Genomic DNA, 144,179 nt, shown 5'->3' on the forward strand with positions numbered 1-144,179 from the left:
CTTGACATGATGGATGTCTCACTTCCATGGCAAAACTATAATGAGCAGAAAAAACAAAAAACGCAAGAGCATAAATCACTCCAAGTTGGTGGCCGCCAGAATTGCTGTAATACATGTATCTGCTGAAAAAATAGTAACAACGGGAATCCGATAGCAAATATTTTATTAAAATACAACAGGACCAGTCTGAAATAACTGGCCAGTATTTAAGTATTAAGGGGCTATTTGGAAATAGTCACAGAATTGTAAAGTTAGAAGGAACTAGAGGGTCACCTAGTTCATAATTTGCTGAGATCTTGTTGTGCTTGCCTGTCTTCTTCCTCTGTGTATGGGTTGGCCAAGGTAGGGCCAAAAAAGTTAGTCACCCCCCCCCCAATGTAAACGCTTAATATGATAAAAGCGTGTAGAGATGTCACCATGGGTTTGCCACACAGTATTTTTCCCCTTATTACATTCCAGTGTATGTGCTTGCTTGCTTGATATTATTTATATGCCACTTTTCAGGAGTGAGTGGTGCCCAAAGCAGCCTACGGAAAACATTCCGTTATTATCAAAATAGAAAGCATTGGGTTTCACACCCTACGCACTTCTCCCTGAAATGACCCATCTAGTCTCCACTCCAGTTAAAATGAAACTAAATACTAAACACCTCTTGCATCAACCCCTTGGTTCCATTTCTATAACTTATGTCATTGTACTGAAATAAGCAAAGATCACCAGTGTTGAAGCAATGATTCTTCAACATCAACTTCGTTGGACTGGCCATGTTGTACGGATGCCTAATGATCGTCTTCCAAAACAACTACTCTATTCTGAACTTAAAAATGGAAAGCGTAATGTTGGTGGTCAACAAAAGAGGTTTAAAGACTGTCCCAAGGCAAATCTTTAAAAATGTAGTATAAACACTGACAACTGGGAAGCACTGGCCTGCGAGTGCTCCAGTTGGAGAACAGCCTTTACCAAAGGTGTCATGGGTTTTGAAGACAGTCGAACTCAGGACGCAAGGGAGAAACGTGCTAAGAGGAAGGCACACTTGGCAAACCCACACCATGATCAGCTCCCGCACGGAAACCAATGTCTCCAATGTAGAAGGAAGTGTGGATCCAGAATTGGCCTCCACAGTCACTTACGGACTTATTGTTAAAACCGTGGTTATGGAAGACAATCTTACTCGGCTGCGAGGGATCGCCGAAGATGAAGACAACAACGACCAGGGGGCTACCCTTCACTCTCCTTGGACCCTGGAATCAATGCTTGCCTTCCATTGCCTGGAATCCAATGCTTGCCTGGCCATCCTTTCCCAGATGCTGTTTCACTGTGGCAAATTTTGGATGCATGATCTGTTCTTCCCAACCCCAGATGCATTGTCAACCAGAGCCTGAGTCTGTGTGAGCCTAACAAATATTCATATTTTGACTGGCTTCTAACAGTGGAGGTTGTCTTATCACATCAGAAAAGTGGAAATAGCCCAAGGGCTATATGCTTCCATAATGATGGCTGCCATTCCAAAGCCACATTCTATAATTAATAATAATATTTAATTAAAATTGTATACTGCACTATACCCGCAGGTCTCAATGTTTTATCACCTTAATCGAAGGTACTATATAAACAACTTCTGCTAAATAAGGAGAATCTATGCTTTTGTGTAAGGGACGCGGGTGGCACTGCGGTCTAAAACACTGAGCCTAGGGCTTGCCGATCAGAAGGTTGGCAGTTCGAATCCCTGCAACGGGGTGAGCTCCCATTGCTCGGTCCCTGCTCCTGCCAACCTAGCAGTTCAAAAGCACGTCAAAGTGCAAGTAGATAAATAGGTACCGCTCCAGCGGGAAGGTAAACGGCGTTTCCGTGTGCTGCTCTGGTTTGCCAGAAATCGGCTTAGTCATGCTGGCCACATGACCTGGAAAAACTGTCTGCGGATAAACACCGACTCCCTTGGCCAGTAAAGTGAGATGAGCGCCGCAACCCCAGAGTCATCCGTGACTGGACTTAACAGTCAGGCATCCCTTTACCTTTATGTTTTTGTGTATGCTGACATAAGTGATCATGTCAGAAGCAGGTTTGTGGTTTCCACAATACAGATCAGGATAATTCTTATATTTGGTTTAATTACACACAATGCTTTCCATTCAAAAGCGAAGAAAACTCTGTAAACAGTGTCATTCGGGACTCAATCATTATTGTTAACCCAGGAAATATTGCTATTTGCAAAAGCAGCATTCAGATACTGCCTTTTTGTCTGTGGACTCAATAACAGTCTCAAATCCACTGCCTTTGGGGCAAATATGGAGGTTTTGCATTCAGAGCAGAAAATTACGCATATTCACAACATCCCTATTATCAGAAGCCAACTCTCCCATGAAATCGCTGCCAACACCTCAAACTATAATAAAGCTTAAGTATGTTTTACTGCATTTGCTGATACTCAGTTTCTGCAATCTTTGCCATCCACTCCTTCCCTTTTATTATTATTTTTTGTAGTGTTGGAAGGGATTCCAAGGGTCATCTAGTCCAACCCTCTGCAATGCAGGAATCTCAGCTAAAGCATCACTAACAGATGGCCATCCAACCTCTACATGAAAACTTCCAAGGAAGGAGAGCCCATCGCTTCCTGAGGAAGCCCATTCCACTGTCAAACAGAACTTACCATCAGAAAACTCTTCCCGATGGTTTAGTTGGAATCTCCTTTCTTGTAACTTGAAGCCACTGGTTCCGGCCCTACAATCTGGAGCAGGAAGAAACAAGTGTCCTGGTTTCAGATGGAAATTGTGGGTGAATGTCCATCTGAAGTGGCCAGAGAGGGAGTCTGGCCATTTTCTAATTGCTAGTGAAACTGGCCATGGAACAACCTCTCCTGTTTTATGCCTTCCCCAATTGTTCTGGGATGTTCAGTAGCACAAGAATCAGCTCTAAGTGGTTAGGACTTGTTAAAGGTAAAGGTAAAGGTACCCCTGCCCGTACGGGCCAGTCTTGACAGACTCTGGGGTTGTGCGCCCATCTCACTCAAGAGGCCGGGAGCCAGCGCTGTCCGCAGACACTTCCGGGTCACGTGGCCAGCGTGACAAAGCTGCATCTGGCGAGCCAGCGCAGCACGCTGTGTGCTGCGCTGGCTCGCCAGATGCAGCTTGTCACGCTGGCCACGTGACCCGGAAGTGTCTGCGGACAGCGCTGGCTCCCGGCCTATAGAGTGAGATGAGCGCACAACCCTAGAGTCTGGCAAGACTGGCCTGTACGGGCAGGGGTACCTTTACCTTTACCTTTACCTTTTAATCATTACATCAGTTAAACTTGATTTGGTTTCTTGATTTTAGTAGAGCTAAAACAGATTTGCTCCTACATATTATCTCAAAAAAATTGCCTCTGCAACTGCTCTAGATAGGTCTCAAATACTCCGTTAAACATTTGACACTTGTGGATTACAAATGTTTCATATATGCACTTTAAATCCTCTGTTTGATTTCATAATTTGATAGTGTTTGATGGCAGACATGAAATTGTACCTTTTATTTGATAGATGACATGCAATAGTATTAAGCATCTGCCTGCTAATAACTTTTTGTATTTACATTTTACATAGTTGCCAACACAACTGAGAGAAAGTCAAGACTTGAATTTTGCACACACTTACTCATCCAAAATGCAAAAAAATATATACACCCAGCTTCTATAAAGATTATAGGTACCCTTTAAACTCAAAGCCTTCATTTCACAAGCTGTTTCTATAGAATGAAAATAAACTACAGCATGTGGGAAGAAAACTGAAGATACAGAAATTCTGCAATTGCAATATAACCTAAGAGTCGCAGGATTTTTTCATAGGAAGACTTTAAGACAAGGTGCTGAAATTGTGGCCACCTAGTGGTTAATTTGGTGGTATTAGTTTTCTCTTTTGCTTTGGTTTTTTAAGGAAAAAACTTTGGAGTACGATGAAAATGAGGGGGGGGGGATGGATAGTCAGAAATATTGAATTATTAAAACAAATGGATAGAGAGGCTGATGACAACATTTGGCTTGTATACTGAAGGTTAACTACCATGACCAAAAGAGGATACAGTTATCTCTGATATGCAGAGAAAATAAAATATTTCCTAAAGATGTAAACAACAACGGAAACTCTGCCGACAGGAAACTTACTAGAAGAGTCCAGTTGACTTTTTGGACAGTTTAAGAAAGAAAGGAACAGAAGGCAAAGTCTGTTAGGGTGCAGTCTCAAAAAATTATGCACTTATTTGAAAGTAATTCCCATTAAACTTAAGATGACTGACTTCTGTGTAAACTTGTCAGGGATTCTGCTATATAATTGTGGCAAACCTACTGCCCTTTACCTGGGAACAAGCACCATTGAACTCAGGGAAGCTTTCTCTTAGATTTGATGCACAAGATTGCACTGTGAATTAACCAATTTAATTTCTGCCGCAAGAAGCACATCTGCTTTGTCCTAGCATAAATCCAAGAGAAAAGAGAATGCAACTTTTAAGACGGTGCTTGACATCTACAATAATTGGGGGCACTTTTGTAGTTGAATTTCAAAATTGGTTAATCTGTTTAATTAACTAACTTTGTGCTGTATATTGATTAGGGCCGCAGTTTGAGTGGTGTGAGTTGAAGAGGAAAGATTACATTCCAGTGATATGTCTTCGGGTTGTGTTACAAACGAAAAGAATTATCATAGCTGAAAATTGCTCTATTGAAATAAGTGCTTCGGTCTAACTGATTAGTATGTTTCATGTCGGGTCAGGTATATCGTTTGATTTTCTTTTCCCCACCTTCCTCCGTAGATATTCAGATGTGCTTACTGAGCAGATTTCTTATTCTGCACCTATGGCTCAGTTTCTGCTTGTTGTGGAGTAAGACTGGCACACAGTGGCCGAAAATCCCACGCCTGCCCTTTTCCAACAAAAATGCATTCACACAGGAAAATTGTGTGTGTGTGATTGACGTTTATAAGTCATTTTGTACAAAGGAATAAAGGTAAAGGGACCCCTGACCATTAGGTCCAGTCGTGGCCGACTCTGGGGTTGGCATCTCGCTTTCTTGGCTGAGGGAGCAGGCGTACAGCTTCCGGGTCATGACTCTGGCGCTCATCTCGCTTTCTTGGCTGAGGGAGCAGGCGTACAGCTTCCGGGTCATGACTCTGGCGCTCATCTCGCTTTCTTGGCTGAGGGAGCAGGCGTACAGCCATGTGGCCAGCATGACTAAGCCGCTTCTGGCGAACCAGAGCAGCGCACGGAAACGCCATTTACCTTCCCGCCGGAGCGGTACCTATTTATCTACTTGCACTTTGACGTGCTTTCGAACTGCTAGGCTGGTAGCAGCAGGGACCGAGAAACGGGAGCTCACCCCGTCGCGGGGATTCGATCTGCCGACCTTCTGATCGGCAAGTCCCAGGCTCTGTGGTTTAACCCACAGCACCACCCGCGTCCCTGTACAAAGGAATATAAGGCAGGAATTAGGCCAACCTCTCAGATCTTGTGCTCTCCAGGTATTTTGGACCACAGCATAGATGGGGAAGGGTGGGCTACGTGCTATGGCTAACCAGTGGCTGCAAACCAGAGCTGCACATCTCTGCCTTCTCCCATTTCCCCCATACTGTTTAGTAAGGAAAACATACCAGCTGCTGTGTTGCAAGTTTCCCCACCCCTTTCTGCATTGGTTGCCCCCACTGAGGACAGGGAACACAGAGCATCATGGGAGTATGCAAAGATGGGTATCTGTGGTGTGCAGTGCCGGATTTACGTATAAGCTAAACAAGCTATAGCTTAGGGCCCCACTCTCTTGGGGGCCCCCAAAAAAATTGAAAGGAAAAAGACCTGGATGTACATTTCCAAAATATAAGATAAAAAATAAAATAAAACCTACATACAGCAACAGTGTTTTGTGTTGTGTAGGCTCCTATGATGTAAGTAATGGGCCCCACCTGCTAGCCTGCTCCCTAAAATATCACAGGTTTGCTCATTTCTATATATACAGTTGTATTTCACTATTAATGTACTACTTCTTAATTGTATTTCAGTTCAACAATTACTTTGATAAATACATAGAGTGGTACCTCAGGTTACATACACTTCAGGTTACAGACTCTGCTAACCCAGAAATAGTACCTCGGGTTAAGAACTTTGCTTCAGGATGAGAACAGAAATCGCACGGTGGCTGCGTAGCGGAGGCGGGAGGTCATATTAGCTAAAGTGGTACCTCAGGTTAAGAACAGTTTCAGGTTAAGAATGGACCTCCAGAACGAATTAAGTTCTTAATCCGAGGTACCGCTGTATTTTGTTATGTGCAAATGGCTTTAGATACCTATTAGGTCCATAAATTACCATATAGCATATATTCAACACAAAAAGCAGTGACAATTTGTTGTTGACAAAGAACAGCTGGACATATAAAGGGCCCCATTATCTTCAGGAGCTTAGAGCCTCATCAAACCTAATCTGGCCCTGGTGGTGTGGCTGGAATACTTGCGCCAGGGCCCATGGTGGCAGGGAGCGTCGGTTGTGACCCTAGAAGGGCTTTTGAACACAGGCAGAAGGACAAAATGACAGCAAAGGTGAAAGCAAGGACATGCAGTAAGGAAGGGTAGGGGTGGTGGCAGCAAGGGAGTGAGGGGGCAGGGGGCTGGTGGGGGTAAGCTCCCAATTTGCCCTCCCAAAATGTTGGGGGGTACGCAGTAACACAGTGTGGAGTGGGATGGAAATGTTCATTTGGATGTGTATCTGAATGTACATGCCACTGGAAGTGTTGAAATGAAGATGGACCATTGCTACAGATTTATTTTTTTTGTCTGATTATGTATACTGATAAAAAAAAAGTCATTCTGACATTTCACTCTCCATATTTGTGCTGCGAACAGAATGCAAAGCATGCTGGTCAGCTGTGAAAAGCACATTGCTGAGTTCTCCAATTTCTTTTTAAAAATGCATTTTATGCTCAATTTACATTTTCATTATCGATAGTCTTTTTCGGTAATCCCTCCCGCTAGGAAGAAGATGGCCAGTGTTCTGTAGTTGCTTTACCTGTGCTTCTGGCTCAGAAAACCAAAAAGATGGATTTATTCTGCTCCAGTGAGAACATGATTTTCTAAAATAGCAGCACAATACTCTGGCAACGTGACTCTGTCCTATCCCATGGAAAGTGTGATTTCTTTTCTCTTTCTACTTTAATTTTGACTTCAGCTTATTTTACACAATTAGACAAGGTATGTGCAAATAGGACTAGCAAATTTTGAGTTCATGGGAGGTTGCTGGGCTTAAGGAGTGGAGGAAGGATAGGCTGGAGAAGATCCTGGCAAAGTCTTTCTCCAGATGGCTTTTCAGCTCTGAGGTTACCCGCCAGAATGTGGTTTTACTGGTCAGAGCAATAAAATTATGACCATCTGTTGACTGAAACTCAGATAAAAGTAAGACTTTCGGCTCTTACTCCTCATGTGTAAATGAGAGGGCAACTGTTCGAGAAAGAGCTTTGGGAGAGAGCTTTCCTACTCTCTTGTATCATAGTTAGCACAATGGTGACTGTTCACATTGAAACTTGGTTAAATTTACATCCGCCTTTAAACAAAGGTTCCCCATGAAAATACAGTGGTACCTTGGTTCCTGAATGGCTTTGTTGTCGAACAAATCGGCTTCCAAATGCCACAAACCCAGAAGTAAGTGTTCCAGTTTGTGAACGTTTTTTGGAAGCCGTGGCTTCCACTTGAGTGAAGGAAGCTCCTGCAGCCAATCAGAAGCTGTGCCTTGGTTTTCAAGCAGTTTCAGGAGTAAAACAGACTCCCGGAACAGATTAAGTTCGAGAACCAAGGTACCACTGTACATTGGCTAGAATAAATCACATACACTTCAGCTGTCCAAATAAATGAAGCTTTTTATGCACAGAGTTTTCAGAAATCACAGCAAACAAGTCTCCCTCTGCTGGCAGTAAAACAAAGATGAAAGAAGTTTCCAGATGTCTTTTTTTTAAAAAAGAACTCGGGTTCCTTACAAAAAAGATCGTGCAATCTTTGAGTTAGCAAAGATGCAGGATATAAAATCTCATTTTAGAGAGATTCAGTTCACTTGTAGGAAACCATGGTCGCATGGAAGTGGCTTAAGTTTGCTGGTGGTGTACGGGTCAAAGGGCCTTGGTTTTCATCTGTGTTCTAAGGAACTTTGTGGTTCCTTGAAATCTTGGGAGGGTTTTTCTCTGTGAGAACTTTCAGAGCAGGAGCCATGTTAGCCTTCAAGGTGCCACAAGACCTAGTTGTGTTTTACTGCAACAGACTAACCAATTTATGATGACATAGGTTTCTAGGTCTAGCAGTCTGCTAAAGCTTTTTTGATCTTTAAGGTTCCTCAGTGAGTTCAGAAACTGTGTACAATCTTGAAGGACAGATCTTTCTTTGTCATGTGCAGTCTCTGAGTGTACATTGTGTATGGCTTCAATGTATGACCAAAGGCCTTTGGGACCTCTCACTGCATATGTTTTACATACATAAACTTTTAAATACGTTCTACTCATGTAAAAACACCAGGCAGGCCCCCAAAATAACCCAGAGATTCGTTTTAAATAAAAGCACACATTCTACTCATGTAAAAACACGCTGATTCCCGGACCATCCGCGGTCCGGATTGAGAAGGCGATTGGGCCCACGGGCCTTAGGTTGCCTACCCCTGGGTTACAGCATGGGATTACTAAGTGGGGATGGGTGTTAATGTCATGCAACTCCTGTACTCGAAGCTCCTAGCCTCTCTATGAGCCCAGTCCAAACCACCAAATTTAAAGCGCTTCACAGGACCATGGTCTTTGAGAGGCAGCAGCTGTAGTTAAACTGGAAATGCTAAATAATAGCCCCACTTATCAAACACTGAAGGATCTGGTTTCAGACCCTCTTAAGTGTCCCTGTTTTCCAGGGACAGTCCTGGATTTACAGAAGCCATCCCGGTTTCTGATTTGATCCCGTGGCATCCTGCTTTTCCTTAGGTAGAGGGACCCCTGACCATTAGGTCCAGTCGTGACCGACTCTGGGGTTGCGGTGCTCATCTCGCTTTACTGGCCGAGGGAGCCGGTGTATATCTTCTGGGTCATGTGGCCAGCATGACTAAGCTGCTTCTGGTGAACCAGAGCAGCTCATGGAAACGCTGTTTACCTTCCCGCCGGAGCGGTACCTATTTATCTACTTGCACTTTGACGTGCTTTTGAACTGCTAGGTTGGCAGGACATCCTTTTCCTTAGGACATCCCTATTTTCATCAGAGCAACATTGGAGGGTTTGCTGTTTTGCAAGGAAACAATAGGAGCCAACTCCTAGGGGCCGAGGTCTCTTCACAAACACCCCAATAAAATATTTGAGGGTGACAGCCTCCCCCCCCCCCCAGTTGATGGGGGTTGCCATTCCAATGGTGTGCATGCACTGCATCTTGTGTTCCATTATGTGGGGCAGGGCTTACCCCTTATTTTATTCAAGTTGGCACCCCTGCAAGAAAGCATCCTTTACGACTGTGGCTCCTCAGCCAAAACTGCAATGCCTGACTCCCAGTCATGTCTGTGATGATGATCACATAATAATTGGTGGTTTAAAAAAAACAAGGAAATGGAAGTTAAACAGATTTAAAGCCAAAGCTGCATGGAATAGCAATTACTAACTCTTGAAAAGACTTTTTGCCAATTAATTGCAATCTTTACTGAAACCACTAGATGGTAGTCAAGTATAGTGGCTAAAAAACAAAACAGCAAATGGTTGTTGGAGGGAGAAAAAATGATGTGATACATACTTTTTTTGTTCCATCCTACCAACTCAAATCTACCTTCTGAGACACTAGAGGATGCAGTTAAAGTGTAGTATCATTTCACTGTTACAACAATAATTAAATACTGTACTTATATTCTCTTTCCAGGGATCAAAGTTCTACATTAGGGCTTAAGAAGTGGTGCTTGGGCTCTGCGTTTTAAACAGGGGAGTTTGGAATCAGTATTTGGGGAAATTGTATGGATGGCTTTGGTATATTTGAACTTGTAAATGTAGCTGGTTTGCTAAGTGTTGAGATTGTGTGTGCATATGCACTTAAGCCTCTACTTGCACATTTTGGTAAAAGGTTTTCTAGCCTTCAGCACTGACCTTGCTAAGAGCAGCAAACACAGCAACAGAATTTCCTCTACCGTTCCCTAGCTGCCGCTTCACAGATCCCAGAATTAACTTACATGACATACAGGTTGTGGTGATTGCTACTGATTTACACATCCTTATGAGTTTGGCCAATATATGTAGGACATAGGATGATCTATCAGCTGCTGAGAAGGGACGCAGGTGGCGCTGTGGGTTAAACCACAGAGCCTAGGACTTGTCAATCAGAAGGTCGTCGGTTCGAATCCCCACGACGGGGTGAGCTCCTATTGCTCGGTCCCTGCTCCTGCCCACCTAGCAGTTCGAAAGCACGTCAAAGTGCAAGTAGATAAATAGGTACCGCTCCGGCGGGAAGGTAAACAGCGTTTCCGTGCGCTGCTCTGGTTCGCCAGAAGCGGCTTAGTCATGCTGGCCACATGACCTGGAAGCTGTCTGCGGACAAACGCCGGCTCCCTCGGCCTATAGAGTGAGATGAGCGCGCAACCCCAGAGTCGGTCATGAATGGACCTAATGGTCAGGGGTCCCTTTACCTTTTTTTATCAGCTGCTACAGGCCATAGCACCTCAATGGAGCCTTCAAGTTCAGGGACAGTGTACCTCTAAATATCAGCTGCTTTAGGAAACAGATGGGGAGGGCTGTTCATGCCCTCTTTCTGGACTTGTCAGAAGTATCTAGCTGACCACTGGTGGGAAAAGGATGCTGGCTTCTGATTGTCTCTTGGCCTGGACTCCTTTTTGTGATCTTAGATATGAAGAATCTCTCTCTCTCTCTCTCTCTCTCTCTCTCTCACACACACACACACACACACACTGGACTGAGAGCATGCAGCCCTGGTTAGACATTCTGGACAGTGCGAATGAGCAGCATGGAGACTGGAGAGTTGGAGTTAGTTCCCCTGGTTCTTTCATCTGGAAACAGGTATTTGGTGCTACTCAGAATATCTAAATCTGTGGTGAGAACCGGGTCTGCCCCACCTCTTGCAGAGCAAGTTTGACAGGTTGGCAGAGCCGGCCACCTGTCAGTTGCTTGGCAGAACATTCACCTAGTTTTGCAGGAGCTTTGCAAGATAAGACTTTGCAAAGGGCTCTGCGAATGTCTTGCTTACAAAGCCCCTTTCAAAGTACTGTGCAAGATGGTGCTTTGAGAGGGGTTTTTGAAGATTCATCCATCAGCTGTTGCTATGTAGAAATGCAATCTAAACTTGTATGCATGTTGGCTTGATTAGGCCATCTATGCCCCCCCCCCCCATTTTATTACAGTGGGACCTCGGGTTAAGTACTTAATTCATTCCGGAGGTCCGTTCTTAACCTGAAACTGTTCTTAACCTGAAGCACCACTTTAGCTAATGGGGCCTCCTGCAGCCACCGCGCCGCAATTTCTGTTCTCATCCTGAAGCAAAGTTCTTAACCCGAGATACTATTTCTGGGTTAGCGGAGTCTGTAACCGAAGTGTATGTAACCCAAGGTACCACTGTGTTCAAAATAAAAATGTAAACACAGAGAAAATATTTTATTAGGTTAGGTAGGTTGTATTTCCAGCTGGGATATACTAGCCAGAGAACTGAGAGGAACTATTACTTTATTTGGTTACTCTGATTAAAACTTAGAGTACAGTTAAAACCCAGCATATGCAACTTCCCTGCGTGACTGAAAATCATCAGAATGTTTAAAGCATGTATTAGCAAGCTGACCCTTCCCAAAAAACAGCATTTCTTTTTGTAATTAAATGGAAAGCATGAGGTCTTTTCATTTTAACCAAAGGCACACAAATTCAGGCAGATAAATATGACTTAAGTTGGTTGGTTATCCACAAAGGACCAAATCGGGATGCCTTTCAAATTGAGGTGCGCGTTGATTAGCATAAATACGGTAACAAACATTACACAAAGTGAGACCTTGCTATCTCCACTTGAAATTCAAGGGGAACATGTAAGGATTTTCTAACAAAGCAGCAGTTCCTTATCAGGAACTCAGGCCCCAGACCAGGCTAGGTCTGGGCATCAGCTGGCCAAGCAACCATCATATCTGAATATCTACAAAGGAAGGTGGTGGTGGGGAATAAAACAACATACCTGGTGGGAAGATCCTGCCCCAACATGAAGCATACTAATGAGTTTGACCAAAGCACTTATTTCAGTAGAACCATTTTGAGCTATGATAATTCTTTTTGTTTGTCAAAACCCACGCCCACCCGGAAGGAAGGGGGCACAAATGAGAGTTGTAAACCAACTTGCACAATCAGAAGTCCATCTTAGGAAGAATAACTCAAAAGGCATGTTGCTTGCTCAGGACAATGCAAAGGTGGCCATGCCACCTACAAAGTGAAGATGTTAAACTTTTCAGGGCTGGAGCTGTGCTTCTGTTTTGCTTTGATGAATAGAGGTAATAAAAGCCACTGTTTCCACTATATCCTCGTAAAGGAGGTTCATGTTACCCATAATTATTTTTTTTAAAAAAACTATAAGCTGCTTAATCCAAGAAACCTCTAAGCAGTTGAATTGTAGAGCTGGAAAGGACTCAATGACAAACTGGAACGTGTCCAGAGGAGGGCACCCAAAATGGTCAAAGGCCTGGAAACGATGCCTTATGAGGAACGGCTAAGGGAGCTGGGCATGTTTAGCCTGGAGAAGAGGAGGTTAAGGGGTGATATGATAGCCATGTTCAAATATATAAAAGGATGTCACATAGAGGAGGGAGAAAGGCTGTTTTCTGCTGCTCCAGAGAAGCGGACACGGAGCAATGGATCCAAACTACAAGAAAGAAGATTCCACCTAAACATGAGGAAGAACTTCCTGACAGTAAGAGCTGTTCGACAGTGGAATTTGCTGCCAAGGAGTGTGGTGGAGTCTCCTTCTTTGGAGGTCTTTAAGCAGAGGCTTGACAACCATATGTCAGGAGTGCTCTGATGGTGTTTCCTGCTTGGCAGGGGGTTGGACTCGATGGCCCTTGTGGTCTCTTCCAACTCTATGATTCTATGATTCTATGATTCATAGGATCATCTAGTTCAACCCCCTGAAATGCAAAAATCTCAGCTAGATCATACATGACAGACGGCCACCCAATCTCTGCTTAAAAACCTCCAAGGAAGAGTCCACAACCTCCCTGAGTGTCAGGAGTGCGTGCAGGAGCCAGGCCCTGTGACAAGTAGGACTTCATAGGACTGGGGCCTCCCTAAGTTTGTTCTGGAGAGGCAAGGTGCGGCCGCACAGGTGAGGCCGCTTGGTAACTCACTGCACCTGGTGGCAAGAGCCGGGAAGGGATATAAGGTCAGCATTTCCCGTCGGCTCTTTGCCACAGCAACTCGTTTCCTGCCTTGCTGCGTTTGGCTTCTTGCTTCCTGATCCTTGGTCCTCGGCTTCTTGACTCCTTGCTTCTCGACCCTCAGATCCTTGACTTCGTGACTCCCTGCTTCCTGGCTTCTGGACTCTCGTTCCTGCTCCCATCCCGCCATCTTGCCCCCGGTCCCAACGTCCTCAGCCGGGACTTTGATCGCCCATGACACAGAGGGAGTCCGTTCCACTGCCAAACAGCTCTTACTGGCAGAAAGTTCTTCCTGGTGTTTAGTTGGAATCTCCTTTCTTGTCACTTGAATCCGTTGGTTCAGGTCCTAGCCTCCAGAACAGGAGAAAACATCTTCCACCCTTAAGAGATTTGAAGGTGGGCTATTGTATGGCCTCAGTGTGTCGTTTCCAGGCCAAACATACCCAACAGCCTGACCCCTTTCTCATCAGGTTTCAAGACCCTTGATCATCTTGGTTTCCCTGGACTTGGATAGCCTGGTGTCAGTTGTAATAAGATGGTGATGATGATAATAATAATAATTTATTACTTATACCTTGCCCATCTGGCGAAGCCTCCCCAGCCACTCTGGGCAGCTTCCAACAGGATATTAAGAACACAATAAAAGATCAAACATTAAAAAGTTCCCTAAACAGGGCTGCTTTCAGGTGTCTTCTAAAAGTCAGATAGTTATTTCCTTGACATCTGATGGGAGAGCATTCCACAGGGCGGGCACCACTGCCGAGAAGGCCCTGTGCCTGGTTCCCTGTAACTTTGCTCCTCACAGCGAGGGAACTACTAGAAGGCCTTTGGCGCTGACCTCAGTGTCTGGGCTGAACAATGGGGGTGGAGACGCTCCTTCAGGTATACTGGGCTGAGGCTGTTAGGGCTTTAGAGGTAAGCACCAACATGGGGGGGGGGGGTCCTTGAAGATAACCCAGAGGCTCCAGCCAGTGTAGATTGTAGCTGTTCGGCTGGTACGTTGAGAAGCCTGATGGGACCAGGGTGCCCACTGGCTGTGAATGTGCTGCACTGGCTACCAGTGAGCTACCAATTCATCGTGTTGGTGCAAGCATAAAGGTAAAGGTACCCCTGCCCGTACGGGCCAGTCTTGACAGACTCTAGGGTTGTGTGCCCATCTCACTCAAGAGGCCGAGGGCCAGCGCTGTCCGGAGACACTTCCGGGTCACGTGGCCAGCGTGACAAAGCTGCATCTGGCGAGCCAGCGCAGCACACGGAAACGCCGTTTACCTTCCCGCCAGTAAGCGGTCCCTATTTATCTACTTGCACCCGGGAGTGCTTTCGAACTGCTAGGTTGGCAGGCGCTGGGACTGAACAACGGGAGCGCACCCCGCCGTGGGGATTCGAACCGCCGACCTTCCGATCGGCAAGCCCTAGGCGCTGAGGCTTTTACCCACAGCGCCACCCGCGTCCCTCCTGGTGCAAGCATACAAAGTACTAAAACGGCTTGTGCGACCCAGTACTTAAATGTACTAGCAGTTTTATTCCTGCACCTTGAGGATTAGCAATTTTTCTAAATTACAAAATGCCACTTGAGAAGGAAGCTATTTGGTTAAATATTGGGCTGGCAGAAGCATCCAAGGTTGTCAGGAGATAATGCTGATGTTTTCCGCAGTATTTGTCTACCTGAAAAGAAAGTTCAAGCTGCCTGCTACGTGCAGTTGAATGGGTAAATGACTGTGCATTGTGCCCTGGATGGAAAACAGGACACAGGTAAATAAAGAAACCAGAGAGGAGCAAACCTGATGCACAGGGAACGGTGTTGTTCTACTGTTGAATTGGGTTTATTCAGTGCCTGCAGCGGACAGGAAAACACTGGCTGACAACTCAGGTTTGTCTACTTTTAACGCTGCTCTATTCTGCTTTAAGTAGCCAGCTTCATTTCAATATATCCTGACGTGTTGTCATAAAAGTAGACAAATCCAGCCTTCAGAAGACAGGGGGCTTAACAGTGTAACTTTATTATGAGGTGTCTCAATTTATAGAAAGTGTTGGTACAGCTATCGGCTCCCCACTTGCCCCCTCACCCCAGTGGACTGATCTCTCTTAGAGCTTTGGGATGGGCTCTACCTCAGCGATGGCAGCCCAAACAAAGGAGACCACCTTCAGTTGAGGAAAGAGATGAGAAAATAAGTTAACTGTGTCATTCAAATAGTAATAATATAATAATTTATTATTTATTATTTATACCCCACCCGTCTGGCTGGGCTTCCCCAGCCACTCTGGGTGGCTTCCAACAGAACACTAAAATACAATAACCTATTAAACATTAAAAGCTTCCCTAAACAGGGCTGCCTTCAGATGTCTTCTAAAAGTTTGGTAGTTATTTTTCTCTTTGACATCTGGTGGGAGGGTGTTCCACAGGGCGGGTGCCACTACCGAGAAGGCCCTCTGCCTGGTTCCCTGTAACTTGGCTTCTCACAGCGAGGGAACCGCCAGAAGGCCCTCGGCGCTGGACCTCGGTGTCCGGGCAGAACGATGGAGGTGGACACGCTCCTTCAGGTATACTGGACCGAGGCAGTTTAGGGCTTTAGTGGGCTGAAAGCGAGGTAGTTTTCTCAGCCAGATTTTAAAAAAATTATTGTTGCCAACGAGCATATAGAAAAGGAATTGATTGCTCTTGCCTCATTATTTTATCATATTCATGGTATGTGTACAAGTGACTTACATTAGTGGAAATTGGGGATTCTTTCTCACACTCAGACCAGGAACTAAACCTGAACCTTATATGGTACTCTAAAGCTGGGGTACAAAATTGTATAGACCAGCTATTAAGAGTCATAAATCAGTATATTCTCTAAAAGGTAGAACATTTCTAATAGACAATATTGAAAACTGTGACCTAATTTCAAGCTGTTTCAGTCTGAATGTTAATGTATCATTAGCTGCTGCAAAAATAGATTTAGTTCACATATCTAGGTAGGAAAAAGTAAGGCCTGAAGGGGGAAAAGGTTTGTGGGTGAGACAGAAGCTTCAAATCCCTCTTTTCTTGGATGGGCAAGAGTGTATGAACAGGCCTGTTGTCTCTGGCAGGTGTCTTCATGGCCAGGCGAAGCTCTTCTGCCTGCCTTGAAAGGTGCTATGAGAGGTCTCAACTCCTATTTTTTGAGGGTGGGTAGCAGCTGAAGCTCAAATAAACCAGGAGGTTTAACTCCTTTTCTGAGTCCTGCAAAAAAGCCATTTTTAAATTGTGCTTCTTTCTGTTCTTCAGGGTTTCAGGGAAAGCAAAGAACTGATAGTTTTAAATGCACTTTAATTAAATGGATCTTGTCCTCAATGACGAGACCAAGAGGAAGAGAAGTATTTCAAGATAACATTGCAACCTTTCGAGTTCTCAGACTTTGGGACATTTGAAGTGGCAGCTATGAGATACACTTTAATAAGTGGCAGGGCCCTGGTGAACAGTTAACTTCTGCTAGCCTAGAGCAGTGTTTCCCAACCGGTGTTCCGCGGCACACGAGTGTGCCGTCAGACGTTGCCTCGTGTGCCGCGAGATGCCTGGAGGGAGGCGGGCGAGTCGGGCGGCGAGAGGCGGGGCGGCGGCGGCGAGGAGAGGCCGCGCCTCCTGCTGCTGCCTGGCGCTCCTCCTCGCAGCCGGCAGCGCTGCCTGGGCGCCTCCGCGCGACTCTGCCTCGCTGGGTTTGGTCTCCCAGCAGAGACGGGTCACACGCGCCCCTCCCTCCCTCCCTCAGCCTGCGCGGAGGGAGAGCCAGAGAGAGGCATCGCTCCTGCGCGGCGGGAGAAAACTTTCACTTTTGTGCGTCCCTCCCGGCGTGACGCTGCGCGCTGACGTCACGGGGCGGGGCTTTAATGGTGGTGTGCCGCGAGTTTTTTTTTCAGTAAACAGGTGTGCCGTTGCCCAAAAACGTTTGGGAAACACTGGCCTAGAGGGTAGATGTTGAACTGAGTCCTCTGGCAAAGCCCCTCAAAATAAAGGTACCAAGGAAGATCAAAGTGGCATACGTTCCTTAAAATGGACACTTTCTGTGACTATTTTGGCTTGTGTGCAGAAAGCTGTCACTTCATTAGCAGTGAACTAGTTTATAGACATTTTGGCTTTAAAATCTATTTAATGTAATTAAAACCTCCAATCACACAGCCGTGGTATTTTGATATTTTACAGCTCAGAGCCAAGTGCAATAGCAATGAAATGGAGTCTGCAGCAACCACCAAAATAGTACCGAGTACTCATTTAGAGAGAAGAGAATGAACTTTTAACCAACGGTATGATGTTGGAGGTTGCTCCAAGAGCTCGTTGAGAAACCAATAAAAAATAGCTTAAACCATCTGCATTAATTAGGGGGGAAACCAAACAGCTGATCAAACACCACCAGTTTCACAGGATGGCAGTATAAACAGCTTGCTGTGGCTGGTGTTTGTAGCCAGTATTAACTCCAGCACAAGCCATCCCTGTACTCAGTTCATAATGATGTAATGTACTTACTACTTTGTAAGTCGCCTTCCCTTTGTGCCAAATTCAATTGGGATTTTTTAGTTTAGTAGGAGGCAGACAATTCCAGAACTCCAGTTTTTGTTATATAATTCACCTTCGTTATATCAAAATCTATTCGTTTTCAGTCTTGCTAAGGGACAGAGCTTATGCAGATTGATGGCTGCTGAAAACCAAGCTATCCCCTTTCATCCTATAGGTTAAGCAGTTCCAGCTCAATAAAACAAAACGCTAAAACCTGTTCCCTCTCTTAAGAAGTTAGGACCCTAATGACTTACAAAAATTGTATAATTGTATGTTCATTGATAATCAAAGCAGTAATAACATTAGAATTTAAAATCGGTCATCAGGCTGCGTTAGCTGGAACTGATCCCACAACACTGGATCAGTTGCATTGGACAACTCATCTGGTGCTGCCGTGGCGGCAGCATCTCAATCACTGCAGATGTTGAGAGAATGTGTTATCTACCGTCCGTTGTGGAAGCGAATGGGTAACACTAGTGAGAAAAGCAAAATGCATTTGGGGCCATGTGTGCCGGGTCACTTATCCTTTACGGAGGAGTTGCAGCATGTGCCCTTAATGGGTGAATCCATCAAACACCAAATGATTAATTGGCAAAGAGGTCTTTCATCAAATAAATGCCCTACTTCTGCACAAAACATAATAAGCACTGACTTCCTACTGCTTAATTGAAGGCCTTGCTATCAACTGCTTTCTGGCTTGTGTTACTTGGATCACATTCTTCTCAAGGCAGCTACTCTTCTTACAGGTTCAGCCAAATCCATAACCTCCAGCCATACCTAAACCTGAAGAATAGGTTCACACTTTATGGAGTACATGCAACGTCACAGTATTGACAGAATGGCTTACAGTAAACACATACATGTGCCTATTGGCTGTTTGCAGGTGTGGATTTCCCTTTCATACATGAATGGTGCTTAGTATGTTATTGTGAGATCTTTGTTTCTCACCCCCCCCCCCTTCCCTCGGGGTATGGGCTCTAAGTCTTTATCTGCCTCATCTCTTGGGCACCCTTTCTCTTTTAAATGACTCCTTCTCCACCTCCTATTACTTGCAGCCATGCAGCTACAGACCAGTGTTGCTGAATTGGGGCAGTTAAAGCAGGGATTATGCAGACAGGCCAGTTATTTCTGAAACATGCATCATAGAATGAAGTGAAACTTTCCATTCTTTGTAATGGCAAGTGCTCTCTTGCCTTAATTATAGAGCATGGTAGATGCCACCCATAACAAAGGGTCATAGAAACAAAACCAAAAAATGACAGGCATTTATTCCCTGTGCATTCTGCCCTGCCCTGAAGCAACTGAGTGCAGTTTTAACCTCACAAGAACACAACAAAGTAGGTTAGGCTCATGTGGCCCAAGGCCACCCACAGTGAACTTTGCAACTTGGTGGCCCTTTGAACCTGGGGTTTTCCCAAGGAAACATCAACTCATACTGTATACACCATCTAAAGGGACGCGGGCGGCGCTGTGGGTTAAACCACAGAGCCTAGGACTTGCCGATCGGAAGGTCGGCGGTTCGAATCCCCACAAAGGGGTGAGCTCCCGTTGCTCAGTCCCAGTTCCTGCCAACCTAGCAGTTTGAAAGCACGTCAAAGTGCAAGTAGATAAATAGGTACCGCTCTGGCGGGAAGGTAAATGGTGTTTCCATGCGCTGCTCTGGTTCGCCAGAAGCGGCTTAGTCATGCTGGCCACATGACCCGGAAGCTGTACGCCGGCTCCCTCGGCCAATAAAGCGAGATGAGCACCACAACCCCAGAGTCGGTCACGACTGGACCTAATGGTTAGGGGTCCCTTGACCTTTAGCTTTATACACCATCTACCATGGAGGAAATGCCTTGCCCATTAGCCCATCCAATCTTAGGTCAGTCTGAGGAAACGTGACCTTTTAAAAATAGTAGTAGTTCTACTAATAAAGAATGGTTAATAATAAATTAACTGCCCCTTTGATTCTGCCACTTTTCATGGGTACCTGCCCATATAATCTGAGATGGGACCACTGGTCCAATTCAGTGAGCTGGTTTTTACAGTGGAGGAAAACTGCTTATTGCTCTCCTGCTTATCCTGATCCTTGGCAGCATGTTTTCAGCCGGCTTGGATAAAATATTTGACTGTGAAGTTGCAGTGTTAGGGGTTTTCCACGGTTTACCCAGTAGCATAGCTAGGGGAGGCGGGGAGACTGGGCACCCCCCAGCAGCACTTACCTTTGCAGGCGCACGAGCCTTGGCACACCAGAGCCCAGTGCACCACTCCCCAAAGCAGCATGGGCTGGGCTCATAGTGTGCCAATCTACAGCGTCCGTCGTCCCCCTCCCCCGCTACCAGAGGACGGCCAACATGGACACAACCAGCATGTGCTGGCCTCCAGGTGGATGCAGTGGGTGAACGCCTGTCGCCTCCGCCTCAGCCACCCTCCACCTGGAGGGCACCTGAGACATGCTGCTGCTTGGGTGCTGGCCCTGTGCTGCTTTTGCAGGGAATGCAGGGCCAGCGCACCCATGCCCCGCTCCCCTCAAGGTGGAGGGACACTGCTCCAACAGCGCAGCGCGCCCCAGCATGCCCCGCTCCCATGGTGCAGCAGATAACACCGGGGCTCCCTACACCACTGGGTTTCCCTTATCCCTATGAGGTATGAATCTGCCAGAGCAATACCCACAGAGCATATTGCTAGCGTTGAATGCCAATAGGCTATAGGCTTAACCTCAAATAGCATGCTAACTAACTTCAGTCCTATAAACCAGGGAACTACCTTTATGTGTTCTCTGCTAAAAAAACATTGCTAAGCCTTTACATTTGATGTTCTTCCATCAGCAGTTCTGCAGGGGAGGCTCCAAAAAATCCCCCGTCAACATAAATACTCATTTTAATCTGGAGGAGCGGAATCAATAACTCATGTTCCTATGCATCGCTTTTTTATTGCATCTTTTTTACACAATTTCTCAGTACGATCAGACGCATTTTATGCTTCTGCACTGCTTTTACATCGGAATGCATCCATCTCTGGCTAGATGTTTGCTGCCGCGTGAAAAAAACCTCAGCAATTAATTTTAGAAGACTTACAACTTTGTTTTCTGTGCCTGGCTTCTATAGTATGGTATGGTTATTAGTACAATGGTACCTCAGGTTCCATACGCTTCAGGTTACAGACTCCGCTAACCCAGAAATAGTGCTTCAGGTTAAGAACTTTGCTGCAGGGTGAGAACAGAAATCGTACTCTGGCGGCGCAGCAGCAGGAGGCCCCATTAGCTAAAGTGGTGCTTCAGGTTAAGAACAGTTTCAGGTTAAGTACGGACCTCTGGAACGAATTAAGTACTTAACCTGAGGTACCACTGTAATTTTATTTCTATGGTTTTCTATTTTGTTTGGCTTGTACAAATATATAAAATACCACCAAAGTTTCAGAATATTGGTCATTGTCCATAATAAAGAGGGTGAATTGATCCAATCGTGGTGTTTCAGACTCATCTCAAAAGGAACACAAGAACTAACAATGAAGTCCCACTTTTCTAATGGCCAAGGCTTATGTCTCCATTTACTGGGCCTCACTTAATGTGAGCTATTCAGTGCCTCTGCTACACATTTCCAAATCAGGAAGTGACCAGCTTGAGGCATACACAAACTTTAAGGAAAACGCTTATCAAAATGGAGGAAGGTATATAGGATCCAAGATTAGTTGGCTTAGTTTGTTCATAACTCATATTCCAGTCTTCAGATCTGTATGTTACATGGAGCTGGGAGAAAGCTAAAACCCATTAGGGGTAACAGAAGGGAAGCCAGGAATAAACAGACAAGGAAGAACAAATGAAAAATCCCTTCTCAAATGGCATGCCCGCCTCTTCTCTTTTGCTGTGCCTGGAGCAGCCAGCAGGAAGTGGAACTGAAGGGGGTGTCTCAGCCCCCAAGTTGTATTCTCTATAACATTTAACTTTCTGCCAGTGGAGAGATGGACGGAGACATCCCTGCAGGAGAAAGGGTTTTATTTTGTTCTCACTCAGGGACATTCTTCGACTAGCCACTGCCCTTAATTGCAGTTAACTGCTTGAGCAACATTAAGACTGCTATCAAGTACATGTCATCAAATTGAGTTATTAATTGAGGATTAGGACAAACAGTGTCTGGCAGTAGCTAAAACGTTGCCGAGATGCAAGAAACCCAGCCGGCAAAACTCTTTCAAACTTACTGGGTTCCTAGAAGGACAGGATGCAGAAATAAGAAAACGAACAACATTCTAGAGCAACTGCAGATTATTCTTGGCCTAATAGCCCCCTGGCTTGCTTTTTATGTGCAAGTCTTAATGTAGAACACATGCAGTTCTTACTGCTAGAAGTATGCTTTAGTTTAGAAGACCTTTTTCTTGTCTCTGTGATATTACAAAACAAATTACACATCTGAAAGGCACATAGTAGATATGAACAACTCAGGCAAATATCATGGAAAAGCTCTGCAGCATATATCAAGGTTCCTTAGTTCCGACTACTTAGCTAACATTTAACTGAAGAGAACATTACTAGGACAGTTGATTCACATTTATATAAAACACTTAGCGCTCAAACTGCATATAACAGGGATATGATGGAGAGAACTGTAAGGGGACAGCTCCCCCATTTTGTGTTGAAAAGCATTCTGGTTCTGTTTTGTAGATGTGTCACATATTGGGTTCAAAATGAGAGAATGGCTGATCAAAGCAGCATATAACCAACTGGAACGGAAACAGGACTCCACATTCTTTTCAAAATTATCCTAGTCATTTCCATGTTTCTTTCTTTAAAAGACAGCTCATTTTGAATGTTAGGAACCATAATATTACCCACTCCCCACTGCTCTGATTTTTCAGAGGTTGCTGAAAGAAGCTATTCAAGTTCAAAATGCTGGACTAATGTAGCAGCAAATCATAGGGCCTTCAGCTACATCAATTTTTAAAAGGCCATTTCTACAGGTTTCTTTAGATTTTATTAGGGAAAAAAAGCAGATCAACATTACAATTCAAAAAATGCAATCTAAATATGAATGCAATCAACGTATGGAGTGGAAAAATGTTTTCAAGAAACATTCAGTTGTCAACTACTTATTACCTGAATAAGCAATATTTGTAGGCTCTGACTGGAGTCAAAAAATGAAAGATTTATTGCTGTGAAAACAAAACCTGTAGTACAGTAGTAAGAGAGTTGGCCATTAAGCATTATCAGTCAAGTTAACAGATTTTACTAACAAATTCTTAAGTTGGTGATGGAAGGTCAAAAGCTGATTGACCCAAGTACAACCGAAATAGCAAGTCACATCAAAGGATGCACCTCCAGTTTTCAGATCATTAAAAAAAAGATGTATTAACAGTTCCAACAGCCTGCAAGCCAAAATGAAAGTTTAAAAATGTTGAACTGACATTCAAAGAGCCAATTTTATTTATACTCAATTTTACTTTTGCTCCTAATAAGCTCAAGACCCATCAGGGGAGGAAGAAAGGATATTAATGGACTACCACACAATTGAACAGAAATTGTGTCTCACTTGGTTATTCCCCCCCCCCCACCGAAGTAAAAAATCTACATATAAATCTGATATTTAGTATTACAAATTGTACTTCTTATATAGTTCTGATTTGCTTTTTTGCCTCTGAACCCTGATTCTTGCTTCAGTGATTTCCCCCCCTCTTGTGATATTAAAACTTCTCCATTTATATTTGCATTTATGTTTGATACCTTGGTTAACATTAAACCTTGTAAAAGAATCTTTGTAACAGCACCTTTGGTCAAGGCTGCTGATGTACAAGAGAACTCGGTTGTGCCACTCTCCAGAGTGCATATTTCCTTGATTGTTTCCACGGTCCAAATGTTCTATTAAATGATTCTTTGATGAACTATTTTCAATCTTGTAAACATCAGTGTGCGCAGGTTCACAAGTACTCATGTAGTCCCACACCCTTAACACCAGGATGGCTGGCTCTTCAAGATTCAGAAATCTGCTCCAGTGGCCAATAAACCTTGCAGCCTTTGCTTGCTACATAAAATTGTAGCCCACGTACTTGCTGAGGTAGTCCAGTCAATCCTCCTCTTTGACTCCTTTCAGAATATTTCTGGAAGGGTGACGTTGCGAAGAAGCCACTGCTGAGAGCGGCCACCGCTGCAGTCTTTGATGCTGGGTACCTGGCTGTCTTCTTCAGTGGCTTTATCCAGGCACTGGTTACTGTTCACATGCAAAAGGGTTAATTTCTTTTTTGGCGGGGGAGAGGGGAAAGAAAGGGGGAAAAAAGAGTATATTTTAATTAGAAGAAGGATCTGGCAACTCCTGTTTCAGTGTATCTGAAGAAGTGTGCATGCACACGAAAGCTCATACCAAGAACTAACTTAGTTGGTCTTTAAGGTGCTACTGGAAGGAATTTTTTTTGTTTTGACTATGGCAGACCAACACGGCTACCTATCTGTAACTTAATTAGAAGAGGAAGAGATAATCCACACCAGTCAGTAGGTTCATTTAGGACCACTGCTAGGAAAAGGATAGTTGTGTTTTCCTCTCTCCAAGAGGTCCACATCCTTAGAGAGCATATATCGAACTCAGTACCTCTTAGGTATCTTGGAAATGCCACCAAAGATTCTTAAGGGCTTGTGGGAGGGTGTCTAGGATTTTTTTTTTACGTGCTTCCTTTCACGAGCAGCCTCCCTTTCAGTGCACACTGCTTTTGAAACTCTAAAGTTTTAAAAGCGACATGCAATGTAGTGCAGGGGGGCTTTTGTTTTAAAGTAATGACTTAGCATAGACTTAAATCATGATTTAAGTCAACAAGAAAAAGGGCCAATTTAAAACACTAGGTAATAGCTAACAAAAATCATACTCAGAGCAGGTGCACTGTAATAAATGGACCACGGGCCCACAGATTTAAAAACGTACTACTAGAAATTGACTATCAAAACTTTTATACAAATTGACATTTTAATCCAACCCGTAACCATGTTCTAACAGCAATTTCTAGCTTTACCTTGATGCTGCTGTAACAGAAATTTAAATGCACCACTGCATAATGAGAAATGGGGAAGAGTTGGAAAGGGTTTGCATTCAAGTGGCCAGTAAAAAGGTCATTGGTACCTTTTGTTCAGGCCCTTTGGAAAACAAAACAGGATGTGACTGCAAGCTCCAAGGCCGCCAGCGCTTCCTTTAATCATGCAAGGAATTACTGCAGTTTGAGAAAAGCAGGTAAAACTAGCATTGCAGTTTGTGGAAAAAATAGGGAGTGTTATTTGTTAGGGTACAGCTGTAATTTGTGTGTGTCTTTTGTAATCCATGGAACACAGGAATGAATTATCTCCTAAAATGAGTTCCCTCCCATTGCTTACAAAACTGCAATACTAAAAAAGAAACTTTAATTGCAACACAGTTTAAAAATTGCAACACATCATGTTGTTGTTGTTTAGTCATTTAGTCGTGTCCGACTCTTTGTGACCCCATGGACCAGAGCACGCCAGGCACTCCTGTCTTCCACTGCCTCCCGCAGTTTGGTCAAACCCATGCTACACATCATGTTACTTATCTTAAATTATTACTCCCATCTCCTAGTTCCAACCAGCATTCTCCACAATAATTAATCACTTGAGCTTCAGTCATAAGACAACTTACCACTGGATCATATTCCCAAAGTTGATTGCCTTTTAAGTGGTGGCACTTGAGCATTGTGACAGGACCATTAAGTTTGGAGACATCTAAGCACAAATCATCTGTTCGAATTTCTTTGTTGGCTGTATATGAGAAAACCTTGATGGAAAGCAATAGCCTGTTATTACCATGCTATATACCATTTTATATGTTTTTCTGAACATTAAACCTGTCCTAAATGTACACATATGGAAAACTGCTTTTGAATAATTAATCTCTTTGCATAAAAGAGTTTCTTAAACTAGTGGTAGATATCGTCACTGGGTGCTTGGATAGAGGGCAGGGCCGCTGCAGAACTTTTGTTTTAGGGCAATAGTTTTTTGAGGGGGAACTTTCCCCGCCATATTGCCCAACAGCACCCATCCATGTCCTAAAACAAACAGGTCTACAGCATGAAACAGGATGATCTCCGTCTAGCTGCACAAGCTTGCAACCTCACAACAGTCAAATTAATATTCTTCCAAGCAAGACCTACAGGAATCAAAGCATACTATAAAGAAGTTGTACAGTGCAATCCTATTTCCATTTTGAAGTGGGTACCACTGAATATAACAAGGCTTACTTCCCAGTAACTGTGGAACCTTTTTTTGAGGTCAAGGGGAACATTGTCTTTGAGAGATAGTGACTGGAGCCACATACCACTGGCAGAAGGAGTTGCCAAAGCACAAGTAAGTGGGGACACTCCTCTTTCTCCCACTCCCCCACATATCTCACCCCCACCCCGTCTCACACAGACAGATCTGTGTGCACACACATATATGCACAAATACAATCACACATGTACACAGAGTCCTACAGATGCATACATTCTTGCATGACACTGTACACTCAAACATGCACGCACACACACAAGCATACTGTCATGCAGACATGCATGCACACTCCCCAAAACATTAATTTCCTCCGCACTCTGTGGCACATATGTGCACATATGTACACACAGTGCTCATGCATGCACACAGAGACATATGCACTCTCACATTCACATACACAATGACTTGTCTAATTATATACAGTTTAATAATCTAATATTTTAGTTTTCGGAATTTTATATTGTTACCTGATTGCCACCCATCCCGTGACAATTAAAAATGCCAACTTTTTCATTTTCTTTCCTTGCCATGTTATCCAGACACTGATTTGTTTCCATGTTTCTTATCTGAAGACAAGAACAAAAATTCAGCACACTCCGTTTGCTATACATATTTACATTAGAAAGATAATCTGCATGCGAGCCTTGGAAATCACAAGCAAGAAAGCCTTTGCATATGATGAGTGTGCTGCCAAAGATGTTATTCTTATTTCAGACAATTCCAATAATTAAGGGGACAGTGATTTTTAAAGAGTGGCAAAGAGCAATTTCAAGATATATCTGGCAGGGTAAGAAGGCTTTCAATCACAAGCAAGAAAGCCTTTGCATATGCACAATAGAAATAATGCAACAACAAACAGGGACAGAAGTGGTGAAAAAAGTTAAATACCTGGGAATCTGGTTAACCCCCAAGAGTATTGATTTGTTTCAGAATAATTATGTGCCAGTGTAGAAGGGAATAAAGAAAGATCTAGAGGTGTGGTGTCGAATGAAGTTATCCTTTTGGGGGAGAATTTCAACGATTAAGATGAGTGTGCTGCCAAAGATGTTATTCTTATTTCAGACAATTCCAATAATTAAGGGGACAGTGGTTTTTTAAAGAGTGGCAAAGAGCAATTTCAAGATATATCTGGCAGGGTAAGAAGCCAAGAATTATGTATAAGTTATTAACGGATGCAAAAGAAAGAGGAAGTTTCGCCCTGCCAGACTTGAAATTATATTATGAAGCTTCATGTCTCTGTTGGTTGAAAGAATGGATAAAGTTAAAAAATACTGAGTTATTGGATTTGGAAGGTTTTGATAATAGATTTGGCTGGCACGCATATTTATGGTGTGAAAAAAGAAAGATTCACAAAGGTTTTGAAAACCACATCTTTAGAAGATCTCTCATAGAAATATGGGAGAGATATAGAAGTTTATTAGAATCAAGAACTCCCCACTGGCTATCTCCGTTATAACGTCTTAAGAAAGTCAATATGAGGGGGAACTGGATTACATATAAAGAACTGATTACAAAAGGAGGAAAATGGAAAATGAAACCCTATGAAGAAGTGAAAGAGTATGTGTATGATTGGTTGCATTATTACCAGGTTAATGAAATGTTTTAAAAGGACCTAAAAGAAAGAGGTTATGAGGGAAAATAATCTAAATTTCAAACAGAAATAATAAACAATGAGAATAAAATTTTGTCCAAGATGTATAAAATTTTGCTACAATGGTATACAAAAGATGAGGAAGTTAAATCGGTTATGATACACTGAGCCAGAGATTTGGGTTATAATATACAGTTTAATGATTGGATAAAACTGTGGAAAGAAAATATAAAATTTACGGCATGTACTGCGTTAAAGGAAAATGTTATGAAAATGATTTATAGATGGTACACCACACCCGTAAAATTGGCAAAAATGTATAAAACATGTAATAAGTGTTGGAAATGTAAAGAAAAAGAAGGAACATTTTATCATATGTGGTGGGATTGTAAGAAGGTGAAGGGCTTCTGGGAAATGATATACAATGAGATGAAAAAGAAGTTGAAATATACATTTGTTAAGAAACCAGAGGCTTTTCTTTTAGGTATACTAGGAAATGAAATAAATAGAAAGGATTGTAAACTTTTTCAATATGCAGTAACAGCAGGGAGAATACTACTGGCCCAAAAATGGAAACAGGAACAATTGCCGACGCTCGAAGAATGGAGAATGAAATTGATGGATTATGCAGAACTGGATAAATTAACAGGAAAGATCAGATATTTACGAGATCAAAAGTTCATCGAAGACTGGGGAAAATTTGCAGATTATCTGAAACGTGTATGTGATGAGCAAATAACGCTAGTGGGATTGCAAGAGGCTCTGTGAATGTTAGAGGACTATTGTATTGATGAAAACTAAGAGGTGAAGGTTTATAAAATGCAATATAAAATTAGGAAATGCGTTTTTAAAAAATTTGAATAATGGATGATTGTCAGGTTGAAGGAAGTCAAAAAGGGAAAATATGTGACAAATTTAGATTGGATATTATAAATGTATGTTGGAAAATTTAATTAAAAAATATTTTTAAAAGAAAGAAAGAAAGAAAGAAAGAAAGAAAGAAAGAAAGAAAGAAAGAAAGAAAGCCTTTGCATATGTGCCCTGTTCAGTTGCCCTGTCCATCCTATATTTCTCCATGAGAGACCTGTGGGTATACGGCGGTATATAAATTGAATAAATAATAATAATATGAGCCGACCTTGCAGGCCTCCTCCACAAGAGGTCAAGACAAGAACAGGCCTTTTCTGCAGTGGCTCCCCATTTGTGGAATGCTCTCCCAGGAGGCTTGCCTGGCACCTTCATTATACATCTTTAGGCCAGGTGAAAACATTCCTCATCAACCAGGCCTTGGCTGATAACATTTTATGTCATGTTAAATGTGCTTCTGGAGGGTGGTGGTTATTGGTTTGTTTTCTTTTTTTCTTGTTTTTATTATGCATTTTGTGTTGTTGTTTTGTATTTTTATGCTGTGAACTGGCCTGAGATCTTTGGGTGAAGGGTGGTATACAAATTCAACAAACAAGCCAATAAAGAGGTCAGAAGCAGTCTTGAGGCTCTTTCCACACACCTTCTTTATGCCCGTCACTGTACACAACAAAGAACCAGAATGGAAGAGCAGAGAAATAGTGAATAAGCTGTGGCATGGGGGCCAAGTGCGGATGCAGGGCAATACCAGGCAATAGCAATACCTTGCAGCAATATGCTTCCAAATCAAATTATCAAGGCAGCACACACAATTTTAAAAACCACCAATAAAACGAAAGGCATAAAATAGCAGCATGGTGTTCAAGAGCTATTTAGATCCTTAGACTCCTAAAAGTCCGTAGAGAGCAATTAATCAGTGATTGCCCCTTGAAACATAATAGTCTTCCAGCCCCGATGTAAAACCATAAATCAGGGCAGGTCCAGGCTTGTCCTAGCAGAACAAAACACATTGGGGGCGATTTGTGAGTGCCTGGTGATGTGAAAGGTGAATTTAGCAGAATAATAACCTCAAATTATTATTATCTCCCCAAAGCTTGAACCTACTGACTGGATAGTATGCCAAAGCTCACTGAGGGAAATTTATATTTTGCACTCAGAACTAAAGTTTTGTGCTGCAGGACTGAAAAGTTCACAGCCCAGTTTTTACTGTGTCATCAATATTATTTTCTTGTTTGTAATGTTCCCGTGTGTACATTGGCCACATCCTGCTCATAAAGAATGCTGATGTGCAAGCCCTCCCCTCTTTTTCTGTGCCTTTAGGACACATTATCAAGTAAACTGCAGCAGAGGAGCCCTCAGCATTCTGCATCTCTCATGTTCTTATTTTTTGGAATATCAGTCCTGGTTCATAGAATCATAGAGTTGGAAGAGACCACAAGGGCCATCGAGTCCAACCCCCTGCCAAGCAGGAAACACCATCAGAGCACTCCTGACATATGGTTGTCAAGCCTCTGCTTAAAGACCTCCAAAGGAGGAGACTCCACCACACTCCTTGGCAGCAAATTCCACTGTCGAACAGCTCTTACTGTCAGGAAGTTCTTCCGAATGTTTAGGTGGAATCTTCTTTCTTGTAGTTTGGATCCATTGCTCCGTGTCCGCTTCTCTGGAGCAGCAGAAAACAACCTTTCTCCCTCCTCTATGTGACATCCTTTTATATATTTGAACATGGCTATCATATCACCCCTTAACCTCCTCTTCTCCAGGCTAAACATACCCAGCTCCCTTAGCCGTTCCTCATGAGGCATCGTTTCCAGGCCTTTGACCATTTTGGTTGCCCTCTTCTGGACACGTTCCAGTTTGTCAGTGTCCTTCTTGAACTGTGGTGCCCAGAACTGGACATAGTACTCCAGGTGAGGTCTGACCAGAGCAGAATACAGTGGCACTATTACTTCCCTTGATCTTGATGCTATACTCCTATTGATGCAGCCCAGAATTGCATTGGCTTTTTTAGCTGCTGCGTCACACTGTTGGCTCATGTCAAGTTTGTGGTCAACCAAGACTCCTAGATCCTTTTCACATGTACTGCTCTCAAGCCAGGTGTCACCCATCTTGTATTTGTGCCTTTCATTTTTTTTTGCCCAAGTGCAATACTTTACATTTCTCCCTGTTAAAATTCATCTTGTTTGTTTTGGCCCAGTTCTCTAATCTGTCAAGGTCGTTTTGAAGTGTGATCCTGCCCTCTGGGGTGTTAGCCACCCCTCCCAGTTTGGTGTCATCTGCAAATTTGATCAGGATGCCCTTGAGTCCATCATCCAAGTCGTTGATAAAGATGTTGAATAAGACCGGGCCCAAGACAGAACCCTGTGGCACCCCACTAGTCACTCTTCTCCAGGATGAAGAGGAACCATTGATGAGCACCCTTTGGGTTCGGTCAAAAACTTAGTATTGTACGGGAAGAAAAAGGAAGTCCACATACATTTTAATTAAAAAACTAACTGGGAATTCTTTCATTGTGTTTTAAGTTTCTTCCAAAAAGAAATAAAAGCCAATCAATGATAAAAAGAAAGAAACATAATAGTCTTCAGTGTCTGAAAAAGCTCACTTTTTCCCACTGCTTGAACTTTGGACCACTTGCCCCTCTCTCCGTTTCTCTAGTCCACTGCTTTCTCTTATCTTTCTCATCTGCTGCTCTGCTCTACTACTTCTCCCCAACTGTCACCTAACTGACTTTTTCCTCCCCACATTCCAATGCTCTCCTTTCAGTAAACCAGTATTCTACAGTGTTGTAGTGTTGCACTAGTGTTCTGAATCAGTTGAATTTTCCAATCTTCCAAGGGAACCCCACATGGAATGCATTACAGTACTGTAAACATAACTTTAGTTAGGACATGGATAACATGGCCAGATTACACTTTCCCCAAGAATGGTTATAGCTTGCAAACCAGCTAAGTTACCTATGCCTGTCCAACATCTGAGATTTTAATAACACTAAGACTTATAACTTACTCATTGAACCCCTTATAAAAGCAAGGAAATCCTTCTTTAGTCCAACAGATGTTTCAGAGTCAATGTGATTTTTAAAATGTGGAAAGTCTTATCTAAAGCTTAGTGAAAATCAGTACAATTATTTGGACGAAAACATGTGATCATGAGAATCACGGAGTGGCAACTACGGCATTCATTCTAAATTATCCAATTAGTTTACCCTTAAGATGGGGGAGAGAGAGGAAGGGTAGGAGTGAGATTACCTGTCCAACCTGAAACAGGATAGGATGGTTAATCAGATCAAGCTAAACATTATAATAGCATTACTTAGCTTTGTTAATCCAAGATCAGATTCTAATCATCATTTTGGGTATGACTCTAAAGCCCTGTCTATATTCTTCCTTGGCTTCATTTTAGAGGCAAGCAACAGTCCTTTTATTCCACAAGGCAGTTGGGCTTGATTGACCAGAAAGTATGTATCTTTACTGTTGGTTCTGCTTTTTAAATTAGTTAATTATAATATAGCATATAATGTAGGGCTGCTATTTTTAAGGAAAATCGCCAGTAACGACAATGCCGACATGGGTTGCCATAAAGTCCAGATTTTTCCAGACATTTCAGCAATTTCTGCCCAGACACTGCTTTTGACTATAGTATTCAGGATATATCTGGGAAATTCTGGACATATAATGCATATAAAATTGATAAAATTCATCCCCAGTGAAATGCTTTTGATGTCCATTGAGAGCATCATTTTTATTGTTTCTTATTTTAATAACTGGGAATTCTAATGTTTATTATATATGTTGCAAACTGCATTGTGAGGGTAGATAACTTTGTATGGTAAGTTAAAGATTTATTAAATAAAATACAGGAGTTTTAAGCTGTTGTATGTTAACCACTTTGGGAATATTTTTATTAAGAGGCAGGTTTCTCCCTACCAGATTTAAAGATATATTATGAAGCATCCTGTATCTGTTGGATTCAGGACTGGATTAAATTAGAAAACACAGATATTTTAGATTTAGAAGGACATGACAGTAGATTTGGTTGGCATGCGTATTTATGGTATAATAAAGCCAAAGTGCACAAAGGATTCCAGAACCACATAATGAGAAATGCAATTTTAAAAGTATGGGAGAGATTTAAGGATTTACAGTGGTACCTCAGGTTAAGTACTTAATTCATTCCAGAAGTCCGTTCTTAACCTGAAACTGTTCTTAACCTGAAGCACCACTTTAGCTAATGGGGCTTCCTGCTGCCGCTGCACCACCGGAGCACGATTTCTGTTCTCATCCTGAAGCAAAGTTCTTAACCCGAGGTACTATTTCTGGGTTAGTGGAGTCTGTAACCTGAAGCATATGTAACCTGAAGCATATGTAAACCGAGGTACCACTGTATTAGAACAAAAGACACCATGGTGGATCTCACCGACAGAAGTAATATCAGTAAAAAAGGTTAGCATAAGGACTAAACGGCCAACGTACAGAGAGCTGTTAGCAGAAGTGGATAATCAATCAAAGTTGAAAGATTTGAGGAAATCGGAGAGAAAGTAATAGATTGGTTACAACACTTTCAACTAAATGAAACTTTTAAAAATGACAAAAAGGATTTAGTTACACCATATCAAGATTTCAAAGGGAAATGGTGGAGGATAATATGAAATTACTGTCGAAAATGTATAATTTGCTGATGGATTGGAAAAATAAAGACGAAGAGGTTAAGTGTGTAATGAAGTGGGCAAAGGATCTGGGACATAATATACAAGTGAATGATTGGGAAAAACTGGATCTCAAATTTACTGCATGTACCACACTTAAAGAGAACTATATGAAAATGATGTATCGGTGGTATATAACACCGATTAAACTTGCTAAAATGTATAAAACAAGTTCTAATAAGTGCTGGAAATGCAGAGAAAAAGAGGGCACATTCTATCATATGTGATGGGAATATAAGGTTATTAAAGGCTACTGGGAAATGATATATAATGAATTGAAGAGAATGTTTAAACTAACTTTTTAAAAACAAACAAACCTAGAAGCATTTTTATTAGGTGTAACAGGAACAGAAATTCCCAGACAATAGAAGAAATTATTTATGTATGCCACAACAGCAGCCCGGATACTATTAGCCAAAAGATGGAAAGAAGAACAGTTGCCAACAATAGAAGAGTGGCAAATAAAACTTATGGAATATGCAGAAATGGCAAAACTGATGGCAAAACTCAGAGACTCTGACAATGAGAAGTTTAAAAACAGTGGAAAAAACCTTATTGTATATGTGCAGAAATATTGTAAACAAGTTGGCACATTGGCAGGGTTCGATTAAGCACTTGTTAGCAGTGAGGAACTAGAAAATATTAAGGAGTAACAACTGGATAAAAATGATAACAAAATGCAGAGAATGTTGTAAGATGTAAAGAATCAGTAGAAGGGGGTTGGAAGGAAGTCTTGAGGTTTAAAGAACCTCAAAAGAAGGCTTGTAAATAGTAGGATTCCTTATTAGAAGTTCAAATGTTAGATTGTGGTTTGATTTTTGTATCTTTATTTTGTTGTTTACTATCTGTGAAAATTAATAAAAATTTATTTACAAAAGAGGCAGTATAGAAACATGCTGAACATAATAAGAGGAAAAGAACTTGATAAAACAAGCTTTTCCTCTTGAGAATCCCTGCTACACCACTAGCCTGTGGTTACTTAAGTTTAGAAGCTGTTAGCACAGTGCACATTAGCAGCAGCATGCAAATTCCCTGTTTCTGGGAAAGAATTTCCTTCCAAGTATTAATTTAGATTTTATATGACCTAAGGATTTGAATTCTTCTATTACAGCATTACAGAAAGACTTACACACGGGAGAAATAAATCTGCTTTAATCTTATTACCCCAACTTTAAAGCTTTGCACATTAGGAAAAAAAGCACAGGTGTGCCGTTCACACACATTTTTTTACTTCAACGCTTGAGGCATATTAAAGAATTCTACAGTTAATTAAGAGTTCTCAAAACTGTATGGGTCTTAAAATTGTTACCTCTCCCAAAGAGAAATAGAGTCGTGGTATTTGGGAATCAGGATAAACAGTCTCTAGGTACCAGGAAAAAGGCTTGCACTGCAGCTTGTGTCTAAGTCCAAGTCGTGATGATATGTCTCCATAATCTACCTTTGTAACCCCTGCAGAGAATTGAATCTCAGTTAGTTAGTTTTAATTGAATAAATACAGTAATAGATTACCTGCACAAAAAATTAGACTGGGTGAGAAGAGTAATCTTTACACAGATCTCTGAGGACAGGTTCTAGGTATCTTACTATCACAAGGAAAACTTACAAGCAGTTTTATCTGAAACTTTGAGGCCGCATCAATTTCTTATCTACAGAGCAATTTCCATGAAAATTGCTTACAGAGCTACAAATGAACATTTAATATAAGGTAGCAGGAGTCTGAACATTCCAAGGAAATTGCAACCAAACAGGGTAATTTTGGTACAGTCTTTGAATTATACCTAAAGATGCTACTTTATTTGAGCCCCGTAACAGCGCAAGTATCTTGAAGAGTACAGTACAGAAATGTTTACAGAATCTAGTCCAACCTTCTGCTTAATATAGGAAATCTAGAGCTAAAGCATCTGCAATACATGGCTGTCTAGCCTCTACCTGGAGTCTTCCAGTGAGAGAGCCCGCCATCCCTAGGTACATGGCTCTATTGCTGGATTACTCTTACTGAAGTTTCTCCTAATGTTCAACTGAAATCTCTACTTCTGCAGATCTATTCCTGCCGCTTGGGAGTAGCAGAGATTCCTTTCTATTGTGTGACAGCCCTTCGGTCCCTTCAAGCCTTCTGCTCTCATGGCTAAACATACACAGTTCATATAACCTTTTCTCATATGATGTCTCATCAATCCCACAGACCACCTTGGTTGCTCTCTAATTTTTCTACATCCTTCTCACAGTCCTCCTCCACAACTGAACACAATACTCCAAACATGAGGTCTAGTACAAAATGAAGTGTAACCATTATTTCTCATGAGATGGAAACTATGGTTTCTATTAATGCAGCCTAAAACTGCATTAGCATCACATTTCAGAGCCAGGTGAATCAATAGTCTGAGCAGAAGATGGCTTTATACATACACCGTATCAGTTTAAGACACTATATTATGCTGAAGATTCCTTGCTTACCTGGGGAAATTATGTAGAAGAAATTCTTGAATCCATCCATCCAAACTTCTGCAAGTCGTCTATTATTTTTATTAATAATCTGCCCTGTCCCTCCTGGGAAAGTGTAAGGAGTGGCTTTTCGAAAAACGTGTCCAACATGCGAACATGTCACAATTTCCAAAGTTCCCCCACACTGCCAAATCTGAAAATGTCAAGAGTTCACCATAAACATATTTCTATTGTATTTTAGGGAAAGGAAGGTTCTGATTACTATGCAAACTATAACTGCCTGAGTAATAATTCTGCATTATAATTTTACTAATTATATTTACATATCACTCTTGACCAGTGGTTATCACCCTTCACCATTTCATGGAGAACTCATCACAGATGTCCCACTTCCAGCCCATGTGAAATCATATCCAGATTACATAGCAAGACCATTCTGTTGCAGCAAGGACATTGGGCACTTACCAGTATTACTGAAACATCATAATGGTAGCATGACAGCTCTACCCAAGTTTAACTATTCTTCAGTCAACTGCACATGCAGATACTGGGATATCCTAGAACTTTTGATCAGAGCTGTGAACCATGTGCTTTGCAGTACTGCACCAAAGCACTCTGGCAAAGCAGCTGTTGTTATCTCTCTTCCCTGAATTTGTTTTTAATTTTAAAAAATAATCTATTGTTGAAAGATAGAATTTGCATCTTTTCTCTGGCAACATTCAAAATATGTCTGCCTACCATAACTAAGCTGCACTACCTGGGAATAAAAATGAAGTTTACTTACTCTGAATGAAATTTCTAGGTTTTCTCCTCCCCATATATCCATTCCTGCGTCGTATGTCCCAATTTCTTGAAAATAGTCCCTATCTATAGAAAAAAGGCCTCCTGCCATTGTAGGCGTCCTAAAGAAATATGAAAATGTTTTAAATCCAACTCTGACATTTATTATTACATTTATTACTCTTAGCAGTGAACTCTATCCCAACAAAAATATAGCTAAAATTGGGCCAGAGGGTGAAAAGGAGGGAGGCATTTGCCAGTCTGGGAGTACAGGAAGGCAGCACAGATTTGAAGGATAAGGTATGTTGCAGCATCCTGAACTGCATCTAATGCCAGTCCAACTCAGAACATTAATATCAATAAAATTAATACATGATTAACTTAGGTCCATTAATTTCCATAGGCAGTATCCAGTTAAGCAATTATGTTTGCACAAGCACTTCCTCTCCTTGTGCACCCCATAACCATGCTCTGGAGGGTTGGGGAGAACCACCAGAGCCTGTTTAAGGAAGAAGTTATGTTGTGCCAAAACGGCGTTGTTTCACTGCCGCAGGTTTAGAAAAGGTGGCATACTAATCACTAACTTGAAATGGACCTCCCTGTCCAAACTACAGTGGTAGCTCGGGTTACAGATGCTTCAGGTTACAGATACTTCAGGTTACAGACTCCGCTAACCCAGAAATAGTACCTTGGGTTAAGAACTTTGCTTCAGGATGAGAACAGAAATCGCGCAGCAGCGGCACGGTGGCAGCGGGAGGCCCCATTAGCTAAAGTGGTGCTTCAGGTTAAGAACAGTTTTAGGTTAAGAACGGACCTCCAGAACGAATTAAGTACTTAACCCAAGGTACCACTGTAGATGCTCACAGTTAAGGGAGAACACACTTCCTAGTGTTTAACCTGCAATTACTTATTATTACTAAGAGTTGTATGATCTACCTGTTTCAGCAGGCTTTCTAAGATGTGTCTTAATTTACTGGGGTTTTTTAAATCAAGTTAATGGTTGCTGATTACATATCATATTTCCCTCACAGTTCCTTGCACCTTCATAGTTCTTTTTAATGTAGAAATGGACTTGGGAACTGAGTAAACCTGGATTGTATTATTAGACACATGCATTAATAATAATAATAATAATAATAATAATAATAATAATAATAATAATAATAATAATTCCCAATAATGCTCATCAGCTCCCTTTACCTGACTGGAAGGGTCCTGTCACCTTTCCTTCGGTCCATTTCTCTCTGTGGAACAGGATACCACCGGAAATTCAACTTCCAGTTGAACCCACCATAAGTCATATCAGAACCTGCCATATATTCAAATGTATCATCGCTGATTACATCAATAATTGGACAAACTACTGTTCTCCTAAAGAAAGAAATGGCATAGACCATTAGAAAAGGCAAGAATACAAAATACAGCCCTTGTTACATACAATATCAGCCCTATACCACAAATTGAGCATCTCATTTCCTGTTCATCTCTGAAAAGGTTTCAGTTTTAGTACATGATAGGCATGATCCAGCTCATGTTAAGTATCTACAAGTGTCTTTGAACTACCATATTTTTCGCACGATTGGACGCACCGGACCATAGGACGCTTGGGGAGCCTTGCAGGGAACTGCTGCAGGGCTCCCCACGCTGCGGATGTATGCCTGACGCGAGGGGCGCTCTGCTTCAGGGCGCCCCTCGCGCCGGGCGGCAGGCTGCTATCTGCAGCGTGGGGAGCCTTGCGGGGAACTCCTGCAAGGCTCTCCACGCTGCGAATGTGTTCCCAAAGCGCCGGGCACTCTGCTTTCAGGGCGCCCGACGCTCCGGGAAGCAGGCTGCTATCCGCAGCGTGGGGAGCCCTGTGGGGAACTGCTGCAGGGCTCCGCACGCTGCGGATGTCTGCCCGGCGCGAGGGGCGCTCTGCTTCAGGGCGCTACTCGCGCCGGGCGGCAGGCTGCTATCCGCAGCGTGGGGAGCCTTGCGGGGAACTCCTGCAAGGGTCCCCACGCTGCGGATGAGTTCCCGAAGCGCCGGGCGCTCTGCTTTCAGGGCGCCCGACGCTCCGGGAAGCAGGCTGCTATCCGCAGCGTGGGGAGCCCTGTGGGGAACTGCTGCAAGGGTCCCCACGCTGCGGATGTGTTCCCGAAGCGCCGGGCGCTCTGCTTTCAGGGTGCCCGGCGCTCCGGGAAGCAGGCTGCTATCTGCAGCCTAGACACGGCTAGCGGAGCGCTAATCCCGAAGCTTGGGGCGTGCGGAGCTCAGCGGCCCCAAGCTTCTGGGTGCCGGCAAGCTTGGGGCGCGCTGAGCTCCGCACGCCCCAAGCTTCGGGATTAATGCAGCGCTCCGCTAGCCGTGGGAGAGCTGGGTCTCCCACGGCTAGCGGATAGCTTCCTGAAGCCTGGAGAGCAAGAGGGGTCGGTGCACACCGACCCCTCTCACTCTCCAGGTTTCAGCGAAAGCCTGCATTCGCTCCATAGGACGCACACACATTTTCCCTTGCTTTTTAGGAGGGAAAAAGTGCGTCCTATGGTGCGAAAAATACGGTAGCTTCACTTATTTCAATGGGGCTTAAAAGGTTCGTTTTTGTCCGGCTCATGCTCACTTTATATCACAGCAACATAGAATACAAGAAACTATGCTATGTTATTAAACAAAGTAATGATCAAACACTTGAAATAGTCCTTTATCTGCAAGAGCTGTCACTTCTATTCTACGTGGGGTGAAGGGTAGATAAGAAATCTTATAAATAATAGGTGGAAATAAGATACAGTTCCAACCAAGGATGAATGGCAGGAAAAATTAATGGGCTACGCAGAAATGGCTAAGCTTACTGGACTAATAAGGAACCAAGATGAGGGAACTTTCAAAAAAGAATGGGGAAATTATCTGCAGTATTTTAAAAATCATTGCAAACAGTTAACTGCATTAGCAGGATTAACTGAAGATGAGCAGTTAAACTATTAAACTTTCAAAGTTGAGAGTAACAATTATAAGGAGTTATAGGGGAGATGCATAAATCAAAAGTGAAAATAGAAGAAACCACAGAAAGGGGGGAGGGAAGTCAAACTATGATGTATGTATGTGTGATGAGGTATCAATTATTGTAAAATTGGAAATTGGAAAAAAATAAAAAGAAAGAAGAAATCTTAGAAATTAAATAATGCAGGATAGTAGACTGAAGCTCAAATTACCCACATTCAAAAGTGTTACCTCTCTAAACAAGGTATTTGTATTCAGAGCCAGATGGGCTAGCAGTTAGGGCAGGAAAATCCTTAAATGAAACAAAGGTTTAACTTGGTAGAATGGTAGGTTCCTATGTACCTCAGAGAACAGGTTGCTTGATTTCTGGAGAAACATGCTGCAAGGCTTGAGCATAACACAGAAAACAATAGAGTAACAGGCTATGGCAGGATATCTGAGATGTCACAGTTATTAATTATACATATAGTTGTACAGTGGTACCTCGGTTTAAGAACAGACCAGTTTAAGAACGATTTGGTTTACAAACTCCGCAAAACCGGAAATAGTGTCTTGGCTTGATAACCTTACCTCGGTCTAAGAACGGAATCCGAATGGTGGAAGGGCACCGGCGGTGGGAGGCCTCATTAGGGAAAGCGTGCCTCGGTTTATGAACGGCTTTGGTTTAAGAACGGACTTCCGGAATGGATTACGTTCGTAAACTGAGGTACCACTGTATCTGCAATACATCCATACTGCATTTGAAAATTACCAAGGTCTGCCACTGCTCTTTAATTAATCCTTTGTGCAAATATTCTTCTACTACAAATTTCTCATATTCTAAGGATTAACGAAGTTTACCCACTATGTCCAAGGATGAGTCACGCTTAAAAAAACAGATTAGCTGCATTAGTCAGTATTAACCTTTAACATGTTTTATAAAATAACCACCTGTCTAATTTTATCCGTGCTAGCAGTGGCTCCAGCCATCCTACTGTACATTCACAATGAGCATCTAAAAAGGTGATGACTTGGCCTTTAGAAGCAGCAGCTCCTTTCAATCTGGCTCTGATCAGTCCAGAACGTTGCTCCATTCGAATCACATAAACTGGTACTCGTAATTTCTTCACATAGTTCTCCAAGGGTCTCTTCAAGAACTCTAAAAAGTATGGCAAGCGAAAGATAAAATAAATGTAGCATTCAAGCTACATGTACACTCATAATTTTAGTAAGAACTCTTAAAATGGTTTATGTCTAAATGAACTCTCAACAAGAATAGTCAAAAGGGGGCAGAACAATCCAGATATCAACACTAAATTTAAGACTGAATATACTATGAATACTGTGCAAGAACAGAACCAGGACACACACATTATGCTCCAAATTGCAGATTTTAATGGAAGATTAAAACTCTCTTTTTCTCTTTCTGGTTCAGGATGGTGACTTTTTCCACATGTAAGCAAAACAACTAATCGGTATTTATCCACTATTTTTCTTCTAAATGAAAAATTAGCACTTCTAAATTATGCGAGGAGTAAGTCTTGTATTCTTGATGTTTCTTTTTCCAGTGCAAAAGTGAAATATTATGCAAATCAACTTTACTGGGAATATGGCATCAGCAGATACAAAGGTAAAGCTGAATGTTTGCTTTATTCAGTTCAGCCAACTGTTGCTAAAATTTGAAACCCACTCTCTCCCGATTAGGAGATTTTTGTAGAAGCCTAATTTCCTACTTACAGAGTATTTAACCAGCATGTAAACAGAGATTGCATTTTCTGCCTGCATCCTTCAGTTTGATAAACTTCAAACCCAATTTATTTTAAACAAAGTTCCATGTGAGTCACAGAAGCACCATCAAGGAAAACATTAATATAGTACTATGCAGCTATGTACAACTTGAAGAGTCAGGTATGGTTTCAGAGTACTATACTATACACAGTACTATACACAGTTTACTTAAGTACTATAAAACTCTTAGGGACACGGGTGGCACTGTGGTCTAAACCACTGAGCTGATCAGAAGGTCAGCGGTTCGAATCCCCATGACGGGGTGAGCTCCCGTTGCTCGGTCCCTGCTCCTGCCAACCTAGCAGTTTGAAAGCACGCCAAAGTGCAAGTAGATAAATAGGTACTGCTCTGGCGGGAAGGTAAACGGCGTTTCCATGCGCTGCTCTGGTTTCACCAGAAGCGGCTTAGTCATGCTGGCCACATGACCCAGAAAAACTGTCTGCGGACAAACGTTGGCTCCCTTGGCCAGTAAAGCGTGATGAGCGCCGCAACCCCACAATCATTCGCGACTGGACTTAACTGTCAGGGGTCCTTTACCAGGTTTTACGTTTATAAAACTCTTAAAAGCAAAGCTCACATAACAGCTTTTTATTCCAACACTGCTTCAATGAAGAAATCCATAATAATAATAATTCTACATAAAGGCAAAAGAATTCTCTTAAGAAGCAGGTTCAGCACAATTCCAAAGGAAAAATAGAATGTGGATGCACTGTACTTATCAATACGGCAAAATCCAACTAAAAAGTGATTTAGAGATTAAACAGGCACTATTTAATGAATATTCATTTCATGCATGTTTGAGCATTAAGGGCACCCTAGGTTATTTGAAGAGTGTGATTTACTTTACCCTGGCATAGAGTAATCTCTATTTCAACATATGCAGTCTGTGAAGTGTTCAAAGGACTGCTTCCAGTGGGTAGCTTTAATGAATTCATTAAATTCAAAAGAGTGAATGTTATGTACCTGTATGGATAATGTTTTTAGCACAGAGAAGCATGGATGATATATTATGTTATATACTTGCTATACAAGTTTATATAAGGGCTATGGTAAGTAAAAAATTGATGATTACAAACAGGGTTCAAAATTAGCAGGACACCGGGCGCATTTTGTGCCTAAAGATGCTCAATTTGTCAGCACCTCAAAAAGTCTAGGTGCCACTTTTTGCGCCTGGCTGACGCTCAAGGATGACTGAAATGTATGTGCTTTGAAGCTTCAAAGTATATGTTAAGGATAGACAGTATGTTAAGGAAAAATGAAGTATGCTACCAATATTTTTATGGCAAACACCAAATTAAACATGTATTAACAATTTCTGTTAAAAATGTGATATTAACAATGTCTCACTTATGAGAATTATGTATTAGCTCATGCTTATTAAAATAATAAATAGAAAGAGTTGCTGCCCCACCCCAAAATGGCAACTAGACATTCTTGTTTTGGCGCCCACAACCCAAGTTCCAGAAGCCATTTCGCCCCTAGCTTTTCTATCCCAGTTACTAATACCGATTACAAAACCACCTAAAAGAATCAGGTTGCTTTTTAAAATTGATTTTTTAAAAGTGTGAATACTGCATTTCTCTTAAATAATAATGAATTCAATATTAAACAACTTGTATACAAGCACATTAGTGCTATGATTACTCTAAAACAGGTGTGGGGAACCAATGATCTATGGATCTATTTATATCTGCCAGGCCATTTTGGTCAAGCACTGTGGACCAGCCATCATATATGATGTCAGGTTTAGGGAAAGTAAAAAAGACCTGGCCAGCCAAAATGGGGTTTGCAGACCTGCAAAGTTATGCACAAAGTGTTTTGCAACACCGCACTTCCCCATTGCTATCTATAACTTGAATCAATTCCTCTACCAGATGCATCTGACTTAAAGAAGGCTTTCTCAAATATAAATATTTACACTCTACCTATCAAAACAGGCATTTCATTTTCAGCTGATGAAAACTGCTCTAATCTGTCCAGTAACTACAGTCATATCAGCAACCGGCATTTCATTTTTGTTTGCAATATGCCCAAACTGCACCTTATGCAATCTTACCTCTTTCACTAGCATCATCTACCAGAATAATTTCTTCCAGCATGTGTCGCGGTGACCGGTTGATGACACTATGTACAGTTCGCAAGAGAGTACTCCAAGCTTCATTGTGAAAGACAATTACAACACTTGTTGTAGGAAGGTTATCTGGATATACTTTTGTCTTACACCTAAGACGAAACACAAATAAAGCAAAGCAGTAATAAATGAACCCTTTATTATTACATTTGAATAGAAAATAATATTCTCTAATATTCTCTTTATATTAAAAAAATATAAGGTAGGGACAAGGAGAACATCCCTGGGGACGGTGTTTCATCAATGGGTTGTCATCACTGAAAAGGCCCCTTTCCCCAAGCTTTTAGCAATAGGCCCTTGTTCACTGATGCATTCAGAACTCACCTGTGAAAATGCCCTTTGACCCATGCTACACTAGCCATTTCAATTGACTACTTCAACTGAAACACTGAAGCAAGAAGGCTGGTAATAGCATTAACTTTCATAGGTCATCAATGAATGAACAAGAAAATTATGGGTACAATTAGCTGTGTGAAACATGCTTCATGCAGAATAGAATGTCCGGATGCAGAATGAATTTCCTGACAGGTTTATTGCTCAATTAAAATAGTTCTTCCACATGAAGAGGATTTCCAGGTTATGGCTAAAGACTGCAAATAGTAATCCTTTATAATTAATCAGAAACTAGCTGAAGATGCCATTGGTGACCTCGCCACCATCAATGCTCCAAGCACTGAGTGAACCACCGTATCAGAAACTCTGGCCCAACAACAGCTAATCAGAACAGAACTACAACTTGCAAAGTACTGGATCAAGCTCTACCTACATACACAAGAGGCAGAAACAGTCTTGAAGGAGGCAGACCAGTATCTCAAATGTTATTCTAACAATGGGGCTTTCCCAACATCTGTAATGCTACCCATCCTAGGGAAGTGCTTTCAGGATGCTGGTATTTCTAAATAACTATATTTGTCTGCCAAACTACGTACGTTCTTAGTGCCTTGATCCAAAAGGTTCTCCATTTTGTCTATGAAGGTATATTAAGCTGAGTTTTAGATACCCAGCACAAGAAAACAGCAAATGCACCTCAGGTCTTCTCCATTAGCATGGAATATAGCCGCTCCTATTACCCCTATGAAAACGGTGTAAGACCCCAAGAACATGCAAACAGCTTCCTTCCTGTCCAGTTTCAAATGTACTACTTATCCTCGAAACCTATTCTCCCAGTCTCATGAGACAACAGTTCCCCCTGGTAGGGAGGTGCACCTCAAAAACCCCAGTGTCCATCAAATGCAAAAGAGGATCACAATTTGTTTGCTAACAAGAAAGTCTTTTTGTTAGCGAGCCTGGGAGCTCCTTACAAGGAAAATTAAACTGTTTGGCTTTTAACCAGTTAAACTAACTTACATGTCACAAAACATCAAGTAGCTTTGACAACTCTGAAAGGAGAGGACGTTCTCATTCAAGTGTAAAAGAACTTACAATCTAATAAAGAGAAGCTATCACTGACAGAATGTAATCTTTACAGTATATTTAAGAATATGGAATATTCTGTTAAAGCAGCATCCCAGTAACAAAATGGTTTAAAATTAAAGGAATTGAGTACTACACTAGTTGCCCTGGTTTAAGACATACTGACACATATTTCAAAGTTCTGTTACTTACAGTTATTATTAAAAAGAAAGCCACAATAATTTCAGTAGGAAAGGTAAGCAGCCTTCAAATTTGGATAGAAACGCAAAGGAAAGGGTATTTTCAAACTCCCCACAAGAAAAGGAAATTGGTGAACCTGTGCATCAAGCAGAGAGCTGTGTTTTTTTCTGCTAGAAGTGAAGAACTGATTGAGTCAGGACTGAGAACTGGTAAAGCAGAATAGATTACAATATGCATGAAAGGCAGTCCTTGATATTTTGATACTTTGACTATTGTTTCTATTGACTGAGGTAAACGTGGGAATGCATCCTATTAGCCAAAAAATATTGAATAGATTAAAATATACAATGCATGGTAGCTACACACACAGTAGTTGAAATCCCCTCCCCACAGCAAGACAAGGCAAATGAAGCTGCTGCCTGGCTGACCAAGACAGACCTTTACAAAAACAGATTTGATAGAATGATCATGAGAACCATTTAAATTCCAAGTCACAAGTACAGTGGTGCCTCGCAAGACGAAATTAATTTGTTCCGCAAGTTTATTCTTCTTGCGAGTTTTTCGTCTTGCGAAGCACGGTTTCCCATAGGAATGCATTGAAAATCAATTAATGCGTTCCTAGGGAAACCGCTTGCCAGGCTGGCGGTGCGGAGAAGGGCTTTTCTCCCCACCGCAAGCCTTCAGGACAGGTACGGGAACAGAGGGGAAGGCGCGCAGCGCTTTCCCTCTGTTCCCGGGGCTTGCGTGGGAGGAGGGTTTTTCCTCCCCACCGCCAACATTCAGAACAGCATTCTGAATGTTGGCGGTGGGAAGGAAAACCCTCCTCCCACCCCAAGTCTTCAGGAAAGCCATCCGAAGCCGGGCGGCGGGAGAAGGTGTCCCCGCCCCCCCGCCCGGCATCGGAGCTTCGTTCCGATGGTGGGCGGCGGGAGAACGTGTCCCCGCCCCCCCCCCGCCCAGCATCGGAGCTTCGTTCCGATGGCGGGTGGCGGGAGGAGGTGTCCCCGCCCCCCCGCCCGGCATCGGAGCTTCGTTCCGATGGCGGGCGGCGGGAGAACGCGTCCCCGCCCCCCCGCCCGGCATCGGAGCTTCGTTCCGATGGCGGGTGGCGGGAGGAGGTGTCCCCGCCCCCCCGCCCGGCATCGGAGCTTCGTTCCGATGGCGGGTGGCGGGAGGAGGTGTCCCCGCCCCCCCGCCCGGCATCGGAGCTTCGTTCCGATGGCGGGCGGCGGGAGAACGCGTTCCCGCCCCCCCGCCCGGCATCGGAGCTTCGTTCCGATGGCGGGCGGCGGGAGGAGGTCCGAGGACAGTGGGGAAGACACGCTGCGCTTCCCCGCTGTCCCGGAGATTTCCCTATGGGCTTTCGTCTTGCGAAGCAAGCCCATAGGGAAAATCGTCTTGCAAAGCAACTCGCAAACGGAAAACCCTTTCGTCTAGCGGGTTTTCTGTCTTGCGAGGCGTTCGTCTTGCGGGGTACCACTGTAATGTTGAGACGTGGAAAGGGGCTTCCATACAGCAGGCTCTTTTGGCTGTATGAGAAAACTTCTGAAGCTCCTTTAGTGCCTGGAGCAACACTAACCTGCTTTATTATTCTAGTTATTATTCTAGTATTATTCTAGTATTTAAATAACATATATTTAAAGCCACCTAGCTGTGGACTGCAAGAAGATCAAACGTATCCATTCTTAAGGAAATCAGCCCTGAGTGCTCACTGGAAGGACAGATCCTGAAGCTGAGGCTCCAACACCTCATGAGAAGAGAAGACTCCCTGGAAAAGACCCTGATGTTGGGAAAGATGGAGGGCACAAGGAGAAGGGGATGGCAGAGGACGAGATGGTTGGACAGTGTTCTCGAAGCTACCAGCATGAGTTTGACCAAACTACGGGAGGCAGTGGAAGACAGGAGTGCCTGGCGTGCTCTGGTCCAGGGGGTCACGAAGAGTCGGACACGACTAAACGACTAAACAACAACAACAGGCTGTGAAGCAGAGGTAAAGTCAAACCTTGATTCCTGAACGGCTTAGTTGCTGAACAAATCGGCTCCAGAATGCTGCAAACTCGGAAGTAAGTGTTCCGGTTTGCGAATGTTTTTTGGAAGCTGAACGTCCAACGCAGCTTCCGCTTGAGTGCAGGAAGCTCCTGCAGCCAATCAGAAGCCGTGCCTTGGTTTTCAAATGGTTCCAAGAGTCGAACGGACTCCCGGAATGGATTCGGTTCAAGAACCAAGGTACCACTGTATAAGATTCTTAATCTAGGAGGAAATGTCTATGTAGATCACCTAAAACGCAATAAAATATTCTACAGCAGGTTAACAAAGGACCACTGGCATCCAATTAGACAGTCCAATAAGACATTCAAGTCTAAAGATACCCTAGTGGCTAATCAACCAATACTCAACTGATTACATTCTATGTACTCACAAACAGGTAAAGTTCATCAATTGTGATTACCATGGATTATCGGAAGCAGAACTGGTCAAAACTGCTAATAATTCTAGGCAACCCTCAGACAAAGCCAAGCATGTCACTGGTTCAAAATAGTTCAAAAATGCCACAAATTGAATAAGTACTGCAGGAAAAGCATAACACACACATACACTCCCCAAGGTATATTTTATAGATGTACAGCACAATCTTATATACATCATAGGAGCCATCTCCTAGGGGCCAAGGGGGCTTTGGCCCACCAATAAAATATTTGAAGGGGCCAGGGCATTGCTATTCAAATGTTGAGTGTGTCATGTCATGTGATCAATTGTGGGGTGGGGCTTACCTGGGCCCCCACAATATTTCATTCAAGTTGGCACCCTTGTTAATACATATCTACTCAAAATAAGTCACAATGAAGTAAGTGGGACATCATCCCATATAAATGGGCACAGGACTGCATCTAAAAGACATGAAGTGTTCACTGAGATTTTGTTCCATACAGGATATATCAAACTTGAATGCCTGTTTTGTAATCCAACCCAACAGGCAGTATGATAACAATGAACTTAATTGCCAACAGTTCGGAAAACAGGCACAAGACAAATGTATAGTGGAACATTTCCTGAAGAAACAGCAGGGCTAAACAGCAATATTTTTACGAAAATCGATAGGAATTTGTGTGTTAAGTCTCCAAGAGACACTACTCTGTCTAGTAGCCTATGTATACTAAATCTTTTCAGCATCCACACACTGGTTTGTAGTCAAGTTCAAGTCTGACCTTAACAGTTATTTCATAATTTACCTGACATCAAGAGAATGAAATTTTCCTCTCTTCTGATATAAGAAAGTTGCAATATCTCATGATTCAAGTAGAAATCTTCTTTAGACCCTAGAAACAAAATCCAAAATGGTCCTTGAAACCATTGTGGTTAGAGATTCAAGCAGAATTCATATAAAGAAAGTTCTGAAGATTTTCTGGTGCTTATGGCATAAGCCAGCTGCCCCCCAAGAGAGCTTTCTGGTGAAAAACTTAAAAATCTGTTCTTTGCCGCATAAAATTATTTTACATGTTAACTAGATGAAGGCTGAAATACCAGACTATTAGTAAAAGATGTTACAAATCTAGGATATGTAAAGTTAGTTACTTTTGAGAAGAAAAATAAAAAAGATTTAGACTTCTGTTTTTTCCCCAGGAAAATCCACTTTTAAAATGTAGGTGCCTAAAGAAAATCCTAGGTCAATTCTGTCATGGGTTCCAAACATGGAGTATTGCTGTGTATTTAAGAGAAGCAACTCTTAAGTGTCTCCAATTCTCCTCTAGGACAGAAGTTCCTAGAAAGAACAAGAAGCACAATGGACTGATGTATTAGCACCTCCTTTGCTTGTGATCAACTAGGAATGTTGGAGGCTGCTATCATCAGTTTACTTTACTGTCAGGGCTTTTTTCCAGCCAGAACTCACTGGAACTCAGTTCCAACACCTCTCAGGTAGGCGCCATTGTCATTGTAAGAAAACAAGGCAGGCATTCATGGTGAGTTCCGACACCTCTTTTTCTAGAAAAATAGCACTCATTGTGAAACCTACTTAAAATCTAGTTCAAAGTCGAACCTTGTGTGGGTCTTGAGCAACCATAACTCTAAACATTGGAGGTGATGCTCCTATCATCTTTATTACTAATACATTACCTCCACAGAGGTTATCGAAGTACACACTTTAAGGCATTTTGGTTGGTCTCGTAAAGCTATTGCCCTAATGAGGATTTTTGAATTTTTATTGTGGGCCAAAATGGATACTTTTGGTGTTAATGCTGCTTTACCTTTCCCTGAATTACCTGAAATATTATCTAAAAGCATACAGTAGTCATGGAAAAGAGAGCACACAAGAGAAATAAGCATGAATTTTTGAATGAATGCACATCAAGACTGGGGAGACGATAACACCCTACCAATGAAATAAACCTCAAGCCGCAGATGCATTCAACTTTGGGGTTGTGGACAAGACAAAATCTGGCATCCAAAGATCAAAATCATCCATCAAAACCTTTTCCACTGTTGAGACTTCAGAAAACTTCCAAAAGATCATCCAATTCATACAACTGAAAATATATTACATAATCACGAGTGGGATAATATTCTTCATTTTTTACATGGAATTCCAAATTCTATTAAATGGCTCTGAATGCAAGAAATCAAGATTTAAAGTTAAGGACTAGATGTGCACATTAGACCAGACAAAAAATAATCCGTCAAAGTATTTTCAAAACATTACTTTTACTAGATCAGATCAACGTGCTTAATAATTATGCTAATTACAAAAAAATAGTTCATTCCCTTGTTTCACAATAGCAATTAACTTTTTAAAGGCACATATGCTCAGTAGATAAACCGTCTTAGAAACATAATGGATATTAACCAAGATGCAAGACCTTGTTCATACTTCTAAATAAAAACACAATCCATACATAACTAATTTAATGTATGTGAAAAGTCCAAAATAGAGTTGTATATCCACGCACAAGTTAGAAACAAGATGTGACTCCAAGCGAGTTTTACATGCCCTGATCTAAGAGTATGGGCAGCACTCAAGTGGCAGTGTTGCTGAGCAGGTGATTTTGATAACTTTTTGTACTGCTTTTCAACTTTAAAATGAAAATATAAACCAAAGAACGAAATAAACTATCAGATATGAACAGCAGAATCAAACGATTCAACTACCAAAGGAGGAACAGAAAAGAAAAGCTTTTAACCTGCCTCAAGAAAGAAAGAAAGAAAGAAAGAAAGAAAGAAAGAAAGAAAGAAAGAAAGAAAGAAAAGATAGTCATACAAATCTAAGGGTGGATACAAAAACATACCAGGTCTGCAACAGAGAAGGCACCATTTCTTGCAAAGACTAATCAAGCCTTCACATGTGATCTTTAGCATAGCTTTGTTAGTAGATGATGGTGATTTATTTTGTACCCTGCCCATCTGACTAGGTCACCGCAGCTACTCTAGGTGGCTTCCAACAGAATTTACAAATACAAACACACATCAGATATTAAAAACTTCCTGATACAGGGCTACCTTCAGATGTCTCCAGATGATGCTCCTTCAGGTATGCAGGGCCAAAGCCATTTAGGGCTTTAAAGGGCAGCACCAACACTTTAAATAGTGCTCGGAAATATACTGGGAGCAGTGTGGATCTTTTATGACCGGTGTTACATGCTCCCAGCTGCCACTCCCAGTCACCTGTCTGGCAGCAGCATTCTGGATTAGTTGTAGATTCCGAGTCACTTTCAAAGGTAGAGCACATTGCAGTAGTTCAAGTGGGAGATAACTAGAGCATATACCACTCTGGTGAGACAGGGCACTGGCAGATAGGGTCTCAGCCAACATGCCAGATGGGGCTGGTAGATCCAGCAGAACCAGTTAAGTTTTCACCTTTGTCCCTGGCCTGCAAGAGATCATCGACCAGTGTGACAAGGGCAATTTCAGTCCCAGGGTGGAGTCCAAATGGGCTTCATCCTCCAGACATGCTTGGAATTATTCCACAACCACTCGCTCAATCACCTTGCCCAGGAATGGAAGATTTGAGACTGGGAGATGACTGGCTATAGTGGCCAGGTCCATAACCACACACACATCCCATTGCCCAGCTCACTATTATGAACCAGGACAGGCAAGCGTCAAGAAGACAAGTGGCATGTTTCACTGGTTACACTGGCAAGCAGCCTGTCCGTTTGGGGGCAATAGGTCAGAAGGAGCAGTTACTCTGAGATAATCAAGACCCAAACAATTAGGAGTTTATAAAAGATGAAAACCAGCACTAGAATTGGGCTCAGAAATACCTTGCTTGCCATGATTTGTGAGAAGGGGGAGTGGAGGGTTGCCTCCTGCAATAGTTGATTTCATTTGATAAGCCTATGCACTTATAGCCCCAGCTATTAAATTAGGCTGACAAAATTCCATTCACAGTGCTTTGTATGCACCTGATCCAACAATCCTGGAATCGGAAAAGTTGAACTTACCATGAAGTTCCTTACTGTTTGTGTTTATAGACCAGGCAGCATTTATCCTGCCTTTCTAATTGGTTCCTATTACTCACATAAGTTTACATCAAATAAACTCCTGCAATTCATAATACAAAATATGTAACACCCAATTAATATAAAAATACTTTAAAAGGCAGAGTCAAATACTTTTTGACCTATCTAGAAAGAACACTCTCAGAGTCAAGGCTTACTTCAGTATCCTCCAGCAGCATGAGGCACAAAACACTGCCATTTTTCTAGAAAAAGAGGTGCTGGAAGTCACCATAAACACATCCCTTGCTCTCTTATAATGGCAATGGCGCCCACTGGAGAGGTGCCAGAGCTAAGTTATAGTGATGTTCCAGCTGAAAAAAAGCCCTGGACACAAAGGACAATTACTAAAGCAGGGGCAAATAGCCAATCAGGGAATTAGGAGATGGGATAAAGTAAGGTGTCAGAAGGCAGAACAGAGGAGTTTCTTATGCAATCATTGATCTACTCTGGCTATGAACCTTGTACTTGCTGGAACTGAACTCGAGGGTGGTCTGCCTGCCCTCCTACAATAGGGGTTGCCAATTTTTTTGAGCCAAGCATATACGGAATGTTGAGCAACTGCCATGAGTGCTGCTTATAAAGATGTCTGACATGCCTTTTAAGACTTGGGTCAGAGCCCTTGATCTAAGACACCCTAGATAAAAGCCATCTATGATAGAAGCAAAGGAGGGAATAACTGGTTGACATTTGTGCCAGTGTTGGAGAACCTTACATGTGGATGCACAAAGTAAGGCCAACATATCTGTATCACTGCAAAGGAGCAAACCTCTTTCCAACTCTGCAAGATCTGAACACCATGGTCTCTGTGGCTATCGTGAAGCCAACAGAATCACCTCCATCCCCAGTGTTCTCACCTTAAGGAGGACACTTGGAAAAACAGGGGGAAAGAAAACAAGCAGCCCTTTTGACCACAGAACCAATAAAGCACCAGGCACTTCTGGTTCTTAAAACCTGGTTGTTTACTCAAGCACCCCATCTGTTTATGATCACCCTGAAAACCTCTTGGTGGAGTCCATTCTTCCAATCTTTCTTCTGGCAGTTGAGCCAGTCTGTCTGAGTATTAAATATATTCTCATTCTCCACTGCAGTAGAAAGCTGATTCTTTTAAAACTGTGTAGTAGTCAAAACATGAAGCAGTGAATTTTTTTACTTGATGAGGAAACCATGGCAGACTAGACAATTGAAAGCAGTGTCCTTGATTCCCTTGCCCTTCACTGGAGCTCTAACCAGAAAAATGCCCAACTATGAATATGCATGGAGCCTCTTGGTTCCTAGGCACGCAACTAGGGCTGCAGTCAGCTCTGTAAAAGCCCCAGAAGCAGAGGGCAAGACAAGGAGATGAAGCCTTGAATTGCTTTATATCACACACAAAATGGGGAAAGCAGCTGAAACTGAAGCATAGAAATGTGCAAATTGGCTTCTGCCTGGTCTACAAATGGTATGAAGTCCCTTAGGCAGATTTCTGTGAGAAACTGAGGCTGAATCATGACAGGATGGTGTTGCTGTGGGTGAGAAATTTGGGGTGTAAGAATTGGGTAGACAGCCAGTTTTGGAAAGTGTCGCAATCTCCTTGAAGGAACATGTACATAACTTGGGTACAGTGGTACCTCGGGTTACATACGCTTCAGGTTATAGACTCCGCTAACCCAGAAATATTACCTCGGGTTAATAACTTTGCTTCAGGATGAGAACAGAAATCGTGCAGCGGCGGCGCAGGAGGTCCCATTAGCTAAAGTGGTCTTCAGGTTAAGAACAGACCTCCAGAACGAATTAAGTTCTTAACCCGAGGTACCACTGTACTTGATTCAGTATTGTCACTGATTCCCCAAGTAGTATTAGTGACATATTTCCAACTTTGGCTAGTTTGCTAGCTACAGCTGTACCTGGTAGCAATGCCACAGTAATCCATGAAGGTAAGGGGGAAAATACAAGTTTTTAAAAATAAATCTTACCTTTCTTGCTGTACCCTTTACTTCAAAGATACACCAAGAATATCACACATATAGTGTAAAAGATAAAAATATACATAAAAATACACCATCATGGATATACAATTTTTAGTCTTGTTGAAACTGGCTCATAGCATGCCCAATCATCTAAGTGGATTTGCATTCTCTTGTACCTTATTATACTACTAACCAATAAATACACTCAATTTTTCCACAAAGAGATCAGATTGTCTTCCTTCTTTGACTCTTCCAATATTTATCAATTTAACCATATTCACAATATCCCATAATTTTTCCTCCAGTGCTCACTTTTTCCCAAATACAACAGATGATCAGTCTAGCAACTGTCAATAAACTCTGAATTCCCTACTTCCAATAATATTTGATGCTTTATTAGCCCAAATAATTAAAGGATCCATTGACAGACACTATTATCACTTCAATAACTTTTACTATGCCAGCCGAAGATTTCACAATCTTAGGGCAAGTCCAAAATACACCGTATTTGTCCGTGTACAAGACGGTGCTTTTTGCTTTAAAAAATAGGCAAAAATTGGGTGCTGTCTTATACACGGATAGTGAATGCAGAGGGAGGACGTGTGATTAATGGCAGCAGAAACTGGGCGGGTGATTAGTGGCTGCAACAAGGCCTGCTGGCGATTAGCTGTGGGTGTGGTAATTGGGAGGTGACTGACAGCTGTGGCGAGGTGGGCAGGCAATTGGCGGCTGCGGCAAGTGGGTGGGTGGGCTGTTGGTGGCAGTGAGCGGGCAGACAATTGGCTGTGGCAAGATGTGCGATCGGCAGTGGCTGTGGCAAGCGATCAGCAGTGGCTGGCAGGTGAGTGAGCAATTGGCAGAAGCGACCTCCACCACCCCCCAAAAAAGCTAAACAACTTAATTCCTTAATTTTGAGTTTTTAAAAAAATAGGGATCGTCTTATACATGGGGGCATCTTATACACAGAAAAATACAGTACTTAACATTCCAGCATCAGCTGCCTTACATCTCCAATATAAATTACTTGTATCACAGATATGACTGAGTCATAATGGTATTAAATAAACAAAAGACAAATGAATAAAAACTTGCTTTAGGTCTTGAGCTGATTGTATAAGGGACATTTTGCCAAATCCAACTCCACTGACCCAGTAACATCTCACGTCCCACGTCTCCCTACCATTTACTTTGAGAAGTACAGGTAGAGACCATTTAGCGTGAGTTCAATTGACGCACGACAGCCAACACACAGGTCATTTTGGACCCAGAAAAGGACAGAACAAAGTGGGTTTATGCATGCTCTCCCGATGCACGGGGAGTGCCAGGAACGCAACACCCAGGCAAATTGGGGATTGCCTGTATTAAGTGTTATATAAATAATCTTAACGATTTTGTATAATTTGCTTAGTAAATTTTATGAGTTTCCTCTCATCAAATTTACAAACTCTATCCTTTCTCTAAACTGCCCATGTCTTACCAAGAAGGTATTGGCTATATTTCTAAACTGCAAGTATTGATAAAAGAGAGGATAATTTTGTATTATCTCATTAACAATCTGATTGCAAATTTTAACAATACCCTCTTTAAATAACTATGTTCAAAATGTCCATGAATCTTTCATAAATTAATATTATACCCCCCCCCCAAAAAAAACCTCTTCCTATATTTCTTCATTATGTTAAAGTTCTGTGAGAGGTGATAGTTCTGGACTTGATTTATGTTTATATATACTTCAAAGATCTCATAAAGATTTGGTACATGGATTTAATTTAATACCCTTATCAAATTTTGTGTAGTGTCAGTCTTTTTTTAAAATTCTGCTGAAACAATAAATTGTTCTAATATGATAGATCTGTCTGAGTGGCCCCACTGCGGTAAATTTGTAAGCACAACTGCATCATATTATTTACTTAAAGAAGGGAAGGCTACTCTACCATTCTTAAAATTTTATCATTTTTGCAACAACTTTTGAGCTTTTTCTTAGTCCAAACATAATACTGCCAGCTAGTAATTATTTTATAATTTATTCCTAATTGAAGATTTAAAAGAAAGCATCTCTGGAAGCACCAACATTTTAATAGCCTCTATTTTGCCCATCCATGAAATTTCCGTTTGGGTCCAATGGACTATTTCTTTCTTACCTCCGCCACAAATCTGTCATGATTATACTTTGCACACCGAGGAAGCAAAGCAATCCAGAAGCGGGGCAGGGCCTATGACTTACATCAAATAGGAATGCCCCCCCCACAGGATTGGAGTGCTATGGCACTAGCCCCCACCTGGGAAACTGGACCAAAGCAGCTCCATCCAGCTTCCTTTAACAGGATATCCCTTTCCTTCAGAGGGGCATGCAAAGGCTACAACCTCCCCTCTGACCAAGACTTACCCAATGTCTAAACCACCAAAGTTGTAAAGATTGCTATGAAGGAGGCAAAACCACAATGAGAGAGCTAATTTGCTGGGTGGGAAATTCCTGCCCGGCCTCAAATACAATGACCAATGTTGTCCATAGCAAGGTCAAGAACAGAGCAGAATACAAGGAGAGGAGGGGCGGAAGATCTAGCAACAAGTGGACAAGGGGCAGGGGCAACCCTTCTTATATATCCCAGGAACAGATCCAAGCAAAGCCTGCAGGCTCAGCTGGGCCTGTCCCTTGGTCTCGGACAGACCCCTAGCCTGCCTGCAATAGGCCAGTTTGCGGGCAGCCTTGTATCCACAGCCAAGGCTGTCAAGATGGGCTGCAAGCCTCCAAAGGCCAGTGGCTGCTGCCAGAAGGCACCCTGTCACTGGACTGTGTTGGGAGGGTGGCAATGGCCCCCAACACTGCTGTGGCTGGAAAGGGCAAGCATACTTACTACACTTCCTAAATTTTGCATTTTAAATATATTCCCAGATATTTAATTAGTAAGTTTCTCTATGGAAACTTAAGAGTGCTATTCTAACCTGTTTATTCATATTCAAGGCCTCACTAATTCAATGTTCAGATTTTGTTGAATTAGTCTTATATCCATATGCCATGCTAAATTCATTAACTAACATAAGTACATTCTCAAATGATTTTTTTCTGGATCTCTTACAATCAATCACTGCTACATTATTTGCATAAAGATGAATGTTGAATTCTTCTCTCCCTATTGTTACTCTCTTAATTGTTCTATCTGGTCTAAAAGCTTCCGCTAATGAGTCTACAGACAATGCAAAAACTAATCGTGACAAAGTGCATCCTGTATTCATTTGGAATGGGTCAAAACTCATTCAATTCATGAAGACGCAAGCATTTGGGTCAGCATAAATTAGCTCAATCCAGGCAGTAAAATCTCCATTCAATCTGATATGATCTTACAACTTGATAAAGAAACTCCCACTGCAAACAGCTGAAGACTGGATTTGTTGATTATACATAGGAATGAGGTACAAGCTTTTGGCATCTTGCAAAGGTAGATCACTACAAATTAGCTATATGGTTTACCACTGTCTTCCTTTTCTTTTTCTAATGCTTATTGTTTAGTAGATATTAAAAATGCTTTGCTTGTCTTTTTCCTGAAAGGATGATGCTACGGTTTTACTACAGGGCTTTTCCCCATGCAAACAACTTGCAGAGACATCACTTTTATACAACTGTTTTGTTTTCCACAATACAGAAAACAGAGGAACTCCATGTTCTTGAGGACTAAGCTGAAGTGATTACCTTGCATGGTATCCAACACTGCAGCTCTGCTAACACAAGGGACTTCCATGTGCCCAATGGAACTTTCTCGTCCTCTCAAGCTACCCAAACACCCTCAGAATCAGTTTCAGGATTGGAGGATGCTCTGGAGCAAATTTTGATTTCCTCTCCTTCTCTGTGCCCCCAAAGTCACATTGCATCAACACAACCCACTGGCACAGCACTAGATATAATCCCTTACGTTTTTGTTAAAAGCATCATGGAAAGTATAAAAATAATTTAGCTATGAAATTAATGAGAAATTGGTACCTAAAAACAAAACCTTGAAAACTTATTTACTGAAACAAAAGGTTGAGGTACTACAGCTATTGTGGGAAATAATTAAAGATCTAGAACTCTTCTGAATACGCAACGTGATACGTTCTCTGCTACTACTAAAACAAACTCAGGAACAAACACACTAGATATCATTTCACTAACATTAACTCTCATGCAGTATCAAAGTTTTTAATATAAGATTTATTATGACCAGAGCTTTGGCAAGTGCATTATTATTTGTGGAGTTCTAGATCAGTGGTTCCCAAACTTTCCCCCACAGATTTAACAATTGTACATGGACTTAGCAGACAACTATATTATTTCTCTGCCTGCTGCAGCAATTGTAGTATGCTGTGCTATATATCCTGCATGATATTTCAAACATCCCAAATGCAGTTTGTGGACCACAGGTGGTCCAAGGACCACAATTTGGGAACCCATGTACTTGATTGCAATTTTCAAGTTACTATAAAATACGCATATGCTATTAAGCTAACAGCAAGTAATTCTACTCGTCTAGTTTCTAAGGTCTAAAATTTTCCATCATCAGTTACACTCAACATATGTAAGCAAGTTCCATGTGTTGGATTCCTGAAAAAGGAAGCAAGGACTGTCTACCATCTGTTCTAATGAGCAAGGAGGGCTGGACAGTTCCTGCTTGTTCTCGCCTCTTCCCTGGTTGCAGGGTATTGCTGAGGCTGACTCTTAGCAACACTGCCAACAGATCAAGATCATTCCCTCCAGAGATGATGAAGTCACAAATACACATATTTTACAAATTGTATTTATGTAGGAAAACAGTTTTTGTTTAGCCATCCTTAACCTGCATGGCTAAATAGCTGAAAATATTTGTTGTATCACCAGCATGGCAGAGATCGTGGCAGTGTGATTCAATACCACACATTAACTAGCAGCAGGACCAGTACTTCATAGGCTATCAATATAGTACTCTCCATGAGTAGACACAACTGATGAAGTCTCAGCACATGTGAGTTCTCTTTCCTACTACAAATAGTCCTTCAAACACAAACTGTGGTACTTGCAACATTCATTGACAAGGCAGGAACACATCACAAGATCCTTTTCTAGACTTCTAGAATTATAACCAAAACAAACTGGGATTCTGCTCAGGCTTGACTCCACCTAATTTCATGATGTATCTAGTTAAAACACTCTTGGCATAAAAGTTCATAAACGCTTCCAACAGGGTTGGGCTGTGCCACACAATAGAGTTGATGTGGAAATTCATTCAGTCCGCATTTTAATGCAAACCAACCAAATTTGCACTTCTCAAAACAATCCACAAAATGAAACATACTTTGGAATCTGTACTTTTCAATTTTGCAATGCAAAAAATGTAGTGTAAAAATGTGTACAAAAAGCACAGAGGAAAATGGACAAAAATACAGAGATTAGGGAAAACAATGTATAAAACTGCAATAGCGAAACCTGCTTGCAAAAATGTGTATTGGGGAAAATGCACACAAAAAGGTGTAAAGGTTTTCAATAGAAATGTTTGTAAGAAGTTTGCAAACTGATATAGAAATAAACTGAAGTTTGGGAAAATGAGAAGCAGAAACAAAAATTGCCATTTGATCATCTGTAGTTCCTTCCACCTATGATTCTTCAATACAGGAAGAGCTGTAGGACATGCTTATGGGTAAGATTTTTTTTAAAGGTAAGTTACTGGAACCTTATTAAATAAGATTTAAATCAAGAAGTGAGTAAGTCTCAGTTCTGCAGGAAAATTAGAAAGCATTATCTGAATAGCACTTGGGAGATAGAGGAAATGAATATTTGAACTTAAGTGGTATGCTAGCATGCTTGAGGTTAGCTTTCAATAACTCATGATTCCTATACAGTAAGAAATTAGTATGACACTGAAAATAATGGTTAATTTCTGGATGTCAACTCTTGATTTCAGATGTCAGAGTAAGTAGATGAATTTATATTATTTTAGATAAAGGAGATACATACATTCTAGAGAAAGGAGATGCATTTGTCTTGAAAACGTGTATATATGTGGAGAAGAATCATAACCCTAAATTATGCCAGCCCCTGTGGGAAACTTACTGTTTAATGAGGACAGAGTTTCAACGTGGGGGGTTGTTTCAAAGTGTTCTAACCTGGGAATTAACTGTTTTAACTTGCTTTTTTTTCAGTTTACCTTTTTACATTAGTTAGGTGTATACGTTATTTTGTTTTAAGGGGGAAAGGACAGGGCTGCTAAGGAGTGGGCCCCAGTCAACAGAATGACTGGGGCAGGTTCTACTAGAGGGAATGCATTCAGACACCCGATCTCAGTGATCACAGGTAGGAGAAGGAGTTACACTAGGACCAGACCATGTAACTACCAGGGCGGCAGGTTTAGTCGTTGTTTGAAGACCATCCCTGCCTCCGGGACTGGTCCTGACCAGAAGGATACAGGTATCAACAAGGGTGACCCCCATGACCTTAAGCTGCTGCTGTGCAATGCCATGTCAATGATTCACAAGACCACTGCCATCCATTAATTGATCGTGGATGGAGGAACTGACCTGGCATGTGTAACAGACACTTGGCTGGACATGGCAGACAAGCCTGTTCTTGCTGCTGCTTGTCCACCAGGTTTCTCTTATGCACAGCAACCCACGTCATGTGGGCAGGGAGGCAGGGTGCAGTGATTTTTAGGAAGTCATTAGCTTGTGCCAGGCTTCCTATTGGGGAGACCCCGTTTTCTGAGTGCATGTTCTGGAAGTTGGGCAATAGGGGCAGTACAGGATTCCTATTGGTGTTCTGACTTCCCCGCTGCACCAAGGATTCCCTGCCCAGCTGCTTCAGGTCATGTTGGATGTTCTCCTTGGGACACCAGACTGGTGGTCTTAGGGGATTTGAACATCCATGCCAACACGACCTTACAAGGGGCTGCTCAGGATAGTGGAAAGCATGGCTTCCATGGGACTGTCCCTGAACACGTTTGGCCCAACACATAGCTGTGGACATGTCTTAGACCTGGTGTTTATGTCTATGGACATGGGTGACCTGACACTAAGTTCCAGTGAAACCAAAGTAGTGCCATAGTCAGATCACTTCCTGGTGCAACTAGACATCTCAGTGACCTTTCCCCTCAAGGGAGGTGGGGCTGATTTGAATGGTCCACCCCTGCCACTTAATGGATCCAAATGGCTTCCAGAGAGTGGTATGGGGTGTCTTATCCCATGTTGATAGCCTTTCAGCCAATTCCCTTGTGGCCTGCTGGAATGCAAAGTTAACCAGGGCTACCAACTATCTGACTCTAAAGTGCCCTCTCCAATTGCATGGAACCCAGATGGACCCATGGTTTCCCGCAGAGCTGAGGGCGATGAAACAATTGCTGAGATGGCTAGAGCATCAGTGTCTGGAGGTAGTTGTAGGATGGATGTGAGTGTCTGGAGGTAGTTGTAGGATGGATGGCAGTCAGTGTATTGAGGCTGCATCATCTCGACAAGACAGAAGTACTGTTTCTGAGGGACAGAGGGCGGGCAGGTGTGGGGGACCCCCTGGTCCTGAATGGGGTAACTGTGCCCCTAAAGGACCAGGTACGTAACCTTGGGGGTCATCTTGGGCTCACAGTTGTCCATGCAGACGCAGGTTAATTCTTTGTCCAGGGCGGCTATCTACCAGCTCCTTCTGGTATGTTGGTTGAGACCTTATCTGCCTGCGCCCTGTCTCGCCAGAATGGTATATGCTCTAGTTATCTCCCACTTGGACTAATGTACAGTGGTACCCCGCAAGACAAACGCCTCGGAAGACGAAAAACTCGCTAGACGAAGGAGTTTTTCGTTTTCTTAGCCGCTTCGCAAGACGCATTTCCCTATGGGCTTGCTTCACAAAACGAAGCTTGCCCCGCAAGCTCCGGGGATAGCGGGGAAGCGCAGTGCGTCTTCCCCTCTGTCCCCGGACCCCTTTTGAACCAAGGGGCGGCAACGGGGAGAAGCGATCTTCTCCCCTCCGCCCCTTGCTTCAAAAGAGGGGACAGAGGGGAAGGCATGCGGCGCTTCCCCTCTGTCCCCGGACGGTCTCCATAGGAACGCATTGATTGATTTTCAATGCATTCCTATGGGAAACCGTGCTTCGCAAGACGAAAAACTCGCAAGAAGAAAAAACTTGCGGAACGAATTAATTTCGTCTTGCGAGGCACCACTGTAATGTGCTCTACCTTTCAAGGTGACTCAGCAACTACAACTAATCCAGAATGCTGCTGCCAGACAGGTGACTGGGAGTGGCTGATGGGACCATGTAACGCCAGTTATAAAAGATCTATACTGGTTCCCAGTATGTTTTCATGCACTATTCAAAGTGTTGGTGCTGACCTTTAAAGCCCTAAATCACTTTGACCCAGATACTTAGGTACAGCCTTGAGGGCTTTTTGGTGGTTCCCTCAATGTGAGGGAAAGTTACAGGGAACCAGACAGAGGGCGTTCTCGGCAGTGGTGCCCTACCTGTGGAACGTGCTCCCATCAGATGTCAATGAGATAAAGAATTACACATCTTTTAGAAGATATCTGAAGGCAGCCCTGTATCGGGAATTTATTAACATTTGATGTTTTATTATGTTTTTATATGTGCTGGAAGTTACCCACAGTGGTTGGGGTATTGTTGCTGTTATTATTATTAACCCATGCTCTAGTGGCATAAGCAGGAAGGTACAACGTGCACTTCAGGCCCTTCTCTTTCTCCTATTCCATTCACATATCCAGGACTATGACTTGTATGAAGTTTAGTTTCACTTACCAAAAAACATACTATGTTGTTACATGCAAATCTGAGATAGTTTAAATCTCAAACTCTCATCAGCTTCACAAACTTTAATCTAACTTTTTAGAAACTAACCTGTTTGTTTTCAAACACGATCTCTGGTCTGCCTGCAAAAACAAGTCAGGTTTGTGGGAAGCTAATCTAAATTCTTCTAGTCCTCCTCCTGTCTGACTGAGAGAAGGAAAAGTGTTTATTTTCCCTCAAAAATTTTATATTAGGAAAATACTCCAGTGTTAAGATACTTCATATACTGATTTGGTGCTAAAGTGTCATTCACACTGAAGAATACAGAAAGTGTAATATATAAATAAATTCCGAGACTCTTTTTCAATGCTGCTCTTTCCAACACTAATGATTATATAAGATAATTCAAAGAGTCCATTTTAAACTAAATATACCTTTATAGCACTGTAAATGCACTTACCCTTCCAATCTGACATCAGGTAAAGATCTATTGAGTGCAATCCTTTCACTTGCCATTAAATTAAACTGGTTAATTTTAAACATTTCCTTCATTTTTTCTTGGTCCTCTTTAGGAATGACAACAGGTTTCCCCATTTCTCCAGGGCCTTCATGAGGTTTTTGTACAAGTTCTGGAACTAAAAAAAATGTTTGTATTAAAAAAAAGAATTTAAAAGATGTTAAACTTAACATCTGTACTTACACTGGTATAACCCCAGTTACAGTAACACCATTTTTAAAAATCCACTAAATGGAAAGACATTTTAGAAGCAAATAGAAAATTGGGTTTAAAATTGTATGAGATAGAAAATAAAAGCATCAGTTCTCTAGAGCAAGCTTATATAACTCACTCTGATTTTGCATACAGGCTATTCTGTAACAACTGTTGTAAAATAACATACTGATTATGACACGTATATGACTGGAGAAGATGAAGAGATGAAAACAAAATGCCAAAGCAAATTAACAAAATGGAAACATAATAGATACTCAAGTAGTTTGCCTGCCAATATATAAATGTTAAGAAGCTCCTCTTCTTTGGCGATCACTTGTAACCAAATAAGATTGTCTTCCATGAAAACGGTTTTAACAATGTATGTCCATAGGTGACTGTGATTTTCCCAGATTTTTTTGATGAGCTGTGAAGTTGTTGTGCAAGTTCAATTCTGCCCACTTTGAAGACTTCAGCAGGTATCCCATCAGGTCTGCTGGTTTTGTTGTTTTTCATTTGGCTAATAGCTGTGTACAACTCTCCCAGATTTGGAGATACTGCAAGCTCATCTCTAATTTATTTTTGCAGAATTTGTATGGGAACCTCAGCAGCTACAGTGTGACGCGGCAGCCAAAAAAGCCAATGCAATTCTGGGGTGCATCAATAGGAGTATAGCATCTAGATCAAGGGAAGTAATAGTGCCACTGTATTCTGCTCTGGTCAGACCTCACCTGGAGTACTGTGTCCAGTTCTGGGCACCACAGTTCAAGAAGGACACTGACAAACTGGAACGTGTCCAGAGGAGGGCAACCAAAATGGTCAAAGGCCTGGAAACGATGTCTTATGAGGAACGGCTAAGGGAGCTGGGCATGTTTAGCTTGGAGAAGAGGAGGTTAAGGGGTGATATGATAGCCATGTTCAAATATATAAAAGGATGTCATATAGAGGAGGGATAAGGTTGTTTGCTGCTGCTCCAGAGAAGCGGACACGGAGCAATGGATCCAAACTACAAGAAAGAAGATTCCACCTAAACATTCGGAAGAACTTCCTGACAGTAAGAGCTGTTCGACAGTGGAATTTGCTGCCAAGGAGTGTGGTGGAGTCTCCTTCTTTGGAGGTCTTTAAGCAGAGGCTTGACAACCATATGTCAGGAGTGCTCTGATGATGTTTCCTGCTTGGCAGGGGGTTGGACTCGATGGCCCTTGTGGTCTATTCCAACTCTATGATTCTACTGGGGAGTTGCAGTTAAGGATATGCTGGTAATGTTCTTTCCAGCGGAGTGCAATAGCTTCTATATCTTTTAGAAGTGTGGTGCCTTCTGTTGAGTGTAGGAGGCATATGCCATGATTTATTGGCCCATAGATGGTCTTTGTGGCTTTAAAGAAACTCTGCATCATGAGTGTCGGCTAAGTGCTGGATCTCTTTAGCTTTTCTAAATCCACCAGGTGTTCTTTAGTTCTCTGGTTCTTCTTTGAACCTCAGCCTTAGCGTTGGCATAGGTTTTTTTCTTAGTGGTGCAGTTTCTATCTCTTTGCCAGATCTGAAAGGGCTTCCTTTTCTTGTCAATAACGTGTTTAATCTCACTATCATTCTCATCAAATCAGTCTTGGTGTTTCTTAGTTTGGTATCCAATAGTTTGTTTACAGGCTGCAATAATGGATGTTTTTAGCTTGGTTCAGTGTTCCTCAATGTTATCAGGGAATTCTGAAAACAGATGGTCCTTAAGAGACGTTTGGAAGCAATCCCACTTAATAGATGTCGAACGGCTTGAGTGTTCATTTTGCACCTTGGTTTCCTTCCTTGAAGCCCGCGTTGAGGCTTAGCCATTGTGGAATGTATTAATCAGAGATCTGTCTAGCAGTCGTCAGCACTCGTCATAGCTCTGGTAAGGAACACATCACAGCAATCTTCAGCTCAGACAATTACATAGTCTAAAGAGGTGCCAGTGGTTCGACTGAGGATGCCTCCATGATGTTTTAAATTTATTTTTTTGTTGAAAGAATATAGCACATATAGTCAAAAGTAAAAGTAAAATTCTGTTCTAATTACTGTTGCCAATTCCTGCTTTCCCAATAGTCCCAGGCCACAGATCAAAATCTCGCCCAATTCTTGCCTTAATATCACCCAGGATAATTTTATCCTCCTTAGGCATCTCTGATAGGATGGTATCCAGCTGAGAATAATTTTTTTCTTTAATGTCTTCATCGGCATCCAGTGTTGGTGCATACGTGCTTAAAATAGTAGCCCGATGGTTTTTGGCAAGTTTTATTCGAAGGGTTAAAAGTCGCTCATTAATGCCAGTAGGGACTTCTGACAAGAGCTTCACAAGATCGTTTTTGATAGCAAAGCCTATTCCATGTATTTGACGTTCTTGTTCAGGTAGACCTTTCCAAAAGAATGTGTAGCCTCCTTTTTCTTCCTTGTCCCTCTCCTGCTCTTCAAGTTTCTTGAAGCACTGCAACATCCATGTTAAAACGTCACAACTCTCTTGCAATGATGGCAATATGATGGCAGTACTGCATTCAAGACACTCATTATCTGTTATCCAACAAAGTCTGTATATTCCATGATCAAATTTTAACTGTCTTTTACGACTGCTGGGTTGTGACGCCACTGGACATGGTAATCCAGTCAGGGGGAAATGGGAGGCAGTCTATGTTTAGGGCACCTTTTCTAGTCCCTCCCCCTTTTCGGGTGAGCAGAGTGGATCCTAAATAGGACTGTTCAGTCATGAATATAGCTGCTGAGCTACTCAACTTGAGTCAGAGCGACTGAATCTGTATCCACTGCCCATGAGCTGGTTCATGATTAGGGGCTCCCAGATTTCACAGTCCTGCCCCTGTTACCATTTGCCAATAACAGTGGGACTTTTGGGGGGTTGGGTTGGGTTTTTGGAAGACGCCTGCGCGTGAGTTTGTTTTATGTTTGTAAATCAGTGCACGGTGACCAACACACAGCCTTCGCAGTAAGGCTCTATTCCGATGGCATGAGAATCATGACGACCAGTAGATTCTTATCTGCTGCAGCCTTCATCTATCTTCACAGCCGTTGTAACATACTACTTGTTATCTTATGCCTGTTCTACTGCTGAGGACTTCTTGGATCATTCTTTGTCTAGCTCCTCCCCTTTGACCTTACCACCTTGGGTGACCCTGCTGGGAGTAGAGACTGAAGGCTTCGCTCACAAGGGTCATAGGAACGTTAAGCCCACTCACCACAACAAGGTGATAATCCAGCTGCGTTGATCAGCGTGCACTGATTTACAGACATAAAACAACTTCCCACACAGGCGTCTTCCAAAAACCCATACCGGTAAAAAGGAATTGTCTACTGGCCTGAGGGGTCTGATTCTGTGTTCAGATTACTCTCAAAGCTATTAATCTCCAGTCATCTCAATTAGCATCAAGCCATTGTGCAATGACACTGCTGTGTGACACACCTTTGTCATGTTTCAGCTTTTTCTTACCAACCTATTAATTTCCAGTCATCTCATTAGTGTCTGCAACACCTGTCTAGTTCAGACAGTAACCATACTGGTGAACTGGACCAGTGTCTTAAGCATGAAAGCTGCTTTTTTACAATAAGTAAGTGAGGGTTTACACCTGAAGTTTAGTGTCTAGAAGAGAGCAAAGCAGTTTAGATGATGGTGTTTACTGGGGAAGAAAGAGCCATATGGGGCCAAAGTAGAGCTGAACAGGCCCCAAGGTTCTGCACCACCTACATAAAATTATAGGGCTGGATGGGACCATAGCATATTCTGCCCTCCTCTCCCTCCCGCTATTATTCCACAGAAGAAATCATTTTTTGAGAGCCAGCAGTCAAATGTTAGTTCAGTGTATCCAAGCAAAATCTGTGCATGCGTTTCTCAACCAGCTGTTAAAATGCTTTTGAAATGAAAGAAATGCAAACAGTCCCTGATACCACATAAAAGGTCTACTGTTCAGTGGGCGGGGGGGGACCACACTAATTCTAGTCCAGATAATTTAAGAAGAAAACAAGCACACATTTCTCCTATCTGTTGTAGTCTTAAACTGGCCATTACTTCACTTATTTTATGTGGTATTTGAATAATAATAATAATAATTTATTATTTGTACCCCGCCCATCTGGCTGGGTTTCCCCAGCCACTCTGGGCGGCTTCCATAGAAACCAAAAATACACTAAAATGTTGTTGTTTAGTCGTTTAGTCGTGTCCGACTCTTCGTGACCCCATGGACCAGAGCACGCCAGGCACACTAAAATATCACACATTAAAAACTTCCCTGAACCTTAAGATATCTTCTGAATGTCAGGTAGTTGTTTATTGCTTTGACATCTGCTGGAAGGGCGTTCCACAGGGTGGGCACCACTACTGAGAAGGCCCTCTGCCTGGTTCCCTGTAGCTTTGCTTCTCACAATGAGGGAACCGCCAGAAGGCCCTCGGCGCTGGAGATTGTTTGAAAACTTAATCTCTGGTCACTAAATACTATTAATACTTACCATCTCCAGGCGGTAGTCCTCTCTCTTTTTTCTCATCACATTTGTTGCATTCACTGAAGTAAAGTAACAAAAACATATCCAGAAGGACCCAAACCAGTGAGGTGGCAAGGACCACCTTACAATACGCAAATTTTCTCATGGCACTTTAAGTCAAAAACAAAAATGAAGTGTATATTGAAGTCAGTGACGCTGCTTTAATCCCATTTCAGAGATCATGTTCGACATCTATGGAGAAAAAAAAGAAAAGAGTTACAAAGGATCTGAGGAATAAAGTATCCTTCTCAAAATATAACAGACAAGTTTAATGCACTCAAGTATGATTATTAAATAGATGCTTAGGCAATGTGAAATGCCTCAAGCATAGGCACTCTAGTAAGCCAGATCTTACTGAAAATGACTATTCCATTCTCAGTAGAACTCCTCCCCAAAGCAAAATGGGCTGTAATTGAAATCTGGTATCTCATTATCCTAAAACTATCCAGAGTATGGTAGCTCCAAATAAAAATGTAGGGGAAAAATACTTGAGCTTATGTACTCCAAGATGGGCATCCAATAGCATTGTTTTCATTACTGCATGAGCCAGCTCTTCCATTTCCCAACACCTAAGAGAATGGTTTAAAAATGTCTTCTCTGCATCACACTTACAAAAATGTGGGAGAACGGCCTAACTTCCCCATCAATTTCTGAAGCTCAGAAGAACTATTAAAGAGGTTCTGAAGCAAACTACTTCTTCAAGCAAACTGTTCTAATTAAGTAATTTACCCAGCAAGCCTGTGTGCAAGCTATACACACAAATCCATCCTGAAAGCAGTGATCTCTACCAAACAGAGAACTGGTGCTTGAACAAATAACCCCTGGAACTAACAAAATATACAGTGATACCTCGAGTTAAGAACTTAATTCATTCTGGAAGTCCGTTCTTAACCTGAAACTGTTCTTAACCTGAAGCACCACTTTAGCTAATGGGGCCTCCTGCTGCCACCGCGCTGCTGCTGCGTGATTTCTGTTCTCATCCAGAAGCAAAGTTCTTAACCCGAGGTACTATTTCTGGGTTAGCGGAGTCTGTAACCTGAAGCATCTGTAACCTGAAGCACCTGTAACCCGAGGTACCACTGTATCTGTTTTCATATTTAAAGCATTTTGTAAGGTTGTTCCATCATATGATGTTCAGTTAGCATTTAAAACAAAGTGTTAGAGGCATGACTAGACATATGTAGGCTGGGGGAAATGCCTGTATGGAAGATTAAGGTCAGATCCCAGATTATATAAAGACAGGGTCTGAAACTTTTCTGGGACTCTTGGCACTTTTGGAATTTTCAGCATGTGTTGTGGGCGCTATCACAAAATAACTGCCAGGTGGTGTGCCTGTTTACATAATGACAACTACAGTGCATATGGCAAGTCACAAAACACCCATTTCATACAAGGCAAACTGGTTACAAGGGAAGAAAAGTAGGGTTTAAACCCCAAAACAGAAAACCACTCATTTTAATCTACAGTACTCTGCTCCATCACATCACCAAATTCCATAAAGGCAACTCAACTCCACCAACCTCTTCATCCAAGGACACCTAGACACATACCCAGAGAGAAGTGGGGGGAGACACAACCTCCCTTCCTTGGTTATCTTTTCCAAGGATGACAACTGCCTTAACCTAGCTGTGTGACCCTGTGTCACCAACAAAAGATACCTTATCTGGAAATATTGAAACCATGAGGGTGGCCATTATTCTGCTTTGATAGTTCATACATTGAGACATGAGTAGTAAACATTAACTACTGTTATATGATATACAAACACAACTACAACAAATAAGTTTGAATTTTTGGTTCTGAATTATCACCAACCCTTCAGAATAAAAAGCTACTAATCACTGTATTAAAAGTGACAGCAACATAAGTCTCAACTCTGTGTCCACAGTAATTCCCGAAACTGAATAGTTATAAGAACTGAGGTGTCACAATAATTGACTTTTGCAAGATTATTAACATATAATTCATAAAACAGAAATTAAGGGGAAGTATGACTAAGCATAACTGAACAATATGTACCATGACAAAATAAATGAGTTTCATTAATTTTTCCCCCTTGACATTTTCATATTCTCTTAGTGATCAGTTCCTTCTGTCACTTATGGTCAAACATTAGTTGCTTCAAAGAGCTGAAGCTTTCGTGTTTAGTGTATTGTTCAAAATTACTGCAAGCAGTATTAACTTTTTTAATAACCTTAGGAAGTTTACATAAATTTGTAGAACAGTTTTAGAAAATCCTTAAATTTAAAATCCTTAGTAAAAAAAGCCATCAAGTACAGCAGGAGTTGCCACCATTCTGGACCAATGAGCACATTTTGAACTTTGAGTGTGCGCTGTGGGGGGCATCGCATAACACAAAATCGAGACTACGGTCCTTGTTGTTTTTCTCCACCATCCCCCACCCTGCAACAACCTCATACTTCCCAAGAGAAGTCCTGCTGGTCTTAACTGTGGAGATCATAGATTTTAAAGGCACAAGAACCCCCCTTTCCCCAATACCAACCCTAAACCAAAGCCTAGGCTGCCATCATATACCCACTTTTTCTTTAAGATCAATTGTGTAGTAGCATTAGCAGAAAATAACTTATAAGAGTGCTCTTGTGTTGCCACTCTCTGGACCTCTCGTGGAGGAAGTAAGATGATAATCGCAGAGTCCCAGATGGTTTATGTGGTCCTAAGATGTTTAAGGCTTTGTTTATTCTGTTAAATACTATTGTATATTGATAATGCAAAGCAGTGCAAAACTGATTTCAAATACATGTGTTTGCATCTTATTTCAAAGCAAGGCTGAGATAAGTCTAGTCAAATTACAAGCTCATCTTGAGTAGCATTAACATGAAAGATTATGTCCTTCTGTGAGACACAATATGGAACAGCAAAGAGGTACTGACATGGGCTGTGGTGATAAGAGATCAAAACTCCACTTAGCAATGAAGCTCACTGTGAGACCTTGAGCCTGTTTCTCTCATATGCTTACGATGACAGGACAGAGTAGGGAGAACTACCGTATTTTTCGCTCGATAGGACGCACTTTTTCCCCTCCAAAAATTAAGTGGAAATGTGTGTGCGTCCTATAGAGCGAATGCAGGATGCGCGGCTAAGCCCAAAGCCAGAACAGGGAGACAGAGCGCTGCACAGCGCTGCACCTCGCTGCTCTAGCTTGGGGTTAGCTGCGCAAAGCCTCCACAGGGCAGTGGGGTGAAGGCACCCCGCTGCCCTGCGGAGGCTTCAAAGGCTGTCCCCAAAGCCAGAACAGAGAGGGGGAGCGCTGCACAGCGCTCCGTCTCGCTGTTCTAGCTTGGTGGTGGCTGTGTAAAGCCTCTGCAGGGCAGCAGGGTGCCTTCACCCTGCTGCTCTGAGGCTTCAAAGGCTGCGCTCCGGGGGCTTCAGGCAGCTGTCCACAAGCCTTCGGAGCGCAGCAGGAGTTCCCGCTGCACTCGGAAGGCTTGCGGATAGCCACCTGAAGCCTGGAGAGCGAGAGGGGTCGGTGCACACCCTCTGCTTCGCTGGAGAGGCGCTGCACAGTTTTCCCTCTCTGTGCAGCGCCCCTTCAGTGAAGCAGGAGGAGAAATGGAAGGGGCTCCGTTTCTCCTGCCACTTCGCTGAAGGGGCGCTGAGCAGAGAGGGGGAGAATTTTTTTCCCCTCTTCTCCCCCTCCTATGGTCCGGTGCGTCCTATGGTCCGGTGCGTCCTATAGAGCGAAAAACACGGTATGTACACTTTCCACAGCCATTTGAGGAAGGGTAAGAAAAATAAGACATTTTAAAGTGACCCAATTAATATTTTTCAAAACTAGTAACTATGAAATTAGCTGCTGCCGTGGCCAATTAAAATTTATTGAAGCAGCATATTATTAAAACAAGCCTGGAGTGGCATAGTTGCTAGCGTAACTATGGGAGAGATTGTTGGTACCATCAAGGGGCAAGCTTCTTCAACTGCCTGGGACCCTTATCAGAAAGAGCTGTTGCCTAAGTATTTACGCTTGCTCTCTGACATTTTGGGGGGACTGACCAAAAGGAGGGCTTTACGTCAATGCCAATCAGTGGTGACTTTAAGCCCTGCTTGGATCAACTGTACTCATCTTTTGCAATGTGACTTGAGTTCAAGGTATGTTAAAAAAATAGTCATCTGCCCATCTGTCAAAGTGATCTGCTGGGAGTGAGGGTAGGGAGAATGCAGGATCTGGTCCTCCAACTGGATCCTGTTCCCCACTGCTGTACTATGAGAGATAAATCATGCACCACAATTCAAGTCCTTATTTTGTGAGCTTCTAAAAATTCAGCTCTCTGAAATGAATTTTCTTTGATCAAAATAGTGGGCAACTTCTCTACTACACCTTGAATAAAACTAGGCAGGACTGCCAAAAGCCAAATAAAATTATTCCAGGGTACAGATTCTGGTTGGAATCCACTATGTACCTATTAGCAATACATCATAGTTCATATCGTATTTAACAAAGCCACTAGTCTTTTACCTAAATCCAAATTATAGACAATTGAAGTAGTTTTGTTACACATAATTCCATGCTCAAAGTTGTTTACAGTACAGTAACCTAGATTTTCTGGTTTTTATGTACTATAGTGCAAACAAAAGTGCATTGAACTGAGTTTACAGTTTACTGAAGCAGCTTCAATTACTTTTAAGTTCCTCAGAACCGTTTCAGGTTTTCTATTGATGACTAACTGGAAGGAAACTGTCTTGGTAAAAGATCAGATATTACAAGAAAAATTAACCCAAACTGTATGTCACTCAAATACAGTGGCAATAAAGGGTTTAAAACTACGACAGTACAGTATAAACAAATAGAATAGAATACCAGAACATCACTTTCAATATTCTTTCTCCAAAATATCACGGGGCAGCAGAAAACAGTTAAGTAGCCCCTTTCACTTACTGAAGTCTTCTAGCATTTTATTGCATTCAAAAAGCATTCCTGACACAAAACTGGCAGTCTAGAAAAAATAGGCACAGCATCCTCATATTAGCTTGCAATCCTCCTTATAGGAAAAATTATGCCGGGGGGAAACTATTCAGTTTTTCTGGATATGAATCCTGATGCACATTGTACTCAAACTACGCATGCAAAGGTATTGACTGGAAGGCCGAAAAATTGTCTATGGGCAACAAAACATGTTTCCTTTAACCACACCAGCACAATGGGAATAGGAAAGCTTTATCTGTCCTTAAGAATCAATCATGTAGCAAAATCTAACAGAATATTGAACCTTAACACTGTATCTTTAACATCATCTTCACTACAGAGCATGAAAATAAATATTCTAAAAATGTGAATCAGCCTATCAACCCATAAATGGCCATATAGGTAATGAACACATGAACCTGTCTTATGCAAAGTCAAATCACTTATCTACCCTCATGGGCAGCCTTCTAGAGATTGCATGCCAGCAATGGGCAGAGCAACAGATGCAATTCTTACCAATGAATAGTAAAGCTATGCTCAGTCAGTGGCTTCAATGAGTACTTAAACACCTATTCATCCAGGCATGCCAGAAGTATCATCACAGTTCAAGAACATGCAAGTGCACTCAAGGAGGGTGTGAAGCAGGCATGGTTAGAAAGACCTGAAGAATTGCATTTTGCCCCTGGGTTTAAGGTTCCCTATCCCTGGTCTGCACTGTTTTACTGTTAATCTCAGTGTTGTGGGTTTGAGTCCCACATTAGGCAAATGTTTCCTGCATTATAGAGGGTTGGACTAAATTACCTTCACCGTGTCCCTTCCAACTCTACAATTCTGATTCCTGTCTCTACCTGACCAAATAGCAAATAATGTATTACCTTTCATCACAAAAACTGTGACTGCGGAAGGATTGATTTGTGCTTCAAAGAGGGCAAGAAGTCAGTCAAAATAGGCATCTCAGAATGGGTAGACACATCCACAAAATCACTGCAGATGGCAATGGATTCTATGTGGCAAAAATGAAAGAAAAAGTTTTTTTTCTTCTCCGAAACCAGAACCTGGGATCATCCAATGAAACTGATCAATGAGTATTTCAGGAAAGAGAAACTGATTTTTTTCTTCACACAGCAATATCAAATTTGTTACAAGAAATAGTGATGGTCACCAGCTTGGATGGTACAGTGGTACCTCGGGTTACGTAAATTCGTTCCGGAGGTCCGTTCTTAACCTGAAGCACCATTTTAGCTAATGGGGCCTCCTGCTGCCGCCGCGCCGCCACCGCACGATTTCTGTTCTCATCCTGAAGCAAAGTTCTTAACCTGAGATACTATTTCTGGGTTAGCGGAGTCTGTAACCTGAAGCGTCTGTAACCCAAGGTACCACTGTATTAGACAAATTCATAGAAGATATGAGCACTAGCCATAATGGAAATATTACCACGAGTCATAGGTATTATTGTGCAGATATCCTCCATGGGCCAGATCGGCGCAGCACAACGCCGGAAGTCACCTCTGCACATGTCCGCGGCACCGGAAATCGCTTCTGTGCATGCCCAGACGCTGAAAATCCTGCCTGCGCAGAAGCTATTTTCGGCTTCTGGGCATGTGCAGATGCGATTTCTGATGCTGCAGACATGCGCAGACGCGACTTTGGGCATCTGGGCATGCGCAGAAGCGATTTCCGGTGCCACGGAAGAGATTCCCCGCGCTGCGCTGGTTCAGGGGCAGCTCGTGGGCTGGTTAAATGGACTCAGGGAGCCGCTTCTGGCCCATGGGCCTTAGGTTGCCGACCCCTGGCTCAGAGTAACATTGTTATGGATGGCAAACAATTGAGTGCTAGGTTGGCGAGTGGGTGAACAGAATGCAGGACTCTTCTGATCCAGGAGGTGTTCTTATATTAATTCAGAAGGGCACTGCTAGCAGATGCAAGAAGACAAAGGTGTATGAATTTATGCATGGTGCAGAGAAAATATATAGGAATGAATTCTCTCTTCTCTCACAATACTCAAACCTGGATTCTTTCCAAGAAATTGAAAGGGGGAAATTCAGGACAGAAAAAAGAAAACTTTTCCACAGAGAACACAGTTAAAACTAAGGAATTCATTGTCACAAGATAGGGTGATGACCAGTAACTAACAGAGGCTTAGAATGGGGGACGGAACAAATTTATGAAGGATAAGGCTTTCAATGGCTACAAGTCATGATAACCATAGACAACCCCCAGAATCAGATGTATCATGTCTTTTGTGGTTGCTGAGGAATAAGTGAGAGAATGCTGTTGCATTCATATCTTGATTGTTCACTGCTGGGATGCATCCACTTAGCCACTGTAAAAGAGTACTCAACTAAATATAACTTAACTGATCCAGGAGGTTTGCATTTATATTCCTATGGTACAGTGACAAAAAAGGAGGATTCTCTTCTAACTTTTAATCACAAATGACCTATGAAATGTTCTGATTTCAGACACAAAAACCTCTCATGGAGACAGGGCAACTTTGTACCATGCAAACTTACAGAAGTTAAAGCCAGAAGGCTTGAAGCTTACAGAAGTTAAAGCCAGAAGGCTTGAGCAGGGACCGAGCAACAGGAGCTCACCCTGTCGCGGGGATTGGAACCGCCGACCTTCTGATCGGCAAGCCCTAGCTCTGTGGTTTAGACCACAGTGCCACCCGCATCTCTAAGGTTAGTCTCTAAGGTGCTACTGGAAGGATTTTTTTTATTTTGTTTATTCTATTCCAGTTGACATTACAAGAACCTTATAACTAAGAATGCTGTCTGATTTCCTTCTCCATTCCAAACCCTTTGTGCTGTGTCTTTTAGACTGTATGTGTTAGAACAAGGCTGCCTTATTTTCATTTGTAAGCTGCCTGGGAGCATATTTTTGGCTAAAGAGCAAGATAAAAAATTCTTTAAATTCATAAATAACAGCTGAGAACAATCTTTGGCCTCTGCTAAATTATTGAAAATCCAGCCTGTAACTTACAATCAGATAAGAAACAAAACTAAGGATAAACTGAGGGAAAGGGGTGGAGGGTGGAATTGAGAGTCATTATACTCTGGACCAAAACCAGAGTATAAAAGCTCTATTTCATTGCAAACTGTTAATTGTTTTAGCAGCCAATTAATATCACTATATGAGTTACAACAGAGATGGACAAGCTGTGGCTCTCCACAAGTTGTGAGTTCTAGTTCAGCAACATCAGAAAGTTGACAGGCTTTCCATCTCCAAGTCAGACATTTGTAAACTCCATTTTTCATCAGTGATTGAATGCTAGAGCTCTTTAAAGTATAATGAATTTTAAATCATGAATGTAAGTGCAGAATGTGGACATGCAAACCATGTGCACTCCCATCCTGCTCCTACAACCAACTGAAACAGAAAAAAAAAAGTCTTGCTGTGCAGGGAAGGAATGGCTCAGTTGCCTGGGTAACAAGGATGCATTTTCTCCTTTAGAGTGAAGGGTTCGTTTGCCCTCTGCGACATTGACACAATTGCCTGGGATCTTGGATTGAAAAACATTTTCAACTTTAAAAAAGCACTGAAGCAGTAGCAGCAGACCGGGGGGGGGGGGGGGGGGCCAGGGACAGCTGAAAATAGATGTGAAAATGCAGAGTGGAAGATGGGAGCTTTTTTATAAAACTTCTTTCTCCCTTCCTGTGCCCACCTGCTGCATCAAAACCCAAACCTTGAGAAAATCTAGAAAAGCAATATGCTGTGAGAATGAGCCCCTTCTGCATGAGAAAAGCGAGAGGCCAAACAGTGGTTCAAGTCCCAATATAAATTTTGGAGTCACCTGGGGATTTTTTGAGGACTGGTGGCAGACAAGCTGGAGTTTTTTAAAAATGGGAAACTGAAAGTTAATGCGATGACAGGTAGTGTATATATATATCTCAGAAAACCTTCATCTAATCAACAGCCACTTAATTTAATTTTAATCTCTAGGAAGTGGGAGTGGCATTTATGTTAGGAATCGGGATTCTGTAATTAATGATACTAAGCAAAGTAGAACTTAAACAAAACATTTAAAAATTCCTAAAATTATGGCTAAAGATATCAATTCCATGATCCCAGATTAGGAAAAAACTTATTGACTTTATCTCATAAAGATCATATTATTGATTTTAACGTTTTAACATTACCACTATCAAATCTGATGTTATTAATTCTAATGATTATGAAGGGGCTTGGTCTAGGCAAATTTAAATCAAATCCAAAAACCTGAATACTAGCTAGCCTTCTAATAATAATTTAATGGCTGAGCAGCATTCTGTACAGCTCCTCATTTAGCAATATCAATGCAACTATAGTCATACCTTGGATCCCAAACACCTTGCGAATTGAACATTTTGGCTCCCGAAAGCCGCAAACCCAGAAGTGAGTGTTCCGGTTTGTGAATGTTCTTTGGAACCTGAACATCCAACGTGGCTTCCGATAGGCTGTAGGAGCTTCCTGCAACCAACTGGAAGCCACGCCTTGGTTCCCAAACATTTTGAACGTTGAACAGACTTCCGGAACAGATTCTGCTCAATTTCCAAGGTACGACTATACAAATTCTTGTCAAACTGGATACATTGTAACTTCAGTCTAGATCCATTAAGCAGTTTCTTCAGGAAGCTATGCCTCTTTTCCCTTTATCTACTGATGCAGATCCCCATAGAGTCAACTAAAACCCTAATAGTATTTAAAGTAAAAGGGTAAAAAAAGGTTCGAATCCATGCAATGGGGTGAATTCCTGCTGCTTTGTCCCAGCTCCTGCCAACCTAGTAGTTCAAAAGCATACCAGCGTGAGTAGATACACTGCTGCAGATATGCTATAGATATACCTGTTGCAGGCAGGTAAACAGCACTTCAATGCGCTCTGGCACTCGTCACAGTGTTCCGTGCCCCAGAAGTGGTTTAGTCATGCTGGCCACATGACCCGGAAAAACTGTCTGCAGACAAATGCCGGCTCCCTCAGCTTGAAAGCAGAGATGAATGCCACACCCCATAATCGAATTTGACCAGACTTAATTATCCAGGGGTTCTTTACCTTTAGTATTTACAATCTAAAGTTTCAGTCCTAATCCATAATTTTAACAATTTTCTTATAAAGATGTTATCTCCACAGCCATCCATCATTTGAAAGCCCTTTTAGGATGTCAAATTAAGTATATAAATGTATTAACAAGGACCTCGGTTCCTAAAAGATTTCTTCTAACATGCAAGATTTCTTCTTGGGTAATGACCCTTAAGATTACAGAGGAATGGGAGTTATCCCTAGAGAGTTCTTTGAATACTTGATAGTCAGCCTCCCACCCCTCCTTAAGAACCTTCTACCTTAAACTGGGAATACACAGCATTTTAAAAATTTGTTCAGAAAACCTTCTGAGTAACTGGGATGATCCACTGGCTATGACTTCCAAATTTCCAACATCAAGCACTCTTATTCAACTAACCCCTCCATTCCCTGTCATTCATCACTTTGCTAGTCTAATTTCTGGCATTTGGAAGCCAGGAGCGTGTGAGAGTCTGGCATCTTTACACTTGTACAGGTGGAGCTGTGAAACATTGCTGAGAGATGACAAAAGATACGCTGAAACATCTAAGTTTCCCTGCAGGCTAACTTCATTAAATCTGCTGAGGCAGCTTTGCCTCATCTATCAGGCCTAAAAGTTCTCTGCCTTATATGCAAAATTAAGAAATCTGAATATAATGGGGTGTGTTTAACACTACTAACTCTCCAGAACCTATTGTTTTTTCACTGGCTTTTAACTCAGTCAAAGTGACAGATGCTTCATGCTGCAAGGACTAGTCAAGTTCTGGTTCCTCGTGAATTAGGTTCCCCTGCTTCCCCTGGCCCTACTTTTAAAACTTGCTAACCAACAAACACTGCCAGAAACAATTCTGCTGTGCAAAAGCAGGGATCCAATTTGGCCAGCAATGCCATTTCTCCTAAACCATGCCAACCTAGTCAAACAGCTGCTACATGAGAGGCTGGGCTTCAATTCTACATTGGTTGTGGGTGCCTGTTCCCAGTAGGGAAAGATGCCTGCTCTACCACTTCACAGCAAGGACAGTGATTGGCACCAGCATTAGAAATCAGCCAGGCATCAGTTGCAAAATCCAGTTGGCCTTTCGTGACTGGAAATGTCCGGGCACCACCCTTGGCACCTAGCTTCGCCACCTGCCTGGCTGCATTCAGCTGGTTTGCCAGGCACAGCAGAAGCAAAAAGGATGCGTCTTTTGCTGCCACGCTACCCTGCAGACCCTGATTCACCAGGCAGCAAAAAAATAAAAACAGATACCACACTGCCAGGTGAATCAGGTGTTTTGCAGGGTAGCACGGTAGCAAAAGACACATCTTTTGCTGCCACACCTCCCTGCAGACTACCTGATTCCCACCCCCCTAGTCTGCCTGGCAGCAGGGCAGCAAAAGAAAAAGGTACCTTGACATTTTGTTTTGGCGCCCACAACCTAGGACCAAGGAGCCACATGGCTCCTAGCATTCCTCTCCCAGTTTCTAACACAGATTGGCATTATGGGGGCAGCATTCCAAATTGGGCAGCTACGTATGAAATAGAAGACTTGTTCTCTTGTTGCCACCCTCCAAATTTATTTTGGAAGAGGCACAGAAAAGGGCCTTGGATGTTGATCTCTAGGTCCAGGAGAGTTCACATGGGACCCATGCAAGGCTTCCTATGTCAAAACTCTAAACTGCACTCAAAAATGAATTGGCAGTCCATGTGATTGGCTCAAAACTGGATACATGTTCAGATATGGAGTTTCTGAACAGTCCCCCAGAGGCAGTCCAATGTAGAACAGGTTGCAGTAATCTGACCCAGAAGTTACCACGGTACATGCCTTCTGAAGTTCTAAATGGCAAGTCTGAAGTAGGAATTGCATTGAAGAAATTGAAAATATTCAGCTCTGTTCTGCATGATGTTTTTCTCTGATCTGAAAGCCTTTCCAATCTCAACTCAGACTGAATCTAGGTAAAAAGGATCATCTCACCTACAAAAGGGGCAGAATCTACCAAGAGATGAAAGATGATTCAGGTGAAGGGAGAGATTCAAGCATCTTTTTAAAAAATACAAAAGTTCTAACTATCTCCCCCTATGTTCAATGGGTGGTGTGGGGAACTCCATGGTCCTGAATAGGGTAACTGTGCCATTGTAGGACCAGGAGAGCAGCCTGGGAGTCATTTTGGACTCACAGCTGCCCATGGAGGCACAGGTCAATTCTGTGTCCAGGGCAGCTATCTACCAGCCCCGTCTGGCATGTTGGCAGAGACCCTATCTGCCGGTGTCTCACCAGAGTGGTATATGCTCTAGTTATCTCCCACTTGAACTACTGCAATGTGCTCTACCTTTGAAAGTAACTCGGAAACTACAACTAATCCAGAATGCGGCAGCTACACCATTGACCGAGTGGCTGTCAAGACCATATAACATCAGTCCTAAAGGCTCTAGACTGGCTCCCAGTATGTTTCCAAGCACAATTCAGAGTGACACTTAAAGCCCTAAATGGCCTTGACCCTGTATACCTGAAGGTATACCCCCATCATTCAGCCCAGACACTGAGTCCACTTCCCAAGGGATTTCTGTTGGCTCCCTCACGGTAAGAAGTGAAGATACAGGGAACCAGGTAGAGGGCCTTCTCGGCAGCAACACCCTCCCATCAGATGATATAGAACTACACAATTTTTAAAAGACATCTGAAGGCAGCCCTGTATCAGGAAGTTTTTATCGTTTGATGTTTATTATGCTTTTATATTCTGCTGGAAGCACCAAGAGTGGCTGGGGAAACCCAGCCAGATGGGCGGGGTATGAATAATTAAATTATTATTACTAGAACTAATTTCATTATCACAGTAATCATTACTAGAACTAATTTCATTATCACAGTAATCATTAACAATATATTCAAAGACTCTCTCAAAAGATAGATCACAATAAATGAATAGTCAAAATGTAATCTGAACAAAAAAGACTTTTATTGGGCAGGGGGAAGGTAATGTGTGCCTAATTTATACCATATGGAACCAGCATGCATTATACTACGTATATGCAACATGCACCAAGCATTCACTTTCTTTTTGAAAGTACAAACTACTACTATTGAGTCACCTATTGTAGTAAAGTGCTTGGATGGAAATTCCTAGTCCACATCTTTATTATAACCTTGGTAACAAGAACACTTAAGTACATACAGTGTTTTACTTCTCAAATATATATAAGCTCAGATATGGCAGTTGACAAAATTAACACATGGTATTTGAGATTAGCAGACATTGTTAACAAACTAATTTTATAAAGGTTAACCTGCAGTATGTTATCATTCACATGTTTGTTGCCAGGTGCAGCAGACATATGTCTGCCAATGTCACACAATTTAATAATAATCTTTCCAGGATTCTTGGGGATATGCTGCCACCATTTTGCAAAATGGGAATGATTTATTAAAATACTGCAAAAGTTGCTTCCACACAAGCCTTTTTCCAGTTGTTTATTCATTTAATTTCACATGGCACAAAGGAAACAAAGGACTAAACAAACCTTTCAGTATACAGCTACTGTACTGCTACTAGTACACACAGATGCACACACCGAGCAAAGTATACTCTTGCACACAAAACTGAATAAAGGTATCCCAAGGCTCTACTTTTGAGATCACTATTAATGAGAAACTGTACTCCTTCAGGAAATTACTGGAGTACAGTACTCAACACTTAATGTATTAATATCCTTAAAATACCAAACATAACAGCATAACTATGAAAAACACCCTTTTTTTTGAAAGTCAACACTCATGGTTACCCAATGGGCAGAGATGATGGGAGTTGTAGTCCAACAACATATGGAGGCACAATGCTACCTACCACTAACCTGAAGCAAAACAGAGTTCTCCATCATTCTCTTCTCCCCCACTAAAAAATCATGGGCACACAAGCATCCAACTTTTGCAGGGAACCTAATTTCATGAGCACCTGGCATCTCCCCTGAGCTAGCCATCTAGCTCCCACCCTTCCACTTGACCAAAGAAAACAAGCTCTGTCACTGTCTAGTACCTGCATGAAGAGACACCCAGGTCCCAGAAAGGAAAACGGGACGCACATCACTTACCAAAACAAAGACCAGAAATCCACTCTCTATCTTCTCTGTACAGGTTTATCTATGAAGTACCAATTAAAGACACATGTGCCTTCAATCATCAAAACACACTTAAAGCAGCACTGAAAGACTGAATAAACCAGCACTGGTGAATGAAAGTATTCTCTCCCCCAAATAAGGCACATTTTATGAAAATAACACTTTAATATTAGAAGAACAAACCATTTCCTAAGTTTACATGTATATATAGACGGAAAAAATATTAAGGTCTGTCAAGTCTGTTACCAAGATTGCAAAATTGTACAAAAATTCTCAAAAACTAGTTGCAAACATAATGCCAGCAGCATGATGGTATTGTTTCCCAAATGTGTCCATTTCCCCATCCCTCCCTAAAAAAAAAGAAAATCCTTCTACTTGCTGTAAACAAAGGGCATTATACTCTTTGGTCATGGAAACATTTCTAATTACCTGAAGTTCATTAGCTACATAGTAAAATACATTATCTTACTATCCCCAGCACAGCCTAGAGAAGCTTTTCTGGGTCACCTTTTTCCTACCTCAAAAGAGTTCTGAAGAGGGCTTGCTGTTTAGGCAGCTGCCTTTATGTGCTTCACTCAAACTTTAATACGTTTGAAATGGAGGGGTAATCAAGCCGGCAAGAAGAAATTGGGCATATTTAGTAGTCAATCTTACAGTGAAAGAGGAACTTGTTTCTTTTTAAAGAGAACAGGAACACACCATTTTAAAATAGCCAGCGGCACAGCCTGCTTCAGGATCATTAATTTCCTCCACAGCTATGTAAAACAAGCAAACTTTGAGACAGCAGTGCCAAGCGGTACAATTATAGGATAAATAGTGGCAATTATTATGCCATATTTTGTATCAAACTGTCCAAGCAAAGATAGTCAAATTCACTTGCTTCAAACACTTTCTCAGATGACTGCACAGCACAGCAGGACAGCTAAAACGTGTAACGTTTAGTAAAGGAAAGAAGAAAAGGGCACATGGGTGGCCCACACTCTCACAACGGGCCAGGCCTGCAGCAGTGGGACCATTATGGGGTGATGGATAGATAGCAGATGAAGGCAGGAACTGGTGCCTGGACGCTGAAGCAAGAATTTTTAAAGTGTTTGTGGGGTTACAATTTTGACTCAGCTTCAGGCAACAAAATAACCCTTGGGAAAAGGGCAGAAGGAAAATTATGCAAAAAAATAATAATAATAATTAAGGGGGCTGGCTGGGGGTTGGAGTCCAGCAACAGCCAGAAAGCCAACCACCCATTTTGTGGGAAGGAGAGAGACCCTATTGCTGGAGGAGAGTAAGGCCGTGACCCTACGCATGCTTTCTTCTAAGTAAGCACCGCTGCATACTGCCATACTTGTTTCAGGTGCACGGGATTGGACCAACTTGGGGAAATCCACCCATTCACAGTCAATGCTGTAAAGGGCGATGCCCCGGCACTGACTTGGCGGGGCGGGGGTTGGGTTCGGATCTGACCCTAGCCAATGTCGATTGTCCAGCCACCTCTCGACCTGCCCGGTTAAACTCGCTCGTCAGTGATAAGAGATCTAAGCGCCGGCGACGAACGAGAGGGCAATCCATTAAAAATGAAACGAAACGAAGGCGTTAGGAGCCGCAACTACTCGAGCCATTCGGGAGAGGCGAAAAGTTTCCGCCAGGCCGTGTTAAGACGACGCGTGCAGACGACGCGTTTGGAACTCCTGCGAAGCCCGCAAGCGACGCGGGCACGCCGTACGTGTGAACCTGCCCTTTCCCAGGCTGGGTTTGGGTTCTCTCTCCCTTTTTTCTACGGAGGGAGGGAAGGAGAGAGAGAGAGAGAGCAGCCCTACGGAAGAGACCCACCTCCATCGAGCTGGCCTCGGAGGGGGAGGGGGAAGCAGCGAACGCCCCCCGTCTTCGAGTAGCCCTTGGCGGCCGCCGGCCGTTGCCGCCAGCGTCTTCGGGAAGCGGGCTGAGGAGACGCCGCCGCCGCCGCCGCCGCTCTCCCGCCAACGGAGCCCCCCTGGCGGCGGAGGGGAAGGCGCCGCCGCCAGCTCGGCACGGGCCGAGTCCGTCCCCTCAGGAAGCCCTTCGCCGCCGAGACGAGGACGGCGCCGCCGCGACGGCGGGAGGCGGCCGCTGGGACTCCGCGCCTCGCCGGAGATGGAGGGGGAGATGGAGGTCGCTCGCTCCGCCGGCCACCGCCTGCCGACGCCCTCAGCCGCGCAGCCCGCTCGGCATCTCCCTCAGCCGCGCTGAGTCTTCACGGCCGGCGGCGGCGGCAGCGGCGACTTCCTCCTCGTCGTCGTCGTCCTCCCCTCGAGCGGGCTGAGGCGTTAAACGGTCCCACCTCAAAGCGCAAGTGCGCGCGCGCGCGCGGCCGGCTCGTGCACCCCGACTTCTCAGAACGCAGTCGCGGTCGGCGCGCGCACGTCAGGCTCGCTCGCCGGCCCCACCCAGTAACACCTGACTCCTCCCACTCCCCCCCGTCAAGGAAAAGGAGAAGGAAGCAACGGTTGGCTACGGGTGGTCTTGTTTCCGCCTGCAGGTGACCCGGATGTCGGCGTCACGTGCCGCCGCCCTCCCTCGCTTCGGAGGGAAGGGAGGCGAGGAGAGGGGATTGGGCGGCGGGGAGACAGGGGGCGGGGCGCGCCACGCCAATCAATCCATCCATCCATCCATCCATCAAAGAGACTGAACAGAAACCTGAAATTGCAGAGCTCGAAGTTCATTCTGCGCCGTCGGGGAGACGGATGCTGTTGTAGAATGGATGGGACTTGCCTATCTCCTTCCCCGGGGATTCTCGTGATTTGTGTTTTTCCCCCGTTGTTCGCTGCACATCGAAAACGTGCATAATGTGGGTACTGGGCGTGATCCACCAGGACTGAAGTCGTCTTTCCATCTGGAAGAAGAGGGAGCCGAGGAGCCCCTTGCTCGCATTTGGCAGCTCTCAGCAAACAGCCCCCACTATGTCCGCAGCATTCATTGCTTTAAAAAGGAGGGGAAATGACAAAGCACACATACACACCGGCGCAGCTCCAAGTTACGCACCGCAAGCATCAATCGGGCGGAGCCCACAACTATGTCTGTGTGCCACGTGGAGATAGGAAGCAGCCGATGATGTTACGGGCGATCCAGGCAGGCACTCTGCCAGCATTGGACGGCACGCAGCCACGCCATAGGGCATGGCTCTGGGAAGCTGCAAAGAGGAGTTCCGGTCCTTCTGTAATAAGAATTTTGAGGTTTTACATATATAATAAATGTTCATAAATGTACCAAGCAAACATGTACATAAATATAAGGTAAAGGTACCCCTGCCCTTACGGGCCAGTCTTGACAGACTCTAGGGTTGTGCGCCCATCTCACTCTATAGGCCGGGGGCCAGCGCTGTCCGGAGACACTTCCGGGTCACGTGGCCAGCGTGACATCGCTGCTCTGGCGAGCCAGCGCAGCACACGGAAATGCCGTTTACCTTCCCGCTAGTAAGCGGTCCCTATTTATCTACTTGCACGCGGGGGTGCTTTCGAACTGCTAGGTTGGCAGGCGCTGGGACTGAACGACGGGAGCGCACCCCGCCGCAGGGATTCGAACCGCCGACCTTTCGATCGGCAAGCCCTAGGCGCTGAGGCTTTTACCCACAGCGCCACCTGCGTCCCCCCCCCCCGTACATAAATATATAAACCACATATCTGAAGCAGAACAGGAAGACAGTCATGAAACCATTTTGACTCTAAAACTGACCAAATGTTTCTTCCCATTGTCTCAGGTATTGAGTAATTACCATCTCAAAGGAATGGCCAGACTACCAGGAAAGGCAATCAGATAAGGCATTATCAGATAACCTGGCAAGCAGGAAAAACAACAACATTCAAATTTCTGCTGTAGACCGCCTTTTCTGTGATGTAGGTAAGATGCTTGTGGGGGGTGGTCTTGGGCTAGACCCCTTCTGTGATGTTGTGATGTATGGAGGGGTGGTCTTGAGCTCCAGGGCAGTGAATTTCAAAATGGCTATATAAGGGCAAGCACACATGGTTCGTGGTCCTCCTCCTCTGTCCTGCGCATGGGGGAGCACCCTGTTGCAATAGCTTTAATAAAGATCAGACTTACTAGCTGCTTTGCTTCTCAGTGTTCTCTGGTTGGCCTCTGTTATTTTCTCCTACCAATGGAGAACCTACAAAGGACTCTATAAGGGTTCTTGTGTACCCCCTAAGGGAATAAGGGCAGGTTTTGTTTACAACACTTCGCACCACACGCACACCTGCTGGAGTGGGGTGGGGGAATAAGTAAACACAGACTGGGACAATAAGGGAAAGGGTTGTGCCAAAACTGGAAGCCAAGCTGCAAACTTCACTACCGACTAAGCCAAAGTGACAGGCATCAAGCACAATCAATGGTGGGTCATTTGTGGCATAAGAAGAACCTGCTGGATCAGGCCATCATCCTGTTCTCAGGGTGGCCAACTAGATGTTTGTTGCAAGCCCGCAAGCAGGATTTGAGCAAAAGAACACTCCCTGCTCCTGTGGTTTACAACATCAGGTATTCAAAACAAATTGCTGCTTTCTACTGTGAAAACAGAGAATAGCCATCATGACTAGTAGCCACGGATAGCCCTCTCCTCAACAAATTGGTCTAATCCTCTTTTAAGGTCATCTAGCTTGGGGGCCATTTGGCTCCCTGCTCCCAGCCCCAACACCCAATCATTGACGCAAGAGGAGCTATGGTCAAACAGTGTGATTTCCACACCAGAGGCCTCTCTCATCCCTACAGCACGCAAACGGTCCTATCTTCCAATAAACAGCCCATGTCAAATATTCTATTGAACAGTATCTGGGATAGAGATGTTCCGGAAGGAAACATATGAGGGCTTGCCACCTAGTCATGACTACTACAGGGCTCCTGTGCCTTGGACACTGACTTGACAGGAAGTAGTGCCGCTTGTAGTTTTTTGCAGATAAAATCACTCATATTCGGAAGGAGCTAGACACCACCGTGGGAGCAGGGCTGGGGCGGGAGAGTGCTAGAGCTCTGTCTGGTCAAGTTGCATGGAACCAATTTCAATCCGTTACCCCCGAGGATGTGGACAGGCTGCTTGGACGCGTGAAACCAACCACCTGTCTCTTTGATCCTTGCCCATCCTGGCTAATAAAAGCAAGCCGGGAAGGGCTGGGCGATGGGCTCTGCGGGGTGGTGAATGCTTCCCTCTGTGAGGGAACATTCCCAGATCCGCTGAAAGAGGCGGTCATTAAACCGCTTCTTAAAAAACCATCTTTAGACCCGGCCAGTATGGCCAACTATCGCCCAGTCTCAAATCTTCCATTCTTGGGCAAGGTGATTGAGCGTGTGGTTGCTGAACAACTCCAGGCACGCCTGGAGGATGCGGACCATTTGGATCCCTTCCAATCGGGGTTCAGGCCTCATCATGGGACTGAAACTGCCTTGGTCGCACTGGTTGATGATCTCCGGCGAGCTAGGGACAAAGGTGAGAGCTGTTTCCTAGTTCTGCTGGATCTCTCAGCGGCCTTTGATACAATCGACCATAACATCCTTCTGGACCGTCTAGAGGGGTTGGGAGCTGGGGACACTGTTATACAGTGGTTCCGCTCCTTCCTCCTGGGCCGTGTTCAGAAAGTGGTGGTGGGGGATGAGTGTTCAGACCCTTGGGCCCTCACTTGTGGGGTACCTCAGGGTTCCGTCCTCTCCCCCATGCTTTTTAACATCTATATGAAGCCGCTGGGAGAGATCATCAGGGGGTTTGGACTGGGTGTCCATCAATATGCAGATGATACCCAGCTCTACCTCTCTTTCAAATCAGAGCCAGTGAAGGCGGTGAAGGTCCTGTGTGAGTGCCTGGAGGCGGTTGGAGGATGGATGGCGGCTAATGGGTTGAAGTTGAATCCTGACAAGACAGAAGTACTGTTTTTGGGGGACAGGGGGCGGGCTGGTGTGGAGGACTCCCTGGTCCTGAATGGGGTAACTGTGCCCCTGAAGGACCAGGTGCGTAGCCTGGGAGTCATTTTGGACTCACAGCTGTCCATGGAGGCGCAGGTCAATTCTGTATCCAGGGCAGCTGTCTACCAACTCCACCTGGTACGCAGGCTGAGACCCTACCTGCCCGCGGACTGTCTCGCCAGAGTGGTGCATGCTCTAGTTATCTCCCGCTTGGACTACTGCAATGCGCTCTACGTGGGGCTACCTTTGAAGGTGACTCGGAAACTACAGCTAATCCAGAATGCGGCAGCTAGACTGGTGACTGGGGGCGGCCGCCGAGACCACATAACACCGGTCTTGAAAGACCTACATTGGCTCCCAGTACGTTTCCGAGCACAATTCAAAGTGCTGGTGTTGACCTTTAAAGCCCTAAATGGCCTCGGCCCAGTATACCTGAAGGAGCGTCTCCACCCCCATCGTTCTGCCCGGACGCTGAGGTCCAGCGCCGAGGGCCTTCTGGCGGTTCCCTCATTGCGAGAAGCAAAGCTACAGGGAACCAGGCAGAGGGCCTTTTCGGTAGTGGCGCCTGCCCTGTGGAATGCCCTCCCATCAGATGTCAAAATGATAAACAACTACCTGACATTCAGAAGACATCTTAAGGCAGCCCTGTTTAGGGAAGTTTTTAATGTATGATATTTTAGTGGGGTTTTTGGTTTCTATGGAAGCCGCCCAGAGTGGCTGGGGAAACCCAGCCAGATGGGCGGGGTACAAATAATAAATTATTATTATTATTATTATTGTAGCATAAGCCCCCAATTGAGAAACATCTGGACCCTTTAACAGATATTGCCAAGTGTAGAGGAAACCGCCTGGAGTAAGCAGGAAGAACAGCCAGGATCATTGCTGGAGTGAGCCTTCTTCCTAATCTGTACTAAAACGGGTGTGAGAATATATATTCCTGGTATGAAGTCCTGCCTTTGCTGTGGGCATTTCATGGGAATAAAGGGGCTTTGGATGTGGTGTAACAATGCCATACCCACAACCCGCCCAATTTTTACCCATACAGCCAATGTGCATGCTGGTGGCATTCTGGGAGAGGGATCCTGGAGTTTTGCCAATGTATCTGACATCCCAGATCAGATCATTTAATATGGTCAGAGCCATTATAACTTCCACTGTACATAACCAATACATTAGCACCATGCCGGCATTTGTTAATTGTGTCCACAGAGGGACCATGTGTGCCAGACCTGCCTGCTCCACCCCTAAACTTCCCACATTGACATCTGAAGGGATTTTAAACACAATCGTCTGAAGGCAGTTACAATTTTTCCCCAAAACAGGAAGCCTGTGTAATCGGTTCCTGATCACAAGAAGGTGGAAACTTTAGGAGGCAGCTCACCCTCCATGGATGCAATTACTGAATTACTGAATAGGGCTATGATATTGCTTCTCCAGAAATGTATTGGAAGTATTAATGTAACTGAGGAGAGTGGAACCATTACATTTAAGAGCAGCACAAAACTGGAAGCAGCAGCACAGAAAGCAGTCATGACTCAGCATTTCTTCTTTATCGTGACATTCTGAATGTTTCAAAGACACCTCCACAATTAAGTCTAAGTGTAAACCATGTAATATAGACACAAAAGTTTCTGAACTTTTGTTTGAGTTCTTCACACATTTAATATATGGCTCATATCCAAAAGAAATGTTAGGAGGCTGAGATATTTTTTCCAAGGTGTTGTGTGTGCTGTGATGGGCACGTGAAGTCATCAAAACTTTTCCAACTTGGTGTTGCCATGAAAATTATCATTCTTTATCAATCTTCTGAGAAAAATACAAAAACTTATGCAAAGCCACAAAGACTTACAAACTACCCAACCCAAGATGAACTTATCATGTCTGATTTCAATGGATTTTTCAAGTGCTTAACTCAGTCTTTTGTTTTCTTTATCTTTTTAGGTAAGTTCATGAAGATACCAACAAAAGGTAAGTTCGATGTTGTTCACAATATCGAGAGATGCTAGTAAAGTTGTAGATGGATGTTAATGAAGTTGTAGACAGGGTGCCGGCATTTTGCACCTGTTTCACCCTGGCGGTCCAAGTAATCAAAGACTGCTGTTCACCCCCAATGGGGCCCTTTTACTTGGGTTTGCAGGTAGCACACTCCCAAGGTAGTTTTCCGGGCTTCTTCAGTGGTCTAATCTCAAAGACTTGATACGTATATTGATATTCAGTTTCATAGAGAATACTATTCCTTGGCTTAAGCTTAAGAGACTGATTTGCTTAGCAAATCTTCATGAATTTACCTAAAAAGGTAAAGAAAACAAAAGGCTGAAATAAGCACTTGAAAAATCCATTGAAATCAGACATGATAAGTTCATCTTAGGTTGGGTAGTTCGTAAGTCTCTGTGGCTTTGCATCAGTTTTTGTCCTTTTCTCAGAAGATTGATAAAGAATGTATAATCATTTTGGTAATTATTGTGTGTATATTAATCGCCAACGTGTTGCATGAGTTGTACTACTTCTATCAGCAGCACAGGTTGCATTTTTCTAGCATGAAAATTATCATTGGCAATAGAAAAGTACTTAATGTCCATAATCCTGTCAGGCACTGTGTCAGCTACAACTGTGTTGAAGAAGTGGAGAAGGAATGAGAATACGTATCACCTGATGGGCAGTGGGCAATCCTAGAAGTAATGAAATCACTTCCAGTTAGTAATGGGAGCTGCCATAAATAATTATGACGCACGTGCTGGAAAGGGATTCGCCATACAGTTGCTATCTGCATGGGAAGCCTTGCAGGAGGAAATGCTTGAGACTTTGCCAAGGCCTTCAATAGCAAAAAAAAGAAAAGAACAGAACCATATGGGAAGACCATATGGAACATCAAGGAGTACATTTTCACCACATGATGACAGCAGAAGATCTGTGATTCTGGACAATTAAGAAGATTTAATTGTGCATAACACTGTGTGGATGATGTCACTGGTATTTATGAAAAAGGGAACTACAATGTGGGCAGACTGGAATTTCAAAGGGTTGTTAGATGAACTTCCCCAAAAGAAAGACAAATCCACCAGTCCCCAACATCACTACAAGTTGTGGCAGAAACTATTAAAAGATCCCCCAGAAAAGCAGAGTGCCAGCTGAAGAACATGGCAAAACATAAATTTGACATATGGTTTGGCCAGGGGCATAATGCCAGTCGCCAGCGCCCAGGGCGGGTGCCTGCACATGCGTGCCAGGCAGGCAAGGAGTCAACTCTCCAGCCTTTGCTACCACCAGGTTGGCGCTTATGCTCACACACCAGGCAGGAGCAGGGCTACCGCTGGGCGGGTTATTGCATACCAGGCAGGGGCAAGAGGTTATTGGTTTATTTTGTTTTTGTTTTGATTGTGTATTTTTTTTCTTGTATTTTTATACTGTGAACCGCCCTGAGATCTACAGATGAAGGGCAGTATACCAATTTTATAATTTAAATAAATAAATAAAGGCTACACTATCTTCTAACTGCAGCCATGGAAAACATATATTTCAATAAACTCTATAGCAATTGTGGCATCCCTTCTGAAATAGTTAAGGAGCTTCAGGCATTCAACCTCCCAAAATGAAGATTTGACTGAGGAAATGAGGGACATAGGAACATGGCAAACTATGCAGAATCATACCATTGATTCATCTAGCTCACTACAGTGGTACCTCGAGTTACATACGCTTCAGGTTACATATGCTTCAGGTTACAGACTCCGCTAACCCAGAAATAGTACCTTGGGTTAAGAACTTTGCTTCAGGATGAGAACAGAAATCGTGCTCCAGCGGCACAGCAGCAGCAGGAGGCCCCATTAGCTAAAGTGGTGCTTCAGGTTAAGAACAGTTTCAGGTTAAGAACGGACCTCCAGAACAAATTAAGTACGTAACCAGAGGTACCACTGCATAGTCTATTTTGACTGGCAGCAGCCTTCCAAGATTTCAGACAGGGCTCTTTCCCTACCTGGGAAATCCCAGCAATTGAATCTGGGATATTTTGCATGCAAAGCAGTTGCTTTACCACTGACTTCCCCTATATAGTATCAATGCGTTTCTGGAATTTTTAAAGAAAACTGAATCAGGTGAGCTTGGGGAAATAGTGTTGGTTTACCTACATCCAGCTAATTTACCTGCTTAAAAGTTTTCTCACTGCATACACCTTGGCAATCACAACTTGCAGACACAGACAGACAGACAGACAGATGATAGTCAGATGTCAAGCTTCTCTTTTGTCAGCTGAATTATGACTGATGGCTTTTCTGACTACAACACAGTTCCGAAAATGGAGGAGACTCACCCTTGCATTACAATATATTTCATACAAGGGGCTCCTATCAAAGAACTTTCCTTATATTTCCAGAAAAATATTTTTAAATGAATTATAAGAGCAGTGGCAACTAAAAACGACCTAAACTCTATGTACACATCCACATGTGCCCCATTATATTTTAAACTTAGAGAGGCCCATGAACATACACCTTATTTCAATGAACTGACTTTTGTACAACTTTGGAAAGCTTTTACAGTTATGATTAAATACAATAAACTCTGCTTATAGAGATGGGAGACACAGAGGCATACCAACAAACAAACGTGTTTGCTTTAGGGGATGTCCTGAAGTAGAGGACCTTATGCATTATATCTTGTGCTGCCCCTTATATAATGAAGCAAGAGAACGGTTTTTAGCACCTATAACGACAAGGTCCCCTGGCCAGAACCCCTCTGACATGATTTTATATCTCCTTGCAGACATAGATAAGTATGTGACCTGGCATGTAGAACTCTTTGCAACTGCCGCTAGGAAAATTAGAGCAAATTATATAGCCAAGATAGCCACCAACTGTAAAGGAGATGAATTTATTTGACCCTATCTACATCAAGCTATATTCTATCTTTATCACCAAACTCTGAATATAATTGCACATTGTATTAACATTATTTTTTAATATATTAGTGGCCATGTGGTGATTTCAGCCTATAAATTTTATTGTTTAATGTCTTAACCTGTATATTAAGGTACTTTTAGAGCTCTGTTTAGAGTAGGTAATGTCTTGATAATATAATTTTTTAAAGTTTTTTACATTAATCCAGCATATTTTCTTTTAATTGTTGAATGATTCTGTGTACATTGCGGCAGCTTTTGCCTATGTGCAATAAAACTGACTGGCTGGCTGACTGACTGACAAGGGGCTCCATCCAAATGTCAAACAGAAAGGAATTTCTCAAGATCTGCTTTTGACCTGACAGTCAACACCAATATTGCAAGTTGTCTAACAGGATTTTAACATTTACCAATTCAGTATCTGCCAGACAGAGCTGGGCATGAAGCCATTTCATGAGAACAAGCATTTTGAGCCACGTGCAAAAAGTTTCCACAAACAGGAAGGTGTTACTGCTGAACTTTGATTTGCCAATGTTAAGAAAATATCATGCAGAGTTGAACACCAACTTTGTAAAGACTGAATAACGCTGATAGCCATTCTAATAGCATCTAAACAACCCTTGTTTCACTATTGTGCTTGAGTTTACAATCTTCTATAAGGATGCTGTTGATATAATGGGGGGGGGGGGAATACTCTCAGGCTGCAAACTTGTCCCCATTTACCTGGGAGCAGGTCCTACTGAACGCAGTGGGACTTACTTCTGAGTAGATATGCATGTAATTGCAGTCGGGGTTGTTTCTAAAGTGGTCTCAAAGCTTTTGGGGAATCCATTGCATCTACCATAGAGTCCTGATACAGGGGGAAACTACAACTACTACTAATAAAAATTTGTTTTACATATGTTCAGAAGTGGTTATTATAAATTTACATATTCTAGGACTCAGCTGAAATAAAAAATTAAGATCTTATATATATAATAAACGTTCATAAATCTACCAAACAAACACGTACATAAATATATAAACCACATGTCTGAAGCAGCACAGGAAAACAGCCCTGAAACTACCGTATTTTGACTCCCAAACTGACCGAATTATTTCTCTGAAAGGTCAAGAGAAACGGAAAAGCCTCCCCATTGTCTTTTCATTCACAAATCCTGTATTAAGGGTATGTCTGTGTATGAATAGGGTGAGCCTGTGACCTGGCTCAGGAACTAAGTACTTATCATTACAAAAGACTGGCCAGGCTCCCCAGGGTATCCAATCAAGTAAGCATTAACAGGTAACCTGCCAGACAGGAGGTAAACAACACACTCAGATTTCTGTTGTAGACCGCCCTTTCTGTGATGTAGGTATGATGTGTCTGGGGGGTGGTCTTGAGCTACACCCCTTCTGTGATGTATGTATAATATTTCTGGGGGTGGACTCCAAGGAGGGCAATTTAAAATGTCTATATAAGGGTTGGCACACCTTTGTTCGGGGTCTTCCTTCTCCTGCGTGTGAGGGGAACACCCTGTTGCAACAGTTCAATAAAAATCAGGCTTACTAGCTATTTTGCTTCTCAATATTCTCTGGTTGGCCCCCGTTCTTTTCTCCGACTGATGGAGAACCTGCAAAGGACTCTATAAGGACTCTTGTGTCCCCCATAAGGGAATATGGGCAGATTTTCGTTTATTACACAGCCCTGGTGCTAAAAACAGATTCTGGGGCTGAGTATCCCGCTTGCTTACTTGAAATATCGCAACCAGAAATGTCCTCCAAATCGTGAGTTTATTAAAAAAAACAAGGCCATAAAAATGGTCTGCAATTCCACTTTTTCCTTCAGTCTGTTGCCACCTTTTGATCTGGTCCTATTAGAAGCTGGGCCCTTATTAGCACATTGGTAGGTGGCAAGGTGTATGTGTATCTCCATGTATGGAAATGTTTGTCTGCTTATTTCTGCATATCAAGCTGTTGTTGAAGGCACAAGTCAGGTCAGGATTTTTTCTCCTGATCAGTTAGCAACCCTAGCTAGGACCCTCATTTAAACATGACCTGTAATATTGTTTTTAAATTTACTCACTCATGCACTGAACCTTTATCTCATTCTGTTCACCATGATATAGTTGGAAGTCAGGTTCTTGTGCAATTGTTTTTCTGTCCACTTGTTGGGTTGTTAACATGCAGTCTGGCCCTCTGTATGTTTTCTCTGATTTCAATGGAATTTGCTCATAAGTAATTGTGCAGAGAACTTGCAACCTCAGTGGAATTTCAGTCATGAAATTTCTTTCTTCAGTTCATAGGTCTGTTGTGAAAAACAATTCTTTCCCCCCAAATCAGTCTTCTAGAACAATTTTTCACAATTTCAATAAATGAAGAAAAAAAATTACTCTACATTTCATCAAAGATGATGAAACAAGTCTAAATAATATATTTTTAAAAAAAGAAATCACCCCCTTGACTCTATTTCCAAAGAAAGCTGCAAGCCACTTCATTTATTTTCTTTTTTGATTAAGCTGTGCATAGTATTTGCTGTGAGTCTGCCTGGCAAAAATCCTTACATAGCTCCTTTATCACGGAGTCTCTCAACAGTAATGCTTAAAAATGCTACTGTGGGATATTCACATTTGTAAAATCTGTTACAATTCAATATGATTTTATCATACTATAAATTGGCAATTGTTTATCTACAGCATGAATTCAATTGCTAGTTCCCTAGATTAGACGAGTACTTCAGCAGCAAAAGCAATTAAGCAGTAAATAGATTTTGAGCTTTGTGGGGGCAGGGGACATTACCTATTTTGTCTCTGTCAGCTCTGGAGGATTGCTTGGAAACTGCAGTTAGTGCAGAGCAGGCTGCCTTGAACACTTTCATCAGCAATCCAGTCTCTGCCCTAGCTTCCTACAACCGTAGTCTTTTACACACATGCGCACACATCCCACTTGAGAACTGTAGCCGTCTTGAGCATTCTCTGAAAGCAATTTAAAGAACTGTCTGCATCAGTATTTAGTGACTTGAATTCATGCCAGTAGGAAACAGAATTTTCACAATTCCCTGCATTTCCAATATTCAGGCTATGTGTGCAATTTATAGCATTGTCCACATCCCAAGAGGGAGGTACTAATAGGAACGGGAGACTGCAGAAGAATTTTTGAGGGAAACCTACATACGATCTATCCAGAATCACATGTATTATCCATTATGGGCCCCAAGCTCCTGATGAATCATAAGTCCACATTCACTTCAGAGAAAGGGGTATTCCAGCTGAGGATTTAGGACAAACAGTACTGGTGTTGCACTCAAAAGTTAAGCAGGAAGAAAGGCTTGAAACCTGTCTTTTCGTCTTCTTCTTCTTAAAGCTCTTCAGTGCCTGTACCTCAAGAGGCACCTTCCATGCCTCTGCCCTTGAATTAAAGGTAAAGTAAAGGTAAAGGTACCCCTGCCCGTACGGGCCAGTCTTGACAGACTCTGGGGTTGTGCGCTCATCTCACTCTATAGGCCGGGAGCCAGCGCTGTCCGCAGACACTTCCGGGTCACGTGGCCAGCGTGACGAAGCTGCTCTGGCGAGCCAGAGCCGCACACGGAATTACCTTCCCGCTAGTAAGCGGTCCCTATTTATCTACTTGCACCCGGGGGTGCTTTCGAACTGCTAGGTTGGCAGGCGCTGGGACCGAGCAACGGGAGCGCACCCCGCCACAGGGATTCGAACCACCGACCATGCGATCAGCAAGTCCTAGGCGCTGAGGTTTTACCCACAGCGCCACCCGCGTCCCTGCCCTTGAATTACTATAATGAATTTCAAAATGGCATAAAATCACATACAAATCACCCACCCTAACTCAGAGTGTAGCATGGGTTGCCAGTGTCTGGGGAGAGCACAGGCCTGTCTTACCCATAGAGACTAGTGGCGCGGGACACGAGGGCGCCAAGTTCTGGAGGGCGCCAGGCAAGAGTCCAGGGAACACCGAACGAGCGCACTGAGTGAAGGTGCATGCACTGCTCCTGCTGAGCGTCAGCTCAGTTTTTTCCCTTTTAGCCTGCAGGTGCCAAATTCTGCAGGGGCGCCAGAAGGCTAAGACCAAGCCGACGCTCGGTGGGAGCGGCACACGCACCCTCGCTCGCTCGGCACAGGCCTACTCACTCAGTGTGCTGCCTACCATGGCCACTGTGGCACAAAGCAGCTAGCTGAGCCGGGAGGTGCCGCGTCTAGCCTCCGCCTCTTCCCCGCCAGAGGAGCACTGCCTGCCCCCTCCAGCCCTAGAAAAAGGTTGACAACTCTGGGAAAGCGGTGCGCCAGAGGGATCTTTGCACCACAGCGCCGGATAATCTTAAGACAGCCCTGGGAGAGCAAATCACTGACACTGTCAAAGCACCCTGCCCTCCCGCCCGAGCCAGGTGAGGTCACACTGTGCTGCCTGCCTGCCAACGCAGGGGGGAGCTCAGCCAGCTGACATGGCCCTTGGTGGACGAATCCCCCCGACATCCGTGAACATGCTGGGCCAGGATGTGCTGGGATCACTCCTTGCCCACCTCCCTCCGCCTGTGCCCGCTCACTGTGGACCTGGGCTGCTCTGCCGTTTTCGCCAGGTCAGTACAGGGATCCCTGCAGAAGCCAGTACAGTGGTACGCTTCAGGTTACATATGCTTCAGGTTACAGACTCCGCTAACCCAGAAATAGTGCTTCAGGTTAAGAACTTTGCTTCAGGATGAGAACAGAAATCTTGCTCCAGCAGCGCGGTGGCAGCAGGAGGCCCCATTAGCTAAAGTGGTGCTTCAGGTTAAGAACAGTTTCAGGTTAAGTACGGACCTCCGGAACGAATTAAGTACTTAACCCAAGGTACCACTGTACCTGGTTGCGCCCCCTCAGAATTTTGCACCCAGGGCCACCACCATCCCTGTTCTCCCGTGCTACACCACTGCCCTAACCGCAGCATCAGAAAAACCTTGGAAAGGGATCTACACTACATTCACACCAAATGCCTATTGAAGTGTCCTTTGGAATATACATTGATGACTCTGTAATGTGAGCACTGCAAGATTTAATATTAAAATACCTTCCTCAAATGTCCTTTTGGAGTCATAATTGTTCCTTAAAATACTGGTAGGAATGTTAAACTACTTTCCAACAATCTGACATGATTGCTGAGGCTGAATCCTTCTTGTTGCTAGTGGTCCTCAGTACCTTCTGGAATCAGGCGAGGTCACAAGAAAGACCTTCCAGGATCTTGCACCCAGTCAGGAACCCTGTTTTGAACCCCATTAATTGGGAGAGACAGGATGTCACCACAGATTAACAGCGTTTCTTTTGCATAGAGCACCTAAATTAAACTACATAGAGCTGACTAAAATTCAGTCTGACAGTTGTGAAATTATTACATATTTTAATATGAACATGCTAGTTCCATTGTGCTCAGAGCATCTTCAAAAGCTTGCAAACTACTTCAGAACACCTGCAGTTGCTGATAGCAAACAAAAAGATCATTATCACTCAGAACTTACTTTTATATAGCCAGTTGAACCCACAACACTGGTGAAAGTCACCAAAAGAATATGTTCACTGTAATTTGATTCCTAATAAGGTGTATAGTCAAATGGTATGTAGTCCTGCTAGAATTTGTCCTTGTTTCAAATTGTTGTTTGAGGGACATTATTGTTCTTTTAAGGGATTTAATAATAATATTATTTATTGATTATACAGTAATTGTCCATGGAGTTGTGCCAAGTTTGTTGGATTCTCAGCTCAAATCCCTACATGGTGAGTCTGTTGAGGGGAATGGGTTTAATCTCCCTAGTTGAAAAATTGGGAGAGAGTGGAGATGGAGAGGAAATGAAATGAAACAGTTTTGGGGGGTTTTGGCTATCAACCTGTGGGATTTGTACATAACTGATGTTGAATGCAGTGGTAGTTGTACTGAATGTGAAATTTGTATTTGTATATAACATATATTGATTTTTGTTGAGACAAACTGCTTTGAAATTTCCTGAAAAATAAAGCATAATAAAAGTTAAATTCATCCCATTTTCTCTTTCACAAATATCAACAATTTTAATATGAGAAAATAAATATTAGAAAATCACATTTTGGGAAAATTTCTATCATAATCCTTTACTTCCATGTGAAGGCAACCACAGGACAACTTATTCAAAGCAGAATTCTAGTAAGCAGTGTCTAATAGCAGAGGTTGCTAATTACAGATGTATAATAACTTTTATCATAGTTGGCTCAAAATTATTGCTAGGCTTATTTCTTGCATACATGAGAAGTACAAATATAAAGACTGTGAACTTAAAAGTGCTATAAAAAGACAAATGATGTATTTTATTATATACGAGAAGCACTTCAGGCTCCATATGGGTTTTATTTGTACTCCAGTCTGACATTTACTGGGGCTTATTGTTCTTGGAGCTTTTAAAATCAGATGGTCACTTTTCAGATACTACTAACAGCAAAAAAAGCTATCCAAATGTTATTGGACAGTAAAAAAATATTTATACAGTGGTACCTCAGGTTACATACGCTTCAGGTTACATACGCTTCAGGTTACACACACTGCTAACCCAGAAATAGTACCTCAGGTTAAGAACTTTGCTTCAGGATGAGAACAGAAATCGTGCTCGGGCAGCGCAGCAGCAGCAGGAGGCCCCATTAGCTAAAGTGGTGCTTCAGGTTAAAAACAGTTTCAAGTTAAGAACGGACCTCTGGAACGAATTAAGTACTTAACCTGAGGTACCACTGTACAGCCTAAAAAACCAACGGTGCAATCCTAACCCCATCACTCTTATGTCATATTGTATTTTATTATACTGTCTTACTGTAAAATACAATAAATAAGGAAAGCAATAAAAACACAATTAAAAAACATACAGCATATAGCACAGCGCATTACAATTGCTACAGTAGGCAGAAAAATCATTAAATGATCAAATAAGGCCCTCAACAATTTTTGCGTAGTCCTGGGGGTGGGGTGGGATTTGGGAACCACGGGGTTGTGCCAATGGAAGTTAAGTCAGTGTAAACGACAAAAGGAAGCATGCCAAGGGCCGGGGATGGGCATATTGAGGTGGGGAATGAGGTGAACCAATCCTAACTCCTATCATTCACTTATCCCACCTACAGAGATTAGTAAAACTAACAACATCATAAATGCAAATATTACTAAATTTATTCCACAGAAGTCAAGAAAATGAAAGCTTACAGTGCCTCACCCCTCCTGCAGGAACAATTAGGATGCTACTTAAACTACACAGGAGATAGGCCATAGTCCTGGTGTAAAAAGGTAAAGGACCCCTGACAGTTAAGTCCAGTCGCGAACGACTCTGGGGTTGCGGGGCTCATCTTGCTTTACTGGCAGAGGGAGCTGACGTTTGTCGGCAGACAGTTTTTCTGGGTCATGTGGCCAGCATGACTAAGCCACTTCTGGCGCAACAAAACACTGAAAACAGAGCAGTGCACGGAAACGCCATTTACCTTCCTGCCGGAGTGGTACCTATATTTATCTACTTGCACTTTGACATGCTTTCAAACTGGGCAGGAGCAGGGACCAAGCAATGGGAGTTCACCATGTTGTGGGGATTCGAACCACCGACCTTCCGATTGGCAAGCCCAAAGCTCAGTGGTTTAGACCACAGCGCCACCCGCGTATAGGCCTGGTGTATCTGCCTGTTTAGGGGTTTCTCTCCGTTCCCTTTATTTTACAATTTTAGTAGTGTTGGCAATGTTAAAAATACAGTCAAAATACAGCACAGTTTCTACTAGGCAATCCTTTTTTATTTTTTGATACCAACAGCCCAGAGGGTGGTACTTTGAAAGCTAACAGCTGAAAGACTGCATTTAATGAGAGATTGGATGTCAATTTTCTAGTAAGACTAAAAAGCATTTTTATTAGTCTTCTGTAACTTACTCTGTAAAACCACTTCAAATACTTGTTTTTAAAGATACTGTCATATTTGAACCAAAGTACTTCAGTGCTTGCAGCAATATAGAGAATAAATGCAAATCACAGGAGTCTCTCTATGCGCTTTGCTAACCAATTGAAGTGTCTATGGCTGCAATCCTACACGCACTTACCTGGTAGTAAGACCATCTGCACTCTATTGCATAGGGCTTGCTCCTGAGTAGACACAGGATTGCACTGGTACAATGTGTGTGGAAGGAGGATTAAGCCACAAAATGGCAGGACTCTAGGGAGTTGGCTTGATGACCCATAAAGCTGAGAACTTAGTGTTTCTATTTTTGAAGTCCTCATGTAAAATATAGTAAGCATTTTATTATTTATTATTTATTATTCAGTATGTAACCCGAGGTACCACTGTATATATATTTCATGTTATAGCAAGTTTCTAGAGAGTAGATTATGAGTCTTTGTAAATTGTGTTTCTAAAGGAACTTTTGTTATTGCCAAACGCCAATGTGTTCACACTGTTAAGTTTGTTATGAATAAAAATATCACTTTAAGTTAGAGCTTAATAATTATTTCACTATTAATATACTTCTTCTTAATTGTATTTCACTACAGTGGTACCTCGAGTTACAGATGCTTCAGGTTACAGACACTTCAGGTTACAGACTCCACTAACCCAGAAATAGTACCTCAGGTTAAGAACTTTGCTTCAGGATGAGAACAGAAATTGTGCTCTGGCGGCGCAGCAGGAGGAGGAGGCCCCATTAGCTAAAGTGGTACCTCAGGTTAAGAACTGTTTCAGGTTAAGAACGGACCTCCAGAACGAATTACTAATACAGAGATATCACTTATTAGTATAGATGCAGGTAGGTAGCAGCGTTGGTCTGCTATAGTTGAAACAAAATATAAAAACTCCTTCCAGGAGTTGGTATCCAAAGAAGTGTGCATGCACATGAAAGCTCATACCAATAACAAACTTAGTTGGGGCGCAGGTGGCGCTGTGGGTTAAACCACAGAGCCTAGGACCTGCCGATCAGAAGGTCAGCGGTTCGAATCCCTGTGACGGGGTGAGCTCCCGTTGCTCGGTCCCTGCTCCTGCCAACCTAGCAGTTCAAAAGCACATCAAAGTGCAAGTAGATAAATAGGTACCACTCCGGCGGGAAGGTGAACGGTGTTTCTGTGCGCTGCTCTGGTTCACCAGAAGCGGCTTAGTCATGCTGCCCACATGACCCGGAAGCTGTACGCCAGCTCCCTCGGCCAATAAAGCGAGATGTGCACCGCAACCCCAGAGTCGGTCACGACTGGACCTAATTGTCAGGCGTCCCTTTACCTTTAAGGTGCTACTGGAAGGATTTTTTTTCGACTATTAGTATACTTCTTAATTGTATTTCAGAGCAACAATTACTTTGATAAAATACATATTTTGTTATGTGCAAATGGCTTTAGATGCCTATTAGGTCCACAAATTACCATATAGCACATATTCAACACAAAAAAGTGGCAATTTGTTGTGGACAAAGGACAGCCGGACATATAAAGGGCCCCCATTACCTTCAGGAGCTGAGGGCCTCGTCAAACCTAAATCCGGCCCTGTATATACATATGCATATGTGAGTGTGTGACTGTGTTTATGCTGCCAACCACCCTGCGATCCTCGAATGAAGAAATGTAGTAAATAAATTAAATAAGACCACTGCTCTCGGAGGCAGAGCAGCCTCTCTGAATGCCGGTTCCTGTGAGGAAAGGATCTTTTCTCCGTCGATCCCGCCGCGCTTTCACGCGCCCAACGGCGAACCAACCAGGCGGCGCCCTCGGCCGCGGCGCGCATGCGCCAACGGCGAACGGAGGGGGGAGGGGGGGAGAGGAAGCTCATCCTGAGGAGGCGTTCGCCGCAATGGCGGCTCCGGCCCCCGCTGCCGCTTCCTCCCCGCCGGCCGCCCCGACGCCCCCTGCGCCCTCTCCGGCCGCCCCTCCTGGGCCAGGGGCAGGAGCCGCCGCCCCGCGCGGCAAGAAGCGCCCCTCCAGCCCGGGGAACGGCAGCTCCGCGAAGAAGAAGCAGCGACTGGCGACCGTTGGCGTCGGAGGAGGCGGGAGCTGCCCTCAGGTACTGACGGGCGCGGAAGTGCGCCTGCGCGGGTTTGCGCCCGAAAGGGAGGGGCGGAGGAGGAGAAGACACGCCTCTTTCCCCGCCCCCCTCTTGGAACGATAGCATTAGAGCTATATATACGGTATATGAATGTATGTGTGTGTGTGTGTGTGTGTGTGTGTGTGTGTGCGTATGTATGCATGTGTGTGTGTGTGTGTGTATATATATATATTCATATATCTGTGTGTGTGTGTGTGTGTGTGTGTGTGTGTGTGTGTATGCATGTGTGTGTGTGTGTGTGTGTATATATATATATTCATATGTGTGTGTGTGTGTGTGTGTGTGTGTGTGTACACACACACACACACATATATATATATATATATATATATATATATATATACGTATATTTCACAAATGATACAGTGCGCTTCCTCTCCGTTTATTTCCAAGCTTTTCATGTGTTCTGCAGTCCTCTTTGGTGGTAAAACACAGTTGAATTGAAATGGATCTTTCTTCCGGACAAATACTGTATGCATAAAATTTGGGAGCGGAAGTTTTTTATTATTATTTCGTAAAATTTATACACTGCTTGATTTTTTTTAAAAAAAAATCAAAGCAGTTTAAAAAAAGGCAAAACAATAATTTCAAGAAAAAATAGTAGCAAGTTTTCTGTGTGTGTGGAAGTGGAGATAAAGGCGCCTGAAAGTTTCAACGAGAGTTTGATGGAATGTACACGAAATCCTCCTTGTGTTGTATTCAACACATTGCTGCCATAGCTGGGCTGAAACAAATTGTTTTATTTCTTGTGTGTGGCATTATCTTTCACTATTATTACAACACACTTCTGAGTTTATTTATGAAGATACGTATCTGACTGTTTTAATCCTTCTTAAGTGGCATAATCACTATTATTATTGTACAGTTATGTGTATATTTATGCAGATATATTTCCAACTTGTGACATTGAACAGCAAATGGGAATGTTTGTAGTTCAAAAATTAGGGCAACAGCAGCAAGTGGTTTTTTGTGAGATTTGGGTTGTATTGTGTGTGTAAATATGTGTAAGATTTACTCAGTTTTGTTGGCTTTGGGTGTAAGCATTGAATATGCTTCTACCAACCCCTGAGGAAAAGCAAGCATATCCATGTTGCATGCAAGTACAGGCAACAAACAATTAACACATGTCTGAATGATGCACAGTTGTGCATGTGCGTATGGCACTGAACCTGGAAGTGACCTGAAAACGTGGGGCTCGTGCGAGGGCCAGAACCCCTACACAAAATGGTTTTTGACTGTACCTTGGGATTGAACAAATAAACCAGACACCCAATTAGGGAATACAGTAGAACTTCTACCTACGTCCTGCTCTACTTAGGCCCGTTCCAATTCGCGACCGTGGTAAATACCGGGTTTGCCGCGATTCACGCATGCACAGAAGCTGCTGCCGCCAAATGCACCTGTGCACAACAGCGCTTCTACCAGTGACCCATTTCACCATAAGGACAGGCCTCCGGAACAGATTGTGGTTGTGAGTAGAAGTTCCACTGTACTGAAGAGATCTGGTACAATTCTACTACTCTCATAGTGAGCTAGAAGCTTGTGGTCAAATAATCACCTGGTTCCTATACTGACTGGAAAGAAACTGTCTTAGTGGTTTTCTCTGCACTCTTCCCCAAATCTCCGTTTTTCAACTACCTTTCTGTCATGTTTGTAAGTATTCCATTCTATTGCACCAGCTCAGTCAATCCATGAAAGTGGCTAAAGCACATTGCGGGAAACATTAAGACCACCAACAAGAACTTCTTTAAATACATTAGTGGCAGGAGATAATCTAATGAGGGACCGTTAGATGACAACAGCGTGAAATGTGTGCTAAAGGAGGACAAGGAGATTGCAGAGATGCTAACAAATTATTTGCATCTGTCTTCACAATGGAATATGTAGGGCAGATCCCAGTGCCGGAACTAACTTTTGCAGGAAGGGAACCTGAGGAACTGAGGCACATAGTGGTGATGATGGGACAAAATTCTAGGCCTAATATTAAACGAAAGAAAATCTGACAAATCACTGAGTCCAGATAGCATCCACCTGAGAGTTCTCAAAGAAGTCAAATGTGAAATTGCTGCTCTTTGAACAAAAATATGTAAATTTCCCTCAGAGCAGCCTACGTACCTGAGGACTGGAATAGTCATTGTAAATCTAATTTTAAAAAGGGATCCGGGGAGGATCCTGGAAATTACAGGTCGATTAGCTTAACATCTGTCCTAGAGAAGTGATGGAAAACAGTGTTAAATATAAATATAAAATAGCCAAGCATGTAGAAGAACAAGCCTTGCTGAAGCAGAGCCAGCATGGCTTCTGCAAAGGCAAGTCTTGCCACCCAACCCTGTTAGAGTTCTCTGAGTGTGCCAACAAATATATAATTACAGTAGAAGTAATCCAGTTGACATAGTGGACTTGGGTGTTCAAAAAGCTTTCAACAAGGTACCTCACCAAAGAAGTGTGCATGCACACGAAAGCTCATACCAAGAACTAACTTAGTTGGTCTTTAAGGTGCTACTGGAAGGAATTTTTTTTGTTTTGACTATGGCAGACCAACACGGCTACCTATCTGTAAAAAGATTCCTGAGTGAGCCTAGCAATCTTTAAATAAGAGAGGACATCTTGGGTATCAGGAATTAGTTAAGAAGCAGGAAGCAGAAGCAGAGAGTAGGAATAAATGGACAGTTCTCTAAATGATCTAGAGTTAGGAATCAGCAATGTGGTAGCCAAGTTTGCTCAGGACACTGAATTGCTCTGGGCCAAGAGTTTGTGAAGAGCTCCAAAAGGACCTCTCCGAACTGATGGAATGGGCACCAAAATAGTAAATATAGTTCAATGTAGTCAAGTCTAATGTGATGGTGCACGTTCTTATTATCACATATCTGCTCACGGGGTCTGAACTGGTGCGGACTAACCAGGAGTGAGAACTTGAGGTCATAGTGGATACTTCAGTGAAGATGTCGACCCAGTGGGTGGCAGCTGTGAAAAAGGCAGATTCCATTCTACGGATCATTAGGGTAAGGACTAAAAATGAAACAGCTGATATTATAATGCCATTCTACAGATATATGGTGCAACCACAGTGTAATAGTCTGTACCATTCTGGTCATCTCTCCTCGAAAAGGATATTGTAGACTTGGGAAAGGTTCAAAAAGGGCACCCAAAATGATCAACTCCCATATGAGGAAAGGTTATTTATTTATACCTCCCCTTTTTTCCTGGCAGGTTTCAACATTCAGGACTTTTTAGTTTTAGTAAAACATAAGAGGTGACATGATAGAAGTTTATGAAATAGATAGACTTTTAGAAGGCATCTGAAGGCAGCCCTGTTTAGGGAAGTTTTTAACGTTTGACGTTTTATTCTGTTTTTAATGTTCTGTTGAAAGCCGCCCAGATGGACGGGGTAGAAATAATAAATTGTTGTTGTTATTGTTGTTATTGTTATTGTTATGAAAAGTTTTTCTATGATCCAGTTGGCCACTGTGAGAACAGAATGCTGGTCCTTGGGCTGATTCAACAGGCTCTTCTTAAGTTCTTGAAAGATTACTGATCCAGTGGCCACATTCAGATGTTGCAGGAAGCTACGCCATGGCAGCTTTGGGGCCCTACTCTCACTCTCACGAGTTTGTGGTGAGATTTAAAGCTTCCAAGTTGCAGTGTGGAACAAAATGCCTTTTTTCCATTTCATCTGAATATTTAGATGAAATAGGAAATTGTGATTTGTAGTTATGAAATAATGAAACTAATTAGTCATTTTTGGTTTTTGTTGCTCATTTTTAAATGACTGTTATCCTCCAGATTTTGCTGGACTCTAACTCCCATCATCCCTCACAGTTAGAGTATTATCAATGTGTGGCAAGCCTCAGGTTCCATACCACCGGTCTTCCATATCCAGCTCTTCCACTAAGGATCTCAAGAATAATGCCATGTTATAATCACAATACCATGGATAGCATTACTTATTGAACAGGGAAAAAAGTCTTGGCCCATTCCATGCAAGATATTCTGAATCTGTAGAAATCAGCAGATGAAGCATGGAGCGAAGTATTATAGCCTACTAATTTCTACAAAATAAGCTACTTTGTTGAAAGCATAGGAGCCAAGGCTGGTAATAAAGTTAGCAGCTCTGCATGTTAGATATGTTCAGCTAAGAGATAGTGACTGACCCAAAGTGAGTTTCATGGCTGATGTGAGAATCTGAACCAAGAACTCTTTAGTCCAAAAAAATTAGTTTACCCATGACAAAACAACTGCTGTATTGTTCTTCCTTGGCTTTTGTTTTTAGTAGCCTATCAAGAAACAAATATTTCTTCATGAAATTGTGTGTTTGTGTGTGTGTTCAAGTGTCACAAAATAGGCTCCCTTATCCAGATGCCTCTGATCTTCTATACAGGGTATATTTTGTTCTTAAGATTACCAGGTGGAAAGGTTTCAGTACATTTAATAATTCTTCAAAAGAATGAACTTGCATGATATTTAATTTAAAATATTTAAGACACTGTCCTCACAAGGTAGTTTACAAAATGTTACAAACAATAAAATAACCCATCAACCCAACTAATTGAAAACAGGAGCAATATTTTTTAAAACAACAATAAAACTGAAATAAAAGTGTCCATGGACCACTTGAAGGCTAGCAGTGATGGGGCCATGTGTATTTGCCTAAGAAGGAAGTTAGAATAATTTTGTTGTTGTTTAGTCGTTTAGTTGTGTCCGACTCTTCGTGACCCCATGGACCAGAGCATGCTAGGCACCCCTATCTTCCACTGCCTCCCGCAGTTTGGTCAGACTCATGTATTTAGTCTGGGTTTAATCAAACATGTCTCACAAGTTTTCCTCAGATAGCCTGACTTGCCATCTGCAACTGAATGGGTAAAAAGTGTTCCTGGCCACCTACATGGCCTGAACATCTACGGACAACACTGAGTCCAGGAAGCTTCCCAGATTGTGTACCCATCTCCTCGGGGAGAATGCAATCCCACCGAAAACCAGAGACAAATATCCATTCATACCAGCAGTTTTCCCAACCCAGGACACATCCAGTTTATCTGGATTAAGTTTCAGCTTGTTTGCCAACATCTAGCCCCAAACTGCTTCCAGACACCTGTTTCCAGATTTCATCGGATAAACTCCACCTGCTTCAATTCTTGTTTGTGGAAACTGTTAAAGATGTGTGTGTAGTCTCCCTATCAGCTCCTGGATTAAGTTGTTGCACGTTACAGATTTCTGAACAACGAAGGCAGCAACAACTTTATAAATAGGAATGCAATCTAAAAATGAACAGTCTTCTACCCCCAAGAGGATTTGTGCTACCCCAAAGAGGATTTGTTGCATATTCAGTTTGAAAAAGGCTGTCCTGGCAAATTGCAAAGAACTGCCTCCTATTTACTTTGCCTTTGGATTACCCCTGCCTTGGAACCAATCAAGAACAGATTATAGAACTTTCCCCATTATGTTGCTTTAGGGATTTAAAAGGGGAGGAGGAGGGCTTTATTTTTATTTCCCGAAGTGTAAAAAGCCTCAGATTCTCAAGATTCTAGATTTGCTTCTTTCGGACAAACTAGAATAGGCTTCCTCAAACTTGGCCCTCCAGATGTTTTTGGCCTACAACTCCCATGATCCCTAGCTAGCAGGACCAGTGGTCAGGGATGATGGGAACTGTAGTCTCATAACATCGAGGGCCGAGTCTGAGGAAGCCTGAACGAGAACAATGCCCTCCCTAAGGAAACATTGTTGCTGTTGTTTTTGCAGCAGCAGCACCTGGTCCTCTCCAGATGTTTTGGACTACAATTCCTATAAGCTCCAGCCAGCATGGCCCAATGGTCAGGGATGATGGGGATTGTCCAAAATATCTGGAGAGCACCAGGTTGTGGAATAAAGATCAGCAGAAAGCAGGCCAGAATTTCCTCCCAGAATGTCTATACTAGCCAAGATGGACATTGTTTGGAGTAGGGCAAACAGAATCAAGTATCTGACCACATTCTTGTGTTTCAATTGCAATGGCGCCAATACAAAAATGACTAGAAGAGCCTGGACGCTTTCGCTGTTGACTCCTGAACAATGGTAGTGTCAGGGTTGAGTGCATAGCTAAAACTCCATAATTATGCAACCACTGTTTCTGCGCTGGAGGTTTGGGAATTTCCAGGTTGTGGATGTTAAAAAATTTGCAGTAATAAACATATTCTTCAGTATGCCTTTAACATGACCTAAGATAACCCTTCTAAAACTCTGAACATCACTTGTATGTATAAATAAATAAATAAAGTTCAGCCAAGTGTTGTGCTATGAAACAAAAGTTTTCCAAAGTTCAGCTATATACTTAAAAGGAGGCCAAGAAGAGCCCTGCCAGTGTAGTGAAACTTCCTGTGTCACAAACTGACCGCATCTGTTTCCTCCAGGAGCTTAATGGAAATGTTACCATCTTTGTTAGTACGCTTGAGCCATTCAAAATGTTGCGCTCAAGTACACACACACACGCAGTTTATAGAGCTTGCTTGAGACAACTTTATTCTACCACTGATGTGGCTAAATCTACTAGTATTTCTTATATTTCAGTATTTTGGCTCTCAAAGCACAAACTTTAAAAAGATAACCATTTGAAGGTAATTTAGTGATGCAACCTAAGAGGCAGTGATGTTAAATTCTCGAGAATAATCTTTTGGAGAATATTCTCAAGCATATTCTTGATTAATGAGGTGTCTGCATTTAAAGCAGCTGTGTAGACGATACAGAATTTACAGTTTGTGGAGAATATTCTCTGGAGAATTTTGTAACAGAGAATATTCTCCGGAGAATATTCTCACCTCACATCACTACTAAGAGGGCTTTGCTTTTTAATCAAGACTCCATGAAGTTATTCTTTGCTGTCAGAATGCACTACAGAGAACATAGGAAAGCTACCTGTCACTTTATCAGAAGTGGTCCAGTTGGATGCATAAAACACTAAACAGTCCTTCTTGGACCAGCTAGTTTCAAACTATTTTGAACTGCTATTATTTTAAAGCATTATTTTGAATTAGATGGATATATCAAAATATGCAGGAATGGTGGATAATTAAATGAACCCTGAAAGGGGAGGGAGGAAAGTAAATGAATGTGTGGTATAGTAAAAAATGTTTAATTTGAAATGTAAAATTTGTAAATTTAATAAAAATTATATATATGTAAAAAAAAAAGTAGAATACTGACCCCCAAAAGTCCTGGTTCGTGTCCTAATCTTGGATGTTGCTCTCAACAGCATCTTTTAACATGTTTACTTCTCTTTCTGATTGTGTGTGTGATACTGAATGGGGTTTTTACAACCTGATTTTTTTTTCTTTTTTATGAATGAAAGTGGACAATCTTCTAATACTTTGATTAAAATTTAGTAGGGCTGCCGGGGGCCAAACTAAATAATCACAATGGCTGGATTACAGGCCTCTTACGTATAAAACCTTTCAGTACATTAAATGGCCTGTAAACATTTTGAGTGAAACCATACAGCACTCACACTTTGTGATTTGCTAGATTGCCTGCCATTAAAAAGGGAAATGGGGATTGCTGGGCAAGGATACTTCTCCATTCTCTTGCAAGCCTGCTCTGAGTAAGTAATACAACAGAAGAAAAAAACAAAAGCTTTTACAGACAATTTTAGCTTTGATCCTAAACATGCTTTCTTCAAAATACTATTGAGATCAATGGATTTATTTCCAAGTAAATTAATTCAGGATAAGGGTACTTGCTAAAACATTTTTGGTAGCTGAAGTTCTCAAATGAAGCTTGTGATTCAGAAAATGTGATCTAAAGGGTATAATTTGATTACTTAGGCTGTGTTCCTTGTGAACAGTTTTATACACATTTAATAAGTTGAGAGTAGGTCCCTTTGGACTCTGGCATTATTTCTGAGTTTATGCCAAGGTTTTAGGGGAAGAAATGGAGGCAGTGAGAGATTTTACTTTCTTGGGCTCCATGATCACTGCAGATGGTGACAGCAGTCACGAAATTAAAAGACGCCTGCTTCTTCAGAGAAAAGCAATGACAAACCTTGACAGCATCTTAAAAAGCAGAGACATCACCTTGCCGACAAAGGTCCGTATAGTTAAAGCTATGGTTTTCCCAGTAGTGATGTATGGAAGTGAGAGCTGGACCATAAAGAAGGCTGATCGCCGAAGAATTGATGCTTTTGAATTATGGTGCTGGAGGAGACTCTTGAGAGTCCCATGGACTGCAAGAAGATCAAACCCATCCATTCTTAAGGAAATCAGCCCTGAGTGCTCACTGGAAGGACAGATCGTGAAGCTGAGGCTCCAATACTTTGGCCACCTCATGAGAAGAGAAGACTCCCTGGAAAAGACCCTGATGTTGGGAAAGATGGAGGGCACAAGGAGAAGGGGACGACAGAAGATGAGATGGTTGGACAGTGTTCTCGAAGCTACCAGCATGAGTTTGACCAAACTGCAGGAGGCAGTGGAAGACAGGTGGGCCTGGTGTGCTCTGGTCCATGGGGTCACGAAGAGTCGGACACGGCTAAATGACTAAACAACAACAACATATGCCAAGGTTTTGGTTATTGAGGCCTGAAACATAATAAAGACTGAGCAGGATTCTGCTTCATAATGTAACATGGCTATAGAGATCTTAGTGTCCGTTAGGGTAATAAGAATTCAAATAGGTTTGTGTCACAGAAGCCATACTGGCTCTGCTTCATCAAGGCTTGTTCTTCATGCTTGGTTATTTTATCTTTATACTTGCCACCAGTTTTCCTAGAACAGATGTTAAGCAAACCGGCTTGTAATTTTCAGGATCCTCCTCTGGATCCCTGTTAAAAAAATAGTGTTACATTGGCTATTTCCAGTCCTCAAACATGAAGGCTGATCTGAGGGACATATCTTGGTTTGAAGACCAGCAATTTCACATGTGCTGTGGCAGACTCAGAGAGAGAGAGAGAATTTAGGTTGCCAGTGTGTACTCTGGAACCTAGAGCTGATAAATGGGCACTTCCTCATTTCCATGTTATATAATACAGCCCTAATTAAAACCAAGACTCAAAGAAGCTTTGTGAAGTCTGGAATTCTTAATTTTGGTTCCACTAGCACAAGAATATACACAATGCGCCTTGTCGCTTTCCAGAATTCCAAATTCAAAGTGAAGCTAGACTGTTCTTGGCTCAGTTGTGGATTGTATAAATGGGTCCTGAGATGGCAGAGCCCTTTCAGCAACAGAGACTTAGATTGTTGTTCTTTGGAAAGCTCCTTCAAAAAACAATGTTAAACTGATTTTAATAAAACGTCTTTCTCAGTAACTAACTGTACTTGGACTTCATTAGGGTTGTCACCCGAAGACAGCAGGATGGGTACTTAGCCCCCATAGAAATATTTCAAGCCCTTCTGTCACTTTTCAGGTTTCATTATGAAAAGGATGAGTAACCAGTTTACTTCCAGAGAAGTAAAATTTAAGGAAGCAACGTGCAGGTAGTATTCTGTCCAGCTGATTAATAAGGCGTAAGCCTGTTCCACTTTCCAGTGTTCTGGCAAAGGATAGCTGGCAAGCACTTGGCACATCATTTAACATGATTTACAAATTAATATATTTTGAACAAATTATAGAACTTTCATCTAGGTTTTAGTTGTATTTCTGTGGCAGGAAAAGCTTCGCCTGCTTAATTCTGTATATTGGGTGCATTGAAGACACAAGAGCGGGGCAGAGATAGAGACCATAGCAAGTGAATGCTATTGGTCATGTAAGGCTCAGAAAGGCTGGCGATATTTTTTTTATTCTGTACAATTATTAAAGGTCTGTGAGAAGCCCCATCTTCCTGTACATCCTAGCCCTTCTCAGGCATCCTTCTATGTCAGGCATGTCCAAAGTCTGCTTTGGGGGCCTAATCCTGTCCACTGGTCGGTTTAATCCAGCCCCTGTGGCAGTTTATTTCCTGGGGTAAAATCCTAAAAATATGTCAACAACATCAATCCTAAAAAAAAATTCAACAACTCCAACCCTAAAAAAAGCTCAACTAGCTCAACAACTTTGGGGTAAAATCATAAAAAAAGCTCAAAAACTTCGATCCTAAAAAAAGGTTAACAACTTGGGTTGGCCCTTTGGTCAGCTCTCATGGCCCTTCACTTCATCAAATCTGGCCCTCTTTGGAAAAAGTTTGGACACCACTGTTCTATGTAAACCAGCCTCCCAAACTAACCTGGTGCCAAGTGCATTCCGCGCCTCAGAACCATCCAGTTGCGATCAAGCAAAGATTTATTGTTGCCTTGTTTGCGCCTGACTTCTCCAGCCAATCTGTGAGAAGCCGAGGACGAGGGAGCAAGGCCGGCATGGCTGGGCTGTCACATAGAAAACGGAGCAAGCTTGCTTTCTCCTGCTCTGTCGGGTACGACTCGAACCAGTGGCTTCAAGTTACAAGAAAGGAGATTCCGACGAAACTTTCTGACATTAAGAGCTGTTCAACGTTGGAACAGTCTCCCTCAGGAGGTTCTGGGCTCTCCTTCCTTGGAGGTTTTTAAGCAGAGGTTGGATGGTCATCTGTCGTGGATGCTTTAGCTGAAATTCCTGCATTGCAGGGGGTTGGACTAGATGATCCTATGGGTCCCTTCCAACTCTACCCTTCTGTGGTTGTCCTTTAATCTTCCTGCCACACTTGCCATTGTCTCCTGTCACACCCTTTGAGAACCTCTGCTGAAGCAGCAGGTAGTTTGCCCTCCCCACCTGCTTTCCTTCCAGTAGAATCTCCTGAATTTCTTAAGGCTTTTAATTTTTTTAAAAATTAACCATGATTGTTTCTGCCTTAGCCTCAAGAACTCTGAAGCACAATTGGTAGAATTCAGTGCGGCCAATCTGTCTGTGGATTTATTTTTGCTCCAGCAGAGGTATCCACTAGGAGAAATGGAAATGGATATGTCAATTCCCCTTTCCCATTGCAGCCACCCTCCCGAAATCTGTCCCAGAGGGTTGGGGGACCTTTGGGAATAGTGTGGGCTGCAGAGACAAGAGGGAGTAAGAGAAAATTGCCTCTCTTCCTCTTGCACTGGTAGACATCTCCATTGCTCTAGAATGAAAGCACTGAATTTCACTCCATATTTTGAAACGCTCTAGCCGTGCTCACTTTCCCCCCAACACTTGACTTGCGCTGTCTCTGTAAATTTGATGGTCCACAAATTATGTATTTCTGTATTTCTGCACATAAATTGGGTCAATATTAGTCACAACAAGCAGACCAGTGTAAGTGGCTTGTGAGCAGAACCTACAACAGGTAAATGGGCGTTGTGGGCTGGGGAGCTGTGAAGTCACATTTTTGCTCACTTGTGTGTTTCCTTCTCAAACCTGACAAATCTTTTTCCCCCCAGAATACCAGTGCAGAGACAGTGACTGAAAACAAAACTGTGACCACAGATCCCAGTACAGGGCCAGTAGAAACATCTATAAAACCATTGCCTTTTAAGTCTCCAAGCTTCGTCGTAAGTATATAGTTATACACGCTTAATATTTTATCCACCATGACGCTAGTCTTGAAACTTTCCAGATATGAGGCATACTGTATATTTTGCCCAAACCTGCAACATAGGGCCCACTTAAATGTATATGCCCAACGTCCCCCCCCCCTCCCCTTTGCCACACTACTTTTTCTTGTTCTCTCCTCCTTTTTTGGTTGCTGTTTTTCTTCTTTCCTCCATTTATTTATTTGTTTGTTTATTTTTAAAATTCAAGAGCTGGTCATAGCAAATAAATGCTGAAACAAGCTGCTTTTACCTGATACCTGAATGCCACCAGGGCTAGCTGGATCTCCAAGGCAGGGAGTTGAATAGGCTGGGTGCCACAACAAAGAAGGCCTTTTCTACCATACCCACCAACCTAGGGGTCGGCAGACTACGGTCTGCGGGCCGGATCAGGCCCAGTTGCTCTCAGGATCTGACCTGTGGGAGAAGATCCCTCCACCGTGTGTGTGCACGTGTGCACAGTCCAGCCTGCCACAAGGTCTGGGGGACGGCGAACCAGCCCCCTCCCAAAAAAGTTTGCTGACCCCTGCACCAACCTAGCCTGAATGAGTTGGCAGAGTCATGTGGGAGTAGACTGTATCCAAGTTTCATCCATTTGGGGCTTCAAAAGTAATAACTAGCAGTTTGAATTGACCTCTCAAAGAGCAGAAGCCAGCAAAACCTGTCCAATTATGGACTCGTGGACTCTTGAAAACAGGCTTTTGCATCAGGTGAGAAAATTCCAAAAACTTTTCAAAGGAGAGTTCACAAAGTCTTTGTTACAGTAATCCAGACTTGATATAGCTAAGGCATTTGTGAGCTCTGCTTGAACCACTTTCACCAGGAATAGACAGAGTTGGTTACACCAACCCAAGTTATGGAAAAGTGGGTACACTTTCATACCCAGATCCAGGAGCACTCCAAACTGTGAACCTGATTCTTCAAGGAGAATGCAGCACTGCCCAAAAGAGCCTATATAAACCACTTGTTTCTTGTTTTTATTAACATGGGGTTTTATTCGACTAACCTTTACTCAGAGTAGACCCACTGAAATTAACGCTCATGGCCAATTTAAGTCCATTGATTTCCTTGGGACTGCTCTGAAAGAAAGTTAGCTTGCTAGCCCATGTCCATTCCTGACCTTGAGTCATTGGCCTCCCTGGCATGTGGTGGAAATCGGGTTGCCCAAAACCAGGCCGCCCCATGTCTACACTCTGCAATTTTTGCTAGTTACATTAATTAATTTTAGATGGACATGTATGGTAAAAAAAATTAAAAGGGGGGGGGCAATGTTGTAGGTTGTGCCTAGGAATAGGTCCCAGGTCTAAAAACTGAAAATGCAAGACTGTTCTTACCAATAGCACACTGCTGCATTAACAACACTGGATAGTATTCAACTAAGTCCTTATCAGATCCATTGAAATTACTGAACCTCAATTAGTCATCATGTCTGTTAACTTCAATGGATCTAGTAGGACTAGCATTGAATACCACCCACGGGATTTTACTCAGGCTTCCTTTATTTGAAGAAAAATAACGTTTCCATAAAACTTTCCTCATTAAAAGTCTATTTCTCCATTTTATTCATTTTTTTCCAAGCACACTAGTTTCGGTACAGGTCAAAATGTCCTCCTGTTGGTTGCTGCTAAACAAATGTTGTTCATTTTCTGCCTAACTTCAGATAAATGGATGGAACGATTTTAGTAGCAATTCAGTCCCGCAAGGAAATGCTACTTTGAATGTATTAATAGTGCATTTGTTTGTAAACCCACGTTTAACCATTCCAGCACTCTGGCATTGGTGGAGCTGCAGCTGGCAAGAAGAGCAGAACCTGGAAGAACCTGAAACAAATCCTCGCATCAGAAAGGGCATTGCCATGGCAACTCAATGATCCAAGCTGTAAGCTGCTTAGATGCTTTCCATGTATTTATAAATAACAGCTTTCTTGAAAATACACCTAAATTGTTTTCTCTGCATGAGATAGATTGTGACCAAGTTTACCTATGCAATTAAAGATCAGGTGGGCATTTTTCACCCTAAAAAGGAAAGGCACATGAATGAAATGACATGGGACTGGGGTATAAATTATCTGCAAAGGTTGAGAAATGTGAATTCAAATAGCACCGGTTCACTTGGGACTATCCACTGCTTTCTCTGTGTGTGTTACAGTGCCATCCTGTGCATGTCTACTCAGAAGTAAGTCCTACTGAGTTCCTGTGTGAATTCAGTCTGCATATAACACAATTGGCACCTTTAAAAAAATATTCAGTCTTTCATAGTTGTCAATAGATCCATTCTCTACTAGCTGTAATAGCAAAATACTAAGGACAGATAACAAGATAACATCATTGTCATGGCTATCTAGTTAACTTCCTGTGATGGGATGATGAGCTGCTTGTGCGTAAAATCCTAGTCCCTCAGAGTTTGATCAAATCCGCAAACCTCTGCCTACGACGGAGCCCCTCAAGCATGGCTCCGTCAGTCGCTAGCAGAATCCGAAAGTGGGCGCTTACGGAATCTCTTCCAGCATAAAAGCTCCTTAACGGAAACACGTCTTCTGGACTCTCGGCGCGACAGTTTCCGGCGAGGAGTGGGTGTCCCTATAGGAGGTCTTGAAACCTCCCCACTGTTTTCGCTGGAAGTGTCTCTGAGCCATTCCTCCGACTCACTTTCCCTTGGAGCTCCTTCTCTCCCCCTGCTGGTTCCCTCTTCAGCTGCTAAGTCTCTCTCAACCTCAGTGAGCCCTTCCACCTCCTGTCCTTCCGATGGCAGTTCCCTGACACTTCCACAGGCAACTGGCTGGCTGCTATAGGAAACAGAATATGGGAATTGTGTAACCTTGATCTAATTTAAGAATGCATATTCTCAAGAAATTAAGTTTTGCAAACCATACACCTTGAGTTTTCAGCCTAACAACTTTGTGTGAAGAGATTCTTTGAATTAACAATGAGGTGGTGTGCACATTTCAGTTGCAGCATTTTGGCAAGCCTCTAGTGTGCTGGTGCCCATACTTCTCAGCAGTACCTTGATAGTGCAAACTTTTTAAAAAAATCAATGTAGGGCACTGACTTTCAGGCTTCTTGCCATCATGGAACCCTTTCCACATTTATTTTTCCACCAAGGAACTCTGAAGAATCACAGAATATTCTGGTTTGTGTTCTAGGGTGCACACTCAATTCATAGGAGACCTATTGAGCCTATGGAATCTCAGAAGCACATTCTCATATTCCCTAGAGGCTGTGCATTTCATGGTGTGGCTGGTATTCTCAGAAAACTACATTTTACAAGACTGATGATGGCAGACAATCTTCTCTGGTCAAGAAATCCCTGATAAGCAGTCAGTGACCCCCAGACTTCCTAGAAACACCACTGAACTAGAGTGGTAACAGCCAACCCAACCCTAAGATTTCTTGCAAGACTTCCCAATTAACTTGGTGTAACCTAAAGCATATAGACATAAGAAAAGAAAAGAAAGAAAATGTGTGTTTCTCATAGTAGAGCCATTGCTCTGTTGTAGACCATCTGACTTAGATGTAGAGGGTTCCGGGTTCAGTCTTTGGCACCTTCCAGGAGAGATAGGAAATATTTCCTGGCTGAAACCCCAGAGAAGTGCTGTAAGTAAGTGTGGACAGTTTTGAACTAACTGGATTTGGTATAAAGCACCTTCCCTTGATCTATGTTCAGAACATGGGCTAAGAAATGTGCTAAGAAAATGCAAGCAAAAAGGACTGTAGCTGGAAACCATGCAGTGCTGATACAACTTTGGTCAGGAGGTTATTTGAGCTAGCGTCTTACTTTGGATGTAATTCTATGCCTCTGGATTGTTATATTTGTTTTATTTACAAATGTATAGCACCCTATTCTTTGTCAGACACACTCAGACTTATAGCTGGACTGGATGTTATGGCTGCAGAGTAACTCACAACATGATGATGGTTCCAACTCATGCGGTGAGTTACTGCATGTGGCAGTGGAGAGGATTAGTCCTGCGGGAGTGGCCACTTCCCCATGGGGACAGTAACATCTCCACTAACTCCCAGTGTAAAACGTAGCCCCTTTAATATTTTTTGCAGCCACTTAATTAGGATTAAAGGAAAGTGGCAGTAGAAGGCTGACACTTTTATTAGACTTTAATTCTTTGCGCAGAAATAAATGTGCCGCTAAGTGTTTTTCAGCATGCTGGCCTTAGCCTGGTGTGTTCCTAGTGCCTTGTAGCTGGCAACCTGCTGATGATGCTATTTCTACTGCATTCTCTGGTTTCAGAAATAAATTTGCATATATTAGAAAGGTGGTTAGAAAGCAAACAGTTGAAGGGTGTAAAAACATCTGCTCGAGAGTATTTTTCAGAAGATATTCATGCCATACATAAAAAGAAGCTGATCTGCTAACTTGGAAATGCTTCAGCCATAAAATCTGTACTGAAATCACCTGAGAGGAAGCGAGCTACAAAGACACAAAATAGCTTTGTGGTGAATATATGCTGAAATTGAGGATATTTTAAAGCACTTTGCCTGTAGAAATGTTTGCTTGTGGCAGTGTTTGCTATTACTCCCCAAGCAGCTCCAGTGACTAGGAATTTCCAACTCCTCATTTAAGCATTCACACAATTTTCTAGGTCATTGACCAGGCTGAAAGTGGTACACGCTTAAAGATTTATCTGATTTAAAAGGTTAGTGTATGCTCTCTCCACGCACCCTGGATTATATTAGTCTTGAGCAATGTTTGTGGTCTTATAATATGAGAGGCATATGCCAAAGGCTGTGTTTTTCATATATAATGCTGATGAACCTGCAAGCTACAGGGTGTTCAAAAAGTAACTATACATCTAGGTGTATGGTTGAGGACGCGGGTGGCGCTGTGGGTAAAAGCCTCAGCGCTTAGGGCTTGCCGATCGAAAGGTCGGCGGTTCGAATCCCCGCGGCGGAGTGCGCTCCCGTTGTTCGGTCCCAGCGCCTGCCAACCTAGCAGTTCGAAAGCACTCCCGGGTGCAAGTAGATAAATAGGGACCGCTTACTAGCGGGAAGGTAAACGGCGTTTCCGTGTGCGGCTCTGGCTCGCCAGATGCAGCTTTGTCACGCTGGCCACGTGACCCGGAAGTGTCTCCGGACAGCGCTGGCCCCCGGCCTCTTGAGTGAGATGGGCGCACAACCCTAGAGTCTGTCAAGACTGGCCCGTACGGGCAGGGGTACCTTTACCTTTTTAGGTGTATGGTTACTTTTCGAACACGCTGTATTTGCAATATATAATAGCAATTTCTCCCAGCCACATTTAGGTTCCACTTTCAGATCTGGAGACTAAACTGTTCCTCTAATCTAGCAACAGAGATCTGCACCAATAGTTGGTAGAAAGGCACATACATTTCCCTTCTATGTCGAATGTCCTATTGACCCTATTGGCTGCATCTTTCAATGTGACTAGAGATGCATATCAACATCCGAGGTCACAGGTCATTGTGCATAACTAATTGCCCACATGGGTGGCGCTGTGGTCTAAACCACTGAGCCTCTTGGGTTTGCTGATCAGAAGGTAGGCGGTTCAAATCCCCGCGATGGAATGAGCTCCCGTTGCTCGGTCCCAGCACCTGCCAACCTAGCAGTTCAAAAGCATGGCAGTGCAAGGAGATAAATAGGGACCGCTCTGGCAGGAAGGTAAACGGTGTTTCCGTGCGCTGCTCTGGTTTCGCCAGAAGCGGCTTAGTCATGCTGGCCACATGACCCGGAAAAACTGTCTGCGGACAAACGTCGGCTCTCTCGACCAGTAAAGCGAGATGAGCGCCGCAACCCCAGAGTCGTTCGCAACTGGACTTAACTGTCAGGGGTCCTTTACCTTTACCTTTTTACTGCTGAATTGGGATCTTTGTTTTTATCTTTCTCTCTTGCTATTTATAATTAGCATTTTGTATTAGTCATTGAGCACCATAAATGTGCATACTAATCTTTTTTTTTTAAGTAACAAAAAGACAGATTCCTGCTTCACAGCTTACAATCTAAAATTTGATGCAGGGGATGCAATGGTAAAAAGAAGGGTAAACAGTGAAAGAATATGTTTGGTTCAGTGACACACACTTAGGTAGATTAGAAGTAAGGGAATAAGCCAAAGTCTTAATGGAAAAGGTAGGGTTTATGGAGGTTTGAAGGAAGAAAAACAGGTAACTTAATGTAATTGGGAGTTCCAGGCACAAGGGAGAAAAGGTGGTCATTTGAGAGATTGCGTGATCAGTCCTATATGTTTCTACTCAGAAGTCTCATAGAATGGAGTGAGGCTTATTTATAAGTTAATGGGTATAAGATTGCATCCTAAGAACTTTGGATGACTGGGGATGGAGCTGGAGCGCAAAGGTCCTGGGCAGCGATACATCAGTTTGTGTGGGTGGAGAGATAAGGCTGAGAGGCAACACCATGAAGTATTTGAAGCTGCAAATAAGTATGTGCTAGATGTGGGAGTGAAAGAGAAAGTTTGTGTGGGGATTTTAAAAGAGGCACCATGTAGTCTGTGATGCCACATCTGGAGCAAAATTGGTGAAACCACTATTTAAGACAATAATTTGAGTAATGTCAGCATGTAATTTGGTTTAGTACTTGCTAGTGGTGTGCTTCACATTGTTTCACTAGGCAACGCAACCTGACTCTTCCATGCTTAAAAAAAGGTAAAGGACCCCTGACAGTTAAGTCCAGTTGCGAACGACTCTGGGGTTGCAGTGCTCATCTCGCTTTACTAGCCAAGGGAGCCGACGTTTTCCGCAGACAGTTTTTCTGGGTCATGTGGTCAGTTCTGGCGAACCAGAGCAGGGCATGGAAACGCCGTTTACCTTCCCGCTGAAGCAGTACCTACTTATCTACTTACACTTTTTGGTGTGCTTTCGAACTGCTAGGTTGGCAGGAGTTGGGACCGAGCAACGGGAGCTCACCCCGTCGCAGGGATTCGAACCGCCGACCTTCCGATCGGCAAGCCCAAGGCTTAGTAGGGATTAATGCTTTCTGCAAATGCATTCAAGCTGACAAAGCTAGTGTGCTCTGCATGTGAACAATGTCCTGCCATCACTGCCACTAGCCTCTCTCTCGATTAAGGGTGTGGATTCTCAGGGACTGGAAACAGGACTCAAGTCAAATTGATGGAATGATTCTAGTCAGGCCTCAGGACCAAGAATTTGTAAATTAAGAACTGCTTTCCAAAAAGAGGTTAAACAAGGAATTGAATGTTTCTTTCTCTCTTTCTGGCACACCTCCAGATTTCAGCATAGATGCTCCTCCTTCCTTTAAACCAGCCAAGAAATACTCTGATATTTCAGGACTTCCTGTAAGTATTTTTCTTTTCGTATTTATTAGATTGGCTTTGGTCTTACTCTGTCCTTATTCAAACTCCTGCACAGAGGGATGGTCCTAAATAGCAGTAACAAGTTCTCCCTGTTCTGGGGAACCCTGTAGTACTTTTGGACACTTATCCTCAATTGGGAGAATTGTAAAGGCAGACAAACCTCTTGGAAAAACCAACCTGTCACTGCAAATCTTCTTCAAAGTATAACCAAAGGACAGCATTGGCTGGGCTGTATGGCACACACTGTCAGTTCACCCAGAACAATGGTGAGGTCCAGCCAGTCTGGCTAGTATTTTTAGGAACTGATTATTTACCCTAAAACATGCCCCAGTGCTCTCTGCAACACACTTGCATTCTCTGCAGGTGGAAAGCTTAAAGAAAAAACTACTCTGGCTGTACAATAAAACACATATTTAACAATTTGCCTCAAGACAGTAGGGCCTATGATCTTTTATTTAACTCCTATTTAGTTCCTTTCAGAGTAAAACCCTTCCCCCAGGTGGCTTACAGAAGATAATTAGTTTCATGTAAATGTGGGATAATTTAGTTTCATATTTATTTATTTTCAGCATTTAAATCCTGCCCTTTATGCTTTCATGATGGCTTACAAAAATCAGTTCTAAGACAGTTCCTGCCCTTAGACTCACAATTTCAAAAGATATGATGAAGAGAAAGGACTCAGGGGCGTCTTACCCATAGAGGCAATTGGCACGGGGCACCAAGGTGCCAAGTTCTGGAGGGCGCCAGGGAAGAGGCAGAGGCTGGGCACCGCTCAGCGAGGCGGACAAAGGCGACGAGCTGATGCCAGGAGGCGCTGTGCCCAGCCTCCGCCTCTTCCCCGGCATAGGAGCCACCCTCCAGCTGCTGCCCGCCTCCTCCAGCCCCGCAAAGCTGCCGGCAGCGCCGTAAAAAGGTCGGCAACTCGGGGAGGGGCACCGGAGGGACCTTTGCACCACAGCACTGGATATACTTAAGATGGCCCTGAAAGGACTGCATAGGTGGAGAAAAAAGGAAGCTCAAGCAAAATTTATTAGAGTTGCAACCAATGTCAGTGGCGATTCTGGCAGTCTTGTCCTTGATAAAGATCAATCCCTCCCTTAAACACCCCCATTCATATCCAGGAGCAAAGCTGGTGACCACAGGCACCAGGTTCTGCCCACCTTTGACGTCACACAGCGGGAAGGGGCCTCTGGTAGCCTTTTGAGACCTGCCTTTGTAGGTTCAGGCCAAATTCAGGCCTACCTAGGAGAACAGTTCAGCCCCTCCCTTGAATTGGATGAGTCCTGTTTCACTAAGGAAACTGTTGCAGGTGTAAACACACCTTATGTCTTTTTTCTGGCTGTTTGGAAACTGGGAAGTTTAAAAGGACAGTTGCCAGAAACGAACCAATTTGAGCTACTTTCATGGAGTGCTTTCTAAGGGTTAAAAAAGTAAAGGACCCTTGCCAGTTAAGTCCAGTCGTGAACGACTCTGGGGTTGCGGCGCTCATCTCGCTTTACTGGCCGAGGGAACTGGTGTTTGTCTGCAGACAGTTTTGCTGGGTCATGTGGCCAGCATGACTAAGCCGCTTCTAGCGAACCAGAGCAGCGCACAGAAATGCTGTTTACCTTCCTGCCAGAGTGGTACCTATTAATCTACTTGCACTTTCACGTGCTTTTGAACTGTTAGGTTGGCAGGAGCTGGGACTGAGCAACAGGAGCTCACCCCGTTGCGGGGATTTGAACCACCGACCTTCTGATAGGCAAGCCCTAGGCTCTGTGGTTTAGATCACAGCGCCACCCGGGTGCTAATTATGTGCACTTAGTAAAGTGCAGTTTCCTAGGACTCTTTAATTGTACATTTTTAGACATAGTCTGCAAGTCATTCTTTAAGAGGTTCAGTTTTCCAGTTCTTTTTTGGGGAAAGCTTAGGAAACGAGTATTCAGACACATACATAATTTTTTTGTAGCTATATGGTGTTGTGTACTTTATGGAAAATTGAGAGGACACACCCATACCTCAAGGAGCTTAAGAGCTAAAAGCAGACAGAAAAACAACAGAAGAAAGGTATGAAAACAGAGTTATGGGTAAATGAGGAAAAAATATGTGACCATAGGTAAAGCCATCTTGAATCTTTTGGGGGTATAAGTCAGGATAGACTTTTATTTAGTAAATGCAATAAAATAAAGGTATCAAGAAATACCTTTATTTTATTACATTTACTAAAAAAATGTCTACCTGTAATTCAAGCCTGTGGGGTAGACAGACTTCTGGTTTACCTTCAGAAAGCTCACACTGTCTGTCATTTTGTCTGAATGTCTGCCACACGAAGTAACACAGAGATTACCAAAAACACCCTACAGCAAAAGGAATGTTTGCTTTTTGTTCCATTTTGGCTCTTTTTAATTTTCTAGGGAGTTTTTCCTTTTACCTTCTAAGCCTACCTTGTAGCACTGCCTATATTGTTGTGGGTGGAAGAATCCCCTTGCCTCCAATAAGCGCTCTCAGCATCACCTGTTTCATTTAGATAACTGGATTAGTGGGTGGTGGTGGTGGTGTTTTTAAAAAAACAGCTAGAGATCTTCAAAGGAAGCCCTAAATTCGACTTTGCAATTACTTCCTAATGTACGGTGCAAAAGGGATAATGTAAAAATCTAAGATGCTCCTTGTCTTCACAGTGGCATCCTCACTTGTCCTGGTTGAAGCTGGGGTTGCATAATTCTGTAATAATAACAACAACAACAACAACAACAACAACAATTTATTATGTATACCCCGCCCATCTGGCTGAGTTTCCCCAGCCACTCTGGGCAGCCCCCAATCAGTGTTAAAAACAGTACAGCGTTACATATTAAAAACTTCCCTGAACAGGGCTGCCTTAAGATGTATTCTAAATGTCAGGTAATTATTTATCTCTTTGACATCTGATGGGAGGGCGTTCCACAGGGCGGGCGCCACTACCGAGAAGGCCCTCTGTCTGGTTCCCTGTAGCCTCACTTCTTGCAATGAGGGAACCGCCAGAAGGCCCTCGGCGCTGGATCTCAGTGTCCGGGCTGAACGATGGGGGTGGAGACGCTCCTTCAGGTATACTAGACCGAGGCCGTTTAGGGCTTTAAAGGTCAGCACCAACACTTTGAATCATGCTCGGAAACGTACTGGGAGCCAATGCAGATGTCTCAGAACCGGTGTTATGTGGTCCCGGCGGCCACTCCCAGTCACCAGTCTAGCTGCCGCATTCTGGATTAATTGCAGTTTCCGGGTCACCTTCAAAGGTAGCCCCTCATAGAGCACGTTGCAGTAGTCCAAGCGTGAGATAACAAGAGCATGCACCACTCTGGCGAGACAGTTCGCGGGCAGGTAGGGTCTTAGCCTGTGTACCAGGTGGAGCTGGTAGACAGCTGCCCTGGACACAGAGTTAACCTGCGCCTCCATGGACAGCTGTGAGTCCAAAATGACTCCCAGGCTGCACACCTGGTCCTTCAGGGGCACAGTTACCCCATTCAAGACCAGGGAATCCCCCACACCAACCCGCTCCCTGTCCCCCAAAAACAGTACTTCTGTCTTGTCAGGATTCAACCTCAATCTGTTAGCCGCCATCCATCCTCCAACCGCCTCCAGGCACTCCAGGAGTCTTGATCATTAAAATGGAGAAGGCAATGAACATTTTCATCCAGATGCTGTTTGTAATTTTTAAACCGGCATTTGGAAACGGGGCATGCAGAGGAGGGGATCCTGCACTGCCACATGATCTGCATGTGGGGATCTCTGGTTTGGTCCCTCCAGGAGCAGAACTGGGAAAGACTCTAGCCTGAGAAGTTGGAGAGCTGGCAGAGAAGACAGGGCTGGGCTAGAGGGACCAGTGGCCCATCTGACCAGGGACGTCTTAAGCATATGTCAACCTTTTTTTAGGGAGGGAACACCAGCAGCGGTGGAGGAAGCCTTTTGGGATGGGACAGTGCCCAGCTTTGCAGGCTGGAGGAGGTGGGCAGCAGCTGGAGGGCGGCTCCTCCAGCGGGGAAGAGGCAGGGGCTGGATGCGGCTTAGCTGGCCACTTCGTGCCACAATGGCCACGGCATGCAGAGGCTCCGGGTGCGGCGCTGCTTCGGCGTGGCATGGCGGAGGTGGGCAAGGGCGGCGAGCGGGCCAGGGGAGCCGGCCCCGTGGAGATCTGTAGCACCTGATGCCTGGCTCGAAAATGGCCAGCAGGAGGGGTGCCGCGCATGCCTGCTGGGTGAGCAAGCACACCGACCAAGCGGGTCTGCACCAAGTGAGCGAGGGTTAGTGCGCTGCTCCCGCCGAGTGTTGCCTCGGTTTTTAGCCTTTAGAATTCAGTGCCTACAGGCTAAAAGGGAGGAAACCAAGCCAACGCTCAGCGGGAGCGGCACACGCACACTCAGCGAGCTCGTCCGGTGTTCCACGGACCCTCAGCTGGCGCCCTCCAGAACTTGGCGCCCCGCACCACTAGCATCTATGGGTAAGACGGCCCTGCATCTGACACAGTTTAAGGCAGCTTCGTTTGCAGCATGTCCAGCTGTTACTTTTGCTCCTTGCATAAAGGTGTCCATCCGCTCTGCTACTTTCCAGAACTTCACTGCACAGGCAGTTCTCAAGAAGGATGTTGAGTAGCCCTTCTGCCAGAAGCGTGTAGAGGAGCTGATGGGAGCCCCCATCTATAGTGTTCAAGGGCTACTCTAGAAAAGCAACGTCCATTGCAATGGGCCCACCCCTGAGTGGGCTTCCTAAATCGAAAGGGGTGGATCATGCAAAGTATTAGCTTTTGCCTCAGCATGTCATCATTTTTTAATATTGTCATTCTGCAGCCATCATATTAAAACAAGAGTTTCATTTAGGGGCTGCATTTGCACTTTTTAGATTTCTCTTGAAATTTAAAAGATGAGCCCCTGGTCATATTAATGCAACAGAAATTTCATTCAACGCTGGAGGTGGGGAGAATTAAGTGCTCAAACATCTGCCTCCTTCTGAAGACAAACCAGCCCTGTTGCTATAGCAACAAAGATAATTATATATAGCTCAGCTCTGTCTGTGGTCTTCACCCTAAGCTTACAGAAGTGTAAGACTTTTTCTCATCAAAGTACAGTGTTACTTTATCTAACTTATTGTATAATTTGGGAGTGAAATTTATATATTCCAATGTAATTTATATAACCCCATTGCAGTTATTGCTGGTATGCAGCAGTGTCTCAGTGTCTTATTTCCTAAGATGAAGAATATGAATTGAAGATAAGTTAAGGCCACACAGTTTTTGCATTGCAGTAGTAAATATATCTGGACAGATAGTTTTAAATAGAAAATATTGCTGCTGGAATATCTCTCTAGGCATCCATCAGTGTCTAAATATTTCTCCAGAAAGAATCAGGAACTCCACCGGGCATAACACTCAAATCACAAAGTTATATTCTGGGTTGATTTGCCTCCTCTCACACCACTGACGGAAAACTGGACACAAGACTATAATAGCCATTGAGAGATCCGTCTTCTTCCATGAATTTGTTCAGTCCCCTTTAAAAACTGCCTAAATTCCATTGTTAATTATATACTATCTGAGGAAGTACTTATTTTGTCTATCTGGAGTCTACAGCCAATCAATTTCATTGAATTTTATAGCCCACAACTAAGCTTAAAGTCTTGTGTCAGGTTTTCAGGCTGCTAAATGGAACCTCCATCCCCAGAAGAAATAGACCTTCTGAATACCAGTTCTTGTATCTTTATTTTATTTTCTTACATTTATAATCCTACCTTTCTTCCATCATGAAACCCAAGGCAGCCTACATGTGGTTCTCCAGTGCTTACCCACCCAGGGTAGCTTGCTGGCACTCGCTGAATGTTGCTCTTAGACCAGGGGTCAGCAACCTTTTTCAGCCATGGGCCAGTCCACCATCCCTCAGACCTTGTGGGGGGCCGGACTATATACCATATTTTCCCCTCTATAACACGCAGATTTTTTCTCCTAAAAAGGAAGGGGAAACGTCTGTGCGTGTTATTGAGCGAATGTGTGGTCCCTGGAGCCGACTGGGGCGAGTGGAGGCAAAAATCAAATCGCGTGTGTCTCGGAGAAGGGAAACCTGAAAAGAGGAAGCGGCTGCTTTCCTGCATTCTGCCTCAGGGTCTTACTGCCCACCCTCCTCTGTTTCGTTGCTGTGTTTGCTCAAACGGAACAAAGAGCAGGGAAAGCCCCTCCCCTCCAGGCAAGCAGAGGGGAAAACAGAGTGTCGTTCCTTCCTCTCTGTTCCTTCCTCTCTGTGCTCCGGTGCTGCTGAAAACATGCAGGTGGAAGAGAGAGAGAGAGAGAGAGAGAGCTGGCTGGCTTGGGTGCTTGGGTGGGGGAAAACTTTTGCCTTCCTTTCCTCCCTCCCGTTATACCCCTCTCCTGCATTCTTAGCCAGCTGCTTCTCTGCACACCCCTCTCATGCTCCTTGTCCCTTCTGTGTTTTTCCTTCCCTCCCCACTTAAAATGTGGTTAAAAAGCATGGATCCACATGGATCCTCAGGATCTTTGCATTGGGTCACCCCAAATTCACCATCAGATCACATAGCATGTCCATGGCTACAGCCTGCCCCCCCCCAAATCACGCACCCACTGTTGCCTGGGGCTGCAATGGTACAAAAATGTGGTTACAAAGCATGGATCCACATGGATCCTCAGGATCTTTGCATTGGATCACCCCAAATTCACCATCAGATCACATAGCATGTCCATGGCTACAGCCTGCCCCCCCAAAATCACGCACCCACTGTTGCCTGGGGCTGCAATGGTGCAAAAACGTGGTTACAAAGCATGGATCCACAGGGATTCTCAGGATTTTTGCATTGGGTCACCCCAAATTCACCATCAGATCACATGTCTGTGGCCACAGCATGAAGCACAAAAATGATACATCCACTGTTTCATTCAGAATGTTTTTTCCCTTGTTTTACTCCTCTAAAAACGATGTGCGTGTTATGGTCAGGTGCGTGTTATAGAGCGAAAAATACGGTATATATTTGGGGGGGGGGGCAATGAATGAATTCCTATGCCTCACAAATAACCCAGAGATGCATTTTAAAGAAAAGGACACATTCTACTCATGTAAAAACATGCTGATTCCCGGACCCTCTGCGGACTGGATTGAGAAGGCGATTGGGCCGCATCCGGCTGCCGGGCCTTAGGTTGCCTACCCCTGTGTTAGATAATCCGATGAAGTATGTTTATTCAGGAATCTAGCTCTGCAGGTTAGCTGTGAGAAAGAAATGCTGATGAGCATTCAGAAAGTAAGCTTGTAGGTGTACATTGTCAGACCTAGTTCTTCTGACTGCCCATCCATTTGTTGGCGTAACCTGCCTTACATAATACAATTAAATATCTTGCCCGTTTATATGTTATTTATTGACATAGTTCTCTAAAGTTCTCTTTCAGAGGAGATCACAGAAATGCAGTTATTTGGGTTCACTCTTAACAGTGTTTGTTTCTTTAGCTTTTGGTGGAAATTAATATTTCACAACTAAACCACATAAAGAACTCTTTAACTGCTAGGAATCTGGATGAGCAACACTATGGTGACCAGTCATTTCCTTTTGCTCTTTACATCGTGTTTTGTGATCTTGAAATAATTATGATTTCAAAAGCTGTGCTAAAGTTGCAAAAATATATTCAAGAATATCGCCATCATTTTATTAAGGAGACAATATGCCTTTTTCGGGCAAACAACGGGGGAGAACCATGTCCATAGTGCCCCGATTGTATATTTCAGAGGGAGAAGTGGCTGGGGCTAGAATGCTAGTTTAGTTGGACCTTTGCTTTAATTCATTATGGTGTGACTAGCATATTTTCACCTGTATTAAAAGTGTGTGTGTTTTCACAATTTTCAGCTCAGATGTTTGTGTGTGTTCTTCTTTTAGGCAAACTACACTGACCCACAGAGCAAACTGAGATTTAGTACCATTGAGGAGTTTGCCTACATTCGGATGCTTCCTTCTGATGTTGTTATGGGTTACCTCACTCTAAGGAAAGCATCAACTGTGGTTCCCTGAGAAGAGGAAACAAAAGCCAAAGCCTTGGGAATCACTGTGCATTTGTGTGTATATAATAGGTCAAAGTTCTTCGAAATAAAATATGAATTATAATTATTGATGCTTATATTTCCTTTGTGAACAATTTGAGCAATGTATCATTGTATTGGAGCCACACTTAAAATCTTCCACATTTTATACATTCAGTGCTTTTCTTCCAGGGTTTTTTTTTTTATTTCTGGGTGTTAGTTTTGGCTTCTTACATTTTTCTCTTGAAGCGTCTTGACGTGACCTATATTTTTCATGAGATATGCTGCTTTCTTACATCTCCGAAGGCACTGGCCAATAGGAAAACTACCTAAAGAAGTACTATGTACATACAATTGGTTGGGGGATGTTAAGGCAGCAATCTTACATGCAGTTACTTAGGAGTAAGCTGCATTGAACTTAATGAGGCTTACTTCTCAGTAGATGTGTATAGAATTGCGAAGTCTTTCTGCTAGTAAGCTGGTAAACGAAAGCAGATGTATAATTATGTCCTGCCAGCCTGGCTTGTGGTTGGAAAATTATACGGTTCCATACGAAGAGGGTACGTTAGCAATTTCTTTCACTTTCCCCCCGCATCAGAAAGAGTACTGCAGTACTCAAACGAAAAGTTACTTCCTTTCTTTGCTTTTGAACCAACCCTTTTTAACACTTCAGATCTCTTGGAGAGTTAGCAATAACCTTGCATAAATCTGATTTAAAGGAGACCCTTATTAGAGAGTTAACTTCCACTTTCTTTTACTTTTATTTGCCTTTATAAAAGCGCAAAATCAACCACAGAACAAAATCATCACAGAAAGGAGGTATGAAATATCAAAGCAGAGACAGGGGGGCAGAGACATCCGTATTCCATTCCAGGCTTTTGATATAATGCAAATTATGACATGTCTATGGAAATAAAAACTTCACTTTCGAGTCAGAGGCTTTACAAGAGTTATGAGAGGATAGTGACATTTAAGAATCACACAGACAAAAACACACCCAGAGAAGATCTGGTTAAATAAAACTGCCATAAACTTACATTTTTCCTGGACACTGAATGCCAGCGAACGATGGAAGTTCAACAGCTCTTTCAGAAAATATGCAAGCTTGTGCAGTGCGACAGATTTCTAGAGGAAGAGAATTCCATAACTTTGGGTAAAAAGGTAAAGGTACCATATTTTTCGCTCCATAGGGCGCACTGGACCATAGGGCGCACCTAGTTTTTAGAGGGGGAAATAAAGAAAAACAATTTTATTTTCCCCACCCCAACCCCCAGAACAGGTCCAGGAGTGGTGGCAAGATTGTGCCCAACCTTGCCGCCGCTCCCAGAGCTTGCAGGGGCTGGGGACGGGGGAAGCCCAAGCTTCCCCAGCCCCCAGAACAGGCTGCTATCCGCAAGCCTTCGGAGCCCAGTGGGAACTCCCGCCGCACTCAGAAGGCTTGTGGATAGCTGCCTGAAGCCTGCATTCGCTCCATAGGACGCACACACATTTCCCCTTCATTTTTGGTGGGGGGAAAGTGCGTCCTATAAAGCAAAAAATATGGTACCCCTGACCATTAGGTCCAGTTGTGAACGACTGGGGTTGCGATGCTCATCTCAGTCTATAGGCCAAGGGAGCTGGCGTTTGTCTGCAGACAGCTTCCAGGTAGTTAACCACAAAGCATCTCTTTGGCCCCTTGCTGTTTGAATTTGGTGCCTCAGCAGTACATTCAGGAACATCTTTTCAGTTGTTCTCAATGATTGTGTAGTACAAAGGAAAGAAAACAAACTCTTGTGTTATGCTGGGCTTAGGCTGGTGTGGGCTTTATTGGTTAAAAAACAACACCTTGGATTGCACCTGTAAAACACTAGGGGATAATACAGATGATGATAGCTTCCTGAGCAAAGAGCTGGCAGAAGAGCAGAAACAGAATTCAGTCTTTTCCAAGAGCAACTAATGCGATGCCTGAGGGAGGATGGATTCAGTATGAGCACTCGGATCAAGCAAATCTGAAATTCACGATGTGCACCTGTTTGGTAATGATTCATCTTTTATTTACACACATTTTTCTATAATATAGCTAATAATAATAATAGTAAGCACTTTTAATTATTCTGTCAACATTTTCCTTTAAATGTGCCAGCTTTGGGCAGCTGGCACACTGTATGGAAGAATGGGCAGTGGCACATTCTCAACTGTCTCTCAGATGTTTGGCTGTATGTGGACAGATAGCTAAGGGAAAAACTCATGCAGCGCCTGTGACAGGAAAGAGCCACTCAGAAAACCAGCACAGGGCTAGTCACGCAGGCAGGCTTCCTTCTCACCATCTGGTTCCCCCTCCAAGTTCTGAGTCACATTCTTCCTCTTTTCCCAAACGGAGGGCTCCAGGAAGTAGGTTGTTTGGCTTGGAATTAGTCAGAAACAGGTGGCTCCACCTATTGGGAGTTAGTCTAGAGTCTACAACAAGCAGCCCTTTGTTTTGAACAGCTCTCCTGGACACAGAGGAAAGAGTAGCGGCAAGGCCACTACTGGCGTTCAGCAGCCTTCGAGACGTTTTGATTAGCAGGAGCAAATGGTGCTTTTCTGAAAACCCACACCTTGGTAAACCTACACAATCTGAAGCAGGTGTTATCCATGGGGCCTGATGGTGGTGTAGCCTACTGGGAGCAGACCAGTTCAGCACTCACAGCTATCTAGGCCAGGCATAGGCAAACTCGGCCCTCCAGATGTTTTGGGACTACAACTCCCATCACCCCTGACCACTGGTCCTGTTAGCTAGGGATGATGGGAGTTGTAGTCCCAAAACATCTGGAGGGCCGAGTTTGCCTATGCCTGCATTATAATCTCCCAAGTAATTCTGATAGAGTGGAGGGAGGGAGGTCCTCTCCTCTCTCCAGGTGCCTGCAGGCCAGGTACCATGACTGCTAGGAAGTGTAGTTTTCCAGGTGCTGCAGAAATGCTAGCTACTGAGAAGTTACATCTCCCAGGGCTCCTGGCATCCAGCCATAGCAATGTATCAGGCATCAGATGGGAGTTGGAGACCTTCATGCTTCCCTCCGGTTCATCACTGCTGAAACAGCAAAAAAGGGGGGTGGACGAAGGAGCACAGATATGGGCATTTGGGTGGATATGGGGGACAGGCAAGAAGAAGGACTTGTTCTCCAGCTTGGATCAATATCTAGGATGAAGAAGAACATATGGGGTCCTGAAGATCACCTCATACAGTGGTACCTTGGGTTACATACGCTTCAGGTTACAGACTCTGCTAACCCAGAAATAGTACCTTGGGTTAAGAACTTTGCTTCAGGATAAGAACAGAAATCGTGCTCCGGCGGCGCGGTGGCAGCAGGAGGCCCCATTAGCTAAAGTGGTGCTTCAGGTTAAGAACAGTTTCAGGTTAAGAACAGACCTCCGGAACGAATTAAGTACTTAACCCGAGGTACCACTGTATTAAAAATTAACACTGTAAAGCTGACAAATCTTCAAGCCAGGGGTGGAGTGGACTGTGCAGTTTGGTGACATGATGCCATTTTATCCTTATAAGGTAAGTTGGGTTTAGAGATGACTCGACTGAAAAGGAGTATGCCTCTTTTGAGAGACCGCTGCACAACATAGGGGCCACCACTGAGATAGTCTAGCATGGCTGCCTGTCTCCAAATCATCTCCAAATGGAGCAGAGTACGAACCCTGGATTTAAGAGCCTGGGGAGGAAATGTATGGAGGGATGTGTTGATATTCAGGGCCTAATTTGAATACAGCTTTAAAGTAATGATCAGCACTCTTAGTTGGGCTCAGAAGCCGAGATTTTGGCTTCACATTATGCTCATCCTGTTAAAGTATTGTGTGAAAAGTAGTGATCTTTAGAGATATGCAGCAAAGGATGGAGAGAACTGGATTTGTTGGCAGCCTTTTGCCATCCACTATGGCGCTGTGGGTTAAACCACAGAGCCTAGGACTTGCCGATCAGAAGGTCGGTGGTTCGAATCCCCTGTCCTATTGACCCTATTGGATGCATCTTTCAATGTGGCTAGAGATGCATATCAACATCTGAGGTCACAGGTCATTGTGCATAACTAATTGCCCACATGGGTGATGCTGTGGTCTAAACCACTGAGCCTCTTGGGCTGGCTGATCAGAAGGTAGGCGGTTCGAATCCCCGTGATGGGGTGAGCTCCCATTGCTCAGTCCCTGCTCCTACCAACCTAGCAGTTCGAAAGCACGTCAAAGTGCAAGTAGATAAATAGGTACCACTCTGGCAGGAAGGTAAACGGCGTTTCCGTGCGCTGCTCTGGTTCGCCAGAAGTGGCTGTCATGCTGGCCACATGACCTGGAAGCTGTACGCCGGCTCCCTCGGCCAATAAAGCGAGATGAGCGCCACAACCCCAGAGTCGGCCTCGACTGGACCTAATAGTCTTGGTCCCTTTACCTTTACCTTTATTTATTATCACCTTCATCTCTCAATCAGCAGAGACAGGCTATCTAACGTTAACCAGTTTTCAGAGTGGGAGGAGAAGGACTATTTAGCTGCTAAGGAGAGGCAAAGGAAAGACAGTGCAGAAAGAAATGTAGGCAGAAAGAAATGAGATCCAAGATCTCATTCAGCTTTCTCTGCCTGTTTCCAGGGGAGATTCAGAACTCTCAGTATTCAGAGCTTGGCTTACAAGTGGCTATTTTTCACATAATGTGCAGCTAGGTGTTAATTGGCAGGCAGGGCAGCTAAACCCACACTAAAGCGAAGTGATCTCTGCAGCTCTGTGTAATAGCCAGACCGCAGAGTTTGTCTCCAGGCGTCCTATCCAGAGAGCATTGCAGTCGTCCAGGATCACCGGTGCATCCATCACTATGGAAATGCTCCAGTCCTTGAGCAAGGCCTGCCACTCATTTATCCACCAAAGCTGATAAAAAGCACCCCTGAGCTTCAAGGACCAGTTCCTGGGAAGGGCGCTGTTGAAATGTCTCCAAGATTTAACTCCCGCCCTCAGCCCCGGTCAGTCAGAAATTGAGTCCCAACAGCTGCTATTGACACAGAAGCAAAATGCACTGTAATCTGAATTAATACCAGCTTTGTCAATTTGTAATGAAATGCCAGTTAGCATAGAATGCCTTAATGGTGTTTAAGGAGCAAGAAGACCTATACCTTTCCTTCACGGTTTTAGTTTGTATACTCTACCGGGGTCAATGAGCAATGATTCATTGTACACAGAGTTCTACTCACAACCACCTTTTCCTTATTCAAGTTTAATTTAAAGACGTCCTCATTAGTAGATCTTATACTTGCTTACCCATAACTGTTGCCTTGGCATCCGTAAATCCCTCAGGGTCCCTTTAGAAAACTGTTTGCTGGTTTCCTTTTCTTTGCCTCTTAAAGCTGAACAACATTTATCCTGGTAGCATTCACCATTTCCAGAAATACGTAAAGGTAAAGGGACCCCTGACCGTTAGGTCCAGTCGCAGACGACTCTGGGGTTGTGGCACTCATCTCGCGTTACTGTTCTTTCACTGTTTACCCTTCTTTTTACCATTGCATCCCCTGCATCAAATTTTAGATTGTAAGCTTCTGTGAAGCAGGAATCTTTTTGTTGTTACTTAAAAAAAAAAAAAGATTAGTATGCACATTTATGGTGCTCAATGACTAATACAAAATGCTAATTATAAATAGCAAGGGAGAAAGATAAAAACAAAGATCCCAATTCAGCAGTAAAAAGGTAAAGGTAAAGGACCCCTGACAGTTAAGTCCAGTTGCGAACGACTCTGGGGTTGTGGCGCTCATCTCGCTTTATTGGCCAAGGGAGCCGGCGTTTGTCCGCAGACAGTTTTTCTGGCCAGCATGACTAAGCCACTTCTGGCGAACCAGAGCAGCGCACGGAAACACCACTTACCTTCCCGCCAGAGCGGTACCTATTTATCTACTTACACTTTGACGTGCTTTTGAACTGCTAGGTGGGCAGGAGCAGGGACCGAACAACGGGAGCTCACCCCGTCGCGGGGATTCAAACCGCTGACCTTCCTATCGGCAAGCCCAGTGGATGCAATTGTCTTCTTGATCTTCCTTGGACACCAATTGCAACCTCGTCTCCTTAGAGCCCATTTGGGATTGTATTGGCCAAATCTCTGTCCTTTCATATCAATGTCTTTAAGGCCTGGTCTACATGTGCATCAAAATGAGATGGTAGCGTTCTGAGGCAGTAAAATGAGCTGCATACTTCAGAACAGCGGACACTTCTGGTAAATAACAACCTGTTGAGAAAATATGAGCCCTTCAAATAACCCTGAATACAGAATTTAGCATTTAGAAGGGTGTGTGTAGGACATTCTTATACAACGGAAAGGAAATACTGGCAATAAGATCGCAGAAAATATTGAATAATACTCTACAAACATATGGCTGAAGAAAAGGAAGTAAAAGCATTAACAGATTCAAGCGTTACTCAAACTGGCATTTATTTATTTATATTTATTAGTCGCCCCATAAAATGATTTCTCTGGGCACAGTAAATGCATCAGACTAATTGTAAAATGAATCCGTAAGGCAGCAAGCCAGAAAATGTCATCTGCTGGCACCGTCTTAAACAAATAACCATGAAAGAAGAAGAAGAAATGCCTTAAACAGTCATTTCACTCCCTTTGAGTATTTGAAGTGGGCCACGCTTCTGCCATAAAAATGACATTTTGTAAACTATTAATTAATAGAATCTCCTAATGCCGGCCTTGTCTCGTTTCAATTAAATTTTGACTTTGAAATGAGATGGAAGGACAGAAAGGGGAGCAGATTCGTAATGGACTAGCAGAAAATTATATTGCACTAGGAATGGAAGGCAAAACTGGGCCACAGACAGTGATTAGCGCCGGCTCTGTCCAAAACTAATGAAGCAGAGATGGACTGACAGAGCCGGTACTGAGGTCATATTTACAAGTGATGACTCAGTCTGTTGCACATTTAATTGTAAATTGGCTAAATCTGAGTTGCGTCCCAGAACTGCCAAGTGGCCCCATCTCCCTCCGTCTCTTTCAAAAGCTGCTTCTTGTGGAGCCTTTGGCTTAACCCCTCGGTCCTCCTCTTTAGTTGAAATGGAGCTTAAGTGCTTGTAACTTTTGATAGCGTTCATCCCTTTCGGCTGTCCCCTTTTCATAGTGACCTCAGGGTCGCCTAATGTAAGTGCCGGAGTCATCACTTTGGACTCCAATGGCAGCTGGGATTACTCAGTCACTTCTAACGCTTTGCCTGTTGGACGTAACATCAACGTTGGTTTGGTTAGATTCTGGGTTGGCATGCCTACTGCAGCAACATCATTTTGTGAAGTTTGTGTTTCCCTAGCAAAAGTTGTTACTGGGTTTTGAAAGGGGCAGAGTCTTCTCCGAAAGGCCAGGGAAGGAAATCGGAAGAAAGAAGCAGTGGGGAAGAGGGCAGGACTCAGTTTTTGTCTGGTCCAAATTGTCTCAGTGGCTTCCCCCCTTAGAGAGGGCTTCAAATCAGGGCCATCTTAAGCATATCCGGCGCCATGGTGCAAAGCTCCCTCCGGCACACACACACACCCCAGTTTACCAGAGTTGTCCACCTTTTTTTAGGGAGGACGGCACTGCCAGCGGGACTAGAGGAAGCGGGCAGCGGCTGGAGGGCGGCTTCTCTGCCGGGGAAGAGGGAGAGGCTGGACGCGGCACCTCCCGGCTCAGCTGGCCGCTTCGTGCTGCGGTGGCCATGGCAGGTGGAGGCTCCGGGCGCGGCGCTGCTTCAGTGCGGCATGGCGGGCGAGAGCACTGAGCTGATGCCAGGAGGCACTGCATCCAGCCTCCGCCTCTTCCCCTGGCGCCCTCCAGAACTTGGCGCCCTGGCACCCCGCACCACTAGCCTATATGGGTAAGACGCCCCTGCTTCAAATGTATGTAAGAAAAGGTTACTCGTCCTTTTCCTCCTCCTCTACTTTGCCACATTAAAATTCCCTGCTTCTGGTTTGCTTTTGCTGACCATTTTAGGAAGTACAATGTAGACATCCATTTGAGCCTGTACATCTGATTTAGACTTCTATGTGGATTTATTCTGAAAGCCATGCTCTGAACTGATACTGCCAGCTTGCCCCCCTCTTAACAACTGTGACATGTCTTTACCATATTTGAAAAGTACCTATTCTGTAACATTTTTTTAATTAATAATATTGAAACTACTGTAGGCCACTGCCAGCCCTCCAACTTAACCATTATCTTAACTCTACTCCAAGTATTTGTTGCAAAGTCTGCATCCTCCAAGTTTCTCTCACTTGAACAGTCATTGCTTGTTGACAGCATGTCAGTTGCTTTATAGCAGTGCTACCAAATCTTTCTTCCTGCCAGGGGCCTTAACTGCTTATGAAATGAACGATATAAATCAAGTGCAGAGCTCAAATGTCCAGCTGAGCAGGCGACTGCATCGAAAGGGAGGTGGAATGTACAGAAACAATGAATCTTGTGAACTGATGTCTGTGGAAATGGGAATGGTATATAGATTTCGGACTGATTTAAGGGGACGTCTGGACTGAGAACTGGGTGAGTAAGTAAGGAACTGTGTGGTGTGTCGGCTAAAAAAAAAAAGGGATGTACAGCAGAGTCATATATATGTTTGCTTGAAAGGAATTCCTACTAAATTCCTAAAGGTTTCCTTCACACACAAGGCTGCATAGAATTGTGGCCTAATCCTATGTACAGCTAGGCATCGCTAAGCCTGTTGCTTTAAATGGGCTGAGGCATAAATAAATGTGAATAATTTTGCTATCAAAGTTGCAGTTCTGTGCACAATTGCCTGGGATTAAACCCCATTGAACTAAGTGGGCTTTACTGACAAGTAAATTTGCAGAAGATCAGACCGTTTAGCAGCAATCCTATGTCTCATATGTATGGAGCATGCCCTATTTAAATTAGCTGGAATTATTTCTTAGTGTTGTCAAGGCTGACCAGATGAAGGTGGTTGGAGCCCCTGGTGCAGTTCCCAAAAGTGTCCCTTTCCTTCTGCCCAAAAGGAATGCATAAAATAAGATACTGCAAAATGAGTCCTTGAATACTAACAAGTTTATCATGGAATAAGATTTCGTGCACTACAAAAAATACTCAGCCTGTGGTGCTTTACATCTCTCAGCAAAAAAACCCCACAAGTATTTCTTTCTTTGCCAACCTTGATAAACAAAAAGAAAATATTCTGAGCATCTGCAGCTTCGCATTTTTAGCACACTTTGTTAACACATCGTTGTTTTTGCTCACTTCCTTCCCACCAGGCCCCGAGGCAGCTGAGGAAGTATATTTCTTGTAGTACGTGTGTTGGTGATGGGACTTCATGTTTCACCATCTCTCATTCTTAATATATAGTATCACTTATCTAGTGTCATAGGGACACTGGTGATGCTGTGGTCTAAACCATAGAGCCTAGGACTTGCCGATCAGAAGGTCAGCAGTTTGAATCCCCGCGATGGGGTGAGCTCCCGTTGTTTGGTCCCTGCTCCTGCCAAACTAGCAGTTCGAAAGCACGTCAAAGTGCAAGTAGATAAATAGGTACCACTCCAGCGGGAAGGTAAACTGTGTTTCCGTGCGCTGCTCTCGTTCGCCAGAAGCAGCTTAGTCATGCTGGCCACATGACCCGGAAGCTGTACGCCGGCTCCCTCGGCCAATAAAGCAAGATGAGTGCCACAACCCCAGAGTCATCCACGACTGGACCTAATGGTCAGGAGTCCCTTTACCTTCACCTTTACCTAGTGTCATAATATTGTCAATAAGAGTGTTCTCTTTCTCTCACTTTATATAGACTTTTGAAATTGCCACCCTATAGATCAAGACCATCCCCAGAAACATCATAAATACATCACAGAAAGGGTGTAGCTCAAGACCAACCCCCCAGATACATCATACCTACATCACAGAAAGGGCGGTCTACAACAGAAATCTGAGTGCTTTACCTCCTGTCTGCCAGGTTACCTGTTTAATGGTCACTTGATTGGATTGCCTGGGGAGCCTGGCCAGTCTTTTGTAATGATAAATACTTAGTTCCTGAGCCAGGTCACAGGCCCACACCCTATTCATATGGTAACTGTGCCCTTAAGACAGGATTTGTGAAGGAAAGAGACAATGAGGAGGTTTCCCACTTTGACCTTGCAGAGAAATAATTGAGGTCAATTTGTTCAGGACTTTTTTCTGTGGGGTTTTTAGACATGTGGTTTATATATTTATGTACCTGTTTGTTTGGTACATTTTCAGACATGTGGTTTATATATTTATGTACATGTTTGCTTGGTACATTTATGAACATTTATTACATATCTAAGACCTTAAAATTCTTATCACACCTGTAACCTTTTTGCAATGAAGGAACAGCAGAAGGCCCTTGGAGCTGGACCCCAGTGTCCGCGCTGAATGATGGGGGTGGAGATAGTTTTTGTGCCTCCTCCTACTCTCCTCTTTTCCATACTAAACATACCGAGAGCTTGGGAGTAGCCAGGATTTGTGTGTGTTTTGGCGTGGGTAAATTTCTGTTGCCTTGGAGTGGGGAGATGCAGAACTCCTAGGAAATTTTCAGGGGTGGGGGTTTGGGGCTGGCTTTAAAAGGTAAAGGTAAAGGTACCCCTGCCCGTACGGCCCAGTCTTGACAGACTCTAGGGTTGTGCGCTCATCTCACTTAAGAGGCCGGGGGCCAGCGCTGTCCGGAGACACTTCCGGGTCACGTGGCCAGCGTGACAAAGCTGCATCTGGCGAGCCAGTGCAGCACACGGAAACGCCGTTTACCTTCCCGCTAGTAAGCGGTCCCTATTTATCTACTTGCACCCAGAGGTGCTTTCGAACTGCTAGGTTGGCAGGCGCTGGGACCGAGCAGCGGGAGCGCACCCCGCTGCGGGGATTCGAACCGCCGACCTTTCAATCGGCAAGCCCTAGGCGCTGAGGATTTTACCCACAGCGCCACCCGCGTCCCGGGGCTGGCTTTACTAACATTTAAAAGGCAGCCAAGTGCTTTTTCCTTCTTTATTTTATTATTATTATTATTATTTTACAGCTTCACATCCCCTGGAAGTGGAAGTGAGGCCATGCCTGGCATCTACAGGATGAGGCCTGCACCATTACAAACAGCTGAAGCCTTTCAGTGAAATGTTTTAATAAAGAAATAACCTTCAGCCACCTTGTAAACATTAAATGCCAACTACCGCCCATCGCTCAGACATCTCCCCCAAGTTGTCACGGCCTCCACAGTCCTAGGCAGCAGTTTCTTCCGCTTTCATTCTGTGCTTCTCAAAAATCATATTTTATTTCCTTGTTATAGTAACTGAATTATGGTGCTGGAGGAGACTCTTGAGAGTCCCATGGACTGCAAGAAGATCAGACCTCTCCATTCTGAAGGAAATCAGCCCTGAGTGCTCACTGGAAGGACAGATCCTGAAGCTGAGGCTCCAATACTTTGGCCACCTCGTGAGAAGAGAAGACTCCCTGGAAAAGACCCTGATGCTGGGAAAGATGGAGGGCACAAGGAGAAGGGGACGACAGAGGACGAGATGGTTGGACAGTGTTCTCGAAGCTAACAACATGAGTTTCACCAAACTGCAGGAGGCAGTGGAAGACAGGAGTGCCTGGCGTGCTCTGGTCCATGGGGTCAAGAAGAGTTGGACACGACTAAACAACAACAACAACAACAACAGTAACTGACATTTTTAACCTGTTTTATTTTACGCCGTAAGCCACCTTGAGAATCTTTGGTTATAAATGCCATACGAAACAAATAAAGGGATGCTGCGGTGACGCATTGCCTGTGCTTTTCCATGTCAGAGGTGTCTCATCAAACAGGAAGAGGAGCGCGTCTTTCCACCAATCTGTCTCCACTTCTCATCTCTCTCCCCTCTCACCCCAACATCCTGCCTGCTCAGGTCCCCCAGCTACACTAGACCAACTGGGCTTTTATTACCATTACGATTAAAGCTCTTTGAGTTCTCTCTGTAGTTTTTAACTGCTGGCAGATATAATATCCTGAATCACATTTCCTTCTCGGGTTTGCGCTGCAGCTGGCCTCTCATTGGGTCAGGACTTTTATTTTTTAACACCTGGATAGTGGTATCAGATACTGTCTCTCCCCTTAGCTATGTGGCCTTTGTCTCTTGGAAGCAGCTTGTTTGGAAAGACCAGTGTTTCCAAATGACAGCTATTGTGTTGAGTCCTGGGTCTGGCCTTCTTCCTTCCTGAGCTTTAAATGTGCTAACAGGCTGCTATTGAATCTCTGCTGGCTAAGCCATCTTTTACCTACAAAGCCAGGCCATCCTTTTCTGTATCCTATATGGGTCAAAGTAGAACATTTTAACAGCCTAGGAGTGTATTGGAAGCTCTCTGAGACTGAGGATCACATGGAGGATGTGAACTGGCAGTGGAGAACAATTTCCCCTACTGAAACAAACCCATTGTTACCTTCAGAATCTATTGTGTTGACTGAAGCCAAGCAAAGTTCAGCTTTCATTTTCTCTCCTCCCCCAGTCATTAGTGAGGTCTCTTGCATTCATTTTAATGGGGGATTGGGCGGGAGAACCCCCAATTGATTGAACCTATGGTGTTGCCTTATCAAACTGTTGTTCTGTTTGGCCAGTACTGAATATTCCAGGGAATAGCCAAAGCGGTGCCATTTGGATGTTGTGGATTACAACTTCAGTCATTGCTCGCCATTAGCCAGGCTTGCAGGGGCTGATGGGAGATTTAGTCCAAAACATATGGAGGACATCTTGTCACTTACACATGGTCAACTCTGCTTGACATCAACTATCCAAGGTGTCACCCTGAGGTAACTCACATCCCTACCACATGAGATCCATGAGTCCACAGATTCTTAAGCCTTTAGGATGGGAAAACAAAGACAGAAGCATGGAAGGTACTTCAAAGATAATATAGCAGGAAATCTGCTGCTATAGTATCCCAGAAAGGAAGGAAGGAAGGAAGGGGAAGAGGAGGAGGTTAAAAAGAAAGAGAAGGCCCTGTCTGCAACCCTAAAAAACAAAGCCAACACTTTGAATGGAGACAGAAGCCCATGGAGATGGCAAAGCACAGTATGAAATGCGTCAGTCCCATATAGCAGACAGTGGGAGCTTCCAAAAAGGATGGCTTAATATTGCAAAAGATATTGAGGTATTGCTAATGGGTCATTGGCAACAGGTTTTTCCTGTAAAGGGAAAATTCAAATAAAATGGAGGGAAAATATGGGCTGTCATCTTGATGCCAAAGATGCTGCGAAAAATGTGCATGCGGGAAGAGAACTGATCCTACAATGAGCACCCTCTCAGACGTATTCTGGACATCTCAAAGGCAGCTCCACAAATGCTTTTCTAGCCAAGTCAGCTCTCCTGATATGAATCCCCGCCTACTCCTTGAAAAACAAGAGGCTTAGTACATTTAAAAGCATAGGCACCATCTCTGAATCTGGCAACTATGCAATTTATTTCCACAAAGGAAAGGAAATCTTAAAAGAAAAGCCAGTTCTGTTACCTTGAGCCACAAAGTGAGATTTCTATATTTGGTTTAAATAAAAAAATGACTTATCAGAACCTTATCTTATTTCCCTCTCTGTGGCCTAAACAAGAAAGAGCGTGAAGCAGGTGCTCAATCTACCTTTCTCACAGGACTGTCAAGCAGTTACTGACTTTCTTCTCGGGGCCTCAAGGGCAAAGGATTAAAATGTAAAAATTGCATCAAAACGTTTGCACAGAAAAATTAAATTTTCAGCATGGAGATGACAAGGAAGAAAGCAACAAAAGGCATTATATTTCTGAAAAACATTTCACTGTTTTTGATTTTTACAAAAGCACATATTCTTACCTGCCTACAGAAATACTTTTAAAAAAATAAATAGAAAAGCATATTCAGAACTGAAATCAGCACTGTATTTGCCAGAAAGCATGGGTTACCTCAGCCCATAATACATTTCCTGGGTATGCTGGAAAGAAAATTATGAATGGGTATTAGGAGAAACTCCATTAAAAAAAAAACCCTATTATGGGAGAACCAAGGGGTGGCAGGTCTTAATATACTGTGACTGAAAGCTGTGGAAGGAAATGGGGTAGCGAGCAATGTTAGGGGGAGCACCCACAGAGGCAGGGGCACAACAAATTTTGGCCTTGCGCAGGCACCGCTGAAATTTGAAAGACAAAGGTAGGGCCCCTGCTACTAGCCCCCTGGAGTCATCTGTGATGGGAACCACTTCAAATTCTATTATTGGGAGAATTTTGTAATATAGTAGTATGTAGATTATGGCTACATTCCTCAAACTCATTATTCCAAAAGCACTCTTATTTGATTCCAGTAGTATTCCTCTGAAGTAAGCAGCCGGAGTTTATGAGTCATAACCTCAGGATGCTTATTTCGGAGGAATATTATTGGGATTAAATAAGAGTGTTTTTGTCTGTGTTTATCTGCAAAGTGTTTGTCTGTGAAACACAGACAACCATTGATGTTCCCATTGCCAAAAGACTTTGGAATAGCATCAAGACTTAATTAATAGTGGCTTTCATCTCTTGATAAAGTTGTGAGAATTTTGTTTTTGTTTTTTTTATAAATATTTTTTATTGTGTTTCTTTCCATAGGTTCACAAGTTCAGAAGCATACAAGAGTAAAAAACAAGAAACAAATTATAAAGATACAAGAAAATAAAAAAGAATGGATATATGTCAAATCATCTTTCCATAATTTATCACTGTCAGTTGGACCTCCTCACATCTTCCAGGCCTTGCGTTCTTTGCAATAACAGTGTCAGCAATTTGTTACCTTATTTCGCAACTTACTGTAACTTTCAATTATTATGTTTCCAAATTCAGAATGTTATAACCCAGTTTTAGTACCTTTAAAATAAACATAATATATTTGTTTCACATTTGTCTCCTCTTTTTTTCTTCTTTGTTATCACTTACTTTACCATTTACTTAATCAAATTGCTAAAGCATAACATTTCCTAATCGTGCACATTCTTAACATTCATACAGTTTATAATATTTTTGCAAATAGTCTTTAATTTTTTTCCAGTCCTCCTCTATTATTTCCTCGTCCAGATCTCGGATTCTGCCAGTCATTTCAGCCAGTTCCATATAGTCCATCAACTGCGTCTGCCATTCCTCCAGTGTGGGTAAATCTTGTGTCTTCCAGTGCTTTGCGATGAGAATTCTTGCTGCTGTAGTTGCATACATAAACAAGGTTCTATCCTTTTTTAACACCTTCCGGTCCACCATGCCCAGAAGGAAGGCCTCCGGTTTCT

At 43.2% G+C, this 144,179-nt stretch overlaps 2 protein-coding genes and 1 long non-coding RNA gene across 4 annotated transcripts; 2 read left to right on the forward strand and 1 right to left on the reverse strand.

The window, feature by feature from the left end:
• Positions 1 to 22,965: 22,965 nt before the first annotated feature.
• On the reverse strand, positions 22,966 to 83,744 carry GALNT1 (polypeptide N-acetylgalactosaminyltransferase 1). Of its 2 annotated transcripts, XM_028703031.2 has the most exons (12): positions 83,201 to 83,744; positions 67,295 to 67,519; positions 62,567 to 62,741; positions 43,277 to 43,443; positions 40,384 to 40,591; positions 37,681 to 37,851; positions 36,485 to 36,602; positions 35,713 to 35,893; positions 34,568 to 34,707; positions 26,566 to 26,664; positions 25,470 to 25,604; positions 22,966 to 24,070 (listed from the first exon to the last, which is right to left on the reverse strand). In XM_028703031.2, the coding sequence occupies exons 2-12, from the start codon at positions 67,431 to 67,433 to the stop codon at positions 23,924 to 23,926; spliced, it is 1,680 nt and encodes a 559-aa protein (XP_028558864.1). In that variant the 5' UTR covers positions 67,434 to 67,519; positions 83,201 to 83,744; the 3' UTR covers positions 22,966 to 23,923. The 2 variants fall into 2 exon arrangements, with proteins under 2 accessions (XP_028558864.1, XP_028558865.1); XM_028703032.2 differs by lacking the exons at positions 62,567 to 62,741; positions 67,295 to 67,519; positions 83,201 to 83,744 and adding an exon at positions 48,175 to 48,194.
• An 18,161-nt stretch (positions 83,745 to 101,905) lies between these two features.
• On the forward strand, positions 101,906 to 129,073 carry INO80C (INO80 complex subunit C). The gene is made up of 5 exons (XM_028703034.2): positions 101,906 to 102,162; positions 113,523 to 113,633; positions 115,439 to 115,550; positions 120,880 to 120,947; positions 128,841 to 129,073. Exons 1-5 carry the CDS (start codon positions 101,953 to 101,955, stop codon positions 128,970 to 128,972), a joined length of 633 nt encoding a protein of 210 aa, XP_028558867.2. The 5' UTR covers positions 101,906 to 101,952; the 3' UTR covers positions 128,973 to 129,073.
• A 7,792-nt stretch (positions 129,074 to 136,865) lies between these two features.
• LOC144325031 (uncharacterized) lies at positions 136,866 to 140,699 on the forward strand. The gene is made up of 2 exons (XR_013390316.1): positions 136,866 to 137,476; positions 140,226 to 140,699. It is a non-coding gene; the product is annotated as an uncharacterized LOC144325031 (long non-coding RNA).
• Positions 140,700 to 144,179: the final 3,480 nt, after the last annotated feature.

Source organism: Podarcis muralis, chromosome 13 (assembly GCF_964188315.1).
Source record: "Podarcis muralis chromosome 13, rPodMur119.hap1.1, whole genome shotgun sequence".
In the NCBI taxonomy this organism is placed as follows: domain Eukaryota; kingdom Metazoa; phylum Chordata; class Lepidosauria; order Squamata; family Lacertidae; genus Podarcis; species Podarcis muralis.

Bases quoted from the DNA above. Each gene is read 5' to 3' on its own strand.
- GALNT1 (XM_028703031.2), bottom strand. From the start codon at position 67,433: ATGAGAAAATTTGCGTATTGTAAGGTGGTCCTTGCCACCTCACTGGTT. The intron at 40,592-43,276 runs GTAAGATTGCAT...CATACTTTTTAG, and splicing joins AGATGATGCTAGTGAAAGAG to AGTTCTTGAAGAGACCCTTG. The intron at 36,603-37,680 runs GTAAAGGGAGCT...ATATTTCTTTAG, and splicing joins GACAGGACCCTTCCAGTCAG to GACGCCTACAATGGCAGGAG.
- INO80C (XM_028703034.2), top strand. From the start codon at position 101,953: ATGGCGGCTCCGGCCCCCGCTGCCGCTTCCTCCCCGCCGGCCGCCCCG. The intron at 113,634-115,438 runs GTAAGTATATAG...TAACCATTCCAG, and splicing joins TTAAGTCTCCAAGCTTCGTC to CACTCTGGCATTGGTGGAGC. The intron at 115,551-120,879 runs GTAAGCTGCTTA...GCACACCTCCAG, and splicing joins GCAACTCAATGATCCAAGCT to ATTTCAGCATAGATGCTCCT.